The 116678-nt window shown below is 41.8% G+C and overlaps 1 protein-coding gene across 6 annotated transcripts; it reads right to left on the bottom strand.

Annotated features, from left to right (window-relative positions):
• Nucleotides 1–48037: 48037 nt before the first annotated feature.
• Nucleotides 48038–105330, bottom strand: ZNF235 (zinc finger protein 235). Of its 6 annotated transcripts, none has more exons than XM_060083971.1 (6): nt 105282–105330; nt 103900–103975; nt 86199–86263; nt 82572–82698; nt 81671–81766; nt 48038–50843 (listed from the first exon to the last, which is right to left on the bottom strand). In XM_060083971.1, exons 3-6 carry the CDS (start codon nt 86211–86213, stop codon nt 48874–48876), a joined length of 2208 nt encoding a protein of 735 aa, XP_059939954.1. In that variant the 5' UTR covers nt 86214–86263; nt 103900–103975; nt 105282–105330; the 3' UTR covers nt 48038–48873. The 6 variants fall into 6 exon arrangements, with proteins under 6 accessions (XP_059939954.1, XP_059939955.1, XP_059939953.1 ...); XM_060083972.1 differs by lacking the exon at nt 105282–105330 and adding an exon at nt 104418–104439; XM_060083970.1 differs by lacking the exon at nt 105282–105330 and adding an exon at nt 104314–104370.
• Between the last annotated feature and the right edge of the window lie 11348 nt (nt 105331–116678).

Raw genomic sequence — 116678 nt, 5'->3', positions numbered from 1 at the left:
ACAACATGGATGGACTTGGGAGGCATTATGCTAAGCGAGATAAGTCAGACAGAGAAAGACAAATACTGTATGTTGTCATGTATATGTGGAATCTAATAAATAAAACAAAGTAGTGAATATAACAAAAAAGAAACAGACTCACAGATACAGAGGACAAACTAGTGGTTACCAGTGGGGAGAGGGACGGGGGAGAGGGGAGTAGGGCATTAAGAGGTTCAAACGATTATGTATAAAATAAACATGCCACAAGGATATATTGTACAGCATAGGGAATATAGCCAATATTTTATAATAGCTATAGATGGAGTATAATCTATAATACTTTTGAATGACTATGTTGTACACCTGAAACTAATATACTATTGTAAATCAACTATACCACAATAAAAAAATTTTTAATTAAATTTAAAAAAGGAAAATGGAAAAAAGAATTGATTAGATAGGTCGTTAAAAAGTTCAGATACATTTAAATAAGACCCTGACCCCCCACCTTAAAAAAATAAAAAATAAAAAAACCCTCAAATTATAAAAACAGAGTAAAATGGTGGTTACCACGGGCTGGGGGTGGAGGATATGGGAGAGCTATTGTTTAAGAGTACATATAACTAGTAGATAAATAAGTCCTGCAGACCTAATACATGATATAGTGATTATAGACAACAAAACTGTATTATAAACATTAATTGTTCCCACCACTAGAAGAAATAATTCTGTGACGTGATAGAGGTATTAACTAACACCACAGGGGCAATCATTTTGCAATACAAGTGTATCAAATCAATCTGTTGTACACCTTAAATCTACACAGGGTTGTAAGTCAAATATATCTTATTTTTTTTAAAAAAAAGAAAGTGAAAAAAAAATAATGGAAGCTGCTGGACCCACTGGGTCACACAGAAACACCCACAGGAAAGGCTTATTGCCAGATGAGACCATCTGAAACTAAGCTGCTTATCCACACTCTGACAGCATTCATCACTTTTGAGCCCTGCCTGTCAAATCAAAACACATCTGAACCTCAATAAGGACAGACTTCATTCAAAAGGACTTGTATATATACACTACCAAACGTAAAATAGGTAGCTAGTGGGAAGCAGCTGCATAGCACAGGGAGATCAGCTCGGTGCTTTGTGACCACCTAGAGGGGTGGGATAGGGAGGGTGGGAGGCAGGGAGACGCAAGAGGGAAGAGATATGGGGATATATGTATACATAGAGCTGATTCACTTTGTTATACAGCAGAAACTAACACAACAATGTAAAGCAATTAGACTCCAATAAAGATGTTAAAAAAAAAAAGGACTTGTCGTAGGGAGAACCCTCTGCTTTCAGAAATCTGCAAGTGTCACAAATTTAAACAGAAAAGGGCTTTTCTAAGGTGGGGTAAGAAAGGTTGGCGGGAACTTTGTGAGGGAGGAGCCAGTGGCCAAATCAGGGCTTCAACGAGAAATGTTTATTGTCTTCAAAGGCATCCCACAGATGTCTTCAATATGCTTGAGAAGAGTAGATACGTTAAGAAACCCAGAAAATGAAACTGCAGTTCTCCAAATCCTCTGACCTCAACTCTCACCCGGGCCACAGCTCCCCTGTCCACTTGTGGGTTCATTCACTGCTCCATTCATTGTGGATTCCACCCTTTTATCTGGGGGACTGGCTGAGTAAGAATTGATCAACTGAGTAAAAATTGATCTGAGTAAGAATTGATCTGAGTAAGAATTGATCACCTCTCAGGCAACACAGGAGGTTAATTAATCAAATATCCCTGGATGGGACTTTCCCTGGCGGTCCAGTGGTTAAGAATCCATGCTTCCACTGCAGGGGCCGGGGGTCGGATCCCTGGCCGGGGAACTAAGATCCCACATGCCTCGGGGCACAGCCAAAAAAAAATAATAATAATGATAATAAATTTTAAAATAAATAAATAAAATATCCCTGAAGGGTGATGGAGGGTTTCCTGAAGGCAACAGCCGAGTAGGTTTTTAAGGGCACATGAAAGTTTTCCAGGAAAATAAAGGGAGAGAGGGTCTTCCAGGTGGAAGCAATGGCCCACATAAAGGGGTGTGAGGACTTGAGGACTCAGGAAAGGCCAAGTCTGCAAAGTCGGGTCTAGAAAAGGGACCCTGCTGGACGTCACGGACAAAACCGAGCCAGGTGAACCAAACACTTATTTGGTCCAGTGAGGTTTTTCCACTAAACCCCCAGAATTGTCAGATCTCCGTGCAGCTCCCTGTTACTGGGAGGAAGGCTTCTGATGATCATTGAGGCACAGAGAAGAAGCTAGGAGTTGTGAGGGGGTGCTTCTCCCAGTAAGGGGAGACGCTAACGAGAATAGGGAACGTGTCTCAAATGCTTACAGTGTGCGCGGCCCAGTGCTGTGTTTTATGTGTGTTCACAGCCTTATGCCTCCTGATGACCCTGCGAGGAGGTTACAATCTTCCTTTCACACAGATGAGGCACAGAGAGGTAATGAGTCCGTGTTAAACCCTCAATGATGTGATTCCAGAAACCACGCTCCTCCCTGCATTATACTATCCGGCAAGCAGATCCTATGTCAGCAGGAGCTTTCTCCCTGTTCCGTGGGTCTGTCCTTCACTCCCTGGGGATGGCTGAGTAGCGCCCCCCACAAAGACACCCACGTCCTGATCCCCAGAGCCTATGCATATGTTCCCTTATAGGGCAAGAGGGACTTTGCAGGTGTAATCAATGTCTTGAGATGGGGAGATGATCTTGGATGATCCAGGTGGACCCAATGTAATCACAAGAGGCTTATAAGAGGAAGGCAGCCTCTCAGAGAGAACATTCCGTGCAGCTGGCTTTGAGGATTGTGGGAGAGGCCCCAAGCCGCCTCTAGAAGCTGGAAGAGGCAAGGAATGGATCCTTCCCTGGAGCCCCCAGAAAGAATCAGCCCTGCCCACACCTTGATTTTAGCCGTACTCACTTTGGATCTCTGACCTCCAGAACTGTAAGAGAATACGTTTGTGTTGTTTGAAGCTAAGTTTGTGTTAATTTTCTACAGCAGCCATAGAAAATGAAACCACTCCTTGACTGTCCTTTCTTGATTCCATGAGAATTCCCCCCTTCTTGTCTTGTATTTGTCTTTAGAGCAGCATGGAGACAGGGTGAAGAGCACAGGCTTTTGAGTCAGAGCTGGATTCAGGCCCAGCCACTGCCTATTGTCAACTCTGTGACCCGGGTGCCTTATTCTAATTGAACCTCAGCCTTCTTATCTATTAAATGGGAGCAAAAGTCATCCTGATCCTCATTAGTTATTGAGAATTTATCTAATGTGCCAGGCACTGAGCCTCACATAGATAAGCTCACAAAATCTCCAAAACAACTATGGGGGTTGGGTTTTGTCATCACTACTCAAGTACCATTAAATGAAACAGAGACTTGCAATGTTTTTGCTCTAACAGGACAAATTAAGATATGTCAGAGGTCCATTAGTCCATGAACATAGGAGAGGGGTGTGTCATTGAGCTTTTTCTGGCTTCAGGAAGAAAATTCACCAGCAATGATTCTTTTTTTTCTTTGTACCGAGCAGGGGTCGCACCCAGGCCCTCGGCAGTGAAAGCTCAGAGTCCTAACCACTGGACAGCCAGAGAATTCCCACAATGATTCCTTTTTATAAAACAAATATGAACGTAAAAAATTTACTAAGCAACAAATATGTAAAGCTGCCAGCCAGAATTTCACACTTTTCAAAGATTACAGTCTGATGTTGGGGTGTCTGACAAGCACATTGGCAAAGACGGCTTTACCATGCAGAATAGCATCTGCTTCTATGAAGCTACCAGGAAAGAGGGTCCCCCGAGTAGAGTTAGAACAGCTTTGCACCTGCCCACACTTTAATCCTCACAACTATCCTGAGAGGTAGGCTCTGTTGGAATCCTCAACTCGCAGATGCCTAACATAAACCAGTTACCTGACCAGTGAGTAGCACAGCCGTGATTTGAACTCGGGCATTTTGGGGGTTTTTTGTTTTTTTGTTTTGTTTCTTTTGCTTTTTTTGAAGATGTGGACCATTTTTAAAGTCTTTATTGAATTTGTTACAATATTGCTTCTGTTTTATGTTTTGGTTTTTTGGCCACGAGGCATGTGGGATATTAGCTCTCTGACCAGGGATCGAACCCACACCCCCTGCACTGGAAGGCAAAGTTTTAACCACGGGACAGCCAGGGAAGTCCCCTGAATGCAGGCATTTTGGCCCCAGCCCCAAAATATATTCTGTTGCTTCCCCTGCCCCACATTTCCTGGGGTGGAACGGCTGGCCTGAGCGCTCTGAGGACCAGCTCTTGGCACTGATGGTGCTTGTCCAAGGTGAACTAGAGGCAGCAAGGACCCCAGCCCACACTCTGCTCACCAGGGGTTGTGTCTGCTCGGTGGAAGGGGAACCTTCCTGTAACTTTCACAAAGATGCCAAGCAGGCTAGGGGCTTCCTGCCTTTTTCTTATGACTTCATTTCCTTTCTCCAGCTCTGTCTTCTCGTGACTCTGCTCTTCCCCAGAGAAAGGAGAAAACAACCAAGTTCCAGGTGAGTTGCGTTTTCGTATCTTGTTTTGCAGTGAGTGGCCACGTCTTTTCTGATTTCTTGGAGGGTGAAAGACGATACCAAATACTTAGTATTTGTGATGTACCAGGCATTTGCCTTTTATGATGCAATTTCGTTTGTTCATGTTGTTTGTTCTCATTTTTGTTTCCAAAATAATAGTGTAGAAGTGAATTTAAAAATTTCTACATTTACTACTTGCCTTACAAACCAGTTTTCTGACTTGAATTTTTATTTATTTATTATTGAAGTATAGTTGATATACAATATTGTGTTTCAGGTGTACAGCAAAATGACTCAGTTATACATATGTATATATCTATATTCTTTCAATTCTTTTTCGTTATAGTTTATGGCAAGATATTGAATATAGTTTCCTGTGCTATACGGTAAATCCTTGTTTAGCTATTTTATATATGATAGAGTGCATCTGTTAATCACATACTCCCAATTTATCCCTCTCCCAAACCAGGTGTTTTCAATGCTCTTCTTAAAATAGGCATTCATAACTATATTTGCAATAATAGAAAATGATTTTGAATAGTGCTTTCTTTACTTACTTTTTATAACTGCTTGATTGAGTTACAATTCACCTACTGTATAATACACCCACTTAAAGTGTAAAATTCAAAAGTTTTTAATATAAGCACAGATATGTGCAACTATCACCACAGTTAATCTTAGAACATTTTCATCACCTCAAATTAACACTGTACCTTTTAGCTACTACACCCCCTCCACCACTCGTAAAAATGGAATCATATAATATGTTGTCTTTTTATGACTGGCTATGATTTTTTATGACTATGATTTGGTGTAATGCTTTCAAGGTTTATCCATGTGTGGCGTGTATCACTACTCCATCCCTTTTAATGACTGAATAATATTCCATTTATGGATGTAGCACATTTTGCTTAATTCATTGGTTTGGATTGTTTACACCTTCTGGCTGCTATGTATAATGCTACTGTAAACCTCTGTATACAAGTTTTTGCATGCATGTGTTTTCGTTTGTCTTGGACATGTCTGCTGGGTAGAAGTAGAGTTGCTGTGTCATCTAGTAACTATGCTTATTTATTTGTTTTTGGATTTAGTGAAATGTATTTATGTGGTTTGCAATCAGTTTTATATATAGTTAAGTTATTGCCATTGTCTCAGTGTAGGAATGGTTTGCAGGAACTCTCCCTCTGCAAACTGTTAATGAATGTTGACAATGCAGAGTTTTTAAGGTTTGTCACTGAACGAGAGATCTTCAGATGCCTTGTAATCTTGCACCTCATACATGAAAGAAACTTGGTAGGGGACTTCCTGAATTTGACAACGATCTTAAAAGTTTATATTGACATTACTAAAACAAGTTGTGGAGCCGAAATAAACTTTTCATAAACTAGCAATAGGAAAAAAATTGAATAACTAGATTACAGAAAAGAAAAAGTACTTTTTCATTCTCTATATAGAAAATAATATAATAAAACCATTGTCATATGAAAAGGTGATCAAAGATAACCGAAGTTTTAGAAAATAAGAATATGGAAATATGGAGAGATTCATTCCTTTAGCTATTTCATCCACAGATATTTATTATTTGCCTACTTTATTGTCCAGAATGCTGCTAGGGACTGAGAATAGAACAGCAAATAGACATAAATAGTCCCTGACATTGTAGTAACTATAAATGTTTGAGAAGCTGCCAGACTTTTCCAAAGTGGCTGCACCATTTTACAATCCTGCCAGCCATGTTTCCAATTTCTCCACATCTTTGCCAACACTGGTTATTACTTGATTTTTTTTTCATACTAGCTATCCTAGTGGGTGTGAAGTGTTATTTGTGGTTTTGATCTGCCTTTTACTAACAACTAATCTGCTCATTTTAAAATTGAGTTATTTGACTTTGTATTATTGAGTTGTAAGAGTACCTCATATGTTGTAGATACTAGTCCCTTATCAGATACGTGATTTGCAAATATTTTCTCCCATTCTGTATGTTGTCTTTCCATTTTCTTCATAATGTCTTTTGCACAAAAATGTTTAATTTTGATGAAATCCAAGGTACCCTTTTTCGTTGTTGCTCATGTTCTAAGAATCCATTCCCAAATCCAAGGTCATGCATATTCACCTGTTTTCTTTGGAAATATTTCTAGCTTTAACTCTCACATGTAGGTCTTAGGTCAGTTTTGAGCTAATTTTGTATAAAATCGGAAGTGAGTATCTAGTTTCATTCTTTTACACGTGGCTATCTAGTTGGGCAGCACTCTTTGTTGAAAAGATTTTTCTTTCCCCATTGAATGATTGTGGCGCCCTTGTTTGAAAACCAGTTGACTACAGACACAAGGCTTTCTCTCTGGACTCTGAATTCCATCCCATTGATCTATATATCCATCCTTATGCCAGTACCACGTTATCCTGACTGCTGTTGCTTTGAAGTTTTGATCAGAAAGTGTGAGTCTTCTAACCTTCAAACATCTTATGTTGATGCATTTCAAAGTGAGTTGAAGATATTTCCTCCCAGGTATTTCAGTATCCATATCATTAACAAGAGTTCAATATTTGTGGATGAATATTTTTTCTTTTGAGGTAAAACTTACATCAAAATGCACATATCTTGGGCTTCCCTTGTGGCGCAGTGGTTGAGAGTCTGCCTGCCGATGCAGGGGACACGGGTTCGTGCCCCGGTCTGGGAAGATCCCACCTGCTGCGGAGCAACTGGGCCCATGAGCCATGGCTGCTGAGCCTGCGCGTCCAGAGCCTGTGCTCCGCAACGGGAGAGGCCACAACAGTGAGAGGCCCGTGTACCACCAAAAAAAAAAAAAAAAAAAAAAAATGCACATATCTTAAGTGAACTATTCAGTGAGTTCCAAAATCTGAATATGTGTGCAATTAATTGGAGCCCCTAGCAGGATAAAGGATTATCCCAGGGAGTTTGTAAGGCCCCTTTCCAGGCTCTTCCCTCATTCTCCTCTCCTGCATAACCAGACTAAATACTGTTCTGATGTATTATTCATCATAAAATAGATTTGCCTATTCTGGTTTTTTGCTGTTGTAGTTAGATGTGATATCTCTTTGATTTCATTGTTATTTTCTATGTCTCTTAGGTCTCCCTTTTTCATTTTACTACAGTTTGCAAACAGTAAAGTTGAAAAATCTGTTGGATTGACCCTTTTGTCACTATAAAATGTCCTTCTCTGTCTTATAACAATTTTTGTCAAAGCCAGTGTTTTCTTTTTTTAAAAAAATTAATTAATTTGGCTGCATTTGGGTCCTTGCTGTGCACGGGCTTTCTCTATTGCGGCAAGCGGGGGCTACTCTTCGTTGAGGTGTGCGGGCTTGTCATTGTGGTGGTTTCTCTTATTGAAGAGTACAGGCTCTAGGCACATGGGCTTCAGTAGTTGTGGCACACGGGCTCAATAGTTGTGGCTCACGGGCTCTAGAGCACAGGCCCAGTAGTTGTGGTGCACGGGCTTAGTTGCTCAGTGGCATGTGGGATCTTCCCGGACCAGGGCTCGAACCCGAGTCCGCTGCATTGGCAGGCGGATTCTTAACCACTGCACCACGAGGGAAGTCCCCCAACCCAATTTTAATTTTCCTTTCACACTTCAAAAGACACAAGTAGGCTGAAGGTGAAAGGATGGGAAAAGACATCGTGCAAACAGTAACTGAGAGCTGGAGTGTTCATTACTAATATCAGAAAACAGTGACTTTGGGACTTCCCTGGTGGTGTAGTGGTTAAGAATCCACCTGCCAATGCAGGGTACACGGGTTTGAGCCCTGGTCCAGGAAGACCCCACATGCCACAGAGCAACTAAGCCCGTGCACCACAACTACTGAGCCTGCGCTCTAGAGCCCGTGAGCCACAACTACTGAAGCCTGTGAGCCTAGAGCTCATGCTCCACAACAAGAGAAGCCACTGCAGTGAGAAGCCCATGAACCGCAACAAGGAGTAGCCCCCGCTCACCTCAACTAGAGAAAGCCTGTGTACAGCAAAGAAGACCCAACGCAGCCAGGAAAAGAAAAAAAAAATGAAGTTGGTATTGCTAAGAGCACTCGCTAAAATAGAGCCAGGAGGCCATTGAGGAAGTGACATAAGTCATAAGCACATCTCAGCCTGGTTGGAATCTGACCTTTTGATCTGATGCAGCTATCTAGGACCTCTGCCAGAAATTCATGCCTGTCGACTTACCAATGCTTACACTAAAAAAAACCCCTCATGATTGCTAAGAACAAATATTTTCTGGCTCACATCAGAATCCACTGCAGTTCTCACCCAGCAACTTTTTTTCTCCATTTTTTTAAAAACTGAAGTATAGTTGATTTACAAAGTTGTGTTAGTTTCTGCTGTACAGCAAAGTGAATCAGCTATGCATATATATATACATTCTTTTTCATATTCTTTTCCATTATGGTTTATCATAGGATATTGAAAATAGTTCTCTGTGCTATCCAGTAGGACCTTGTTGCTTATACATTCTGTATATAATCGTTTGCATCTGCTAATCACAAACTCCCAGTCTTTCCTTCCCTCAACCACGTCTCCCTTGGCAACCACAAGTCTGTTCTCAATGTCTTTGAGTCTGTTTCTGTTTTGTAGATTAGCTCATTTGTGTCATATTTTAGATTCCACATAGAAGTGATATCATATGGTATTTGTCTTTCTCTTTCTGACTTACTTCACTTAGTATGATCATCTCTACTTGCATCCATATTGCTGCAAGTCACCCAGCAACTTTTAACAACCTTCGTAGCTTTTTGTCTTTATAAGCCCATGACTCTTACTCTTCCTTGGAACACTCTTTTATGGTTGCCTGAATCTATGTCTCCCGCATTGCAGTTCTTAAAGACCCCAAATAAACTCTTTACTTATTTGCAGATTCCTGCATTATTATTATTATTATTATTATTTTTGCGGTACGCAGGCCTCTCACTGTTGTGGCCTCTCCTGCTGTGGAGCACAGGCTCCGGACGCGCAGGCTCAGCGGCCATGGCTTACGGGCTCAGTCGCTCCGCGGCATGTGGGATCTTCCCGGGGCACGAACCCACGTCCCCCGCATCAGCAGGCAGACTCTCAACCACTGCACCACCAGGGAAGCCCCCTGCATTATTTTTTGGTTGACAGGAGCACCTAAGAACATCTCACTCCTCAGCTTTTCCTTTTAAGTTTTGTGATTGGTTCATTATCTGCCCCAGCTGAACTGTCTCAGACCACCATGATGTGAAAACATTGCACGGGGTGGGCCTTCCAGGGAATCAACCAATTGACCCAATAATAATTCTTTGGGAAGGAGGCTTTGAAAGAGCCCTAGGTCTACTCTGCTTCCTCCAGTAATGGCAATGCAGCCTCTCAGCTTCCAAGACTACTGCTGAGCTGGGAAGTGGGAGATGGACCTACGCTAAGTTAAAACCGCAGACCTTGCTCTTCTTACCGAGATTCAGCTGTTTTTTTCTTGACTAAAGACACCTGCGCTGCTGCAAGCCTTTGGTTAATTTCCAGAGTTCTGGGGAAAAAGTCAATTCTGTATGCCAATTTTTTCATTACTTTTATGTAGAGTGAGCTTTCAGAGGTCCTTAACTCTAACATGATTGCCGAATGTTTCTGAATAAGTATTTTCGTGGATTTATCTTTTCATTTGTCCTAGGTCAACACCCAGGAGGGTAATCACTGGGCCACGGGAGAGATAGTATATTAAGGTTTTTTTAAAAACGGCCAGGGCTTCCCTGGTGGCACAGTGGTTGAGAGTCCACCTGCCAATGCAGGGGACACGGGTTCGAGCCCTGGTCCGGGAAGAAGCGGCTGGGCCCGTGAGCCATGGCCGCTGAGCCTGTGCATCCTGAGCCTGTGCTCTGCAGTGGGAGAGGCCACAAGAGTGAGAGGCCCGAGTACCGGAAAAAAAAACCCAAAACGGCCAGACCTTTTCCCCCCGAAGTTGTACCACTTACAATACAAACATTTGAGATTTCCAGATGATTCATATCTTTATAATGTCACATGAACTGAATCATACAATTGAAATGTCATAATTGAATTATACTTTCAAGTATGATTTACTACATTTAACATAAATGATATTCATCAATGTTTTATTAATATTCATTCCTCTTAAAATTCTATTCCATAGTATGGTATGGATTTATCTCAATTTGTTTATTAACCAGCTGATGGAGCTTTCAGTTGGCACTTATGAATAAAGCTGCTATAAACATTGCATACAGATTTTTGGATGTGTGTTTTCATTTCTTTTGGGTAACTACCTAGGAGTGAGATTGCTGGGGTTTAGGGTACTTTTTAGTCAACTTGATAATAAACTGTCCTCCCTCCCTCCCTCCCTCCCTTCCAATTTGATCCATTCTAATAGGTGTGTAGTAGTGTACTCCTGTGGTTTTAATTTGCATTTCCTTATTGACAAATGATGTTGAGCCCATTCATGTGCTTATTGGCCATTCCTGTGTCTTTTGAAAATGTTCAAATATTTTTTCCATTAAAAAAATTGGCTTATTTGTCTTCCTTGAATTGCAAGAGTTCCCTGTATATTCTGGGCACAAGTCCTTCATCAGATTTACGTCTTATATATATTTTCTCTCATTATGCATCTTAACTGTTAAACTTTGAAACAGTATCTTTAATGAAATAGAATTTATCAAGCTTATTGAGTGTCTTTTGATTTCATCCTTTCTGTGTCCAATATAAGAAATCTGACTAACCCGTGTTCATAAAGGTTTTCTTCTATGTTATAAGCTTTATAGCTCCCGTTTTACATGTAGGTCTGTGATACATTCTGAGTAAATTTGTGAATATGGTACAAAGGATCAAGGCTCATATATTTTGACATAAGGTTGTTCAATTATTCCAGTGCCATTTGTTGAAAAACAACTTTCTCCATTGAATTATCTTGGTACTTTTGTCAAAAATTAACTGAGAGTATATGTGATACTAGTTATGGATTTTCTACTCTGTTTCATTGAGCTATATGTCTATTTCCATCCTAATATCAACCTATCTTGATTGCCATAGCTTTAGAGTAAGTCCTGAAATTAAGCAGTGTGTCTTCTAATTTTCTTTTAAAAAATTGTTAGATGTTCTAAATCCTATGATTTTTCCATATAAATTTTCATTTATTTTAAAAATATTTTATTTTTATTTATTTTTGGCTGTGTTGGGTATTCGTGGCTGCATGGGGGCTTTTCTCTAGTTGGGGCAAGTGGGGGCTACTCTTTGTTGTGGTGTGCAGGCTTCTGATTGCGGTGGCTTCTCTTGTTGTGGCGCATGGGCTCTAGGCGCGTGGGCTTCAGTAGTTGTGGCACGCAGGCTCGGTAGTTGTGGCTCACAGGCTCTAGAGCACAGGCTCAGTAGTTGTGGCGCATGGGCTCAGTTGCTGTGTGAGATGTGGGATTTTCCTGGACCAGGGCTTGAACCCGTGTCCCCTGCATTGGCAGGTGGATTCTTATCCACTGTGCCACCATGGAAGCCCTATTTATTTAGTAAATGATGTGGTCTTTTCTATAAATGGGCCACCCAACATTGCCCCCTACATAGCTTGGGCTTGTGTGTTTATGAATCAACAATCAACGGCCTTTTTTTTGCAGGGCCACACCTCATGGCATGTGAGATCTTAGTTCCCTGAACAGGGATGGAACCGGTGCCCCCTGCAGTAGAAGGGCAGGGTCTTAACCACTGGACCACCAGGGAGGTCCCAATTTTTCCATGTAAATTCTAGAATCCACTTGTCAACATCTACAGGAAAGCCTGAGGAGATTTTGAAGGTGACTGTGTCACAGCTATAGATCAATCTAGGGAGAATTGACATTCTAACAATCTGTCTTATCCAAGAAAAATGACATCTCTCCATTTACGTAGGTCTAGTCTTCTTTAAGTTCTGTTAGTGTATTATATAGGACACAAAGCATAGTCTTCTGTCATATTCCACCTATAGGAGGGGGTGACCTCCCCTATCCTCCATCACCTGCCAGATCCCTTGGCTGCCTCGGGATAAACTGAGTGAACAGCAGTGGGAGATGGTGGACTACGTGAGGGTGCTGCCACCACCCATGTGATGGGGCTCAGGGGAATGCTGCTGCTTTCCATCCCTTAACCAGGAAGTCCCTGATGAAGGATGGGACCCAAGCATCAACTCCCTTGGTCAAACTTCAGGCAGTCTTCTCAGTGCTGGATGCCCTGGCCAACAAATGGAACCATCTTCACATTTATCAAACTGCTGGACCACTGCCTAAAATTTGTTTGCACTAGGGTTAAGAGAATCTCTTGCCTTACAGATGCCCAGGACATAAATCAAATCACACGTGTCTCTACATACACTAAAGCCACTTTACAAGGCCTTGCCAGGGTACTCCTTATCTTCAAAATTATAAAACTTACTGATAGTAATGAAGACACATCTTTCACTTTCCAAAATACACATTGCTAGCTCTGGAAAAGGCTTTCAATGGAACTCATGTCCCTGATGGGTCCCAGATAGCCCATTTAATTCAAAGACAGAAAGGTCACCTCAGACAACTCCTTTTCAAATTCCAGTTCAGCAAATGGATTCATAAATGGGTCTCTGACTTGTCCCAGACCTTACTTTATCTTAATTCAGAGCTCCTTTGCTGATTCACAGCAACATTAAAAACCTTTCTCAGGGCTTCCCTGGTGGCGCAGTGGTTGCGAGTCCGCCTGCCAATGCAGGGGACACGGGTTCGTGCCCCGGTCTGGGAGGATCCCACATGCCGCGGAGCGGCTGGGCCCGTGGGCCATGGCCGCTGGGCCTGCGCGTCCGGAGCCTGTGCTCCTCAATGGGAGAGGCCACAACAGTGAGAGGCCTGTGTACCGCAAAAAGAAAAAAAAAAAAAAAACCTTTCTCAGCGCCCTTTCCCATGTTTAAAGTGGGTTATGGGGGCTTCCCTGGCAGTCCAGTCCTGCCAGTCCTGGCAGTTTAGACTCTACGCTTCCACTGCAGGGGTCATGGGTTCAAATCTGTGGTCCGGGAACTAAGATCCTACACGCTGTGTGGTGTGGCAAAAAAAAAACAAAAAATGGGTTATGTCTGACTTCCATGTATATAAAGACTCATTATATATGAGGCCCTTTAATAATATCACCCTCATCTTTATAAATGTTTTATCTTGTCCCCCCACCCAATAATGGCTGGAAACCAGCTTGAGGGTGCATACTCTCCTGGGACCCATTTGAGCCTAAAATTCCACCACCCCAAAACTTTGCTAAATGTTTCGGTTATAAGGGGTTGATAATTTGTGTTCTCCCTCTGATCCTCTTCAGGAAATTAAATTGGTATTCCAGGGCCATCCCCACAGACAGAGTGGACTACCAAAAAAGGGAGATGGTAAACTCCACTTAGTATATTTTTTAAAAAAATCATGAGGCTTCCCTGGTGGCTCAGTGGTTGGGGGTCCGCCTGCCGGTGCAGGGGACACGGGTTCGTGCCCCGGTCTGGGGGATCCTGTATGTCACGGAGCGGTTGGGCCCGTGGGCCATGGCCGCTGAGCCTGCGTGTCCGGGGCCTGTGCTCCGCGGCGGGGGAGGCCACGGCAGTGAGGGGCCTGCGTGCCGCAGAAAAAAAGAAATCATGTTTGGACATAATTAATTTAACACTGTATTAATTTACTGTGGCTGTCATTAACAAAATACCATAAACCGGGTGGCTGAAACAACAGATTTATCTTATCCCAGTTCCGGGTGCTGGAAGTCCAAGATCAAGGTATCAGCAGGCCTGTCTTCTTCTGGGATGTCTCCCTCTGCCTTGCAGATGGCCCCTTCTTGCTGTGTCCTCACATGGCCTTTTCCTTGTGTGACGCATACCTGGTGTCTCTGTGTGTCTAAATTTCCTCCCCTTATAAGGATACCAGTCATATTGTATTCAGACGGCCCCCCCACCAAAGACCTCATTTAACATAATCACCTCTTTAAAGACCTTCTCTCCAAAGAGGGTTACATTCTGAGGTACTGGATGTTAGGACTTCAACATATGAGTTTGTTGGGAAGAGGGTGAACACAATTACACCCACAACAACACCATATCAGATAATGATGAAGCCAGACAAACATTCCTTGATCGTTATATGTGCCAAGGAAACTCAACATCATACGACAAAGCCTCTCAAGTGCAGCTGCACACCCTACTGTTGACTGTTGGTCTGGTTACTGTGGGTTTGGGTGCTTTCATTGGTTTGCAGTCAAGAGACTCAAACCTTCCAAGGAAGCCGTTGTTTCAACCACACATGACAAGTGCTGAGGCCTGCATGCCATCAAGTTTTGTTGATACAGGCCCTATGATCCAAAGACCTTGCCAGCTTGCCTACCACCAACAAATCCTTTGCCCTTGAGGTCAAGGGACCACAGTAACTCGTCAAATTAGAGGACCTGCCTACAGGCTAATGCTGGATATTTCAATTGGCAAATGACCTGACACCCTATTAACACATTTTTGACCAGAGATGTATTATGGCCAAAGGCGTTAGTTTCTGCAAAAATCCCCTGGTCAATAATGTGTTAATGACATACACTCAAATCAGGCCATATGGTTTAAAACCTATTTGCAACAGAAATAGTTTGCACACAAACCTCCTCCTCAGTTACACACAAACATCACGAATCTTTACATATACTTTACCAAACTATCAGTTCATCTCCTCCAAGAGCACAGCTCTTACCTACCACCTTGACCCAAGAAACACACCAAGATGTTAATTGTCTATAGTTTTTCAATGGCAATTTTCTCCTGATCTGTTGGCCTTACTGTACTTCAACTTTTCTATTAACATACTGTATTTTAAAACATGATCATGTTATGTGTAAGTAGTTTTCTTTCTTTCCAATTTGTACACCTACCTTCAGTCCAACATTGAATAGAAGTAGTGAGATTGGACATCACAAAAACATTCATTCTTTCAATATTAAATAGGATGCTAGCTGTAGCGTTCTTATAGATATCATTTATCAGTTTGAGGACGTCGCCTTTCTATTCGTAGTTTATTGAGAGTGTTAATCATGAATGGTTGTTCAGTTTTGTCAAATACTTTTCGTATAGCTATTGAAATGGCCATATGGTCGTTTTTTTAAGTCTCTTATTAACATGGTGAATTACTTTAAACAGAAATGGTTACTGAATTTCTTTTTAATTAATTAATTTTATTTTTGGCTGTGTTGGTCTTTGTTGCTGCACACAGGCTTCTCTAGATGCAGCGAGCTGAGACTATTCTTCCTTGTGGTGTATGGGCTTCTTATTGCGGTGGCTTCTCCTGTTGCAGAGCACAGGCTCTAGGTGTGCAGGCTTCAGTAGTTGGAGCACGTGGGCTCAGTAGTTGTGGCTCGTGAGCTCTAGAGCATGGGCTCAGTAGTTGTGGCACACGGGCTTAGTTGCTCCACGGCATGTGGGATCTTCCTGGACCAGGGATTGAACCCGTGTCCCCTGCATTGGTAGACAGATTCTTAACCACAGTGCCACCAGGGAAGTCCCTGTATGATCTTTTTAATGTGTTGTTGGGTTCAGTTTGCTAGTATTTTGTTGAGGATTTTTTGTGTCTATGTTCATCAGTGATAATGGTCTGTAATTTTCTTTCTTTGTGATATTTTTGTCTGGTTTTTGTATCAGGGTGATGGTGGCCTCATAGAACGAGTTTGGGAGTGTTCCACCCTCTGCACTTTTTTGCAAGAGTTTGAGAAAGATAGGTGTTAACTCTTCTCTAAAGGTTTGATAGAATTCACCTGTGAAGCCATCTGGTCCTGGACTTTTGTTTGTTGGAAGATTTTTAATTACAGTTTCAATTTCATTGGTCTGTTTATATTTTCTAATTCTTCCTGGTTCAGTCTTGGAAAATTGTACCTTTCCAAGAATTTGTCCATTTCTTCCAGGTTGTCCGTTGTATTGGCATATAGTTGCTTCTAGTAGTCTCTTATGATCCTTTGTATTTCTGCGGTGTCAGTTGTAATGTCTCCTTTGTCACTTCTAATTTTATTGATTGAGTCTTCTTTTTTTTTCATATGAGTCTGGCTAAAGGTTTATCAATTTTGTTTGTCTTCTCAAAGAACCAACTTTTAGTTTTATTGATCTTTGTTATTGTTTTCTTCTTTTCTATTTCATTTATTTCTGCTCTGATCTTCATGATTTCTTTCCTTCTACTGACTTTGAGTTTTCTTTGTTCTTCTTTTTCTAGTTGTTTTAAGTGTAGGGTTAGAGTGTTTATTTCAAACTCTTCTTGTTTCTTGCGGTGAGATTGAATTGCTATAAACTTCCCTTTTAGAACTGCTTTTGCTGCATCCCATGGGTTTTGAGTCGTCGTGTTTTTGTTGTCATTTGTTTCTATGTATTTTTAAATTTTCTTCCTTGATTTCTTCAGTGAAGTCTTGGTTATTTAGTAGTGCACTGTTTAGCCTCCATGTATTGTGTTTTCTACAGTTTATTTTCTTTAATTGATTTCCAATCTCATAATACTGTGGTAAGAAAAGATGCTTGATACAATTTCAATTTTCTTAAGTTTGCTGAGACTTGATTTGTGACCCAAGATGTAACCTATCCTGGAGAATATTCCGTGTTCACTTGAGAAAAAAGTGTATTTTGCCACTTTTGGGTGGAATGTTCTATAAATATCAATTAGATCTATCTGGTCTATTGTGTCATTTAAGGCTTCTGTTTCCTTATTTATTTTCTGTTTGGATGATCTGTCCATTGGTGTAAGTGGGGGTGTTAAAGTCCCCTACTATTATTGTGTTACTGTTGATTTCTCCTTTCATGGTTGTTAGCATTTGCCTTATGTATTCAGGTGCTCCTATGTTAGGTGCATAAACATTTCCAATTTTTATATCTTCTTCTTGGACTGATCCTTTGATCATTATGTAGTGTCTGTCTCTCTTTATCCCTTGTAACAGTCTTTATTTTAAAGTCATTTTATGTGATATAAGTATTGCTACTCCTGCTTTTTTTCTTTTTTTTTTTTTTTTTTTTTTTTTTTTTTTTTGCGTTACACAGGCCTCTCACTGTTGTGGCCTCTCCCATTGTGGAGCACAGGCTCCGGATGCGCAGGGTCATCTTCCATGGCTCATGGACCCAGTCACTCCGTGGCATGAGGGATCCTCCCGGACCGGGGCATGAACCCGCGTCCCCTGCATCAGCAGGAGGACTCTCAACCACTGTGCCACCAGGGAAGCCCTCCAGCTTTCTTTTGATTTCCGTTTGCATGGAATATTTTTTTTCCATCCCTTCACTTTCAGTTTGTATGTGTCCCTAGGTCTGAAGTGGGTCTCTTATAGACAGCATATATATGGGTCTTGTTTTTGTATCCATTCAACCAGTCTGTGTCTTTTGGTTGGGGCATTTAATCCATTTACGTTCAAGGTTATTATTGATATGTATGTTCCTATTACCATTTTCTTAATTGTTTTGGGTTTGTTTTTGTGGGTCTTTTTCTTCTCTTGTGTTTCCCACTTAGAGAGGTTTCTTTAGCATTTGTTGTAAAGCTGGTTTGGTGGTGCTGAATTCTCTTAGCTTTTGCTTGTCTGTAAAGCTTTTGACTTCTCCATGGAATCTGAATGAGATCCTTGCTGGGTAGAGTAATCTTGGTTGTAGGTGTTTCTCTTTCATCACTTTAAGTATATCCAGCCACTCCCTTCTGGCCTGCAGAGTTTCTGCTGAAAAATCAGCTGATAACATACAAAGGGATCCCCATAAGGTTATTTTTTGTTTTTCCCTTGCTGCTTTGAATATTTTTTCTTTGCATTTAATTTTTGTTAGTTTGATTAATATGTGTCTTGGTGTGTTTTTCCTAGAGTTTATCCTGTATGGGACTCTCTGTGCTTCCTGGACTTGGGTGACTATTTCCTCTCCCATGTTAGGGAAGTTTTCCACTATATCTCTTCAAATATTTTCTCAGACCCTTTCTTTTTCTTCTCTTCTTCTGAGACCCCTATAATTTGAATGTTGGTGCATTTAGTGCTGTCCCAGAGGTCTCTGAGGTTGTCTTCAATACTTTTCTTTTTTCTTTATTCTGCTTCTTGGCAGTTATTTCCACCATTTTTTCTTCCAGCTCACTTATTCATTCTTCTGCCTCAGCTATTCTGTTATTGATTCCTTCTAGTTTATTTTTCATTTCACTTATTGGGTTGTTCATCTCTGTTTGTCCTTTAGTTCTTCTAGGTCTTTGTTAAACATTTTTTGTATTTTCTCAATCCGTGCTTCCATTCTATCTCTGAGATTCTGGATCATCTTTACTATCATTACTCTGAATTCTTTTTCAGGTAGATTGCCTGTTTCCTATTCATTTATTTGGTCTTGTAGGTTTTTACCTTGCTCCTTCATCTGTGACATATATTTTTTGCCGTCTCTCTCTTTCTTTTTTTTTTTAATGAGTGGGATTGTGTTCCTGTTTCACTGGTTGTTTGGCCTGAGGCTTGCAACACTGGAGTTTGTAGGCTATTGGGTAGAGGAGCTGGGTCTTGGTGCTGAGATGAGGACCTCTGTGAGACCTCACTCCAATGAATATTACCTGGGGTCTGAAGTTCTTTGTTAGTCCAGTGGTCGGACTCAGAGCTCCCACCACAGGAGCTTCCGCCTAACCCCAGGCTCGCAAACCAAGATCCCACAAGCCGAGTGGGGTGGCAAAAAATAAAAATAAAAAATAATATTAGACTAGGAAACTCACAGACATGTTAGAAAGAATGTAAAAATAAAAATATACATGAATTAACCATAAGAAGGTACATCATCAGTACCACAATAGTAAAGAAAAGGAGGAGGGAAAAGAAAAAAAAGAAAAAACAAAGTGGGGAGGAGGCCTTGGCTGTGGAGGGTGGGGCCTAAGCAAAGGCAAGGTTTGGTGGTGGGTGGGGCCAATGCTTAGTACCCACAGGGCTGGGAAAGGCCCTGAGGGTTGTGGGGGTTGGGGCTTAGGCTCAAGGAACAGAAGGGGCCCAGGCGTGCCCCCCACCCCTGGTCTCAGAGGGCAGGTGACCTCACCTGTGAGCCCAGCAGTCTTCCTGGGCCTGAGTGGGCAGGGCAAACGCCCTCCTCTCCTCTCCTGCTCCTCCAGTCTGGGGTCTGGGAGAGCCCTTCCCACCTGCCTCTCCTGATCACCCTGGCCTCCCTCCTATGCCCCCAGGACCAGTGCGTCTGGGGGCGGGGGGGAGGGTGGGCACTTTGGAGGGCAGAGAGCCAGGCTGGGAGCTCAGCAGGCTCCCCATTCCCAAGTGGGCTGGGCAATCACCCTCCGCTCTTCTCCTGCTCGTCCTGGAGGGCTCCTCCCACCTGCCTCTCCTGTCCTCCCCTTGGCCTCCTTCCTATGCCCCTGAGGACCCACGCGACCTGGAGGGGGCCCTGGAAGGCAGGGGATTGGCCTGGGAGCTCAGCAGATTCCAAGTGGGCCAGGAGATTGCCCTCCTCTCCTCTCCTGGTCTTCCTGGAGAGTCCCTCCCACCTGCCTCTCCTGATCTCCCCGGCCTCAGGGGCACCAATCCTGTCTGGCCTTCACTTCTCCTCCCCCCTCGGCCCACCTATGTCCTACCAGTTCACTCTGGGGTTCCTCCTGTCTCCTTGGGCATCAGAATTCCCCACCAGCGGCTGGCAGACGCCCTAGTTGTGGGGAGATGCTAACTCCGCGTCTTCCCACACTGCCATCTTGACTCCGCCTCCCCATATATTTTTGAGAGTTAATCCTAACACTGGGAGGTGTTGAGCTAGGTAGTGAGTTTCTGGATTGACCAGGAGATCCGTGTTTAAAAAGGGCCTCCCATATAGGATTTCATATGGGCTCAGAGGGGTCTTAGACTTTGGGGTTATTTAAGGCTCTCAAGAGAGCAATGGGGAGAAGTGTAACCCATGTTTGAGGGGTCTCCGTAGCCAGTTTAGTTAAATACCTTTTGAGGGTTTGATTAGCTCTCTCTACTTTTCTGAACGCTTGGGGTTGCCAGGCTGAATGGAGAAAGTATTTAATCTGTAATGCTTTGCTTTCGCCCTGAGTTAAGCTGGAAATAAAAGTGGGCCCATTATTCGATTGTAGAGACCTTGGGAGTCCGAATCTAGGTATGATATGTCCCACTAAGGCCGTGGTGACTTCTGAGGCTCTTTCTGTCTTAGTCAGGAATGCCTCTCTCCACCCTGTGAAAGTGTCTGCCATAACCAAGAGACATTTGTAACCCTTGCAGGTGTGCATGTGAGTGAAATCTACCTGCCAGTCTTCCCCTGGTTGGTTCCCCCACCTTTGGGCTGGCTTGAGCAGCACTGGGGGGTCTTATGGCTCCCTCTGAGTTAACCTGGTGACATACCGGGTGAGCCTGTGATATGGACTGAAGTGCCGAGAGAATTCCTTTTCCAGAGAAGACAGTCTCGGCTAATTTAAAGAGAGATTTGGCCCCTAGGTGGGTGGCCTGGTGGAGAATGGTTTAAGACCCTCCATTGAGATGCTTCTGGTAGAAGGAGCTTATTTTCTGGGCCTTGTAACCATCCTTCAGGAGTTAAGGTGAATCCCTGACTCTTCCCTTCCTTTAGCTCTAGATCAAAATACTGGGGTAGGGAGGCTTTAAATTTGGGATCAAGGGAGCTTGTAATGTTCTTTGAGCGGCTTTCTTTGCTTCCCTGTCTGCTTTCTTGTTACCCTTGGTTATCTCCGAGGAGTCCCTTTGGTGTGCCATTCAATGGATGATGGTCACTTCCTTAGGGAGTTTTATTGCCTCTAGCAAGTCTAGAATGTCTGGCCCATGTTTAATTGGGGTGTTATTAACAGTCCCCTTTCCCGATGGAGGCATGAGCACGGACTACATGGAAGGCATAAGCTGAGTCTGTGTAAATATCTATTCAGAGCCCCTCTCCTAGTTGTTTTTTTTTTTTTTCGGTACCCAGGCCTCTCACTGTTGTGGCCTCTCCCGTTGGGAGCACAGGCTCCGGACGCGCAGGCTCAGCGGCCATGGCTCACTGGCCCAGCCGCGCTGCGGCATGTGTGATCTTCCCGGACCGGGGCACAAACCCGCGTCCCCTGCATCGGCAGGCGGACTCTCAAACACTGCGCCACCAGGGAAGCCCCCTCTTAGTTTTAAGGCTCTAATTAAGGCAATGAGTTTCGCTCTTTGGTCAGAAGTGGTGGCCCCATAGAGTGGGCCCGACGCTATGACATTTTCTTGACAGACAGTGGCATAGCCTGAGACCCTGTGTCCCCTCCTTCATGAAACTACTGCCGTCTGTGAACCATTCTGCATCTGGGTTGGGCAAAGGTGCATCCCAGAGATCTGCCCCAGCGCTGTCATTCTGGTCTAGTGTTTCTAGACAAGAGTGTAATAGGAGGGTGTCAGGATTTGGGTTAGGCAGAAAGGTAGCAGGATTTAATATATTACAAGGTTTAATTGATGTCTCAGATCTTTCCAGAAATAAAGCTTGGTATTTTTGAATTCTGTTGTCTGAAACCCAGTGGTAAGCTTTGGAGTTGAGAACACCTAGGACCTGATGTAGAGTACAAACTGTAAGGGGTTGTCCCGTAGTGAGTTGGGAAGCCTCTTCTGTTAGTAATGCTGTGGCGGCCAGTGCCCTAAAGACAGGGAGGCCACCCCTGGGATGTCACATCTAATGTTTTAGATAAATATGCCACAGGGCGCTGGGATGGCCCCAGAAATTGAGTTAGTGCTCCAAGGGCTATTCCTCTCTTCTTGTGAGTGAAAACAGAAAACGGCTTGGTTAAGTCTGGTAGGCCTAAGGCTGGGACCATAAAAAGAGCCTCCTTCATCTGTCTAAAGGCTGTCTCTATCTCAGTGGTCCACTCAAGAGGGAGATTTTCTGGTCCTTTTAGGGCCTCATAGAGTGGCTTTGCCAACAGGCTATAGGTGGGGATCCAGATCCAGCCAAAGCCAGCCATACCCAGGAAGGTTCTGAGCTGTTGTTTAGTGGCTGGCAGGGCCATATCTAGGATTAGAGGCCTTCAGCGTGGAGAAATACTTCTCCTCCCGGGGTTAATATTAACCCTAGGAAGGTAACCTGCTGGGAAGTCATCTGAGCTTTGGTTGGGGATACTTGGTATCCCCTTTCTGCTAAATGTTTAAGGACTAAAACAGTGTTGTTGTCTGAGGTTTGTCTGTCGGGGCTACAGATCAAGAGATTCTACATATTGGCGCAGGCAGCCTTCACCTTCCAATCGTAGAGGTAAGAGGTCTTTTGCTAATGCTTGGCCAAATAGGTGGCGGCTGTCTCTGAACCCCTGGGGTAACGCTGTCCATGTGAGTTGTTGAGTATCTTTAGTGTCTGGCTCACTCCATTCGAAGGCAAATAAGAATGGGGAGTCAGAATGGATTGGGATGCAGAATAAGGCATCTTTTAGATCCAGGACTGAATACCATTGGGTCCCCGGTGGAACGTGACTCAGGAGGATGTAAAGGTTTGGGACTATAGGGTGGATGGGGACCACAGCCCGGTTGATTGCCCTTAGATCTTGGACCAAACGGTATGTGCCATCAGATATTTTTTACTGTGAGAATCGGAGTATTGCATGGGGAGTTGCAGGGAATTAAAAGGCCATTTTTGAGAAACTTAGAAATTAGGGGCTGTGGTCCCTTTAAAGCTTCCTCTTTAAGAGGGTATTGTGGGACCCTGGGAAAGGAGTTCAGGTCTTTTATTTTTTATTTTTTTATTTTTATTTATTTATTTTTTTGTGGTACGCGGGCCTCTCACTGCTGTGGCCTCTCCCGTTGCGGAGCACAGGCTCCAGACGCGCAGGCTCAGTGGCCATGGCTCACGGGCCCAGCCGCTCCGCGGCATGTGGGATCTTCCCGGACTGGGGCACGAACCCGTGTCCCCTGCATTGGCAGGTGGACTCTCAACCACTGCGCCACCGGGGAAGCCTGAGTTCAGGTCTTTTAATAACTACCGGGGTGGGGGGTGGTAGGAGATCTGCCAGCAGTAGAAGTGTCCCATATTATTGGAGGTACCTGTTGGTAAATATGGGGTGGAATATTGTCCAGAATGGATTCAATGTTTAAAGCCATAGTGGTTGCGGTGAGAGATAGGGTGGCTCTGAGTCTTGTCAGGAGGTCTCTGCCTAGCAGAGGAACAGGGCAGGCCGGAAGAACCAACAAAGAGTGTGAGAGTAGGGTATTTTCAAGGGAACATGGCAGTGGAGGTGTAAATCGGCCAAGGCTAAGGTGTTGTCCATCTATTCCTGTTAGAAGGATCGAGGAACAGAGGGTAGGACCAGAGAAGGAAGTTAGGGCTGAATAAGTGGCCCCAGTGTCAGTCAGAAAGGTTATGGCAGCCCCTGCCACATCCAGAGTTACCTGGGGCTCCTCCAGTCTTACGGGAACCATAGGGGCCTGTATGTTAAGCCCCGGGCACCGTCGATCGTCTGCCTCTAGGATGTCGAGACCCAGGAGACTGCCTGGCTCCTGTTCTTGGTAATCAGTGATCACCAATAATGGCAGTTGGGTCTGAACTTTGCCTGGGGCACTGAGCCCCATCATACCCTTGTTACTGGGAGCCTTGGGTGCTGGCCCACTGGCTTCAGGGCGGGAGGGACAGCTCCTTCTCCAGTGGCCCATCTGCTGGCAAATAGGACAAGGGGAATAAAGCGGTGGGGTGTGACAGTTTCTGACGGTGTGCCCTGGCTGACCGCATTGGTAGCAGGTCATCAGTGGCTTTTGACCGGGAGGAAGAGCTCCCGTTTTACCCTGCCACGAGTGGGACTGGGGGAGAATAAGAGCCACGAATTGAGCATGTTTTCTTAATTTCTCTTTCTCTCTCTGTTCCCTCCTGTTCCTGGAGGCTTCCTCCCTGTTGTTAAAAAACCTTAAAAGCCATATCAAGTAGCACAGGAAATGGGTTTTGGGGCCCCTGGTCTAGTTTTTGGAGCTTTTGCCTAAGGTCTGGGGTTGACTGGCTTACGAAGTGGACTGCAGGTATTGCTCTTCCTTTATTAGTATCCAGATCTAAGTTGGTATATTTTCTCATGGCTTCTGCTAGCTGGACCTGAAAAAGGGCTGGGTTCTCAGGAGGATCCTGAGTGTCTTCCCTAAGCTTAATGTAATTGACAGGTTTAATGACTGCTTTCCTCATGCCCTCTAGCAGGCAGGTGATCATGTAGTCTCTCCTGGTTCGTCCCCCTGCTGGCCCTTTATCATTTGCCTGGCATCCCCATCTGGGATCAGGTCTCAGGACCCCATCTGCTCCCATTCGATTTTCATGGGGATTTTCGAGCACGTGCCTCGTCTGCCCAAGCTTGGGCTGATGCCCATATCCTGTTTTTCTCTTCATGAGTGCAACAAGGGGTCAGGACTACGTGAATGTCTTGCCAGGTCAGGTCAAAAGCTTTGGTGAGGGCCTGAAATTCCTTAATAAAGGTGGTGGGATCCTGACTGAGGGAACCTAACTTGTTTTGAATTCGGGAAACGTCAGACATGGGAGAGGGAACATGGACTCTAATAGTGCCCATGTCTCCATTTGCTACTTCCCTTAGGGAAGCATATTAGAATCTGTTTCCTGGCGTTGGGCAGTCCTTGATCTTGTGTGGGGAGGGGAGAGGGGGCTTTCACCCTGATAAAGGGGGTGGCTGATGGGGAGCTGTGGGTTGAGGCAGGGGTGGGGGCTGAAGCGAAGGGGGTTGATTGGGTGGGGACAGGAAAGGTCGTGTAGAGGGTCGCCTAGGAGATCTGATGGAGAGGGAGACAGAAGGGGCAGGGGGAGAATTGGCAACTGAAAGACACGTGCGGCATGAGTCCCACAGAGCTGCATTCTGACTAAGGGCCATAAAGGTCTGGACATAAGGGACCTCTGAGTTCTCTCCTTGTTTCCAGCAAAAGAGATCAAGTTGGAGGATCATGTTATAATTTCGTGTGCTATTAACAGGCCATTGTCCTCGGTCCCCCAGTTTATACTGGGGCCACGCTGTGTTACAAAAGAAAATGAGCCTCTTCTTTTTGAGATTTTCACAGTCAAATGTTTTCCAGTTCCTGAGGATACAGCTGAGGGGTGAGTCTGAGGGAGGCTCCTGAGACATACCAGAACCCGTTCTTAGCCTGTGTGGCATAGAAAGGGGGGTACTGAGAGTCAGCGGCTGACAGAAAGGCGTCCCCTTTGTCCCAGTGATCTCTCCATGCGACTAAGGCACAAAATGGGCCGACCATCCAAACAGTCACATCTGACCATGAGAGGTGACCCCTGAGTGTGAGACTGAGGCACAAACCATGCGAGGAAGGCATCGCGTGGCTCAGGCAGAGAAAGAAAGAAGAGAGAGAGATTCCCAGGGCCCACCGGGTGACTCCCTGTTTGGCGATTCCCTGAAATGTGAAAAGCACTCCTGGGACGGCTCAGAGGCAACACCGGGGCTCCTGTAAATCAATCTGGCCTGAGACAAAGGTGAAAGTAACAGAGAAGACAGGCTGAGGAATCGGCCTTGTAGTCCTGCCGGGAAGGCAGCGGCCAAGGGGAGGGGGCTCAGGGTTCTGCTTGAACCAATACATGCCTCACGGTGCACGGAAGTTGTCTTGCTGGGGGCAGATGCTCTAACAGCCTGGTCTGTTCTGTGACCCCCTTTTCCTTTCACGGGAGTCTTCAAGCGGCAGGCGCCCTAATGGCTTTTAAGTGCCTGACCTGTGCCCGCACGATATTAATTGGCCTGGTCCTGAGCCCAAGAGAGAAAGAGGAAAGGAGAGGCCTCACCCGCTTGGGTGGCAGCTACTGGGGCGTAATGGGTTGTGAGGCCTTCAGAACACAGCAGAGGGTGCCTCTCGCCTGTTCACAGAGGGTTCGAAAAAAGAAACGGGAGTGTGGGGGGGGGCCCCGAGCGTTCCCGTGTGGGCCACCAACATACTGTGGTCCATGTGTGGGTTGGAAGAAGAATTTCCAGACACAAAGTGTTTTAGATGAGAGTGAGTTTATTGAGAACAAACAGCAGAGTTAGTGAGGGGCGCTGCAAATACAGCGGGCCCACGTCCTGATAGACCAGGGAGAGCTGACACCCTTTGTGGGCTGGTAGCCAACTTTTATAGCCTCAAGACAAAGAAAACTCCTGCTGGCAAGATGGCACTAGGTGATTGGTCAGGATGCTACATGGTGAATATTGTACCTAATATGGAGTTGGGGGCTGTCTGGTTTAGGTCAGGAGAGCCCATGGCAACGGTTGCTATGGGGGCTCAGTTAATTCCGGAGATTTTTGTCCTGTGCCCTCGATATAGGGCTCCACATTTGTAAATGGCATTGTTTTTAAATTTTCTACATTGCTAGGGCATAGAAATATTATACATTACTAGGGTTATTAAAAACTGTACATTGGTAGGATATTGAAAAATGATTTTTGTGTGTGTACTGCCTTCATATCAAATGACCCTGATAAACTACTTAAAATTCTAGGTTTTTGTAGATTCCTTAGAATTTTCTTGGGTAGAAAATTATTTCTTCCTTTCCCATCTGTATACCTTTTTTTTTCTTGCTTTGGTGCACTGGCTAATACTTCTAGTACAATTTTGAATAGAAGTGGTGAGAGTGGACATCCTTGCTTTGTTCCCAGTCACATGGGGAAAGCATTCAGTCTTTTTTTTTTTTTTTTTTTACATTCTTCTTTTTTTTTTTTTTTTTTGCAGTACGTAGGCCTCTCACTGTTGTGGCTTCTCCCGTTACGGAGCACAGGCTCTGGACACGCAGGCTCAGCGGCCATGGCTCATGGGCCCAGCCACTCCATGGTATGTGGGATCCTCCCGGACCGGGGCACAAACCCGTGTCCCCTGCATTGGCAGGTGGACTCTCAACCACTGTGCCACCAGGGAAGCCCCAGCATTCAGTCTTTATTAAGTATGATGGTTTTTTCTATGTGCCTTTTATCAAGTTGAGGAAGTTCTCTTCTTTCCCTAGTTTGCTGAGATATTTTATCATTGCTGGATGTTTTATTTTGTCAAATGCCTTTCTGTGTCAATTGAAATGATATGATAGGGACTTCCCTGGTGGTGCAGTGGTTAAGAATCCTCCTGCCAATGCAAGGGACATGGGTTTGAGCCCTGGTCCGGGAAGATCCCACATGCTGCAGAGAAACTAAGCCCATGCACCACAACTATTGAGCCTGCGGTCTAGAGCCCATGAGCCACAGCTACTGAGCCCGTGTGCCACAACTACTGAAGCCTACACGCCTAGAGCCCGTGCTCTGCAAACAAGAGAAGCCACCGCAATGAGAAGCCTGTGCACTGCAATGAAGAGTAGCCCCTGCTCGACAGAACTAGAGAAAGCCCACGCGAGCAGCAAAGAACCGATGCAGCCAAAAATAAATAAATAAATAAGTAAATTTATTTTAAAAAAAAAGATAAAGTGTTTTCTTCCTGAGACCAATATTGGAAAACTTTTTCTGAAAAGGATCAGATAGTAAACATTTTAGGCTTTGTGGGCCAAGAGGCAAAATTTAAGATATTATGTATGCACTTAAAAAACAAAATTCTTGCCCTAACACTATTTGCCTAGGTGGACTCCCCAGAGGGTGGGCACACTTTGTGTCTAGTTGTTGGAGACATTCTTAGGATATAGAGCATCTGGCCTGAAGAGGAGTGGCTGGACGGGCTGAGTCTTTTTGACATAAACAGTTTCACAGAAAATCAACGTCAGACAAGGCCACTTTGTTACCATGATACATCAAGGCAAAAACAAGACCATTCTGCAATCACGTCTCAACAGAGACAATATATGATTATCCAAACAAAAATGATCAACCCTCCCCCTCTCCTGACTGATCTGAGTGACGGCTGCTTTTTTTTTTAAACCAGTAATACCTTTAGCCTTGGTCTTGTTTTCTCTCTTTCTACTGGTACATAAGATTAATTGTACCCAAACATAGACCCACTCAAAGGACATAATTCTATGTACATAGACCCACCCAAAGGACATAATTCTATGTCCTAATCATTTTCTACATCTAAACTTTCTTCCCTCTTCTTGAAGAGAGAACACTATTAGCCTTTTACAATATAATTGCATAATTGTCTGAAGTTGGATCCCCCCTTTTTTAAATTCTTGTTCCGGTTCCTTTTTATCCACCCCACCCCTTGTGAAACTTTTTAGATTTATTATTTAAAAAATCAGCGGGGTTTTTTTGGGGGGGGTGCCACACAGCATGCAGGATCTTAGTTCCCCGACCAGGAATCGAACCTGTGTCCCCTGAAATGGGAGCACAGAATCCTAACCATTGGACCACCAGCAAAGTCCCCAAAATAATTCAGTTGTTATTTACACACTTCAGTCAAGATAAACTGTCAAAATGATTTAAAAGAAATGTTATTAAACTGCAAGTTATTACATATTTATCAAAAGAATATGATTTGGGTCTTCTTATATGAAGTGACTAAGTTAATTCATGCCCAGATTAATATAGATTCCTTTTCTGTCACCAAATTATTCTCTTAAACTCTCAGTTAACAGTCAACAGTATTCTGCTGTTCTTGGGTGAAGGGTTCTGTAAATATCAATTAGATCAAGGTGGCTGATATTGTTAATATCTGTCTTCACTGATTTTGTGTAGTTGTACTAACAGTTTCTGGGAGAGAGGCTAAAAATCTTTACCTCTGGTGGGTTTTCCTATTTTTTTCCCTTTAGTTTTATAAGTTTTGCTTCATGTGTTTTAAAACTTTGTGATTTGTTCCATAATCATTTAAAAATTATATCATTGGGACTTCCCTGGTGGTCCAGTGGTAAAGAGTTCACCTTCCAATGCAGGGGATGCAGGTTCATTCCCTGGTCAGGGAGCTAAAATCCCACATGCCTCGTGGCCAAAATAACCAAAACATAAAACAGAAGCAATATTGTAATAAATTCAGTAAAAACTTTAAAAATGGTCCACATAATTGTTTTAAAGTTTTTTTTATGTTACTGATGTATTGACCTTTTTATCACTGAAAACAATTCCCTGTTTTAGCTCTGTAGGAGTCTTTGTAAAGAAATCTACTTTATCTAATATTAATATAACTGCTCCAGCCTTCTCATGCTTATGGGAAAAGTCATATGGACTCTTCCATCTGTGTACTTTCAACCCATCTGGCTCTTGATGTTTAAGGTACATTTCTCGAAGAGAGCACATAGTTACTTTTTAATCCATTCAATCCTTGCCTTTGTATAGTTAAGATTTAATGTAATTATTTATGTGGTTATATTTTGGCTACTGTTTTACTGTTTACATTTTACCCTCTTGTTTTTTGTTCCTCTGTCTTCCCCTTCCTTCTCTTTGGGACTAATTAAGTATCTTTTTTTAAAAAATAAATATATTTATTTGGTTTTGGCTGCATTAGGTCTTCATTGCTGCGTGCGGGCTTTCTCTAGTTGTGGAGAGTGGGGGCTACTCTTCGTTGTGGTGCATGGGCTTCTCATTGCAGTGGCTTCTCTTGTTGCAGAGCACAGGCTCTAGGCGCGTGGGCTTCAGTAGTTGTGGCACGCAGGCTCAGTAGTTGTGGCACACGGGCTTAGTTGCTCCGCAGCATGTGGGATCTTCCCAGACCAGGGCTCGAACCCGTGTCCCCTGCATTGGCAGGCAGATTCTTAACCACTGTGCCACCAGGGAAGTCCTAATTAAGTATCTTTATGTGCTCCATTTTAATTATCTGTTGGCTTTTTGGCTGTACTGCTGCATCATTTAACTAACAGCTGTTTTAGTGATAACATTGTTCTTCATAATTTTTCACAGTTAATAGTGTCATTTCATGTAAAGCAAATAATGTATATGTATTGCATCAACATACGTTATATATTTTGCATCATCAGTCATATGTATATTAGTAAGTGAAGAAGAAATACAGTATATTATGTTTACATATTTACCATTTCTGTCTTTCTCCCTTACTTCCTGGAGATCCATGTTTCCAGTGTCATTTCTGATCATACTGAAAAACTCCCCGAGCATTTATTATGGTGCAGTTCTGCTGGCAGTGAATTCTCTGTTTGCCTTTATTTGAAGATATCTTTACTTTGCCTTTATTTTGAAAGAACATTTCCTTTGAAAATAGGATTGGTTTGATTTTTTTTTCTTGCAAGGCTTTAAAGACATTGCTCCTCTTTTATCTGCCCTAGATTTTTTTTCTGGTGAAGCATTTTTTTTTTCAAATATCAGCTGTCATTTGAGTCATTGTTTCCCTCTGCAATATCATTTTTCTTTAGCTGCTTTCATGCTTTGACTTTTATCCTTGATTTTCATCAGTTTGACTACAGTTGTATATAGGTCTGTTTTTCCTATTTGGAGTACACTGAGCTTTCTTTAAAATTTATTTTATTGAAGTATAGTTGATTTACAATGTTGTGTTCATTTCTGCTGTACAGCAAAGTGATTCAGTCATATATATATATATTATATATATATTCTTTTTCATATTCTTTTCCATTATGGTTTATCATAGGATATTGAATATACTTCCCTGTGCTATACAGTTAAGACCTTGTTGTTTATCCATTCTATGTATGAGTTTGTATCTGCTAATCCCAAACTCCCAATCCATCCCTTCCCCCAACCTTTGGTAACCACAAGTCTGTCCTCTCTCTGTCTCTTTCTGTTTTGTAGATAAGTTCATTTTATACTGAGCTTCTTGAATCTGTAAAGTTACATCTTTCCCCAAATAGGGCAAATTTTTGGTCTTTATGTTTTCAAATTCTTTTCTGCCTCATTCCCCTCACCCCTCCTTCTGGGACTATAAATACACACACATTGGGGCTTCCCTGGTGGCGCAGTGGTTGAGAGTCTGCCTGTCAATGCAGGGGACGTGGGTTTGTGCCCTGGTCCAGGAAGATCCCACATGCTGCGGAGCGGCTGGGCCTGTGAGCCATGGCCGCTGAGCCTGCGCGTCCGGAGCCTGTGCTCCGCAACGGGAGAGGCCACAACAGTGAGAGGCCTGCGTACATCAAAAAAACCCAAAAAACAAAATATACACACATTACACCTTTTTATTATCCTTCAGATTTCAGAGGTTCTCTCCAATTATTTTGTGATTTTTTTTTTTTTTTCTTTTTGCAGTATGCGGGCCTCTCACTGTTGTGGCCTCTCCCGTTGCGGAGCACAGGCTCCGGATGCGCAGGCCCAGTGGCCATGGCTCACGGGCCCAGCCGCTCCGCGGCATATGGGATCCTCCCAGATCGGGGCACGAACCCGTATCCCCTGCATCGGCAGGCGGACTCTCAACCACTGCGCCACCAGGGAGGCCCTATTTTGTGATTTTTTTTTCTCTGTGTTGTTCAGATTTGATAATTACTATTAATGTATCTTCAAGGCCACTGACAATTTTGTTTTTCATTCTATTTTAGTAACCTAGTGAACTTACTTCAGTTATTGTATTTTTTATTTTTATTTTTTTACAACTTTATTGGAGTATAATTGCTTCACAATGGTTAGTTTCTGTTTTATAACAAAGTGAATCAGTTATACATATACATCTGTTCCCATATCCCTTCCCTCTTGCGTCTCCTTCCCTCCCACCCTCCCTATCCCACCCCTCCAGGCGGTCACAAAGCACCAATCTGATCTCCCTGTGCTACGCGGCTGCTTCCCACTAGCTATCTACCTTACATTTGGTACTGTATATATGTCCATGCCTCTCTCTCGCTTTGTCACAGCTTACCCTTCCCCCTCCCCATACCTCAAATCCATTCTCAAGTAGGTCTGTGTCTTTATTTCTGTTTTACTCCTAGGTTCTTCATGACATTTTTTCCCCTTAAATTCCATATATATGTGTTAGCATACGGTATTTGTCTTTCACTTTCTGACTTACTTCACTCTGTATGACAGACTCTAAGTCTATCCACCTCATTACAAATAGCTCAACTTCGCTTCTTTTTATGGCTGAGTAATATTCCATTGTATATATGTGCCACATCTTCTTTATCCATTCATCCGATGATGGACACATAGGTTGTTTCCAGGTCCGGGCTATTGTGAATAGAGCTGCAATGAACATTTTGGTACATGTCTCTTTTTGAATTATCGTTTTCTCAGGGTATATGCCCAGTAGTGGGATTGCTGGGTCATATGGTAGTTCTATTTGTAGTTTTTAAAGGAACCTCCATACTGTTCTCCATAGAGGCTGTACCAATTCACATTCCCACCAGCAGTGCAAGAGTGTTCCCTTTTCTCCACACCCTCTCCAGCATTTATTGTTTCTAGATTTCTTGATGATGGCCATTCTGACTGGTGTGAGATGATATCTCATTGTAGTTTTGATTTGCATTTCTCTAATGATTAATGATGTTGAGCATTCTTTCATGTGTTTGTTGGCAGTCTGTATATCTTCTTTGGAGAAATGTCTGTTTAGGTCTTCTGCCCATTTTTGGATTGGGTTGTTTGGTTTTTTGATATTGAGCTACATGAGCTGCTTATAAATTTGGAGATTAATCCTTTGTCAGTTGCTTCATTTGCAAAAATTTTCTCCCATTCTGAGGGTTGTCTTTTGGTCTTGTTTATGGTTCCCTTTGCTGTGCAAAAGCTTTGAAGTTTCATTAGGTCCCATTTGTTTATTTTTGTCTTTATTTCCATTTCTCTAGGAGGTGGGTCCAAAAGGATCTTGCTGTGATTTATGTCATAGAGTGTTCTGCCTATGTTTTCCTCTAAGAGTTTGATAATTTCTGGCCTTACATTTAGGTCTTTAATTCACTTTGAGCTTATTTTTGTGTATGGTGTTAGGGAGTGATCGAATCTCATACCTTTATATGTCCCTGTCCAGTTTTCCCAGCACCACTTATTGTAGAGGCTGTCCTTTCTCCACTGTACATTCCTGCTTCCTTAATCAAAGATAAGGTGACCATATGTGCGTGGATTTATCTCTGGGCTTTCTATCTTGTTCCATTGATCTATCTTTCTGTTTTTGTGCCAGTACCACACTGTCTTGATTACTGTAGCTACGTAGTATAGTCTGAAGTCAGGGAGTCTGATTCCTCCAGCTCCATTTTTCGTTCTCAAGATTGCTTTGGCTATTCGGGGTCTTTTGTGTTTCCATACAAATTGTGAAATTTTTTGTTCTAGTTCTGTGAAAAATGCCAGTGGTAGTTTGATAGGGATTGCATTGAATCTGTAGATTGCTTTGGGTAGTAGAGTCATTTTCACAATGTTGATTCTTCCAATCCAAGAACATGGTATATCTCTCCATCTATTTGTATCATCTTTAATTTCTTTCATCAGTGTTTTATAATTTTCTGCATACAGGTCTTTTGTCTCTTTAGGTAGGTTTATTCCTAGATATTCTTTTTGTTGCAATGGTAAATGAGAGTGTTTTCTTGATTTCACTTTCAGATTTTTCATCATTAGTGTACAGGAATGCCAGAGATTTCTGTGCATTAATTTTGTATCCTGCTACTTTACCAGATTCATTGATTAGCTCTAGTAGTTTTCTTTTAGCATCTTTAGGATTCTCTATGTATAGAATCATGTCATCTGCAAACAGTGACAGCTTTACTTTTTCTTTTCCGATTTGGATTCCTTTTATTACCTTTACTTCTCTGATTGCTGTGGCTAAAACTTCCAAAACTATGTTGAATAAGAGTGGTGAGAGTGGGCAACCTTGTCTTGTTCCTGATCTTAGTGGAAATGCTTTCAGTTTTTCACCATTGAGGACGATGTTGGCTGTGGGTTTGTCATATATGGCCTTCATTATGTTGAGGAAAGTTCCCTCTATGCTTACTTTCTGCAGGGTTTTTTATCATAAATGGGTGTTGAATTTTTTCAAAAGCTTTCTCTGCATATATTGAGATGATCATATGGTTTTTCTCCTTCAATTTGTTAATATGGTGTATCACGTTGGTTAATTTGTGTATATTGAAGAATCCTTGCATTCCTGGAATAAACCCCACTTGATCATGGTGTATGGTCCTTTTAATGTGCTGTTGGATTCTGTTTACTAGTATTTTGTTGAGGATTTTTGCATCTATGTTCATCCATCAGTGATATTGGCCTGTAGTTTTCTTTCTTTGTGACATCCTTGTCTGGTTTTGGCATCAGGGTGATGGTAGCCTCGTAGAATGAGTTTGGGAGTGTTCCTCCCTCTGCTATATTTTGGAAGAGTTTGAGAAGGATAGGTGTTAGCTCTTCTCTAAATGTTTGATAGAATTCACCTGTGAAGCCATCTGGTCCTGGGCTTTTGCTTGTTGGAAGATTTTTAATCACAGTTTCAATTACAGTGCTTGTGATTGGTCTGTTCATATTCTCTATTTCTTCCTGATTCAGTCTTGGCTGGCTGTGCATTTCTAAGAATTTGTGCATTTCTTCCAGGTTGTCTGTTTTATTGGCATAGAGTTGCTTGTAGTAATCTCTCATGATCTTTTGTATTTCTGCAGTGTCAGTTGTTACTTCTCCTTTTTCATTTCTAATTCTATTGATTTGAGTCTTCTCCCTTTTTTTCTTGATGAGTCTGGCTAATGGTTTATCAATTTTGTTTATCTTCTCAAAGAACCAGCTTTTAGTTTTATTGATCTTTGTTATCACTTCCTTCATTTCTTTTTCATTTATTTCTGATCTGATTTTTATGATTTCTTTCCTTCTGCTAACCTTGGAGGGTTTTTTTGTTCTTTCTCTAATTGCTTTAGGTGCAAGGTTAGGTTGTTTATTCGAGATGTTTCCTGTTTCTTAAGGTGGGATTGTACTGCTATAAACTTCTCTCTCAAAACTGCTTTTGCTGCATCCCATAGGTTTTGGGTCGTCGTGTCTCAATTGTCATTTGTTTCTAGGTATTTTTTTAATTTCCTCTTTGATTTCTTCAGTGATCACTTTGTTATTAAGTAGTGTATTGTTTAGCCTCCATGTGTTTGTATTAGTTACAGATCTTTTCCTGTAATTGATATCTAGTCTCATAGCGTTGTGGTCGGAAAAGGTACTTGATACAATTTCAATTTTCTTAAATTTACCAAGGCTTGATTTGTGACCCAAGGTATGATCTATCCTGGAGAATGTTCCATGAGCACTTGAGAAGAAAGTGTATTCTGTTGTTTTTGGGTGGAATGTCCTATAAATATCAATTAAGTCCATCTTGTTTAATGTTTCATTTAAAGCTTGTGTTTCCTTATTTATTTTCATTTTGGATGATCTGTCCATTGGTGAAAGTGGGGTGTTAAAGTCCCCTACTATGAGTGTGTTACTGTCGATTTCCCCTTTTATGGCTGTTAGTATTTGCTTTATGTATTGAGGTGCTCCTATGTTGGGTGCATAAATAATTACAATTGTTATATCTTCTTCTTGGATTGATCCCTTGATCATTATGTAGTGTCCTTCTTTGTCTCTCCTAATAGTTTTTATTTTAAAGTCTATTTTGTCTGATATGAGAATTGCTACTCCAGCTTTCTTTTGGTTTCCATTTGCATGGAATATCTTTTTCCATCCCCTTACCTTCAGTCTGTATGTGTCTCTAGGTCTGAAGTGGGTCTCTTGTAGACAGCATATATATGGGTCTTGTTTTTGTATTCATTCAGCCAATCTGTGTCTTTTGGTGGGAGCATTTAGTCCATTTACTTTAAGGTAATTATTGATATGTATGTTCCTATTCCCATTTTCTTAATTGTTTTGGGTTCATTATTGTAGGACTTTTCCTTCAGTTGTGTTTCTTGCCTAGAGAAGTTCCTTTAGCATTTGTTGTAAAGCTGGTTTGGTGGTGCTGAACTCTCTCAGCTTTTGCTTGTCTGTAAACATTTTAATTTCTCCATCAAATCTGAATGAGATCCTTGCTGGGTAGAGTACTCTTGGTTGCAGGTTTTTCTCCTTCATCACTTTAAATATGTACTGCCAGTCCCTTCTGGCTTGCAGAGTTTCTGCTGAAAGATCAGCTGTTACCCTTATGGGGATTCCCCTGTGTGTTATTTGTTGTTTCTCCCTTGCTGCTTTTAATATGTTTTCTTTGTATTTAATTTTTGACAGTTTGATTAATACGTGTCTTGGCATATTTCTCCTTGGATTTATTCTGTATGGGACTCTCTGTGCCTCCTGGTCTTGATTAACTATTTCCTTTCCCATATTAGGGAAGTTTTCAACTACAATCTCTTCAAATATTTTCTTAGTCCCTTTCTTTTTCTCTTCTTCTTCTGGAACCCCTATAATTCAAATGTTGGTGTGTTTAATGTTGTCCCAGAGGTCTCTGAGACTGTCCTCAGTTCTTTTCATTCTTTTTTCTTTATTCTGCTCTGCAGTAGTTATTTCCACTCTTTTATCTTCCAGGTCACTTACCCGTTCTTCTGCCTCAGTTATTCTGCTACTGATCCCATCTAGAGTATTTTTAATTTCATTTATTGTGTTGTTCATCGTTGCTTGTTTCATCTTTAGTTCTTTTAGGCCCTTGTTAAATGTTTCTTGCATTTTCTCTATTCTATTTCCAAGATTTTTGGATCATCTTTACTAACATTATTCTGAATTGCTTTTCAGGTAAACTGCCTATTTCCTCTTCATTTGTTAGGTCTGGTGGGTTTTTACCTTGCTCCTTCATCTGCTGTTTTTATGTCTTCTCATTTTGCTTACCTTACTGTGTTTGTGGTCTCCTTTTTGCAGGCTGCAGGTTCGTAGTTCCCGTTGTTTTTGGTGTCTGTCCCCAGTGGCTAAGGTTGGTTCAGTGGGTTGTGTAGGCTTCCTGGTGGAGGGGACTAGTGCCTGTGTTCTGGTGGATGAGGCTGTATCTTGTCTTTCTGGTGGGCAGGTCCATGTCTGGTGCTGTGTTTTGGGGTGTCTGTGGACTTATTATGGTTTTAGTCAGCCTCTCTGCTAATGGGTGACATTGTGTTCCTGTCTTGCTAGTTGTTTGGCATAGGGTGTCCAGCACTGTAGCTTGCTGGTCGTTGAGTGAAGCTGGGTGCTGGTGTTGAGATGGAAGTCTCTGGAAGATTTTCGCTGTTTGATATTACGTGGAGCTGGGAAGTCTCTTGTGCACCAGTGTCCTGAAGTTGGCTCTCCCACCTCAGAGGCACAGTACTAACTCTTGGCTGCAGGGCCAAGAGCCTTTCATCCACACAGCTCCTCAATTAGGGATGATTTGTTGTCTATTCATGTGTTCCACAGATGCAGGGTACATCAAGTTGATTGTGAGCTTTAATCTGCTGCTTCTGAGGCTTCTGGGAGAGATTTCCCTTTCTCTTCTTTGTTCTCACAGCTCCCAGGTCTCAGCTTTGGATTTGGCCTTGCCTCTGTGTGTAGGTTGCTGGAGGGCGTCTGTTCTTCGCTCAGACAAGACAGGGTTAAAGGAGCAGCCGCTTCGGGGACTCTGGCTCACTCAGGCTGGGGGGTAGGGAGGGGCACGGAGTGCGGGGCGAGCCTGTGGCGGCAGAGGCCGGAGTGACGTTGCCCCAGCCTGAGGCGTGCCGTGCGCTCTCCCGGGGAAGTTGTCCCTGGATCCTGGGACCCCGGCAGTGGCGGGCTGCACAGGCTCCCCAGATGCAGGGTGTGGATAGTGACCTGTGCTTGCATACAGGTCTCTTGGCGGCGGCAGCAGCAGCCCCAGCATCCCAAACCCGTCTCTGGGGTCTGTGTTTTCAGCTGTGGCTCGCGCCGGTCTCTGGAGCTCCCTCAAGCAGCGCTCTTAATCCCCTCTCCTTGCACACCAGGAAACAAAGAGGGAAGAAAAAGTCTCTTGCCTCTTCGGCAGGTCCAGACTTTTTCCCAGACTCCCTCCCGGCTAGCCGTGGCACACTAACCCCCTGCAGGCTGTGTTCACGCCGCCAACCCCAGTTCTCTCTCTGCACTCTGACTGAAGCCAGAGCCTCAGCTCCCAGCCCCGCCCACCCCGACAGGCGAGCAGACAAGCCTCTCGGGCTGGTGAGTGCTGGTTGGCACCGATCCTCTGTGCAGGAATCTCTCCGCTTTGCCCTCCGCACCCTTGTTGCTGCGCTCTCCTCCACTACTCCGAAGCTTTCCCCCTCTGCCACCCGCAGTCTCCGCCCATGAAGGGGCTTCCTAGTGTGTGGAAACCTTTCCTCCTTCACGGCTCCCTCCCGCTGGTGCAGGTCCCGTCCCTATCCTTTTGTCTGTGTGTTTTCTTTTTTCTTTTGCCCTAGCCAGGTACATGGGGAGTTTCTTGCTGTTTGGGAGGTCTGAGGTCTTCTGCCAGCGTTCAGTAAGTGTTCTGTAGGAGTTGTTCCACGTGTAGATGTATTTCTGGTGTATCTGTGGGGAGGAAGGTGATCTCCGTGTCTTACTCTTCTGCCATCTTCCCCGGAAGTATTGTATTTTTTTTTACATTAATTAACTTATACAACCATAGATTGTATATCCATTCGCTTGTTGAAGGAACATCTTAGTTGCTTCCAGTTTTTGGCAATTATGATAAAGTTGCTATAAATATTTGTGTAGGTTTTGAGTATACATAAGTTTTCCACCCAGTTGGGTAGGATCCTAGAAGCATGATTGCAGTACGTATGGAAAGATTCTGTCTAGCTTCATAAGAAACTGCCAAGCTGTCTTTCCACATGGCTGCACAATTTTGCTTTCCCACCAGAAATGAAAATATCGTCCCTGTTGCCACCATGTTCTTAACACCATTTGGTGTTGTCGGGGTTTTTTTTGTTTGTTTTTAATTTAATTAATTAATTAATTAATTTTTGGCTGTGTTGGGTCTTCATTGCTGTGTGCAGGCTTCCTCTAGTTGTGGTGAGTGGGGGCTACTCTTCGCTGCGGTACACAGCCTTCTTACTGCTGTGGCTCCTCCTGCTGTGGAGCACAGGCTCCAGGCACACAGGATTCAGTAGTTGTGGCTCCTGGACTCTAGAGTGCAGGCTCAGTAGTTGTGGTGCATGGGTTTAGTTGTTCCACAGCATGTGGGATCTTCCCGGACCAGGGCTTAAACCTGTGTCCTCTACCTTGGCAGGCGGATTCTTAACCATTGTGCCACCACGAAAGTCCTGTGTTGTCAGTTTTTTGATAGCCATTCTGATAGGTAGTATCTCATTTTAATTTGCAATTCCCTGATGACATGATGTAGAACGTATATTTATATGCTTACTTTCCATTTGTATATCTTCTTTGGTGAGATGTCTATTGAGATCCTTTGTCCATTTTTAAGTTGGTTTGTTCTTGTTGACTTTTAAGAGTTCTTTGTATATTTTGGACACATCCTTTATTAGATATGTTTTGTAAGAATTTTCTTAGTCTGTGGTTTCTTTTTTTCAATAGTGTCTTATGCAGAATGTAAGTTTTTAATTTTATAGAAGTCTAATATTAATTTTTTATGGACATATGGTAAGTGCTCTATCTATCTACAACTTATCGCCAACCCCAAGGTCATCTAGATTTTCTCTTATGTTATCTTCTAGAAGTCTTACAGTTTTGCATTTTACGTTGAAGTTTGTGATCTGTGAAGTATGTAAAGCCTGTCTCTAGATTGTTTTTTTAATTTGTTTTTGCATGTGGATGTCCAGTTGTTCCGTGTCACTTGTTGAAAAGACTCTTTGCTCCTTCGTCAAAGATCAGTTGATTCGTATTTGTGTGTGGGGGTCCATTTCTGGGCTCTCTATTCTGTTCCACTGATCTACTTGTATATTCTTTTGCCAGTACCACACCATCTTGATTACACCTTTATAGTAAGTCTATACCTTTATATACAGTCAGGTCTTTTGACCCTCTTTTGTTGGCTATTCTGGATCTTTTGCCTCTTCATATACAATTTAGAATCCGTTTGTCAATATTAACAAAATAACATGCTTGGATTTTGGCTGGGACTGCATTAAGTCTATAGATCAAATTAGGAGAACTGACATCTTGACAGTATTGAGTCTTCCTGTCCATGAACATGGAATATCTCTCCATTTATTTAGATATTTCTTTTATCAAGGTTTTAGTTTCCCTCATATGGATCATGTGCATATTTTGTTAGATTTGTACCTAAATATTGCTCATTTTTGGAGCTAATGTCAATGGTATTTTGTTTTTTTATTCAAATTCCAGTTGTTCACTGCTGGTATATAGGGAAGCAGTTGAATTTTGTATATTGTATTCTATACCTAGCTATAATCACTTTGACTTGCAGGAGTTATTATTTTCTCGTCAATGCTTTGGGATTTTCTACAGACTATTACATCATCTGTGAACAAAGTTCCATTTCTTTCTTCCCAAGCTTCCCTTATTTTATTACATTAGCTAGGACTTCCAGTACAATGTTGACTAGGAATGGTGTAAGTGAACATTCTTGCCTTGTCTTTGATCTTTGGGTAAAAGCATCCAGTTTCCCACCATTAAGTATTATGTTGCTGCAGGTTTTTTTGTAGATGTTCTTTATCAAGTTTGGAAAGTTCTATTCCTAGTTTACTGAGTTTTTGTTGCAAATGTGAGTTAGGTTTTGTCAAATGCTTTTTCTGCATCTATTGATATGATCACATGATTTTTCTTAATTAGCCTATTGGTGTGATGGATTACTTTAATGTTCAAATATTAAACCAGCCTTGTATACCTGAAATAAATCCCACTTGATTGTGGTATAAGTTCTTTTCATATATTGTTGGATTTGATTTGCTAATATTTTGTTGAGGATTTTTACACCTTTGTCCATGAGAGATATTTGTCTGTAGTTTTCTTGCTTCTAATATCTTTATCTGGTTTTGATATTAGGGTAATACTGGCCTCATAGAATATTCCCTCTGCTTCTATTTTCTGGAAGAAATAATACCAATTTTCTATAATTTCTTCCTTAAACATTTGGGAATTTCACCAATGAAACTCTCTGGGTCTGGTGCATTCTTTTTTGTAATTACTCACTGGTTCAATTTCTTTAATAGATATAGGCCTATTCAGATTATCTATTTTTTTCTTGATTGTGTCTTTCAAAGAATAGCTCCATTTCATCTAAGTTATTTTAACTTTCACTGAAACACTTTTCTCTGTCATTTTCACTTTTGTTACAGTGATCTAATAAATTTGTTAACTTAGCATATTTTTTAGTTCTAGAATTTTTTTAAACTTATTTATTTTTGGCTGCATTGGGTCTTCATTGCTGTGCAAGGGGTTACTCTTTGCAGTGCATGGGCTTCTCATTGGGTGGCTTCTCTTGTGGAGCACAGGCTCCAGGCATGTCAGTTTCAGTAGTTGTGGCACACGGACTCAGTAGTTGTGGCTCACAGGCTTAGTTGCTCTGCAGCTTGTGGGATCTTCCCAGACCAGGGCTCGAACCTGTGACCCTGCACTGGCAGGTGGATCCTTAACCACTGCACCACCAGGGAAGCCCCTAGAATTTTTATTTATTTGTTTGTTTTTTGCCGTACGCGGGCCTCTCACCATTGTGGCCTCTCCCGTTGTGGAGCACAGGCTCCAGACGCACAGGTTCAGTGGCCATGGCTCACTGGCCAGCCGCTCCGTGGCACGTGGGATCCTCCCAGACCGGGACATGAACCCGTGTCCCCTGCATCGGCAGGCAGTCTCTCAACCACTGCACCACCAGGGAAGCCCTATTTTGTTCTTCTGTGAATTCCAATTTCTCAGCAGAGAATTGTTATCTTTTCCTTCACAGTGAGTATACATTCCTTTACATTTTAAGCATAGTTATAATAGCTTTTTTTTAATAGAGTGGTTTTTTTTTAATTTTATTTATTTTTTGGCTGTGTTGGGTCTTCGTTGTTGCGTGTGGGCTTTCTCTAGTTGCAGCAAGTGGGGGCTACTCTTTGTTGTGGTGTGAGGGCATCTCATTGCGGTGGCTTCTCTTGTAGAGCACAGGCTCTAGGCATGTAGGCTCAGTAGTTGTGTACAGGCTCAGTAGTTGTGGCACATAGGCTTAGTTGCTCATGGCATGTGGGATCTTCCCAGACCAGGGATCGAACCTGTGTCCCTTGCATTGGCAGGAGGATTCTTAAACACTGTACCGCCAGATAAGTCCTTATAATAGCTTTTAAAAACCATTATCGGGCTTCCCTGGTGGTGTGGTGGTTAAGCATCTGCCTGCCAATGCAGGGGACATGGGTTCGAGCCCTGGCCCAGGAAGATCCAACATGCTGCAGAGCAACTAAGCCTGTGCACCACAACTACTGAGCCTGTGTTCTAGAGTCTGCACACCACAACTACTGAAGCCCGTGTGCCTAGAGCCCGTGCTCCGCAACAAGAGAAGCCACTGCAATGAGAAGCCTGTGCACCACAACGAAGAGTAGCCCCCACTTGCCGTAACCAGAGAAAGCCTGTGCACAGCAATGAAGACCCAACACAGCCAAAAATTTTAAAAAAAAATCATTATCTAGTTGCAACATCTGAATCATTTCAAGGCTGATTTCCATTGATCTCTTGTCTCTTGAGAATGGGTCATATTTTCCTGTTTCTTTCATCTGTCTAGTAACTTTGGATTATATCCTGGATATTGTCATTAATATACTGAGGAACCTGGATTCCGTTATGTTCCTCCAAAGGGTACCGATTTTCTTTTTTAAGAAGTATTTTTATTAGTCACTTAATTTAGCTGGATTCAGACTGAAAATTGTTTCTTTCCTGTGGGTGACAGCTCAAATTTCAGTTCAGTTCTATTGGCTTGGTAGCTTTAAGTCTCCTTTGCCTTATATAGTTAAAGAATCAGCCAGACTTTTGGGAAATGCTTATACACAGAATTTGGGGCTTTCCCTCTCTGGCTTGCTTCTTTCCAAGGCTATCCTACACACCTCATCTTCCAGCAGCAGTTGTATCGGCCTTGAACTCTTTTGTGGTTTTCCAGATGGTACTGCCCAAGACACAATCCAAAATTTTAGCTGCCCTAAACAGAGTTGACTGGGACTTGCTCTCAGGATAAAAGCCATAAAAAGCAGAAAACCGACCCTGTCGTTTCCTTCTTCTAAGCGTTGACCTATCTCCAGGATCTGCCCACTTTTGTTCACTCACCAATGCTTTTGGATAGTGTGTTTTTATTTTTATTTTTTTAAATTTATGTATTTGGCTGCACTGGGTCTTTAGTTGTGGCTTACAGGATCTTTGTTGCGGTATATGGGATCTTCTTAGTTGTGGCATGCAGGATCTTTTTAGGTGCTGCATGCGGGATCTTTACTTGTGGTATGCAGGCTCTTAGTTGCGGCATGCAGGATCTAGTTCCCTGACCAGGGATCAAACCCGGGCCCCCTGCATTGGGAGTGCGGAGTCTTAACTGCTGGATCACCAGGGAAGTCGCCAGTTTTGGATGGTTTTTAAATTAAATTTTTTAATATTTGGTGTAGAATTAATACCTTCTATGTGTTTGAGTTTTGGTACAGTAGGAACTTACTTGGTCAACACATTTAAAATACATAAATGAACAGACTGGTAGGTGACTGTATGGAGAAGGAACAGTGGGTAGTTTGATGACATGAAAATTAATGCTGGGGGGGGTGGGGGCTGGAATTTAGGGAGAAGAGGGAGATAATAGTTTGGAAGGGGAATTAACAAGACACCCACCCCATGTCCAAGCCTAGTGGTACAAGGAGTGTGAGAGAGAACACAGGAGACCATTTGAAAGACAGTCCTTGAGGGGGGAAGCAACTTTCTTCATTGAAATTTCAGAGTATTTATTAAGAATGCCTCACAGGCAGGAATATATAATATATAGTATGAATAACATATAAGTACATACTGTTAATATATACTAACATAAGTAAATATTTATAAATATGTATATTAGTAAATTGTCGAAGTCTCAAAGCAAGCACATCAACTACAGAGCTCTGCTGTAAATTTTCTGACCCTAAATGTCTACACTCACTAGATCTTTCTCTTTATTTTATATATTTAAAATTCCTGGCATATTTCAAATATAAAGAAATATATAAGAATAAAACAAATATCCTTTTATAAGCCATCCAGCTTTTGTAAATCCACCCAGTTTCCACCATGCTTTACAATCTCTCCATTCCTGTGATGTATCTACTCAAAGGAACATAATGCAGTCATTAAAGATTAATTTCATGAAGGATGTGGAACAGTGAAAAGCACTTACTGTGTATTTCCAAGGAGGTAACTAGAATATTTTAAATATCTAAGGAATCAATGCAAATGAAATATATTAGGGAATTCTAGTTTCACCTTAATTTAATCCACTTCCCAATTTTTGTAAATCAAAAGATGGGAGGGATGGGAACCTGAAAGAGACTATAAACATAAAAAAGAATCTAACTTTATTTCAAATGAATCATATAATTGGGTTGAATGGGGATAAAAAGAACTAGGTGATGTAACTTTTAAACAGAGTACTTCATCTCTACATATGATCTAAAAAGACCTGTAAAAAAAAAAAAATCCTGAACACAACCAGGTGTGTGTTTTGCAGTGACATTATTTAGCAACTCTAAAGCTACTTGCTGCATATTGGAGGACTGAACAAATGAGTAAGCAGATTGATGACTGGGAGCCTACTTCCAACTACTGAAGACCTAAATATGGAATAGGGAAAGACCAGAACGCAATAGTTACTTGAAATGGAAGCTACCAGTATTTTACACACACACATATACAGGAAGGATTGCTATCCCAGTAACAAGGAGAACATACAGCCCCTAGATCTTGGTTTCCCCAAAGGATTCAGGGCTCTATAGAATCTGTGGTTGCAGCAGACAATATACAAGATAAACCCAATATCTTATTGTATCAGAAAACAAGAGTTCATACTGATGACAGAGAAAGAGATGTGGGGGAGAAGGCAAAGCTCTTCTAACAGTAGAAAGCCAATTGCTAAATATAGAAGGGATGATGGAGCAAGAAAGTCATCCTTTTGCAATCATGACAGTAATAATTGTTTCACAGAATATCCACGAATGCTAAGACTAGTAGGTGAAGGTTATAATGAAGCAGTTATTACACAGTCTCCGAGATTTCCCCACAAATTAGTTATTAATTTCAAAGGCAAACAGCAATTTTACTGTGGAGAAATCTAGTAACTCTCAGTGTATCCAAGTGATCAAAGCCACCATCACCAATGAAACAAATACATCTTTCCTGTTCTAATGCACTGAGAAGCATGCATCATTCATGGAACACTCATGCCACAGTTAACTTGAATCTAATCATGATGAGTCAAACCCCCCATTTAGGGACACCCTACACAATAATTAGCTTGTGTTCTTCAAAATTACCAGTTTCATGGAAGACAAAGAAAGGCTGTGGAACTGATCCAGAATTAAAGACTAAAGAAACATGACAATCAAATGCAGGTTATGACACACCTTAAGAGTAGATCCTGATATAGGAAAAAAAATGCTACAAATATATATATTGGGATAACTGTGGAATTTGAATAAACTGTAGATTAGAAAATATCATAGCAATGTATGACGGTCTTAAAATATGTTTGCAAATTCTTTGACACTCCTCTCATGAAGTAGGGTCCACGTCCCCTCCCCTTGCTCCTGGATAGGCTTTTGTGACTGTCTCAATAGACTGAATGGCAGATTGCCTGTTACTTCCAAGGTTAGATTAGCAAAGGCCACGGTACTTTCGCTGGTATTTCTTGGCAGACTTTTGAGCCATCATGTAGTCTCCAGTTAGTATGACGTTATCATGCTGGAGGCCACACAGGTTTGTAAAGACAGGCCAAAGCTGTCTGGGTTCTCAGTTCAGGTACTAGATAAACAGGTCTGCTTGTAATCACATTAGATACCCAAAGGATATAAAGGAATTCTATTATTCTTACATCTTTTCTGAGTGTTTAGAATGAACTAAAACACTCTAATAAAAGCATTTCAAAAAATTAAAAATTTACTGTAATGGGGAATTCCCTGGTGGTCCAGTGGTTAGGACTCCACACTTTTACTGCCAGTGGCCCAGGTTCCATCCCTGGTCAGGGAACTAAGATGCAAGCCACGAGGTGCAGCCAAAAAAAAAATTACTATAATGCCCTTAGGTATCTGATACACACACACACACACACATATATATATATACATAATGACATACATGTATGATATCATATGTATGGCTATGATCTGGTTACTTTTTTTTTTTTTTTTTTTTTGCTGTACGTGGGCCTCTCACTGTTGTGGCCTCCCCCGCTGTGGAGCACAGGCTCCGGACGCACAGGCTCCGGACGTGCAGGCTCAACGGCCATGGCTCACGGGCCCAACCACTCCGTGGCATGTGGGATCCTCCCAGACCGGGGCACGAACCCGCGTCCCCTGTATCGACAGGCGGACTCTCAACCACTGCGCCACCAGGGAAGCCCGATCTGGTTACTTTTAAAGGGAGGGCATCACAGTAAATTTAGATATCATTTCATAAAAAATTCTATGTCTCTGACCACTTTCCTCAGCATATTCTGGATATCTACTAATGTCGGTAACTATGAACTTACCTTTTCTTATTTGATTCTGCATAGTATTCCACTGAATGGCTAAGCCACAAATTATTTTTGTCAGATCCAACTGATGAATGCAAAGTGTGCTATTACCAATAATGCAATGGTGAACATGCTTTATGTACATCCGTAACACAAGTTTACAGGCCATGAGATAAAGCAGTTAAGATTTAGCTGTAAGGGATTTTCATTAATTATATTGTCCCAGTTTTACTGCTTTGGTAAAATGGATAATGGCCACTGTAAATAATTTTTCAAAAAGGTAAAGAAAAATCATCCGAACCCTCTCTGCCAGAGTAAACCAGGTAGCATATTAATATATTTCCACCTGGGACTTCCCTCCTGGCACAGTGATTGAGAATCTGCCTGCCAATGCACGGGACATGGGTTTGATTCCTGGTCCAGGAAGATCCCACATGCCGCAGAGCAACTAAGCCTGTGTGCCACAGCTACTGAGCCTGTGCTCTAGAGGCTGAGAGCCACAACTACTGAGCCTGCGTGCCTAGAGCCCATGCTCCGCAACAACAAAAGCCACCACGATGAGAAGCCCATGCACCGCAATGAAGAGTAGCCCCTGCTCACCACAACTAGAGAAAGCCCACACACAGCAACGAAGACCCAACGCAGATAAAAAAATAAAATATATCTTTCCACCTATTAGTGCTATGTACATAATCATGTCTTCAGGTACACATCCCCTTATTACTTGAATTATACCGGGAAGTCTCTAACCTAGTTTTCTCGTGGATGACAAAGTTTTTCCTGTCATTATACATCTGTATCATATTTTTTCATGGCTATATATTAGAATACATTTATGTAAATATTTTGCTGATAATTATTTCCTTTTTTAAAAATTCAGTATAAACATCTTTGTGTATAATCTTCCTTACTGTTGCTATAATCTCCTAAGCAAAACCTCTAATGCTAGGATTTGCCAGGGCAGACTATTTTGATACATATTGACCAGCAAATGTTCACTCCTACTAATAGGTGTTGAACACACAATGCTGTGTATATGACAGTCTAAACTGATAACTTTAATGAAATCTCAATCAAAATCCAACAGGTTTTTTGTCTATCCCACCCCATTTTTAGAGGGGGAACAATGGGGGTGGAATGTGACAAAATTAATATCCTTGGTTTCTCCCAAAGCTCCTGCTTAAAGAGGTCTGGATGAAGGACCATGCATAGAAAAGGCAATGTGACCTGAGCCTGAATGGAAATAATGCAAGGAAACCGATTATTAACAATTCAAGTTTACTAAGAAACTTTTTGTTACTAGTAACTACTTGTAACACTTTCAGAGTTACAGTAAAACCCTAAGGAATTAAGGGATTAATTAGTGTTCAAAATTTCCAATCATGTAAGTTGCAGTATGTTATTAGATTAATAAAAAAGTCTTTCAGTCTATAAAATACAAACTAATGATGCTAAATATTACACTACACACAATGGGTGATTCTGTACATATAACTGAAGCTGGATGGAGGGTGGCAGCCATTCATAAGCCTTGTCCAAATCTGTACTATTGTGGATGGCTATTACATGATTCTGATTTTAGGAAATATTAATTGAAGTACAATCTTATTAAGGCGATTTGCAGGATTCCTCTTGAGTATGTTATGAATTTAGGATAGGAGGCCGACCAGAATTTTCAAATATTTGTCCTAATTAGAGGGATTTTCCTCCCCTTGGTTCAGTAATTGCCAGGCACCTATTAGAAGCCAAGCACAGTTCTACACGGTAGAGATAGAATGGTGAAAAACAGCACTCCCTACGTGGAGGGTACACTACAGTTGACACCAATTGTTTGTCCATCATTATACTTTTGTTCAAGTCCTGCCCATAACCTTCATGTATAAGCCTTCTCTCCTGGGTAGATGCCAATGATTCTTCTCTTGTGTCACATCTTGAGAATCGGGGCATTCAGAGCTCTGGTATAACCACTGACCATATTTATAGAATATGTTTTCTCTCCTCTGTGAAACCGGATGTTAGTATAAAGAGTTCACCTCCCAATTGGATCTTTAAAAACACAGCATTTTATAGAACTTCTTTCCCATGAAGATTCCTTGATGTTTCCAAGTTCTGCAGGAACTTCCCACAACTACCAGCACAGACTTTCCAATAGAGATGAAGACATGGATTATCTGGAGGCCATTCCTCACCTTCCAATTCTACAGGTTCCCTCCAGTGTGGACCCTCTGATGGTAAACAAGATGTGACCTCTGGCTGAAGCCCTTGCAACATATATCACATATGTAAGGCCTCTCTCCAGTGTGGACCCTCTGATGGGTGTGGAAATGTGAGGCCTGGCTGAAGCCCTTACCGCACTGCTGACATGTATAGGGTTTCTCTCCTGTGTGGACCCTCTGATGAGCACTGAGCCCGGCACTCCAGCTGAATTCTTTCCCACACTCCTCGCATTTGAATGGTTTCTCTCCAGTGTGAATTATCTGATGGACTTGGAGATTCGACCTCTGGCTGAAGGCCTTACCACACGTATCACATTTATATGGTTTCTCTCCCGTGTGGACTCTCTGATGGGCTTGAAGATGGGAGGCCTGACTGAATCGCTTTTGACACGCATCACATTTGAAGGGCTTTTCCCCCGTGTGGACACTCTGATGAGCTTGAAGATTCGAGGCCTGACTGAAGCCCTTCCCACACTCCTCGCATTTATAGGGTTTCTCTCCTGTGTGGACCCTCTGATGGTTATGAAGATTCAGGCTCCAATTGAAGCGCTTCCCACACACCTCACACTTGTAGGGTTTTTCTCCAGTGTGGACTCTCTGATGGGCTTGGAAATAGGAACTCTGGCTGAAGCCCTTCCCACACACACTGCATCGAAATGGCTTCTCTCCTGTGTGAACCCTCTGGTGGCTCTGGAAGCTTGAGGCCGAACTAAAACCCTTCCCACACTCCTCACACTTGTAGGGTTTCTCTCCTGTGTGGACGCGCTGGTGACTGTGAAGGTTGAAGCTCAGGCTGAAGCACTTGCCACACTCCTCACATCTGTAGGGTTTCTCCTCAGTGTGGACGCGCTGGTGCGTATGAAGATTTGAGCTACAGCTGAAGCGTTTCCCACAATCTGCACACTTGTATGGTTTCTCTCCGGTGTGGATTCTTTCGTGGGCCTGAAGGTGGGACCTCTGAGTGAAGCCCTTCCCGCACACCTCACACTTATACGGTTTCTCTCCCGTGTGGACTCTGCAGTGGATGTTGAGGTCTGTGCTACGACTGAAGCCCTTCCCGCAGCTCTCGCATCTGTACGGCTTCTCTCCAGTGTGAATGGGCAGGTGGGCGTACAGGTGTGAGGTCTGATTAAAGCTCTTCCCGCACTCGTGGCATGAATAGGGCTTCTCCCCTGTGTGGACTCTCTGATGAGTTTGCAGGTTTGAGCTCTGACTGAAGCCCTTCCCGCACTCGTGACACCAGTAGCGTTTCTTCCCAGGGAGGACACCCTGTTGAATGGGACTAGCTGAGCGATAACCGCTGTCCTTCTCAGGTGTCCTGGATGTAGGGGACTTCCTGCCCACGTGTACCTGCTGATGAAGTTCAAGGCTGGTGTGGTCACTGAATCCTTTCTCACGTTCGTTACACTGGTAGCTTTTCGGTCCAGTTTGAATGATACTGTACGGGGCCAGAGGTGATGCCTTTAAGAGATCTTTACCACACTCTCTGTTGCCTTGAGCTTTCTCTCTTTTGTGCACCATGTCATCATCGAGGTGGGGGGAGATACAACTGAAAATATCAGCACATGGAACGAACATACAGCACGTGGTTTTCACTGGAGTCAGCTTACAACTTCTCTGATAATTCTGAGTCCCATTCAGATAGAGTGTCTTCCAGGAATTCTGAGCTCTCCCAGTTGGAAATTCTTGATTTTCAATAACATTAGAATGATCCTCTAGAAGAGTCATTAAACAGGTGTCTTCCACAGAAGCCTGAATGGACACTCCTGCAGGGGAATTATGTTGTTTGGGGGACTGAGTATTCTTTCTGTGAATACTTATCACGGAGTCCTGACTTTTGGTTAATTTGCTCACAACGTGTCTCTTGATGTGCCAGCACGAAAGCTCTCCCAATGAAAGGAATCTCACTCCTGTTTCATGAAGAGTCTCCATCTCATTGTGATTCCTGGCTCCTGAAAGGAAAACAGTAAGGAATTAAGGACGGAGAGTGAGGGCAGCAACATGGTGGACGAGGAAGCTCCAAGCCTTTGCTCCTGCCCCGAAAACATTACATAAACAACTAGAGAGCAGTGAAAATGACTTCATAGGAACTCTGAAAAACAAAGGTCTACAGCAACCCAGAGAACGTCCAATCAAGAAAAAAGCCAAATTTGAAAAGGTAGGATATTCAGGATCAGTCCAGAGTGAGGTTGCCCATATCCCTGGCAGATCTCTTAAGGATACAGACACGGGAAAGACCAAGGGCCTGGATGGAAAAGCAGCAGCTAAAAGCCAGCAGAGGCATGGAAGTGTAATACCAAAACATATTTGATCTTACCCGAAAGAACGCAGAAAAGGACAAAGAGATGAACAAAATAGATGAGACCTCCCCCAACAAAAGCAATTGCAAATATATCCGGTTTCAGTAAGTATATTATGTGGAAGTGGACTCCCCTAAAATCAAAAGGCAGAGATTGGCAGAGAATATAAAAAGCAAGGTTCAACCACATGCTGTCAACAAGGGATATATTTTAAATACAAGTAAGCAAAAGAAAAAGGGTAGGAAAAGATGTATCATACAAATATCATGCAAAGCCTAAGAAACTGGAATGGCTAAACAAATATCAGACAAAAAGACTACAAAATAGAGCACTATTAGATACAAGGACATTTTATGACAAAAGGATTAGCAGATGTAACAATTACAAATGTGTATGTATCTAATAAAGGCTCCAAAATACATGAAACAAAAAGAGGGAACTAAAATGAGAAATGGACAAATCTACAGACTTGAAGATTTTTTACACACTTATTAGACCATTAAAAAAATCAGCAAAGCCATACAAGATCTGGACCACTATAACCAAAATGAAACTTATAGGTCACTGCACCTAACTGCAGTACATACATTTTTTTCAAGTACATATGCCAACATCCATCAAGATAAACCATACCCAGGGCTATAAAACAAATTTCAAAAGATTGGAAAATTAAAGACCACAGCAGAATTAAATTCAAAACCAACACCCAGAAAACGCCTATAAGAAATCACATGGGAAATTAGAAAATATTTTGAAATAATAATGAAAGAAAATACTTTCACAATTTCTGGCATGCAGTTAAACAGCACTCAGATTATTTATAGCTTTAAATATTTATATAGAAAGCAAGAAAGGCCTAAAGTCAATAACGTAAGGTTCCATTTTAAGAAGCCATAAAAAGAAGAGGAAATTAAGAAGGAAGGAAATAGTGAAAAGCAATTAAACAAACAAGGGGGGAAAGTCAAGGAAAACAAAAACTGAATCAAGGAAAAAAAATAGAAAAGACAAAACACCATTGTAAAGCAATTATACTCCAATAAAGATGTTAAAAAAAAGACAAAAACTACCAACATCAGGCATAAAAGATGGGATATTACTAAAGATCATAAAAGGCATTAGAATAAGGGGGTATGTTCAACAACTTAGATAAAATATACCAATTCCCTGAAACATACAAATCTGTTACAAGAAAAGCAAAATATATAAGTAGCTCATGAACTGAAATCATAAATAAAAACATTCTCACAAAAGGACCAGACAACTTCACTGGTGAATTCCATTTAGCACGTAGGAAAGGAATAATACCAGTCCTACACTGAGGTATTGTGTATAATAAGGCCTGTATTACCTTGATATCAAAATAGACAAAGACATTAAGTACAAAGAAAATTACAGATCAAAATCCCTACTTAATGTAGGTGCAAAAATCCTAAACAAAGAGAAAATCTTGTTTTTTATAGTACACAATAAAAGGGTACTACGTAATAAATAAGTGGGGTTAATCCCAGGAATGTGAGGTGGTTTTAACACATGAAATCATCAGTGCTTCTTGCTCCTTTAACAGCATAAAGCAGAAGGAGGACAAGATGGTGGAGTAGGAGGACTTGAGCTCACCTCCTCTCATGAAAACACCAAAAATCAATTACTTCTCAACAACCATTAACAAAAAAGACTGGGACCTATGAAAAAAAGATATTCTACATCCAGAGACAAAGAAGAAGCCATAACAAGATGGTAGGAGGGGCGTTTTTGTGATATAACCAAATCCATACCTGCCGATTGGGTGACCCACAAACTGGAAAATAATTATATCACAGAGGTTCTCCCACAGGAGTGAGAGTTCTGATCCCCATGGCAGGCTCCTCAGCCTGGGGGTCTGGCATCAAGAGGAAGAGCCCCCAGAGCATTGGGCTTTGAAGGCCAGTGGGGCTTGATTTCAGGAGCTCCAAAGGACTGGGGTAAACAGAGACTCCACCCTTGGAGTGCGCACACAAGGTCGCATGTACACTGGGACCCAGGGCAAAGCAGTGACTCCATAGGAGCCTGGGCAAGACCTACCTGTGGGTCTTGGAGGGTCTCCTGAGTAGGCAGGGGTCAGCTGTGATCCACTGCAGGGGCAAGGACACAGGCTTGTGTCCTGGGGGGGGGGAGCCCCCAGGGAATATTCCTCAGTGTGAGCTCTCCTGGAGGTCACCATTTTGGCACCAAGACCTGCCCCCACCCAACAGCCTTCAGGCTCCAGTGCTGGGATGCCTCAAGCTAAACAACCAACAGGGTGGGAACACAGCCCCACCCATCAACAGACAGGCTTCCTAAAGTCATCCTGAGCCCACAGTCACCTTTTTTTTTTTTTTTTTTTTTTTTTTTTTTTTTTTTTTTTGCTGTACGCGGGCCTCTCACTGCTGTGGCCTCTCCCGTTGCGGAGCACAGGCTCCGGACACACAGGCCCCGCGGCCATGGCTCGCGGGCCCAGCCGCTCCGCGGCATGTGGGATCCTCCGGGATCGGGGCACGAACCCGTGTCCCCTGCATCGGCAGGCGGACTCTCAACCACTGCGCCACCAGGGAGGCCCCACAGTCACCTTTTGACATGTCCCTGCCCACCAGAAAGGCCTGCACAAGCCCCTGCACCAACCCCACCCACCAGGAGGCAGAAACCAGATGCAAGGAGAACTACAATCTGCAGCCTGTGGAATGGAGACCACAAACACAGAAAGTTAGGCAAAATGAGATGGAAGAGAAATACGTAGCAGATAAAGGAAGAAGATAAAACTCCAGAAGAACAACTAAGTGAAGTGGAGATAGGCAATCTGCCTGAAAAAGAATTCAGAATAATGATAGTAAAGATGATCCAAGATCTTGGAAAAAGAATGGAGGCACAGGCCAAGAAGATATAAGTAATTTTAAAGAACAAACAGATGAACAATAACTGAAATGAAAAATATACTATCAGGAATCAACAGCAGAAATAATAGAGGCAGAAGAACCAATAAGTGAGCTGGAAGACAGAATGGTGGAAATCACTGCTGCAGAACAGAATAAAGAAAAAAGAATGAGTTAGTGTTGTGTGCCGTGCTTCTGCATGGGGCCGTGGACCTGAGGTGTTGGGCGCAGCTGTATGGCTCTAGGAACTCTGGTCCAAAGGGCTGGGTACAGGGCCTCTGCGTGTGGCAGCCTATGGGCAGGTGAAACTAGAATAAGCACAAAGGAAAAGAAAAAGATACACCAGAAATTCATCTACACATGGAACAACTCCTACAGAACACCTACTGAACGCTGGCAGAAGACCTCAGACCTCCCAAAAGGCAAGAAACTCCCCACGTACCTGGGTAGGGCAAAAGAAAAAAGAATAAACAGAGACAAAAGGATAGGGACGGGACCTGCACCAGTGGGAGGGAGCCGTGAAGGAGGAAAGGTTTCCACACACTAGAAGCCCCTTCGCGGGCAGAGATTGCGGGTGGCGGAGGGGGAAGCTTCGGAGCCGCGGAGGAGAGCACAGCAACAGGGGTGCGGAGGGCAAAGCAGAGAGATTCCCACACAGCGGATCGGTGCCAACCAGCACTCACCAGCCTGAGAAGCTTGTCTGCTCATCCGCCAGGGCGGGCGGGGCTGGGAGCTGAGGCTCAGGCTTCGGTTGGAGTGCAGGGAGAGGACTGGGGTTGGCGGCGTGAACACAGCCTGCAGGGGGTTAGTGCACCATGGCTAGCCCGGAGGGAGTCCGGGAAGAAGTCTGGACCTGCCGAAGAGGCAAGAGACTTTTTCTTCCCTCTTTGTTTCCTGGTGCGCGAGGAGAGGGGATTAAGAGTGCTGCTTAAAGGAGCTCGAGACGGGCGCGAGCCGCGGCTAAAAGCGCGGACCCCAGAGACAGGCATGAGACACTAAGGCTGTTGCTGCCGCCACCAAGAAGCCTGGGTGCGAGCACAGGTCACTATCCACAGCCTCCTTCCAGGGAGCCTGTGCAGCCCGCCACTGCCGGGGTCCCGGGATCCAGGGACAACTTCCCTGGGAGAATGGACGGTGTGCCGCAGGCTGGGGCAACGTCACGCTGGCCTCTGCTGCCGCAGGCTCGCCCCACACTCCATGCCCCTCCCTCCCCCCGGCCTGAGGGAGCCAGAGTCCCCGAAGAGGCTGCTCCTTTAACCCTGTCCGGTCTGAGCGAACAGACGCCCTCCGGCGACCTACACGCAGAGGCGGGGCCAAATCCAAAGCTGAGCCCCAGGAGCTGTGAGAACGAAGAAGAGAAAGGGAAATCTCTCCCAGCAGCCTCAGAAGCAGCAGATTAAAGCTCCACAATCAACTGGATGTACCCTGCATCTGTGGAATACATGAATAGACAACGAACCATCCCAAATTGAGGAGGTGGACTTTGAGAGCAAGATTTATTATTTTTTCCCCTTTTCCTCTTTTTATGAGTGTGTATGTGTATGCTTCTGTGTGAGATTTTGTCTGTATAGCTTTGCTTCCACCATTTGTCCTAGGGTTCTATCTTTCCGTTTTTTTGTTTTGTTTTTTCTTAAAAAATTTTTTTTTCTTTTTATTAACTTTATTTTATCTTCTTTTTCTTTCCCTCCGTCCCTCCTTTCTCTCTTTCTTTCTACTTTTTCTCCCTTTTATTCTGAGGCGTGTGGATGAAAGGCTCTTGATGCTGCAGCCAGGAGTCAGTGCTGTGCCTTTGAGGTGGGAAAGCCAGCTTCAGGACACTGATCCACAAGAGACCTCCCAGCTCCACATAATATCAAATGGCAAAAATCTCCCAGAGATCTCCATCTCAACACCAGCACCCAGCTTCACTCAACGACCAGCAAGCTACAGTGCTGGACACGCTATGCCAAACAACTAGCAAGACAGGAACACAACTCCACCTGTTAGCAGAGAGGCTGCCTAAAATCATAAGTCCACAGACACCCCAAAACACACCACCAGATGTGGACCTGCCCACGACAAAGACAAGATCCAGCCTCATCCACCAGAACACAGGCACTAGTCCCCTCCACAAGGAAGCTTACACAACCCACTGAACCAACCTTAGCCACTGGGGACAGACACCAAAAACAACGGGAACTACGAACCTGCAGCCTGCAAAAAGGAGACCCCAAACACAGTAAGATAAGCAAAAAGAGAAGACAGAAAAACACACTGCAGATGAAGGAGCAATATAAAAATCCACCAGACCTAAGAAATGAAGAGGAAATAGGCAGTCTACCTGAAAAAGAATTCAGAATGATAGTACAGATGATCCAAAAATCTTGGAAATAGAATTGACAAAATGCAAGAAACATTTAACAAGGACCTAGAAGAACTAAAGATGAAACAAGCAACGATGAACAACACAGTAAATGAAATTAAAACTGCTCTAGATGGGATCAATAGCAGAATAACTGAGGCAGAAGAACAGATAAGTGACCTGGAAGATAAAATAAGGGAAATAACTACTGCAGAGCAGAATAAAGAAAAAAGAATGAAAAGAACTGAGGACAGTCTTAGAGACCTCTGGGACAACATTAAACACAACAACATTCGAATTATAGGGGTTCCAGAAGAAGAAGAGAAAAAAAAGGAACTGAGAAAATATTTGAAGAGATTATAGTTGAAAACCTCCCTAATATGGGAAAGGAAATAGTTAATCAAGACCAGGAGGCACAAAGAGTCCCATACAGAATAAATCCAAGGAGAAATATGCCAAGACACGTATTAATCAAACTGTCAAAAATTAAACACAAAGAAAACATATTAAAAGCAGCAAGGGAGAAACAACAAATAACACACAGGGGAATCCCCATAAGGGTAACAGCTGATCTTTCAGCAGAAACTCTGCAAGCCAGAAGGGACTGGCAGTACATATTTAAAGTGATGAAGGAGAAAAACCTGCAACCAAGAGTACTCTACCCAGCAAGGATCTCATTCAGATTTGATGGAGAAATTAAAATGTTTACAGACAAGCAAAAGCTGAGAGAGTTCAGCACCACCAAACCAGCTTTACAACAAATGCTAAAGGAACTTCTCTAGGCAAGAAACACAACTGAAGGAAAAGTCCTACAATAATGAACCCAAAACAATTAAGAAAATGGGAATAGGAACATACATATCAATAATTACCTTAAAGTAAATGGACTAAATGCTCCCACCAAAAGACACAGATTGGCTGAATGAATACAAAAACAAGACCCATATATATGCTGTCTACAAGAGACCCACTTCAGACCTAGAGACACATACAGACTGAAAGTAAGGGGATGGAAAAGATATTCCATGCCAATGGAAGCCAAAAGAAAGCTGGTATAGCAATTCTCATATCAGACAAAATAGACTTTAAAATAAAGACTATTAGAAGAGACAAAGAAGGACACTACATAATGATCAAGGTATCAATACAAGAAGAAGGTATAACAACTGTAAATATTTATGCAGGATCCAACATAGGAGCACCTCAATACATAAGGTAAATGCTAGCAGCCATAAAGGGGGAAATCGACAGTAATACATTCATAGTAGGGGACCTTAACACCCCACTTTCACCAATGGACAGATCATCCAAAATGAAAATAAATAAGGAAACACAAGCTTTAAGTGACACATTAAACAAGATGGACTTAATTGATATTTATAGGACATTCCATCCAAAAACAACAGAATACACATTTTTCTCAGGTGCTCATGGAACATTCTCCAGGATAGGTCGTATCTTGGGTCACAAATCAAGCCTTGGTAAATTTAAGAAAATTGAAAGTGTATCAAGTATCTTTTCCGACCACAATGCTATGAGACTAGATGTAAATTACAGGAAAAGATCTGTAAATAATACAAACACATGGAGGCTAAACAATACACTACTTAATAACAAAGTGATCACTGAAGAAATCAACAAGTAAATAAAAAAATACCTAGAAACAAATGACAATGGAGACACGATGACCCAAAACCTATGGGATGCAGCAAAAGCAGTTCTAAGAGGGAAGTTTGTAGCAATACAATCCCCCTAAAGAAACAGGAAACATCTCGAGTAAACAACCTGACCTTGTGCCTAAAGCAATTAGAGAAAGAAGAACAAAAAACCCGAAAGTTAGCAGAAGGAAAGAAATCATAAAAATCAGATCAGAAATAAATGAAAAAGAAATGAAGGAAATGATAGATCAATAAAATGAAAGATCAATAAAACTAAAAGCTGGTTCTTTGAGAAGATAAACAAAATTGATAAACCATTAGCCAGACTCATCAAGAAAAAAAGGGAGAAGACTCAAATCACTAGAATTAGAAAAGAAAAAAGAGAAGTAACAACTGACACTGCAGAAATACAAAGGATCATGAGAGATTCTTACAAGCAACTCTATGCCAATAAAACAGACAACCTGGAAGAAATGCACAAATTCTTAGAAATGTACAACCTGCCAAGACTGAATCAGGAAGAAAGAGAAAATATGAACAGACCAAACACAAGCACTGAAATTGAAACTGATTAAAAATCTTACAACAAACAAAAGCCCAGGACCAGATGGCTTCACAGGCGAATTCTATCAAACATTTAGAGAAGAGCTAACACCTATCCTTCTCAAACTCTTCCAAAATATAGCAGAGGGAGGAACACTCCCAAACTCATTCTACGAGGCCACCATCACCCTCATACCAAAACCAGACAAAGATGTCACAAAGAAAGAAAACTACAGGCCAATATCACTGATGGATGAACATAGATGCAAAGATTCCCAAGAAAATACTAGCAAACAGAATCCAACAGCACATTAAAAGGATCATACACCATGATCAAGTGGGGTTTATTCCAGGAACGCAAGGATTCTTCAATATACGCAAATCAATCAACGTGATACACCATATTAACAAATTGAAGGAGAAAAACCATATGATCATCTCAATAGATGCAGAGAAAGCTTTCGACAAAATTCAACACCCATTTATGATAAAAACCCTGCAGGAAGTAGGCATAGAGGGAACTTTCCTCAACATAATAAAGGCCATATATGACAAAGCCACAGCCAACATTGTCCTCAATGGTGAAAAACTGAAAGCATTTCCATTAAGATCAGGAACAAGACAAGGTTGCCCACTCTCACCACTCTTATTCAACATAGTTTTGGAAGTTTTAGCCACAGCAATCAGAGAAGAAAAGGAAATAAAAGGAATCCAAATTGGAAAAGAAGTAAAGCTGTCACTGTTTGCAGATGACATGATACTATACATAGAGAATCCTAAAGATGCTACCAGGAAACTACTAGAGCTAATCAATGAATCTGGTAAAGTAGCAGGATACAAAATTAATGCACAGAAATCTCTCGCATTCCTATACACTAACGATGAAAAATCTGAAAGTGAAATCAAGAAAACACTCCCATTTACCACTGCAACAAAAAGAATAAAATATCTAGGAATAAACCTACCTAAGGAGACAAAAGACCTGTATGCAGAAAATTATAAGACACTGATGAAAGAAATTAAAGATGATACAAATAGATGGAGAGATATACCATGTTCTTGGATTGGAAGAATCAACATTGTGAAAATGACTCTACTATCCAAAGCAATCTACAGATTCAATGCAATCCCTATCAAACTACCACTGGCATTTTTCACAGAACTAGAACAAAAAATTTCACAATGTGTATGGAAACACAAAAGACCCTGAATAGCCAAAGCAATCCTGAGAACAAAAAACGGAGCTGGAGGAGTCAGGCTCCCTGACTTCAGACTATATTACACAGCTACAGTAATCAAGACAGTATGGTACTGGCACAAAAACAGAATGATAGATCAATGGAACAGGACAGAAAGCCCAGAGATAAATCCACGCACATACAGTCACCTTATCTTTGACAAAGGAGGCAGGAATGTACAGTGGAGAAAGGACAGCCTCTTCAATAAGTGGTGCTGGGAAAACTGGACAGGGACATGTAAAAGTATGAGATTAGATCACTCCCTAACACCATACACAAAAATGAGCTCAAAATGGATTAAAGACCTAAATGTAAGGCCAGAAACTAGCAAACTCTTAGAGGAAAACATAGGCAGAACACTCTATGACATAAATCACAGCAAGATCCTTTTTGATCCACCTCCTAGAGAAATGGAAATAAAGACAAAAATAAACACATGGGACCTAATGAAACTTCAAAGCTTTTGCACAGCAAAGGAAACCATAAGACCAAAAGACAACCCTCAGAATGGGAGAAAATATTTGCAAATGAAGCAACTGACAAAGGATTAATCTCCAAAATTTATAAGCAGCTCATGCAGCTCAATAACAAAAAAAAACAAACAACCCAATCCAAAAATGGGCAGAAGACCTAAATAGATATTTCTCGAAAGAAGATATACAGACTGCCAACAAACACATGAAAGAATGCTCAACATCATTAATCATGAGAGAAATGCAAATCAAAACTACAATGAGATATCATCTCACACCAGTCAGAATGGCCATCATCAAAAAATCTAGAAACAATAAATGCTGGAGAGGGTGTGGAGAAAAGGGAACACTCTTGCACTCCTGGTGGGGATGTGAATTGGTACAGCCACTATGGAGAACAGTAAGGAGGTTCCTTAAAAAACTACAAATAGAACTACCATGTGACCCAGGAATCCCACTACTGGGCATATACCCTGAGAAAACCATAATTCAAAAAGAGTCACGTACCAAAATGTTCATTGCAGCTCTATTTACAATAGCCAGGAGATGGAAACAACCTAAGTGTCCATAATCCGATGAATGGATAAAGAAGATGTGTCACATATATACAATGGAATATTACTCAGCCATAAAAAGAAACGAAACTGAGCTATTTGTAATGATGTGGATAGACCGAGTCTGTCATACAGAGTGAAGTAAGTCAGAAAGAGAAAGACAAATACCATATGCTAACACATATATATGGAATTTTAAAAAATGTCATGAAGAACCTAGGGGTAAAACGGGAATAAAGACACAGACCTACTTGAGAATGGACTTGAGGATATGGGGAGGGGGAAGGGTAAGCTGTGACAAAGCAAAAGAGAGGCATGGACATATATACACTACCAAACGTAAGGTAGATAGATAGTGGGAAGCAGCCGCAGAGCACAGGGAGATCAGCTCGGTGCTTTGTGACCGCCTGGAGGGGTGGGATGGGGAGGGTGGGAGGGAGGGAGCTGCATGAGGGAAGGGATGTGGGAACAGATGTATATGTATAACTGATTCACTTTGTTATAAAGCAGAAACTAATAAGAAAAAATTATCTTTGAAGAAAAAAAAAGAAAGAATAAAGAATGAAAAGAAATGAGGACAGTCTGAGACCTGTGGGATAACATTAAATGCACCAACATTTGCATTATAGGAGTCCCAGAAGTAGAAGAGAGAGACAAAGGGCCTGAGAAAATATGTGAAGATATAAGGGACGTCCCTGGTGGCACAGTGGTTAAGAATCCGCCTGCCAATGCAGGGGACATGGGTTCGAGTCCTGGTCCGGGAAGATCCCACATGCTGTGGAGCAACTAAGCCCATGTGCCACAACTACTGAGCTGCATGCCACAACTACTGAAGCTCACGTGCCTAGAACCCATGCTCTGCAACAAGAGAAGCCACCGCAGTGAGAAGCCTGCGCACTGTGACGAAGAGTAGCTGCTGCTTACCACAACTAGAGAAAGTCCAGGCTCAGCAACGAAGACCCAATGCAGCCAAAAATAAATAAATTAAATAAATTAAATTTAAAAAAAAGAAGAGCCAAAAACTTCCCTAAAATGGGAAAGGAAACACTCAAGTCCAGGAAGCGCAGAGAGTCCCATATTGGATAAACACAAGGAGGAAGAAGCCGAGACACATTAATCAAACTGCCAAAAATTAAAGACAAAGACAAAATATTAAAAGGAACAAAGGAAACACAACAAATAACATACAAGGAAATTCCCATAAGGTTATCAGTTGATTTTCAGCAGAAACTCTGCAGGCCAGAAGGGAGTGCCAGGATATATTTAAAGTGATGAAAGGAAAAAACTTAGAACCAAGAATACTCTACCCAGCAAGGCTTGTTCAGATTCGATGGAGAAATCAAAAGCTTTACAGACAAGCAAAAGCTAAGAGAATTCAGCACCACCAGACCAGCTTTACAACAAATGTTAAAGGAACTTGTCTAGGTGAAAAAGAAAAGCCCACAACTAGAAACAAAACTACGAATGGAAAAGCTCACTGGTAAAGGCAAACATACAGTAAACATCCACACACAAATATGATACCAAAACCAGCAATTGTGAAAAGAGGAGAGTACAAATGGAGAATATTGGAAAAGCATTTGAAATTAACAGACCAGCGACTTACAGCAGTCTGTGTATATATACAAGATTGTTTTATCAAAACCTCATGGTAACCGTAAACCAAAAATCTACAATAGATACACAAGAAAAAGGAATCCAAACACAACACTAAAGATAGTCATCAAATCACAAGAAAAGAGAACAAAAGAGGAAGGGAAGCAAAAAGACCTATGAAAACAGTCCCAAACGAATTAACAAAATGGCAGTAAGAACATACATATCAGTAATTACCTTAAACCTAAATGGATTGAATACTCCAACCAAAAGACACAGACTGGCTGAATGGATACAAAAACAAGACCTGGATATCAATGTATGTTGTCTCCAAGAGACCCAATTCACATCTAGGGACACATGAAGACTGAAAGTGAGGGAATGGAAAAAGATACTCCATGCAAATGGAAATCAAAAGAAAGCTGGAGCAGCAATACTCATATCAGACAAAATAGACTTTAAAATAAAGACTGTTACAAGAGTTAAGGAAGGGGGCTTCCCTGGTGGCACAGTGGTTGGGAATCCGCCTGCTGATGCAGGGGACACGGGTTTGTGCTCCGGTCCAGGAGGATCCCACGTGCCGCGGAGTGGCTGGGCCCATGGGCCATGGCCGCTGGGCCTGCATGTCCAGAGCCTGTGCTCCGCGACGGGAGGGGTCGCAGCAGTGGGAGGCCCACGTACCTCAAAAAAAAAAAAAAAAAGAGATAAGGAAGGACACTACATAATGATTCAAGGGATCAATCCAAGAAGAAGATATAACGATTGTAAATATATATATGCACCCAACATAGAAGCACCTCAATATATAAGGCAAATGCTAAAAGCCATAAAAGGAGAAACTGACAGTAACACAATAATAGTGAGGGACTTTAACACCCCACTTACATGAAAGGACAGATCATTCAGCCAGAAAATCAATAAGGAAACACAGGCCTTAAATGACCCATTAGACCAGATGGACTTAACTGATATTTATAGGGCATTCCATCACAAAGCAACAGAATACATATTCTTCTCAAGTGCACATGAAACATTCTCTGGGACAGATCACATGCTGGGCCACAAAGCAAGTCTCAGTAAATTTAAGACAACTGAAATCATATCAAGTATCTTTTCTGACAACAATGCTATGAGATTAGAAATCAACTACAAAAAAAAAACTATAAAAAACACAAATACATAGAGGCTAAACAGTACGTTACTAAACAACCAATGAATCACTGAACAAATCAAGGAAGAAATTTTAAAAAAACCCTAGAGACAAATGAAAGTGAAAGCACAATGATCCAAAACCTATGGGACACAGCAAAAGCAGTTCTACGAGGAAGTTTATAGCAATACAATCTTACCTCAGGAAACAAGAAAAATCTCAAACAACCCAACTTTGCACCTAAAGCATCTATAGAAAGAACAAAAAAAACCCCAAAGTTTGTAAAAGCAAAGAAATCATGAAGATCAGAAATAAATAGAGACGAAGAAAACAAAAGATCAATGAAACTAAAATCTGGTTCTTTGAAAAGATACACAAAATTGATAAGCCTTTAGCCCAACTCATCAAGGAAAAAAGGGAGAGGGTTCAAATCAATAAAAATATTTACACAGAAAAAAAACAGCATAAAGGAGAAACTCTTACAATTGTCTGAAAAAATGCGAATAAGCATTTGACAAATTACCATACACATTCATGATAAAAATGCCCATTAAATTAGGAAGAGAAAGGAACTCAGTCTATTAAGGACACTAAAAAATCACCTCCAGTTAACACCATGCTCAGTGAGGAAAGACTGAATGCTGTCTACCTGCATTCAGGCAGAAGGAAACAAGAGGAATACAGACTGGGAAGGGAAGTAAAATAATGTATTTGCAGAAGTTATAAATCTATATATAGAAAAATCTTTAGGAATGTACAAAAACGCTTCTAGAACAAGTGAATATAGGAAGATTGCAGGCTACAAGATTGATGTACAAAAGTCAACTGTATTCTGACATAGAAGCAAATAATTGAAAAACAGAATTAATTCCATTTATATAGCATCAAAAAATAAAACACTTCTGAAAAATTAGAGATACAATTCCTATAAGCTACATGCTATAAAAGGTGACATTGTGATTTATAATAAATGTTTCATCTTCTTCCATGGCTCCTGGCTCACAGCTCCCAAAACCCTTGGAATTTCCTGAGAGATAAGAGCAATCGGAGCATCTTTTGTTCTAATATTTAGTCGTTTATCCTCTGTTCCTGAAATGGCTTCAGAGCCCTAAGGGTGAAATGGGTGTCTTCTTATTCATGGTGAGCCCTGGGAGGCTGAACCTATGATTAAGGCCAACCAGATCTTCAAATTTACTCAGTTGAATTTTGTTTTTTTATCAGATTGGTGGCAGTGACAAGATCCCAAGTGGAACTACTGAGCACATTCAGAAGAAATACAGGCACGGCGCCCTGGAGAACCATTCTGAGTTCAGTCTTTCTTGCCGTTTCTGAGGGCTGCTGGTACATGTCATAAGTGTTTCAGAAATTGTGTGATATCTCCTGCTATAAAATGTCTCACCGAAACTGAAGCTCACACCAAAAGGACTGAACCCTAGCATCAGGGAACTGCCCTCGCTTCTCAAGCAAAGGTAGCAGCAGTAGAATGTATAGATTGTGGGGCATGTGGATGAAGTCCATTCTGCCTCTGCAAAGAAAGACCCCTCAGTGCCAAACTTTTACCACGCCGATGTCCTTGTCACGTGGCAACAGTCTGCTCCTGTATCAGATAAACTGAGACAGGTAACAATGGCTGTAAATTTAACAAACAGTCGGGGCTCTGGGAAAACCAAGATATTTGGCCACTTGGTTCTTCCCAGCTCCCTGGCAAACCCCATTTTTTGGTGTTTGCATTCTTTCACCCACCACAGTGCATTAAAAAAAAACTTCTTTTAAAGTCAAAACTTTCTGTACAGCCTGGCAACTATAGTTAATACTACTGTATTGCATATTTGGAAGCTGCTAAGAGTAGATTTTAAAAGTTCTCATCACAAGAAAAAATATTATAACTGTGTGGAGACGGATGTTAACTAGACTCATGGTGGTGATAGTTTTGCGACACACACACGTTGATTCATTATGTTGGACATCTGAAATTAAGGTTATATGTTAATTATATCTCAATTTTAAAAATTAAAGAAAAACTATCTTTGTCCCTGAAGGCGTCCTCTTTCTGGACCCTTTGAATACTCTGCAGCTGGACTTCATTCAAGTGCCACTCACTATGGGTCATCAGTCTGGATGTTTTCCAGACAGTAAAGCCTTTCCCTGCTGCAAGACCAATGCCCTCATGGTGGCAAGGAAACTATTAAAGAAGGTGTTTCCTGCTTGGGGTACACCTTCCACAATCTCCAGTGATTGAGGTACCCGCTTCACCGGATATATCACACAGAAACCTTGTAAACTTCTTGGAATGATCACTGCCCTATTGGCTTCAATCATCAGGCAAGGTCAAGAGAACTAATGGAAAAAAACAGATTCAAGCAAAATGAGTGTTAATTACGTGGGACGACATGAACTGGGGAGGATGCTCTGATATTTTCGTTTTCCCATTTTAAGGAGACCTATTCTCTTAAGTTATATATGACTTACAGAAATGTGGTAAAATATACCTTTGTGAGCAAAGATGAAACATCTACTTTTTCTCCCTACCTGATCCTTCCAGAATTCAGAAAGTCTCAGTGAGTACCCTTATTTTCCTGATAGTATATTTGTTCACATAAGTTCAGTAAGAATCTGTTGTCCTTGTGACAGGACACAATTAGAAACACTGGCTGTATTACCAAGGTTTTGACTGAAATGTCATATTTGAGATATGCGTAGACTCATATATGACCACACAGCTTCAAGGAACTGCTTGGAAAAATCGAACTGGTACCTTGCATACATGGTTCCAGGAAACCAATCTTAAAAAAGAGTTTTTAAATAATTAGGCCAAATTTAATACAAACCTTTTTTTAAAAAAAAAAAAAAAAGGGAGGTGGAGTAATTGTAGAGAAAAAAAATTATGTTTCCACCTTTGTAGATATTAGATTCTAGTCCTGCTAACTGTCTTGGAGGTAATGTTATCTGTAAACTGGACTGGATCCTGAATTTTTTCTAGTTTCCTCAAATATCTGGCTCTGACTCACCAAACTAACACTTCCAATTTTCTCCTACCCTTCTGACTTGGAATCAGGAAGAAGGAAGGCAGCCCTCAAGCTCCACCAGAAGGGACCTCACCAAGTGCTCCTGCCCACTGACACTGCAGGGAAACTAGAAAGTACTGAACCCTGGATGTACATCCCACAGCTAAAAAGACACCCCACCCGACACCAGGTCCTATACAGATGCTGGGGACCTCCAAATCAAGGTGACGGGCGAGAAGTAGTTGACACCAAGGTAGCCTGCTTCTGCCTAAGAAGCCAGATCCAGACTTTAACTAATCGTGAAACCCTTTCTTTCCTTTACTCTGGCATTGGCCTGGAGAGATTATGCCCTCATCTGCATCCCCCAGGCCACTGCTAAGGGGGTTAACCTCTGGAATTTAGAATAGATTTTCTCCCAGCCTGAAATATAACTTAACTGACCCCTGGCTTGAATAGGCACAGGCAACAATTCTTACAAATGAATCCATTAACAGTGCCACCTTCATGGAAGTAGTTTGTGCCCTGACAAGACTTATCTTTGTGGTGGTTATGTTTCTCCTTGGGGCTACGGATGCGTAGATGGATGGTGCACAGCTGGGCAATGCCTCTTGGTTATCTAACCATGCCCCTACCTGTTCTAGAAAGGACCTCCTAGGAGGCTTTTCCTGATTCAAGGTTCGCTTCCTTTGGTAGGGCCCTACTTCCCCGATTAGGAGTAGACATAAATGAGACTGTCATCAGAAACCGCTCCTTAACTCTTGAAGAGACTGCAGATTCCATTGCTAAGACATTAGCTGCCCAGCAGAAATATGTGGACCCTCTGGCCAAGGCCATTCCTGATAACAGGACAGCCCCTGTTTATCTTTTAGCTGAAGGAGGAGGTGTCTGTGTTGTGGCCAACACCACCTGTTGTACCTGGGTTAACACTTCTGAGGAAGCTGAAACTCAGGTACAGAAGTTCACTGAGGAGGCACTTTGCTTGAGAAGATGACTCTTTTGATACTATACACAGAAAACCCTAAAGATGCTACCAGAAAACTACTAGAGCGCATCACTGAATTCGGTAAAGTTGCAGGATACAAAATTAATACACAGAAATCTCTTGCATTCCTATATACTAACAATGAAAGATCAGAAAGAGAAATTAAGGAAATAATCCAATTTACCATCACATTAAAAAGAATAAAATACCAAGGAATAAACCTACCTAAGGAGGCAAAGGACCTGCACTCTGAAAACTATATTTAAGGCACTAATGAAAGAAATCGAAGATGACACAAACAGGCGGAAAGATATACCATGTTCTTGGATTGGAAGAATCAATATTGTCAAAATGACTGTACTACCCAAGGCAATCCACAGATTCAATGCAATCCCTATCAAGTTACCAATGGCATTTTTCACAGAACTAGAACAAAAAAATTTTTTAATTTGTATGGAAACACAAAAGACTCTGAATAGCCAAAGCAATCCTGACAAAGAAAAATGGAGGACTTCCCTGGTGTGCAGTGGTTAAGAATCTGCCTGCGAATGCAGGAGACATGGGTTCGAGCCCTGGTCCAGGAAGATCCTACTTGCCGAAGAGCAGCTAAGCCTGTAGGCCACAACTACTGAAGCCCGTGCGCCTAGTCCTGTGCTCCGCAACAAGAGAAGCCACTGCAATGAGAAGCCCAGGCACCGCAACAAAGAGTAGCCCCCACTCGCCACAACTAGAGAAAGCCTGCGCGCAGCAACGAAGACCCAATGCAGACAAAAATAAATTAATTAATTAAAATCCAACAAACCTATGGTTACCAAAGGGGAAACGTGGGGGATAAGAGGGATAAAGTAGGAGCTTGGGATTAACATACACATACTACTATATATAAAATAGATAACCAACAAGGACCTACTGTATAGCACAGGGAACTCTACTCAGTATTCTGTAAATAACCTATATGGGTAAAGAATCTGAAAAAGAATGAATATATATATATGTATAATTGAATCACTTTGCTGTACACCTGAAGCTAACAACATTGTAAATCAATACTCCAAAATAATTTTTAAAAAAGGAGCGGGGGAGCTTTAAGATGGTGGAGGAGTAAGATGTGGAGATCACCTTCCTCCCCACAAATACATCAGAAATACATCTACATGTAGAAAAACTCCTACAGAACACCTACTGAACGCTGGCAGGAGACCTCAGCCTTCCCAAAAGGGTCTTGGTGCTCCGGCCAGGTGTCACGCCTGGGCCTCTGAGGTGGTAGAGCTGAGCTGAGGACATTGGTCCACCACAGACCTCCTGGCTCCATGAAATATCAAATGGTGAAAGCTCTCCCAGAGATCTCCATCTCAACACTAAGACCCGGCTCCACTCAACAACCAGCAAGGTACAGTGCTGGACATGCTATGCCAGACAACTAGCAAGACAGGAACACAACCCCACCCATTAGCAGAGAGGCTGCCTAAAATCATAATAAGTTCACAGACACCCCAAAACACACCACTGGACGCGGTCCTGACCACCAGAAAGACAAGATCCAGCCTCATCCACCAGAACACAGGAACTAGTCCTCTCCACCAGGAAGCCTACACAACCCAGTGAATCAACCTTACCCACTGTGGGGGCAGACAACAAAAACAACAGGAACTATGAATCTGCAGCCTGCAAAAAGGAGACCCCAAACACAGTAAGTTAAGCAAAATGAGAAGACAGAGAAACACACAGCAGCTGAAGGAGCAAGGTAAAAGCCCACCAGACCAAACAAATGAAGAGGAAATAGGCAGTCTACGTGAATAAGAATGCAGAGTAATAATAAACCTGATCCAAAATCTTGGAAATAAATGGAGAAAATACAAGAAACATTTAACAGGGACCTAGAAGAACTAAAGAGCAAACAAACAATGATGAACAACACAATAAATGAAATTAAAAATTCTCTAGAAGGAATCAATAGCAGAATAACTGAGGCAGAACAGATAAGTGACCTGGAAGATAAAATAGTGGAAATAACTACTGCAGAGCAGAATAAAGAAAAAATAATGAGAAGAATTGAAGACAGTCTTAGAGATCTCTGGGACAACATTAAACACACCAACATTTGAATTATAGAGGTCCCAGAAGAAGAAGAGAAAAAGAAAGGGACTGAGAAAATATTTGAAGAGATTATAGTTGAAAACTTCCCTAATAAGGGAAAGGAAATAGTCAATCAAGTCCAGGAAGTGCAAAGAGTCCCATACAGGATAAATCCAAGGAGAAACATGCCAAGACACGTATTAATCAAACTATCAAAAATTAAATACAAAGAAAACATATTAAAAGCAGCAAGGGAAAAACAACAAATAACATACAAGGGAATTCCCATGAGGTTAACACCTGATCTTTCAGCAGAAACTCTGCAAGCCAGAAGGAAGTGGCAAGACGTATTTAAAGTGATGAAAGAGAAAAACGTGTGACCAAGATTATGCTACCCAGCAAGGATCTCATTCAGATTCGACAGAGAAATTAAAACCTTTACAGACAAGCAAAAGCTAAGAGAATTCAGCACCACCAAACCAGCTTTACAACAAATGCTAAAGGAACTTCTCTAGGCAGGAAACACAAGAGAAGGAAAAGGCCTATAACAATAAACCGAAAACAATTAATAAAATGTGAATAGGAACATACATATCAATAATTACCTTAAATGTAAATGGATTAAATGCTCCCACCAAAAGACATAGACTGGCTGAATGGATACAAAAACAAGACCCATATATATGCTGTCTACAAGAAACCCACTTCAGACCCAGGGATACATACAGACTGAAAGTGAGGAGATGGAAAAAAGATATTCCATGCAAATGGAAATCAAAAGAAAGGTGGAGTACCAATTCTCATATCAGACAAAACAGACTTTAAAGACTATTACAAGACAAAGAAGGTCACTATGAAATGATCAAGGGATCAATGCAACAAGATATAACAACTGTAAATATTTAGGCACCCAACATAGGAGCACCTCAATACATAAGGTAAATGCTAACAGCCATAAAACGGGAAATCGACAGTATCACAATCATAGTAGGGGACTTTAACACCCCACTTTCACCAATGGACAGATCATCCAAAATGAAAATAAATAAGGAAGCACAAGCTTTAAATGATATATTAAACAAAATGGGCTTAATTGATATTTATAGGACATTCCACCCAAAAACAACAGAATACACTTTCTTCTCAAGTGCTCATGGAACATTCTCCAGGATAGATCATATCTTGGGTCACAAATTAAGCTTTGGTAAATTTAAGAAAATTGAAATCATATCAAGTATCTTTTCTGACAACAATGCTATGAGACTAGATATCAATTACAAGAAAAAATCTGTAAAAAATACAAATACGTGTAGGCTAAACAATACATTACTAAATAACCAAGAGATCACTGAAGAAATCAAAGAGGAAATCAAAAAATACCTAGAAACAAATGACAATGAAAACATGACGACCCAAAACCAATGGGATGCAGCACAAGCAGTTCTAAGAGGGAAGTTTATAGCAATACAGCCCTATCTCAAGAAACAAGAAACAGCTCAAACAACCTAAACTTACACCTGAAGCAATTAGAGAAAGAAGAACAAAAAAACTCCAAAGTTAGCAGAAGGAAAGAAATCATAAAGTTCAGATCAGAAATAAATGAAGGAAATAATAGCGAAGATCAATAAATCTAAAACCTGGTTCTTTGAGAAGATAAACAGAATTGATAAACCATTAGCCAGACTCATCAAGAAAAAAAGGCAGAAGACTCAAATCAATAGAATTAGAAATGAAAAAGGAGAAGTAACAACGGACACTGCAGAAATACAAATGATCATGAAAGACTACTATAAGCAACTATATGCTAATAAAATGGACAACCTGGAAAAAATGAACGAATTCTTAGAAAAACACAACCTTCCAAGACTAAACCCGGAAGAAACAGAAAATATAAACATACCAATCACAAGCACTGAAATTGAGACTGTCATTAAAAATCTTCCAACAAACAAAAGCCCAGGACCAGATGTCTTCACAGGCGAATTCTATCAAACATTTAGAGAAGAGATAACACCTATCCTCAAACTCTTCCAAAATATAGCAGAGAGACGAACACTCCCAAACTCATTCTACGAGGCCACCATCACCCTGACACCAAAACCAGACAAAGATGTCTCAAAGAAAGAAAAGTGCAGGCCAATATCACTGAGGAACATAGATGCAAAAATCCTCAACAAAATACTAGCAAACAGAATCCAACAGCACATTAAAAGGATCATACACCATGATCAAGTGGGGTTTATCCCAGGAATGCAAGGATTCTTCAATATATGCAAATCAATCAATGTGATAAACCATATTAACAAATTGAAGGAGAAAGACCATAAGATCATCTCAATAGATGCAGAAAAAGCTTTTGACAAAATTCAACACCCATTTATAAGAATCCCCCAGAAAGTAGGCATAGAAGGAACTTACCTCAACATAATAAAGGCCATATATGACAAACCCACAGCCAACATCATTCTCAATGGTGAAAAACTGAAACCATTTCCTCTAAGGTCAAGAACAAGACAAGGCTGTCCACTCTCACCACTATTATTCAACACAGTTTCAAAAGTCCTAGCCACAGCAATCAGAAAAGAAAAAGAAATAGAAGGAATCCAAATCGGAAAAGAAGTAAAGCTGTCACTGTTTGCAAATGACATGATACTATACATAGAGAATCCTAAAGATGCTACCAGAAAACTACTAGAGCTAATCAATGAATTTGGTAAAGTAGCATGATACAAAATTAATGCACAGAAATCTCTTGCATTCCTATACACTAACAAGCAAAGATCAGAAAAAGAAATTAAGGAAACACTCCCATTTACCACTGCAACAAGAAGAATAAAATATCTAGGAATAAATCTACCTAAGGAGACAAAAGATCTGTATGCAGAAAACTGTAAGACACTGATGAAAGAAATTAAAGATGATACAAATAGATGGAGAGATATACCATGTTCTTGGATTCGAGAAATCAACATTGTGAAAACGACTATACTACCCAAAGCAAACTACAGATCAATGCAATCCCTATCAAACTACTGATGGCATTTTTCAGAGAACTAGAACAAAAAATTTCACAATTTGTATGGAAACACAAAAGACCCCGAATAGCCAAAGCAATCTTGAGAACGAAAAACAGAGCTGGAGAAATCAGGCTCCCGGACCTCAGACTATACTACAAAGCTACAGTAATCAAGAGAGTATGGTACTGGCGCAAAAACAGAAACATAGATCAATGGAACAGGATAGAAATCCCAGAGATAAGCCCACGCTCATATGGTTACCTTATTTTTGATAAAGGAGGGAAGAATATACAATGGAGAAAAGACAGCCTCGTCAATAAGTGGTGCTGAGAAAACTGGACAGCTACATGTAAAAGAATGAAATTAGGGGCTTCCCTGGTAGCACAGTAGTTAGAATCTGCCTGCCAATGCAGGGGACATGGGTTCGAGCCCTGGTCTGGGAAGATACCACATGCCACGGAGCAACTAAGCCCGTGTGCCACAACTACTGAAGCCTGTGCACCTAGAGTCTGTGCTCCGCAACCAGAGAAGCCACCACAATGAGAAGCCTGTGCACCGCAACAAACAGTAGCCCCCATTCACCACAACTAGAGAAAGCCCACGCACAGTAATAAAGACCCAACGCAGCCAAAAATAAAATAAATAATTTAAAAAAGAATTAAATTAGAACACTCCCTAACACCATACACAAAAATAAACTCAGGGCCTCCCTGGTGGCGCAGTGGTTGAGAGTCCGCCTGCCGATGCAGGGGATACGGGTTCGTGCCCCGGTCTGGGAGGATCCCATATGCCGCGGAGCGGCTGGGCCCGTGAGCCATGGCCGCTGAGCCTGCGCGTCCGGAGCCTGCGCGTCCGGAGCCTGTGCTCCGCAACGGGAGAGGCCACAACAGTGAGAGGCCCGCATACCGAAAAAAATAAATAAATAAAAATAAACTCAAAATGGATTAAAGACCTAAATGTAAGGCCAGACAGTATAAAACTCTTTGAGGAAAACATAGGCAGAACACTCTATGACATAAATCACAGCAAGATCCTTTTTGACCCACCTCTTAGAGAAATGTAAATAAGAACAAAAATAAACAAGTGGGACCTAATGAAACTTAAAGCTTTTGCACAGCAAAGGAAACCATAAACAAGACAAAAAGACAGCCCTCAGAATGGGAGAAAATATTTGCAAGTGAAGCAACTGACAAAGGATTAATCTCCAAAATTTACAAGCAGCTCATGCAGCTCAGTATCAAAAAAACAAACAACCCAATCCAAAAATGGGCAGAAGACCTAAACAGACATTTCTCCAAAGAAGATATACAGATTGCCAACAAACACATGAAAGGATGCTCAACATCACTTATCATTAGAGAAATGCAAATCAAAACTACAATGAGGTATCACCTCACACCGGTCAGAATGGCCATCATCAAAAAGTCTACTAACAATAAATGCTGGAGATGGTGTGGAGAAAAGGGAAATCTCTTGCACTGTTGGTGGGAATGTGAACTGATACACCCACTATGGAGAACAGTATAGAGGTTTGTTAAAAAAATAAAAATAGAACTACCATACGACCCAGCAATCCCACTACTGGGCATATACCCTGAGAAAACCATAATTCAAAAAGAGTCATGTACCACAATGTTCACTGCAGCTCTATTTACAATAGCCAGGACATGGAAGCAACCTAAGTGTCCATCAACAGATGAATGGATAAAGAAGATGTGGCACATTTATACAATGGAATATTACTCAGCCATAAAAAGAAACCAAATTGAGCTATTTGTAGTGAGGTGGATGGACCTAGAGACTGTCATACAGAATGAAGTAAGTCAGAAAGAGAAAAATAAATACCGTATGCTGACACATATATATGGAATCTAAAAAAAAAAAAAGGTTCTGAAGAACCTAGGGGCAGGACAGGAATAAAGATGCAGACGTAGAGAATGGACTTGAGGGCACAGGGAGGGGGAAGGGTAAGCTGGGACAAAGTGAGAGAGTGTCTTGGACTTATATATACACTTCCAAATGTAATACAGTTAGCTAGTGGGAAGCAGCCACATAGCACAGAGAGATCAGCTTGGTGCTTTGTGACCACCTAGAGGGGTGGGATAGGGAGGGTGGGAGGGAGATGCAAGAGGGAGGAGATATGGGGATATATGTATACGTATAGCTGTTTCACTTTGTTATAAAGCAGAAACTAACACACCATTGTAAAGCAATTATACTCCAATAAAGATGTTAAAAAATAAATAAAAAAAATTTTTTTAAAGAAAATAAAGACTCTTTCAATGGCATTTCTTTGACTTACTTGATTTTGACTGGTTTGGGTCTTGGGGACCATGGTTCCAAGCATATCCAAACAGAGGAAATTATCCTGCATATAGTTATTAAAAAAAAAAATCACTCTGGCTCATGGGATTCTCTCAAAAGCTTTAAATGCGTGTTCACAGCTGCTGACTGCCAAGCATATGATTTCCCTAAGATGAGAACATCAGAAAAGGAAGAAGAGAGGCTTCCCTGGTGGTGCAGTGGTTAAGAATCCACATGCCAATGCAGGGGACACGGGTTCAAGCCCTGGTCCAAGAAGATCCCACGTGCTGCGAAGCAACTAAGCCCGTGCACCACAACTACTGAGCCTGCGCTCTAGAGCCCGTGAGTCACAACCACTGAGGCCACATGCTACAGCTACTGAAGCCCACATGCCTAGAGCCTGTGCTCCGCAACAAGAGAAGCCACACAATGAGAAGCCCACGCACCGCAATGAAGATCCAACGCAGCCAAAAATAAAATATATATATATATTTTTTTTTTTGCAGTACGCAGGTCTCTCACTGTTGTGGCCTCTCCCGTTGCGGAGCACAGGCTCCGGACGCGCAGGCTCAGCGGCCATGGTTCATGGGCCCAGCCGCTCCGCAGCACGTGGGATCCTCCTGGACCGGGGCACGAACCTGCGTCCCCTGCATCGGCAGGCGGACTCTCAACCACTGTACCACTAGGGAAGCCCAATAAATACATTTTTTTTTAAATTTACAAGGAAAAGGAAGAGTGACTGACTTAAGGATTATGTATCTGGAACCCATGACCTGTGAATGTCACAGGGATTAAATAAAACCACGACCTATGGACCCCACGTCAGGGATCAACAAAGTTGCAAGAATCACAGGGCAGTAGCGGAGAATGGCATTATTGCCTTACATTTTGATGACATCTCTCAGATAAGTTGAGACTTTGATTAAAAGGGGGAAAGTTTAAGAAATAACAAGCCCCAAATGGGGTCATCTGCCCCCATGACAGCAAACCAAGACATAACTGCAGTTTCAACCCCTCTCAGGAAGGTGACCTTTAAACAGACACTCTGAAATCTCCACATCAGCACAAGTGAGGTAACCTGCATAAGAAGACGCATGCCTCCCTAAAAAGATGAGCTGGCCTAAAACATTTCTTTTCTTTTGCTAACAACTTCCTTCCCCCACTCCCTTTCTGCCTATAAAAAACCTTCCATTTTGTACAGCTCCTTGGGGTGCCCTTTTAATTGCTAGGTAGAATGCTGCTCTATTCAAGAACTGCTTTGCAAACTATTATACATAGGATGGATTAACAACAAGGTCCTACTGTATAGCACAGGGAACTATATTCAGTAACCTGTGATAGACCATAATGAAAAAGAATGTATACATATAACTGAATCACTTTGCTGTACAGCAGAAATGACCACAGCACTGTAAATCAACTCTACTTCAATAAATTTTAAAAATTAAAAAAGAATTGCTTGATAAGGCCAATTAGATTAAAAAAAAGTACTATACCAATGTGAAATTTGTATTTTTGACAAATTTACCTTGGTCAGGTAGGATGTTAACAATGGGCAAACCAGGTGAGGCATTTGCAGGAACTTTCTACACTATGTACGTACCATTTCTGTAACTCTCAAATTATAAATTTTCAAAAAGGGTGAATTTTACTTTATGTAAGTTGTTTCTCAGTAAGGTTGATTAAGAAGCATTTTGACTAAAAAGCATTTTGATTAGTGTACAAATATTATACCATTCTCCACTAAAAGGAACCAGGAGTCCTTGGGCAGATGGCTGATTCTAAGGCTGGGTAAGAAAAATACAAGATGACAGGGAGGACTTTGTAGAGTCAGAAGGAAAGGAAACGCTCCAAAAACAAAAGGATGGGGCGAGGCACAGGGGTATAGGAGCCAGCCTGAAAGAGCTCCCAATGGTCAAAGCAGGAACAATGTGACAGCAAAATAGACAATGCCATGTTGGATATAACCCAAAGTAAAAATAAATATACATGCATCCATACTGATCATAGGATTGGCATGAGGTGAGTTCTTGCTGTGGAGAGACACTGATGTATCTGTGGGTGATGTGACATACTCCAGCAAAAACAGGAGTGGGAGGATACATAAAACGGGAATGGCAGAAAGTGATGACTGTTGAGACGGTATGAATATACAGACTATGCTATACTATTTTCATTACTTTTGCATTTTAATATTTCCAAAATAAAACGTTTAAAGCCATGGAAAGGAGAAAAACCAGATCATCCAGATGGTGTGTGTATGTGGGGAAGGCGGAGAAGCAGAGAATTAACTTTTTAAATCGTCAGTTCAATTTTCAACAAAAAACATGAAGATGAATGTTAAAACTGAACTCAACTGTGGGGTTACACATGGGATCCCATTAGATCATTTTTTTTTAATCACGTATGCCCCCAAGTTGGTGGTTTATTACATGATTATCTTAATGAAGCACAAAGCACAATTTTAGGATTAACTAACTTTCTACGTTTTATACATTTCTGAAATTCTTCCACTTCTGTAGTAGATGCTGCACTTGCAGGAAAATGGCAAATTGGTAGTTTGGGGGTCCACAAAAACGTTAACAGGTTTAAATCAGCGCCTCTAATAAGAGCAAACAGGCTTTAAGGCCTGACTCACCCACTTACAAGCTATATGACATTTTCAAAGGCATAAGTTTCATCCCATAAAAAACAGATAATCACCCAGGTGGTCAGGACTATTGCAAGGATTAAATGTATAAGGTGCTTCATCTTTTTTTTTTTTTTTTTTTTTTTTGGGGCTGTGCTGGGCAGCTTGCAGGATCTTAGTTCCCCAACCAGGGATTGAACCTGGGCCCTCAGCAGTGAAAGTGCAGAGTCCTAACCCTGGACTGCCAGGGAATTCCCAAGGTGTTTCTTCTAATACTTATGATAAATGAGTTAAGAGTAATACCAAATTACAGAAATTAAACTTACTCAGAATTGCAAAAGGTTCATTTCAGTAATTTCTTCTCTTTTCCTACACAGATTCTCCTTGTCTACACAGCTGCATCTGTGACGTCTATAGAATCACATTTGAAATGTCTATCAGAAAACTTCACCTAGGTCATGTGATTGTTTAAGTATCAGGGGAGAGGGGCAGAGAGGATAAGATAAATGGCAGAGAAGATGACTGCCTGGCTGGGAATACGGATTCCACACACAAAAAACTGTTAAAACCAGCAAATGAATTAAAAGTAGCAAGATACAATGTCAACATACAAAAATTAGTTGCATTTCTAGCCACTGTGGAAAACAGTATGGAAGTTCCTCAGAAAACTAAAAACAGAGTTGCCATATGATCCAGCAATCCCACTCCTGCACATATATCCAGACAAAACTACAATTCAAAAAGATGCATGCACCCCTATGTTCACAGCAGCACTATTCACAACAGCCAAGACATGGAAACAACCTAAATGTCCATCAACAGATGACTGGATAAGGAAGATGTGGTATATGTATACAATGGAATAGTACTCAGCCATAAAAAAGAACGAAATAATGCCATTTGCAGCAACATGGATGGAACTAGAGATTATCATACTAAGCAAAGTAAGTCAGACAGAGAAAGACAAATACCATATGATATCACTTATATGTGGAACCTAAAAAATGACACAAATGAACCTATAAAAAAAATGAACCTATCTATGAAACAAAATGACAGACGCAGAGAACAGATTGGTGGTTGCTAAGGTGGAGGGGTGGGGAAGGGATGGAGTGGGAGGTTGGGGTTAGCAGATGCAAACTATTATATATAGAACAGATAAACAGCAAGGTCCTACTATATAGCACAGAGAACTATTGATATATTCAGTACCCTGTGATAAACCATCATGGAAAAGAATATTTAAGAAAAAGAATGTATATACATGTATAACTGAATCACTTTGCTCTACAGCAGTAAATTAACATTGTATATCAACTATACTTCAATTTAAAAAAATTGCATTTCTATACACAATGAACAATTTGAAAATGAAATAAAACAATTCCATTTACAATAGCGTCAAAAAGAATAAAATACTTAGGAATGAACCAAGGAGGTGAAAGGCTTGTACACTGAAAGCTACAAAACACTGGTAAAAGAAATTAAAGACATTAAAAAAATGGAGTGACATCTCATGTTCACAGACAGGGAGATCTAATATTACTTTGTCAATGCTACCCAAAGGGATCTACAGATTCAACTCAATCCCTGTCAAACTCCCAACACAGAAATAGGAAAACTCATCCTAAAGTTCATATGGAATCTCGAGGGAACCCAAATAGCCAAAATAATCCTGAAAAATTAGAAAAAAGTTGGTGGACTCACACCCTGATTTTAAAATTTATAAAGCTAATCAAAACAGTGTGGTAGGGCCTCCCTGGTGGCGCAAGTGGTTAAGAGTCCGCCTGCTGATGCAGGGGATACGGGTTCGTGCCCCGGTCTGGGAGGATCCCATATGCCGCGGAGCGGCTGGGCCCGTGAGCCATGGCCGCTGGGCCTGCGCATCCGGAGCCTGTGCTCCGCAACGGGAGAGGCCACAACAGTGAGAGGCCCACATACCGCAAAAAGAAAAAAAAAAAAAAAAAACAGTGTGGTATTGGCATCAAGATAGACATACAAATAGACCAAGGCAACAGACCAGAGAGCCCAGAAATAAACCACTGAATAGATGGTCAAATGATTTTGGACAAGGGGGCCAAGACCATTCAATGGGGAAAGGACCATCTTTTCAACAAATGGTTCTGGGAAAGCTGGATCACATGCAGAAGAATGAGGTTAGACCCCTCCTTACACCATACACAAAAGTCAACTCAAAATGCATCAGACCTAAACCTAAGAGCTAAAACTATAAAGCCCCTAGAAGAAAACAGTAAAAGCTGCATGATGTTGGAGTTGGCAATGGTTCCTTAGATATGACACCAGAGGCACAGGTGACAACAAAAAAACCTGACAAATTTCACATCATGAAAATTAAAACCTTTTGTGCATTAAAAGACCTTCTCCGGGCTTCCCTGGAGGCGCAGTGGTTGAGAGTCCGCCTGCCGATGCAGGGGACGCGGGTTCGTGCCCCGGTCCGGGAAGATCCCACATGCCGCAGAGCGGCTGGGCCCGTGAGCCATGGCCGCTGAGCCTGCGCGTCCGGAGCCTGTGCTCCACAGCGGGAGAGGCCACAACAGTGAGAGGCCCGCGTACCGCAAAAAAAAAAAGAAAAGAAAAAAAGACCTTGTCCATAAAGTAAAAAGGCCACACATAGAATGAGAGAAAATACTTGAAAAATCATATACCTGATGAGGGATATTCGAAATACACAAAGAACTCCTAAAAACAACAAACACCCTGATTCAAAAATGAGCAAGAGACTTGCATAGACATTTCTCCAAAGAAGATAAACACATGGCCAATAAGAATATAAAAAGATGCTAAACATCACGAATCATTAGAAAAATGCAAATCAAAAACAATGGGATACCACTTCATACCCACTAGGATGGCTACTATAAAAAACAAACAAAAAACAAGTATTGGTGAGGATGCTACAAATTGGAACCCTTCTGCATTCCTGGTGGGAATGTAAAATGCTGCAGCTACTATGGAAAAAAGTATGGCAGTGTCTCAAAAAATTAGAGAATTACCACATGATCCAGCATTTCTACCCGGGGTATATACACAAAAGAATGAAAAGCAGAGACTTAAACACATATCTGTACACCCATGTTCACGCAGCATTATTCACAATAACCAAAGGTTGCGAACAACCCAAACGTCCATCGACAGATGAAGAAAATGTGCTCTATACATACAATGCGGTATTATTCAGCCTTAAAAAAGGAAATTCTGACATACTGTAACATGGACGAACCTCGAAGATCCCATGCTAAGTGAAATAAGCCAGACACAAAAGGACAAATACTGTATAACAGAGACAGAAGGTAGAACAGCGGTTACTAGGGCCTGGGGGTAAGGAGAGAACAAGCACTTGTTTACTGGGGACAGTTTCTGTTTGGGAAGATGAGAAAGTTCTGGAGATGAAGAGTGTTGATGGTTGCACAACAATGTGAATGTACTTAACGCCACTGAACTGTATACTTAAAAATGATTAAAATGATAAATTTGGTTATGTTTTTCTACAATTAAAAAATATATATATGCTAGGAAGTCTGGAGGTGCACTACTTAGACACAAATGAAGGTTATGGAGTGAAAATGGTATTTTAAAAGGGTGGTCAAGAAAGGCCGTGGGTGAGATGAACTTCCGAGCAGAGACATGAATGAATAAGAGAGAGGGGCTGGAGTTCTCTGGGGTAGCAGCCTCCCAGCCAGAGAAAAGAGAGGAAAAGGTCCTCATGCAGAAGCACAATCCTCATATTTGAGGAACCAGTGGGGCTGGCAGAGGGCAAGGCAGGGGGAAATGACAGGAGAAAAATGCGGACCGTTAAGGCGGGGTGAACGGACACCACTACAGGCCCTCAGGGGCCCCTTAAATATGTTGGATTTTATTCCGAGTGAAATGGGGAGCCAGGGGAGGGCCTGAAGTAGAGGAGTGTGATGTGACTGAGGTTTTCAAAGGGCCTCTTTGCCTGCTGTACAAAGAAGAGACAGATTATCCAGAACAGAGGCAGGATAATGGGACTCTGGCGGCAAGGTCCTCACCTGAATGCCCACCTCTCTGGGTCTGGACCTCCGTCATCCAAAGTTCTTCCTCTCTCTCCAACTGGGATATCATATCTGGCTTGGGGGACTGGTGCCCTGAGAAAACATTAAAGGGAAAAAAAGTACTGAACAATTTTGGTTCCAATCCCATGATGGAAGGCTCCGCCCCTCCCCCAAAGTTTATTGAACATTTTTGATCAGACCTGTTGTGAGAAATACATTCTCATTAGAAACACGTGACTACCCCCACGAATCACTGAAACAAAAGACTAAATGACCTGTGTCATCACGTCCTTCGCAGAGTCTCACTATATTTACTGCAGGCGCTGCAGTTATTGCTACGATGTGCACCGTTCTTGCTAAGGGGCCCCGACACTGCTACTTTATTCTACATTATTACCAGACTTATTACTAAATTAATGTCATGCCCCACCAATGGATCATGACCCACCAATTTAAAAAAGATACAGGTAAAGCAACTATACTCCAATAAAAACTAATTTAAAAAAATTTAAAAAGGTATGAAAGTGGGGGAGAGAGGGATAAATCAGGAGATTGGGATGAAAAAAAAAAGATATAATATGAAATAAGGAGCCAGGTGCAGCCAAGGTCAACTGTTCACTTATAGCGCAGTTACAAAAGACAAACGTCTGCCTTGGAACAAAGACTAGAAACATCTTGTCTCTATGCTCCAAAGGGATTGAAAAACTCTGGTCTCTAAGGAGTCCCAAAGCCTGGAAGTCACGGGCAGAGGCCAGGGATGCTACTAAACATCCTATAATGCACAGGAGAGTCCCCATGACAAAGAAACCATCTGGCCCCAAAAGGGAGTAGTACCGAGGCTGGGAAACCCTGCCCATGGGGGATGATGCCAAGTCACAGGGAGGGCGCCCGTCCTCACCCACTGAGAGCAGGTTCCAGAAGTTCTCCAGCATCACCTCTCGGTACAGCTTCCTCTGGGTGGAGTCCAGCAGCCCCAGCTCTTCCTCCGTGAAGGTCACGGCCACGTCCTTGAAGGTCACCGCCTCCTACGACACCAAACACAGGTAGCCTTAATCTTACAACCAACCTCCCCTGGGAGAAGGGAAGCACTGGGAAGGTGGAGGAGGCACGTGGGAGGCTGTTCCAGATCCTAAGCGACCTGAACCACTCTTCTTAGGACACCGTCTCCTCTTCCCCTTCCACAGTCACACCAAAGATGCTGGCGTGGTGGGGTCGGTGGAGGAAGGAACGGCAAGAAAAAATTTTAACACCTTATATACGTGCAACACGGTGCCCTTTATATAGCGGTGTGTCTAGAACTGTCACGGTTACGTCAAGGCATACACGCATTTTACAATTTCACTGAAAGTGCCAAATTCTGTAAGAAATGTTGAGTTAATGTAGTCCCAATGGTATTTACAATAATAGTGCCTATCTCCTTCTCTCACTGGGCAGTACCACTATTTTGTCAATGACTGCCAATCTAACCAGCCTTCAGTACCTCTGTGGGGGGAGGTAGGTAGTTCATTCTGTCTCAGGTACACGCTGTACCTGTCAACTGTGGCAGCATTCAGTGTCAAGGTTAAGAGCACAGGCTTTGGAGACTGACTGCCTCAGTTCACACTCTAAGGCTCTGTCCATTACTACCTTTGTGACCTTGGATAAGTCACCTAACTTCTCAATACCTCAATTTCCCCATCTATACAAGGGCACACCATCATAGGGTACTTGATGGGATTAAATGAGAATATGCGAAGGGTTTAGGATATATTTGACACTTTTTTTCCCCCCCGCCTCGCTGAACGGCATGCGGGATCTTAGTTCCCCGACCAGGGATCGAACCTATGCCCCATTCAGTGGAAGCGTGGAGTCTTAACCGCTTGGACCTCCAGCGAGTATCATGTTAGATACTCAAAAAATGTCAGCCATCACTATTACTATTATCATTATTCATGGCTGCATGGTATTTCATAAAAGTGAAAAAATATACATTTAAGCATTCCAAATAATTAAACAACAGTACAATAATTTAAGATTTTAAATTTACTAATAATGATGCAAAAAACGCACTTTCACATAGATCTTAGCCAACTTGTCTGGTTATTTCCTTAGGCTAAGTTCCAAGAAGTGGCAACTGCACTGTCAAAAAAAATATGCACCTTTGCTAGTAAAATGGCAATTCTCCCAATTAACTCTTCCTGTCACAGATCAAAAGTGTTCCTGATTCTCCATACTCTGGCCCAAACTGGACATTATCTTACTTCTTTTTTTTTTTTTTTTTTTTTTGCGGTACGCGGGCCTCTCACTGTTGTGGCCTCTCCCATTGTGGAGCACAGGCTCTGGACGCGCAGGCTCAGCGGCCATGGCTCACGGGCCCAGCCGCTCCGTGGCATGTGGGATCCTCCCGGACCGGGGCACGAACCCGTGTTCCCTGCATCGGCAGGCGGACCCTCAACCACTGCGCCACCAGGGAAGCCCTATCTTACTTCTTAAATCTTGGGTAATTTGGTAAGTGATAAAATCAGCTCTTTTAAAAAATTTCCATTTATTTAACTTCATCAAAACAACTCTTTCAATATTTTCCCCCCACATATCACTTGTTCATGTGCCTTGCTTGTAATCCTACTGAGGTAGCTGATGCATCAGTAAGATTCCTATGAAGAATATTAAGCCTTTTCTAGCATGTACATATTCCCACCTGCACCCCTCACTCCTGTTTCCTGTGTCTCATGCCTTAGTATATGGTGTTTTCCTTTATGACAATTAAAATTATTTCTCTAGGGAATTCCCTGGCAGGCCAGTGGTTAGGACTCAGTGCTTCCACTGCCAGGGTCCCGGGTTCGATCCCTGGCCAGGGAACTAAGATCCCACAAGCTGCTCAGCCAAAAAAAAAAAAAAAAAAAAAAAAGTTAGTTCTCTAAAGACTTAGCCCATCTCGACATTTGTTCTGACTGGAGTCCTGAGCATATGTGTATTAAACAACTAGCTGACCCATCTGGCAAAGAAGAGACAGGCACTAAGAAAAGGAACACACTGAGGGCAGTGTTATTTTTGGAGTCCTCCAGCCACACCAGGCACACATACAGTGTGGCCTCAGGGCCCCATGTGGAGCAGACTCTTCTTCTGGTCTCTCCAATCATCCTCACTGGACACCTGGAAGTCCTGGCTCGGGCAATGGAAACTTTAGCGTCAGCTGGGGACTGAGTGGATTTTCACAGGTATCTGAAAGTTCACAGATCTGTTTCTGTTAAAATGCAGATAAGACCATCTATATCCTTACACAGCTGCTCCATGAAGTAGATGCCTGGCCAGTCCCTGCTGCTACTAGACTTTTCAAAATCAGTGTGTACCTCTTTAAAATATACTAACATAGCAGTGAACAAAACAGATACTTAACTATAATACATATGTGGTGTAACTTAGAATTAAAGAATCTAGTTCTTGTTTGAAAACAAAATTATTTTCTCTTAGTTCAGTATCAGCTGGACTCTGCTGCATGAAACCATGCTTTAGACATTCCAGCCACAAAACATGAGGCTCCCCATGAGAAAACAACTGAGTTCCCAAACTTTTAGGAAGAAAATGGCAGAACTCTCAGAATTCCTGTTTGGGAAGAAAGGTTATATGTAGGAAAACGGTCACTGCAAACATCTTAAAATGGGAAAATTCATAAACCACATAAATATGGACAATAGAAAAAAATACTAGGTAAATTATGGAAAATGATGTGACCTTTTAAGTTGTGGGAGCTATACAATTTTAAAAGTCCAAAATGTGGGGCTTCCCTGGTGGCACAGTGGTTAAGAATCCGCCTGCCAAGGCAGGGGACACCGGTTCAAGCCCTGGTCCAGGAAGATCCCACAAGCCGTGGAGCAACTAAGCCCGTGAGCCACAACTACTGAGCCTGCACTCTAGAGCCCGTAAGCCACAACTACTGAGCCCGTGCGCCACAACTACTGAGCCTGCATTCTAGAGCCCGCGAGCCACAACTACTGAAGCCTGCATGCCTAGAGCCCGTGCTCCACAAGAGAAGCCACCAAAATGAGAAGCCCGCGCACCACCATGAAGAGTAGCCCTTGCTCACCACAACTAGAGAAAGCCCGCGCGCAGCAACGAAGACCCAACATGGCCAAAAAGCAAAATTAAATAAATTAAAAAAATAAAAATCCAAAATGGTATTGAAAACTGTGATTACAAATCAACACACGTAAACACTAATGTAAAGGAATGTCAGAAAATGAAAACTGATTTGTAAACATGTTTAGAACGTGGGAACTGGTTTTTTTTGGGTAATGAATTTATTTTTTATTTTTTTAACTTCTTGTTTTATATTGGAGTATAATTGATTATGGGAACATTTTTATTTTTAAAAATTATCTATTAATTTTCACATCATTATGTGGAAATAAACAAAAAGCAAGGGGCCGCCATACAATTCCTCAAGTGCCTTTGGTTCCCTTTATCCTTCCCAAGCAGGAGAAAAATGTGTCCAGTCTTTGTGAAATGAGATGTCACTTTAAGAAACAGAAAAGCAAACCTGACTTACCTGGAATTTGGTCATTTTTTTCCTCTTCCTGCTGGGGAAAGGCGCCGAGTTCTGCGAAGGCAAAACTGGGGAAGGGAAAGAAAGCCATCATGAGAGAGATGCTGGGAACAGTGCTAGTCCACGTGGTACTTCACGTGATCTGGAAGAGGGGGCCCCTTTCTCTAGGCAAATGCAGTGACAACATAACCCAGTGAGAACAGGGGCTGGATTCCAGCTTCCCCTGGGCCTCCTCGGCCAGCTGCCTTAGTTCCTTAACAATCCATAAACAGCCCTCACCCACATGTTTCTTGTAGCTCCCAGAGTATTCCTGAGGCTGGCTATTAGAGGAAACGAGAGGCAGACGGGAGGTACCAACAACTTAATGGGGCTGATACCGAGCAGGGCCCTGTGGGGCTCCTGGGCACAAAGCCTTTCTGTGTCCCCCATTTCTTTGACTACAGGAAATAGCCTTCATTCAGCCTCCATGACCCTGAGTTCCAACGGGCAGATTCAAGCAGCTGTTCATTAGGGAAGGGAGGGGATGCGAGACAAGGGAGAAACAAACAGTGGAGAGAAACAATAGTGCAGCCTTGGGGCAAGGTCCTGGTTCCCCACCAATGGATACACACAACAATATCTTTGAGCTGTTTTGCAAATACTGAAACCGCCTCCAGGTGGGAGAAGTTAATGATGGTATGGTGCCCACAAGCATGTAGACCCCAGACCAGCTGGAACCTGAAGGTTGATGATGCCGACTCCCACTTACCTCACGGCCAACCCATTAGGAGAATGTCCACGAGCTGATCACGCCCTTCTTGAACAATTACTATAAAACTTCCCACTATCCTCTCCAAGTGGGGACACAGTTTTTCGAGGCAGGAGCCCACCGTGTCCCCCTTTGCCTGGCAAAGTAATAAAGCTATCCTTTTCTACTTCACCCAAAACTCTGTCTCCGAGATTCAATTCCACACCCGTGTACAGAGAAGCTGAGCTTTTGACATCAGGGCCAAAATGCCTGGGTTCAAATTCTAGTATTTCTACTTATCACTTTCTACTTACTAGTCGCATAAACCTTGAGCAAGTTATTAATCTCTCTGTGCCGCAATCCAGTCTACCTGTAAATGGGTATAATAATGCCAGAATTCCCTCCTGCAGCTTCAGACAAGTAGGTGCTCTTAAGATTCATAAAACTGCCTTTGAGAATCTGCTTTACAGAAGATGAATCTTAGGAAACACAGACTTCAGAGATGATGACTCTGGCCCTTTACTTACCCTTACTCTCCAAAAAAAGCCTAATTCTGACTGGTGGTCTCACAGATGATTTGTGCTGTTGTTAATGAACGTTAAATTGCCACGGGTTTTTTTTCCCTTAATAGGTGTAACTACTTGCACGTGTTATTAAGCTGAGAGAACGAAGTTTCTCCTCGCATATGCATGAAGGTAAACAATGACTAATAAAAACCTAAGACTGAGAAATCGTGTTGCATTTAAATTAACAATACGGGGTTGTTACACAATACTGAACATTTTTAACTGAAGCCTGGCTACATCGCAGGCACTGTGCAAAGCCGTAACCACGATCATTTCTCTGTCTGGGATAAACCACAGAGGACTTTTCCCAGGATCCAGCTGAAGATAACTCTCCTTCCTGAACAAGCGTCCAGAAAGAATCCAGGAATCCAAGAACAAACCCACCTCAGTGATCAGGGAAGGGACAATGGGTCTGCAGCTGGAGCTCCTACCCCATCCCAGGCTCGCAGGAGCTTCCCAACAACAAGGCGCCTAAGTATTATCACTGAATTTATAGTAACATCCAACATTTTACCGTACACTTGGCACTGTTTTAAAGCTTTTTAAATATAATCTCACTTAATCCTCAAAAGAACATCAATGGGAAGGAACTAACCGGAGGAAACTGAGGCAGAGGGAGATTAAGCAACCTGCTCAATAGTTTACCGCAAGAAACAGACATAGCTGGCCCGTAGTTGCGGTAGGAGGGCTTGGGGAGCAGAGAGCGCGGGAGACCGTCAAACTCAATGTAGGACGCGATCCCGCCCCCGACGCGGGAGGTTCGCCGAGGGGATGCACACCGCCGCCGCTGCCCCCTCCCGCCCTCCGCCGCTCGCCGCGGCTTCCTTGCCCCAGGAGCGAGGACCGGGTGGCCCCACGCAGAGGCCGAGAAGGCTCGGAGGGATCACAGGGACGCTAGGTTAACTCACCTCCCTGGGAGTAATCTCGGCCCCGACCTCGCCTTCCCGGAGCGGAAGTGCCCCGGGCTACACACAGTTCCCGGACTACACTTCCCAGAATCCCCAGGCGGAAGCGCCTCAGATTTCACGAAGCTCCTGGACTACATTTCCCAGAACGAAGTTCGCAGAACCGCTCTTCCCACCAGCTGTCTCGGGTTTTGACTGTGGAGCGGGCTCGGATTCCTTTTGTTTTACTCATTTCTTAAAGCTCATGAGAAAATAACGTAAGCAGATAGTTTTTCGGGTAACAATAATTGAGAATTTTTTAAAAATGCGGCCGTATAAGAGAGAAAAGAGAGGCTTGTATTACGAAAATAAGTTAAAACCCAACATTTTTAGCGGAGGCAAAGGGTAGACTAAAAAGTGAGAAACGTAAAAGTGACCTAGGCTGAACTGCCTAACACAGAACTTTAAGGAACACTGGATTTCAAACTTGTTTCCAATGCTGACTCCCCAAATATCAGCAATAAAACCTGTTAATGAGACAAAAACGTAGTTTATTGCTACGTGATGACACCACCTCCACAGAGCTTCCGCACCTTGACAGAGTCCGCGGAGCCAGGAAGACAAGGCTGGAATTCACTGAGAATTGGAAGTGTGGTTTAAGGCGGGATCTTTCAGTGCAAAAGACGAATGGGATTCCATGACGGTCATGATGCTGCAGTCCAGGATTGGTGGGAAGAGCAAGGATTTTTGTAGGCGAGGAACCTACAGGTGCAAACTGTTGATGTTCTTTAAAGAGAAGAGTTGACAGGTGCTTGTGGAAGTTCCTTTAATGAACAATCAAGCAATTTGGGCAGGAATCTTCTGGAATAGTAAAGGCATGCTAGTAAAACTGAATAGTTATGTTAATGTACACAGTAAATTGTGGGAGGGAAGGTAGGTAGGTAGGAAGTCTCAGTCTTCAGTTTCCAAGCTGTCTGTCTTGGGGGGAGGGGAGAGGCTGGAATAAAGTGTTTTGACTCCTTTGCTTCCTTTATTCAGCAAGGCACCTAAGGGCTCTTGAGAGGGTTCTGTGGAATGAGCAGTTCATTCCAATATGCTAAGAATTTGCAAAAAGGCTAAACCCACATCGATTAGGCTGTAAACGCAAAATATCTTGAATTTCATTTTAAAAAAACATAGTGGTTGTTATGGCAAACAAAAGCAGCTCCATTGCAGGGAATTTAATATTGTGATGTGTGCATATATAAAATCCTGAATTGTTTTCTAATTCATTTGGCTTCAGACATTTTAGTGCATATTTCTATTCTGCTCCTGACATAAATAGTGTCTGGTGAGTGAATAAGCCAAGTGAACCAGGAAACCATGGTTTTTCTCCTAGGCAGGGAATATATTTTGTAGCTTTTTATTATGAAAGTTTTCAAAAATTGACAAAAGTAGGGGGGGATGGGGATGACAGAAAGGCATTTGTGCCCAGGAGGACCCCAGAGGGTCCTGCTCAGTTTCACTCCATTGTTCATTTTTTGTGTCATTAAATAATTTCTTCTTCTAGCCTATGTGTTTCCTATCAAGTAAAATTTAAATCTAAAGGCCTGATTAGACTTTTTTTTTTGCAGTTCATATTTTGAAAAATATTTATTAAATGGCCTGATATGAAATGTCCTAATTTTCTTAACATCTTTATTGGAGTATAATTGCTTTACAATGTTGTGTTCATTTCTTCTGTATTACAAAGTGAATCAGCTATACGTATACATATATCCCCATATGTCCTCCCTCTTGTGTCTCCCTCCCACTTTCCCTATCCCACCCCTCTAGGTGGACACAAAGCACCGAGCTGATCTCCCTGTGCTATGCGGCTGCTTCCCACTAGCTATCTATTTTACATTTGGTAGTGTATATATGTCCATGCCACTCTCTCACTTCATCCCAGCTTACTGATTAGACTTAAGTTCATCTCTTTTGACAAAGAGACCACTTCATAGGTAGAACTGGAAACATCTGAACAAAGACCAAATGAAGCCAATACAAATCCTGGGCAAAACACCTTTGAAGAGGAAAAAAAAAATAACGGCAAATATGTGAAAAACAGTGGTCTTATTTTTATTTTTTTGGCCACACGGCTTGCAGGATCTTAGTTACTGGCAGTGAAAGTGCTGAGTCCTAACCACTGGACGGCCAGGGAATTCCCTAAATTGGGACATTTTTGAAAGTGAAAACGGGTACAGTTCCTAATTACACTAAGGCAATAGATATAATTTGGCACTCTTATAGACAACTGGGAGATAGGGTCACCGCACTCATGGGGATTGATATAATTCTATTTTCTAGTACCTAGATGTCCGCTGTCATCTAGGATGTCCAAATAACCAAGACAGAAGACTAGCTGGAACAAAAACCACACACCTGCAGAAACTGAGCTGCAAGAGGAGAGGGATGAAACTTGAATTTAAAAAAAATGATAATAGGATTATTTAAGGAAACTTAAGTTCAGTATGTATGTGTGCACAAGTGCATGAGCAAGGGCACACACACTCATCTAAGTCCCATCTCCAATTTACCAATTAAAAGTCTCAGTAGATGAATTTAAGGGGAGGATTACCAATGATGAGGGCAAAGATAGTCATCTCAAAGACTAAGTGAAAGAAATTTCTCAAAATACAGCACAGAAATACAATCAGTTGGAAATCAATGATGGGAAGAGAGGAGATGTGAAACGTATATCCTGGAAATCTATCATGTGAGTAAAAGGAATTCTGAGAATTGGAGAAGGAAACAACAGAGGCAAGAAAATAATGAACTAGATAATGAACGAACATTTTCTTGATCTGAAGAAACAACGCTGCAGACTGATAAGACTACCAAAGATCATGCCTGGATTGATGAGAAAACAAAAAATTCCCATCTTGGCAGAATTCTGGAATTCTAAGGTTAAAGTGAAAATCTTAGAACCCTCCAAGCAGAAAGAACAAGCTACTCATAAAAGCAGAAGAATCCATTGATATTGAACTTTTCCTCTACAAAACAGGAACACAGAAGTAAGTAGAAGCACTTTCTACTTACTAATAGCAAGCCAACAGTTCTGTACTGAAGCTAGACATCACTTACTTGTCAGGGCAAAAGGAAGGATGAGCATGAATTCAGACAGTATTGCCCCACAGGAGAAAAATACTCAAAATGAAACAGAATTGCTAAGCAGCAAATGCTGTCGCTCCTAAGAGCTATAAGCCTAAAGAGAATGAGCAGCCTCATGACCTAGGTGGAACCAAGGTGCCCTCTGGTTCTGTGCTGGTTCCAGTTATTTCCGTATCATCAGGAAGCAGCAACTCCAGAACATCGTTTTATCAACCAGGAGAGGCTGGCAAATAAGACCAGTGCAGTATCCTGCTCATCCAGCAGAGGTCGCACTCCATGAGAAGCGGGTCACTGTCCCAGCCCCCGAATCTAGGCAGTGGCAAGATTCTCCCCAGGAGGAGAGGCAGCCATAAGAACACAGCTCTGTAGCTCTAAGGGGGATGACCTCACTTGAAAGAGTGTGGGTGAGTTTACTTGATAATTTCAGAGATCCCATTTTACAGAGGTTTATTGCTTGAGTAAACTGACATTCACTGCAAAATCTAAAAAGTAGAAGAAACATTCCATAAAATCCTCATCAGAACAAGTCGTTGTTTATACAAGGTGTTCTTCACATGCTATCTGATGCACATATACACACGTACATATGTTCATGTTTTTTATATTAATCTGTAGACAGAACCTATTTTCCGTAAATCTGATTATGTCCCGTCATGTTTGTGCCATCATTTTAACAGCTCCATGTTATTAAAAGCATATCAAAGTATATCAAATCTTACTCAAATTCTTATTGAGGAACACTCGTTATATCCATTTGTTGAAAACTTAGTGACATCATTCATGGTAATTATATTTTCTATGCTTTAAATTTCCTAATTTAAATTCCTGTTCTAAGATTTGCAGATCAAAGAGAGATACACATTAAACATTTCAAAATATACTAACTCCTCTCTGAAATTTATACATTTTTTACAGCTACCCATAGAGAAAACTGTGTAAGACTGTCAAGCCTACACCAATAATGAAAACATATGAAAATAAAATGACCACATGCAACAATTAAAAAAAATTTTTTTTTCTTCAGGATTAGGAGGGGGAACGTTGGATAGGGAACTTGACAAAATTAATATTCTTCAAATCCAACACAGCCCTACCTAACAAATGTTGATGGGAGAAATGCTATATAGCACTCTGAATATAATCACATCAAAGCCTCAATGAAAAGATGAAGAATAAAAAACTAATTATCAGTTTAAAGTTTACTGTGACAACTTTTGTCATTAGCAACTACTTTTGACACTTTCTAAGTGTTACAGTAAAATTCTACTTTAACACTCTAGTGGGGTCAAAAGATTTAAGTGTTATGGAGTATCCAGTTAGTGAAAGATTAACAAAAGTGATTTTTTAGCCAGGCTATACCATCACAAAAATCATAAAGGATAGCTGAATTCAGATTGTTTACAAGAGATGGAATACGAAACAGGGTCCCAAATACTAAGAACCCAATTTGAGAACTGTTTTGTAAATTAGCCGATAGCCCCTGTTTATTGGCCCTATGTTGTTTACTTTTTTAAAAATTGAAGTATAGTTGATTTACAATGTGTTAATTTCTGCTGTACAGCAAAGTGACTCAGTTATACATGCATATATATATATATATATACATATCTTCTTTTTCATATTCTTTTCCATTATGGTTTATCACAGGATATTGAATACAGTTCCCTGTATTATACAGTAGGACCTTGTTGTTCTATGTTATTTACTTCTTCATAGCCGCCTGGGACCATGAGCTCAAAAGCCTGCTGGTGCCAAACTGAAATCCTCATATAATCAATTATTTTAATACAGCCCAAATGAGCACATTTTAAGTCATTTGGAGCCTGCTTATTTTGTACACTCTGCAAAATTGCATCCAACATCTGCTAGCCAGAGATTAAGACAAACCCTGGCGCTGTAACAGACCCTAAGCAGCTGCTGCCTTTCGGAGTTCTCTGACCCCAAGACTCCGCCTTGTACTGCCGAGCGACATCACTTAGACCTGTAAGCACCCCCCTCCAATCCCCACCTGCCCCAGAAGTTCCCTTGCCCTCTTTCTCTTGTCAGTGGTGGTGGTGGCCACCCACCGTAGTCTCTGGAAGGTCTCATGCTCTGAGACTTCCCTTCACACATGCGATCTTATCAAAGCACCATCCGAATGAACCTGATTGGGTACCACTGCCACTTCCTGGTCATATCTTTTTCCTTGATCAGCCCCGAAATCTTCCCACTCACTATAAGAACAAAGGCTGGGGAGAGAACAGGAGCCAATCACATACCAGTGTAAGACCAAATTAGATGATGAATTGTAGTACTATTGGTCTTCTGCATTTTGACCATCTACTTGAATTAGTTTTATTAAGACCATTGGATTCTTCTGAATATATTTTATAAGAAAATTTTCAGATGAACTTAATATAATTTTCTCCCTTTTATATACATTTTCTCTCTTTAATCATATAATAAAACAAGTTCTGAGCACACCTACAAAGCACTAAGCAATGCTTAGTAAGGCTGTGTGGCTTCAGCAGTGAACAGAAGCTCTGCCCTCATGAAGCTTCCATCCTAGTGGGAATCAGTCTTGGCATGTCTATGACCACACTTCTAAGGACCTGATCACAGTCATCCTTTCTAAGGCCTCCCTCCTGAGTAATGTGTGATAAATGCCCCCGTTCTGACTGATGTCCTTAGTGTACTACTTACGAGGGTTCTGCTGTGTGGGCTCTTAACCACTGGGATGTGTCGAGCTATGGCTGAAACACAGACTTTATTTTTTTTGGCCACGCAGCATGCGGGATCTTAGTTCCCCATCCAGGGACTGAACCCGTGTCCCCTGCAGTGGAGGCGCAGAGTCTTAACCACTGGACCGCCAGGGAAGTCCCTGAAACAGACTTTAATGAAAATATCTTCTCTCCTATTGGACCAAAGGATTAGATGAATTTAGACCTCACTGAAGTCTTTGACAGACACTATTTCATAGAACTGTTTCCCTATGTGGATCCTCTGATAAAGTTCCTCCTGCTCTCATCACTTCTTCAAAATTCATCCTGGATAAATGTGATGATTTATAAAATGTGATCTCCAACTGAAGCGCTGACCGCATAGCTCATAATGGTAAGGTTTCTCTCCTGTGTGAACAGTCTGATGATTCTGAAGTCACAAAAACCATCTGAAAACCATACTATATACTTTCATATTTGTATGGTTTCTCTCCAGAGTGGAGACTATGATGCAGCTGAAGTCTTGAGGTGTAACCAAAGCACTCAGTACACATCCCCTATTCATAGTGTTTCTCTTCCACGTGGGTCCTCCAATTAATCCAGTGAAGACTTTCCCACACACCTCACAATTTTATGGTTTTCTCCCCATGCCCCCAACCCCGAGTAGGGGCTCTCTGGCAGGCTTGAGGCTGTAGATTCTGACACAGTCTTTACCCTTTACTTCTCACATCTGAATGTTTTCTCTTCACTGCTGTCTCTCTGATGGACCAGAACAGCTTGACCGAAGCCCTTTCCACAGTCTTTGCAGTTACAGGGTTTCTGTCCTGTGTGGATCCTACAATGAATTTTAAGATCTTCGCTATGACTGAAGTCTTTTCCACACTCCTTACATGTGTATGGTTTCTCACCAGGAGAAAACTGAACCTGACATTGCAAACTCCAACTTCAAGCCCTGCCCATACTCCTCACGCTTATAAGGTTTCCTTCGATTGGGTGCCTTCTGATGAACTTTAAAATATGAATTGATAGAAGCAGCTCTTTTTTAAAAAATAGGGATTCTCTCCTGTATGGGCTACCAGATGGATTTCAGAAGGCGAGTTTCTCCTGAACTTCTTCCCACACGCTCATATTTGTTTCTCTCCAGTGTGGGCTCCTTGACGGGCCTGAAGACTGAAGCCCTCGTCACTTACTTAGGATACACACAGTTGCTCTCCAGTGTGGATTTTATGATAGGTCTAGGAGTGTTAGAGCTGGCTGAGGCCTTACCAGATTCCTCACATTTACAGGGTTTCTATCCCATGGGGAATCCCGATGAATGTAAAGGTTTGAGCTACAAATGAAGCCCTTCCTGTTTCCTCACATTTGGACAGTTTCTCTCCCACGTGAACTTTCCAGTAAGCATTCTGTGCGGGTGTATGACGGAAGCTCCACCCACATACATCCGGGTTGATGGGTTTCTCCTCAGTGTGGATTCTCTAATGGCCCTGAGGATGCAAGGTGTGAACAAAGGCCCTACCGCACTCGACAGTTAATAGCGTTTCTCTCCTGTCTGGATTTTGCAATGAACAGTAAGTGCTGATCTACAGCTGAAGCCTTTCCCATATTTGTAAGCTCTGAACGAAGCCCTTACCACACCTAAAGCATTTTCCTCCCATGTGAAGCCTCCAATGAATACAATGAGCTGAGCTGTAACAGAAGCCTCTCCCACATTCGTTACATGTGTAAAGCGTTTTTTTGAAGTAGACTCGCTGATGAAGATCAAAGTCGGAGACATTACTGAAGGCCTTTGCACATGCAGGACACTGGCAGCTTTTCTTTGCTGTGTGAATTATTCTACGCTGATCACTGGTTAATAGCTTCATTCTGGCTTTTCCATAATTACTGGAGTTATTAGATTTCTCTCCTTTGCAAACTCTCTGAATGTCATAGTGGTCTAAGATACAACCAAGCTGCCAACACACCAACCATACTTCGTGGTTCTTTTTTCATGGGAACTTGCTGACATCTACTCTGATTATCTTGTGCTTCGGTCAGACGTATTTTCCACCAAGAATGTGAGCCTCACGAGGAGGGAAGCTGAATTTTTTACATTATTGGAACCACCCCCTTTATGGTTCAAGATGTAATTTTTGTCTTCAGAAAACTGAGCTAGTGCTCCTGCCTATACTTACAGGAGGAGTTGCCTCATTTCTGGAAATGAGAACAATCTATCATAGACTTTTTTTTTTTTTTTTTTTTTTTTTTGCAGTACATGGGCCTCTCACTGTTGTGGCCTCTCCTGTTGTGGAGCACAGGCTCCGGACGCACAGGCTCAGCGGCCATGGCTCACCGGCCCAGCCCCTCCGTGGCATGTGGGATCTTCCCAGACCGGGGCACGAACCCATGTCCCCTGCATCGGCAGGCAGACTCTCAACCACTGCGCCACCAGGGAAGCCCTATCATAGACTTTTGACACGTGGTTAAATCACTGGCAAGCTGTTGCTAGAATTGCTAGCAGGAAAGCTCTTTGTTTCCACCTCACTTTCTTTGTTGCCTCCTATGAGGACAGAGAATTCAGAAATGTAAACAAGTGACTGCCTTGTTCAGAGATTTCAAGATTTCACACTTAGGACACAAAAGGAAACTTTAATAAACTGTGGGAAGGTTCAGCTTACGTTTTTCACCATGTAACATGTTCTCTGATTTACAAGGCTTCAGAAACCAGTAAGTGCTCCACTCGGCATTGAGACCCACTGAAGACCAAATTAGAAATCAGTTGGCTGCAAAGTGACAAAAAAGACAACACTAACAAACAACTAAAAACAAAAACAAACAAATGAAAAAAAAAAACCAACCAAAAAATTCCACCTCAATAAAGATTGAAACTTCACAAGTTTTGGCAAAAGAATTCACTCCTTATGGTAATGTAATAATAATGAGAAAAGCAGATGGAAATACCATGTATTTTGAGGTTGTGCTCCTTCATGGAGAATATTTTGAGGCAGAGTTTAGAAGAGTTTGTGTTACAGAAAAGATTAAATCAAAAGGGAGAATTAAGTATTATGTGTAAGTGTCAGTTTTAGACTGAGAGAGGTTTGGGGTTAGATACATACTGATAACTTGTTTCTTTTTTTTTTTCACTGAGTTTCACTAAAGTCCTGTAGAATCTTACATAATAAATGATGTAGTTGCATTAAGTGGAAATTTTAATGAAAACCAATAACATAGTCAATACTGTAGCACATTTGGGCTTATGTTATATAGTCTAAATATTCAATATTTAAAACTAGAAGTTTAAAATCTAGATATTTAAAACATGTCTGGAAATTTCTGCACAACCTCGATTTCTGGACACCTAGTCCTATTTTTCTAGATTGATATTGACTACAAGTTGTCTCACAACTATTGTGAGTTCTTGATAACCTCCAAAATAATTTCAGGCTTAGAAATTTCTTTTCTAAACTGTTTATCATTACTATGATTCCTAAGTTTCTAAATTTAGACAGACATCTAAACGTTTGAGTTTTTTTTTCAATTTTTCAATTCACTCTTACGTGATTTCAGAGGAATTGTTTTGAGAACTTCACTTCCCTCCCTGTAAGAACAGTCAATTAAAAGTTGTCTCTCCTGGGGACTTTCCCAGTGGTGCAGTGGATAAGAATCCACCTGCCAATGCAGGGGACACGGGCTCGAGCCCTGGTCCAGGAAGATCCTACATGCCACGGAGCAACTAAGCCTGTGTGCCACAACTACTGAGCCTGCGCTCTAGAGCCCGTGAGCCACAACTAATGAGCCCTTGTGCCACAACTACTGAAGCCCACGCACCTAGAGCCCGTGCTCTGCAACAAGAGAAGCCACTGCAAGGAGAAGCCCATGCACCACAACGAAGAGTAGCCCCCGCTCGCCACAACTAGTGAAAGCCCATGTGCAGCAATGAAGACCCAATGCAGCCAAAAATAAATAAAATTAAATCTCTAAAAGAAAAAAAGTTGTCTCTTCTGGAACAGACTGGTGGTTGCCAAGGGGGAGGGGGTTGGGGGAGGGACGGAGTGAGAGGCTGGGGTTAGCAGATGTAAGCTTTTATATACAGAATGGATAAATGAGGTCCTACTGTATAGCACAGAGAACTATATTCAATATCCTATGATAAACCATAATGGAAAAGAATATTTTAAAAAAGAACGTATATATATGTACTACTGCACAGCAGTAATTAACACAACATTGTAAATCAACTATACATCAAAAAAAAAAGTTGTCTCTTTTGTTGTCGTGGCAGGGGCTTGATGAACAGGCTCTATATAACTCTGCCGAGCTGAATGTTTCAGAATCAGGGCCACGCTGCACAACCTACACATCTGGACACCAGGGCCCTACTCGAAATAGTTAATAAAATGTTCACAGATGGGATTAGCAGGGGATTTTTCAGACAGAGTTTAAAGTCATTTTTGCCTTAGAACATCACATTGGAAAGTTATGCTCATGTCTAAGGGGCTGTGAGGCCTTGGAATGGTTGGAATAACTTGCAAGCTTGGGAGAAAAGTACCTTTATCACCCACTGCCTGGAATGCAGTGTGAAAGCAGAGAGTGGTCCTTCAGCTCTTGCTGGGATATTTCTCCCATGAGAATTAAGGGGAAAGAAAGCTGATGTGGTAACATACGTGGTTTTAAAACCTAGCCGTAATTCAGAGCTCCATAAATTCCGGGGAAAAAAAAAAGTAAAAACCTGGAAGCTAATCTTTTACAACAGAGACAGAGTCTGGGAGAATGAAGAGAACAGGGCTCAATGCAAACTGTGAAAGCCAACCCTGGAAATGGACTTATAATGTGTCTGGAACCCTCATATGGATGAACCCTTCCCTTCCTTCAGGTTCCCCACTCAAATGTCAGCCCATCGATATAAAATTGGTTACTTTAGGGGCTTCCCTGGTGGCGTGGTGGTTGAGAGTCCGCCTGCCGATGCAGGGGACACAGGTTCGTGCCCCAGTCTGGGAAGATCCCACATGCTGTGGAGCGGCTGGGCCTGTGAGCCATGGCCGCTGAGCCTGCGCGTCCGGAGCCTGTGCTCCGCAACGGGAGAGGCCACAACAGTGAGAGGCCCGCGTACCGCAAAAAAAAAAAAAAAAAAAAAAAATGCTTAGGCCCTGCTAAAACTAAATTAGAATCTGTCAAGGCATCTGTAATTTTGGAAAGCTCCCCAGGCGATTTCAGGATGCAGTCAGGGCTGAGAACCACTGCACTAGTTGATGAACCCAGATGATTTGTGGCCTGAGTCCTTGCTCCTAGCCCCTACACAACCTGCCTCACTAGGAGTAAGGGAACTAACTGCCCAAGGGCTCCCAGCGAGCCAGGAAGGGAGCTAAGCCCAGCATCCAGGCCTCCTGACTTCCACCTTCCCTCTTCTCTCCATTATAGATACCAGTGGAGCAATCTCTAAGAAGAAAGAGAAGCATCATGGTTTCTTAGTGCCACTGGAGGCAAATACCCAGAGTGGAAAGGCAGACCTGATTTTAGATCTACCAGATCAACTTAAAAAAAAAAACAAAACAGAGGCAATTCTCATAAGCCCCTTCCTGTGCCGAAACATCCTGAATTCAAAGGATAAAGAAATCATGTTGGGCTTCCCTGGTGGCGCAGTGGTTGACAGTCTGCCTGTCGATGCAGGGGACACGGGTTCATGCCCCGGTCCGGGAAGATCCCACATGCCGCGGAGCGGCTGGGCCACTGAGCCATGGCCGCTGAGCCTGCGCGTCTGGAGCCTGTTCTCCGCGACAGGAGAAGCCACAACAGTGAGTGGCCCTCATACCGCAAAAAAAAAAAAAAAAAAAAAAAGAAATCATGTTAAGCAGATTTTTTTTTTTTCGGCCATGCTGTGCAGCTTGTGGGATCTTAGTTCCCTAACCAGGGATTAAACCTGGGCCCTTGGCAGTTAAAGCATGGAGTTCTAACCACTGGACCACCAGGGAATTCCCAAGCAGATATTTTAAAAGTAGTCTTCAGTAGGCAAGACATGGAAATAACCTAAATGTCCATCAACAGATGAACAGATAAAGAAGATGTGGTACATATATATACAATGGAATATTACTCAGCCATGAAAAAGAATGATCTAATGCCATTCGCAGCAACACGGATGGACTTAGAGCTTAACATACTAAGTGAAGTAAGTCAGACAGAGAAAGACAAATACCATATGATATCACTTATATGTAAAATTTAAAATATGACACACATAAACTTATCTACAAACAGAGACAGACTCACAGACAGAGAGAACAGACTTGTGGTTGCCAACGGGGAGGGATGCATTGGGAGTTTGGGATTAGCAGTTGTAAACTATTACATATAGAATGGATAAACAACAAGGTCCTACTGTATAGCACGGGGAACTATGTTCAATATCCTGTGATAAATCATAATAGAAAAGAATATGAAAAAGAATGTATAAATGTATGTATGTATAATGAATCACTTTGCTGTACAGCAGAAACTAACGCAACATTGCAAATCAACTATACTTCAATTAAAAAAATAAAAGGGGCCTCCCTGGTGGCGCAGTGGTTGAGAGTCCGCCTGCCGATGCAGGGGATACGGGTTCATGCCCCGGTCTGGGAGGATCCCATATGCCGCGGAGCGGCTGGGCCCGTGAGCCATGGCTGCTGGGCCTGCGCGTCCGGAGCCTGTGCTCCGCAACGGGAGAGGCCACAACAGTGAGAGGCCCGCATACCGCAAAAAGAAAAAAAAATAATAAATAAAAATAAATAAATAAATAAATAAAAGAAGCCTTCGTATAGAATATTTATGTTTGTTCAAAGTTAAGATAGCGTCGAAGTTTCAAAGTGAAGGGGGTGAGAGAGAAGAGGATACCTTGAAATATCTCTATGTGCCCTACATATTCCTTCTGAAAACTTCTTGCTTTTGTCATGCTTGATATTACAAAATAAAATGTCTTACATATATTTCGTTTTTACCAGACTCCAGCACCTATATATAATCCAACCGATGATATATAGTCTCTTTTAACCCATACAATAACCTCATGAAATATGTAATGACACTGTCTGTATTTTACATCTTTGACCCTGAGGCACAGAGAGATTAAGTAACTTGCCCAAGGTCACTGCGTAAGTGTTAGAGCTCAAAACTAGCAGGTCTGGATCTGGAGTCTGAGCCTTAAGTGCTCAGAATATTACCCCTAATCAATTAGCTCTCCTTCTCGTTGTCAGGGTTCTGCCTAAGATGGAAATGTGGTTATGTTCTTGCATGACATACCTCTATGGCTCCCCTGCGCCTTTAAAATAAACACACAATTCACAGAAACTTTCCAGGTCAGACCTTTTCTCTCCCTCTCACCACACGAAATTTCTGGCCTTAGTATTCCACTTGCTTTCCCACAAAAGCCTCCAGGCCTCTCCTTGGGCTGTTCCTCTTTTACCATGGCCTCTTCCTGCTCATCTAGCTTTTAGACTTTAATTATTCTCAGTTTAAACATCCTCTGCTTCAATATGTTTTCTCCTGGTTTTGACCTCATCCTCAAAAACTTCTAAGCCTACTTGACATCCTAATGAAAGCAGAATATGCTGGCCAAGAGCCCAGGCAATGGAACCAGGCTGCCGGGACTTAACTCTGGCTCTGCCATTTCCTGGCTGTGTGACCCTCAGCGTAAGCCATTGTTCAAGGAACCTCTCTGTGCCTCTGTTCCCTCATCTGTAAAACAATAGGGTCTTACGAGGAATACGCAAATTGATACGTGCAAAGCATTAGAGTCTCTGCCTGTTAATAAGTGCCCAATAGATGCTAATAATTATCATCATTATGATTAAAGTTACCATATGATACATATAGGAGCCACACATTAGTGCTGGTTTGTTTCTAAAGACATGTGTCTTAGATCATGAAAATATTATCAATAATTATATGTCAACTTTTGAATATTCTGAAAAAGTTGGCAGATGCTCCAAGAAATAAAGCAGCAGTTCTTAAGGGATAGCCTGTGGACTCCTGGGGGTCCCAGAGACCCCTTCAGAGAGTCCGTAGGGTCAAAACTATTTTCCTAATAATACCAAGGCACTGGTTGTCTTTTTTGCTGTCTGTAATCACAATGATGGTACAAAAGAATGTGGTTTAAAATCGCTAGCACCTTGGCATAAATCAAAGCAGTGACACCAAAAATGTGAGCAGTCACTGTGTTCTTTATTGCTTCTCACTCATAGTAAAAACAGTGATAGTTTCACTTAAGAAAGTTCTTGATGAAACAGTAGAAGTTATTAATTTAAAAAAAAAAGTTATTAATTTTACTGCATCTCAGTCCTGGGGTACGTCCTTGTGATAGTCTGCAGTAAAATTTATGCTTACTTACTGCATATGCTTACACTTATGCTTACTGCATATGCTTACACTTATGCTTACTGCAAACAATGGTTGTCCCAAGGAAAGGCAGCTGTGGCCATTCCTGGAGTGACCAGGAATATTAGGCATTTCTTTCTGGAAAACGTCCCTTTTCTTGAAAGAACAACTGACAAACTATGGTTGCTCAGATCTAGGTATCTGGCAGAACTTTTGGAAATGAGCAAAACAAGCCTGTTACTTCAAAGAAAATTACTGGCAGCAAAGTATCAGAATTTTGGAAAACTTGTATCACTGAGAGCTTGACAGCCTCCCAGTGCTTAAAGACTTAAGGTCTTTAGAGACAGGACTTTTCTGATGAGACTGGTGATGGTATTCACAAATATGATTTTTTAAATCTTGTAAAATCAAATGTGTCAATATTTGAAATATCTGTAAAACTCGGCCAATAATATTTTCCAAATGAGCGATGCATCATTTCATAAAACCATTAATGGATAAAAGACTCAAAGTACACAAAATACAAAACAGACCAAAGGGTTGTAATGTAATGTAGTACAAAATGTACTCTGATACGGTTTCAGATTCCACATCGCAATAATCTTAAGAAACTATCACTTGTGGCTCTTGGGTGCAGTATCAAAGGAGAATATTACCTGTAAAGTCTATTAAAATAATCCTTTCTTTTCTAACTATAACTGTGGGAGGCTGGATTTTCTTCATTACTTCAACCAAAACAATATCTCACAACAGACAGCCCAAGAGGATATGAAAATCCAGCTATTTTTCTTATAAAAAGTCAAGAATTAAAGAGATTTGCAAAAATGTAAAACATCGCTACTCTTCTCATTAAATATGTATATGGACATAGTTTTCTCATAAAAGCTAGTTCTGCTATAGGTTTATTTTAAAAAATAGATTGGGCTTCCCTGGTGGCGCAGTGGTTGAGAGTCTGCCTGCCGATGCAGGGGACACGGGTTCGTGCCCCAGTCCAGGAAGATCCCACATGCCGTGGAGCGGCTGGGCCCGTGAGCCATGGCTGCTGAGCCTGCGCGCCCAGAGCCTGTGCTCCGCAGCGGAAGAGGCCACAACAGTGAGAGGCCCACATACCGCAAAAAAAAAAAAAAAAAAAAAAAAAAAAAAAATTAATAAAAATTTTTACAGTAATTTTTTTAAAGTATTACTATTCCTGAACAGTAAATACACTTTTCATAGGGCCACTCTAAATGTAATTTGTATAAAGCCCTTAGACTGGAACTTAACAACTAAGGCTTTATTACTGGCATCACTCACAACCAAATAAATACACAACCTACCTTTTCTCCCATTTATGTGAATATCTTTTACAGAAGAATGCCAAGTCCTACTCACGTGGGGCCCTGGGCCAGGAGCCAAGGGGTTACTCACTCCCTGCACTTCGGTGCAAGTCCTTCTTGTGAAGTCAGGGCTGGGGAAGGAAAGGGGGCTGTGAAATATCACCATTGCCCAAATGAACTACAGAGGACATTCCAAAGCTATTAGGAAGGTACTGCTATCAACCCATTTAACAGATGAGCACACAGAGGCATAGAGAGATTAAATAACTTGCCCAATGTTATACTGCTAGAAAGTGGCTGACAGGTGGGGGAGGCGAGTTCGGGGAGCTGAGCGCGGGAAACACTGCAACCCGGGCCCGCGCCCAACTCCGGGACAGGAGAATCTCCCCAAACTCGAGACGACTTCGCCTAAGTGAACTAAAACTGTCGTCCTTACACCTCAAATATCCGTTTTACCCCTTAAACTCACAACCGGGTTGCTGTTGCTCGAGAGCAACTCGAGGAAGTTCCGAAGGGTGGCGGGACGCGAAACTGACAATCATTACGAGAAAAGATGGTCATAATCTCGCCCACCTGGGCCGGAAGTGCCTGCAACTACCAGGAGCCCTAGATCAACATTTCCCAGAATTCCCCATCACGGCCCTTTGGGAACGGAAATGCCTGGGACTACACGGAGTTCCTGGACTACACTTCCCAGAATGCCCGAGGAGGACAACATCCACAGCCCCGCCCATCGGGGCGGAAGTGCCTGCGAATACTCGGAGCCCCTGAGACGTGTTTCCCAGGATGCCGAGGGGGAGCGCTGTCCACGGTCCTGCCTACCTGGGGCAAAAGCGCTTGCGGTCATTGGGAGCGCCTGGACCACACTTCCTACAGTGCCCTAGAGCAACAATGACTACAGCCTCGGCTTCCTGGGCGGAAATGTGGATTACTACACTGGGTACATAGATTAACCAGAGTCCTGGAGGGGAAAATATTCTATAGACATGTTGTTCTGGAGCCCAAATGTCTCCAAAAGAACCCAGAGCTCCAGTGGACTGAGCGCCACTGGCCTGCTTGCCTGGACAGAAGTTTCTTTTTCTAGATCTGGATCTTCTAGACTAGTTTCCAGAGTGGCTGCATGGTGGTGCTTCCTGCCATGCAGTCCTTTGGTGTTACAAATAATTGGGTTCAGTTTGGATGAATTCTGTGCCGCTGGTTGAGCCCAGTTTTCCCTTTTCTTTTTCTCACTCCCCCCGCTTTCTCATATAACTATACTAATAAGCGGTTGTCAAGGAAATATGTTGTATAGGAGAGAAAAGTGAAGCTTGAAATACGGTAAGAAAATAAAAATCATCATGGAGTGGGAGCGACGTGTGGGTTAAAAATGGAGATCTTGAAAGAGGATTGGCCTGAACTGCACTGAACAATTTAAGGAACACAAGATCTCAGTCTTACCTTGACTGGATTGCCTTCTTTGTTCCATGTGTACCTGGATGCATCTGGAACTCAACGGTGTCAGCTGGGGTGGGCTGTTGATTCTGAAGTACCAAGAAATCACAAAAAGGCAAATGTTCATCAGGTCATAATGCAGAAACATTAAAAACTTCCAGCATTTCCTTGGTTTTAATTCCTCACTTTAAAAGTGAATGAAAGCTGCACTGGCAGGGAACTGGAATAAACACTGCAATATTGAAAGGGGTAAATCCTATATAAAATCTTGAGAATATTTCTTTTTTGAGTTTATCTTCAGATATATCACCTACTACCAACCTGCTCTTTGCACAGTAAATCCAATAAATTAATAACATGCTTTAGTATTCCACAAGCCAGCTGAAACCAGAGAGGCCATGATTTATCCTGTGAGATATGGACTCAAGTCCAGAAAAACTGTAGAACAACAAAAACTACCACCACCAAAACCAAAACCAAACCAAAACAAACAAAAAACCCCACAAAACCGCACACCCAGAAAGGCTGTCCTGTCTACTTTTCTCTTGGATAAGAATGAAATATTCTATTATGAAAACTTTAAAAAACACCAATGGAGAAAAAAGTTAAATGTGCATAAACTCATCTTACAGATTAAACGTTATTGATGTGTTGCCCCACATGCTTCATCTCTTTTTTCTTCCTTTTTTATTACTGAAATAAAGTACAAATCCATGACATCTTGTCATTTCTCCCTAAAATATTTTCATATATTTCTCAAAAACATAAGGACATTTATTTGCATAACCACAATATTATCACACTGAACAAAATTAATAATACCTCAATATTAATTTATTCTATCCTTATTTGAAGCCCCAAATTCTTTCAAAAGTCTTTCACACTTGGTTTTTTTGAATCAATATCAAAACACGTCCATTCATTGCATGACTGTTGCATAAGTCTCATGACTCTCCTGCATCCTCTTGACCTACTGAAGAAATTATATCAGTTGTCACGTAGGATTCCCATATAGTGGATGTCTGACAGCTTCCTGGATCTGTCATTTAACTTTTTCCTCAATTGTTGTTTTATGTGGAGGATTCCAAAGCAATGCACACTGAGAGTAAGAGTGAAAAGGGAAGTAGACTTTCAGCCCAACTCTGAGTCATCTTTATCCCCTGAGAGTGTATTAAGGAAATCCTGGATTGCTGACGGCCTCACAGCTAACTGTCGGAAGAAAATGACATTTTCTGTGGAAGAAAGACATCATCATCCTTGGCTACATATTATCACTACGTTAAAAACTACAACATAGGGACTTCCCTGGTGGTCCAGTGTTAGACTCCGTGCTTCCACTGCAGGGGGCGCCAGTTCGATACCTGGTGGGGAAACTAAGATCCTGCATGCTGCATGGCAAACAAAACAAAACAAAAAAACTACAACACAAATAATGGACAGAGTAAATTTTAACACCAAAACACTACGCTGGAACTACTATAGGATACATCATAGTGATAAAAGATTAAATTATCCAAGAACATAACACAAATATATATCTACATACATGTAATAAATATCCTCAAATATATTTTTTAATCTGGCAAAACTAAAAGGAGAAATACTCTCTGATTACCTAATAAAATACACGCACGTGCGTGCACACGCACACACACACATACAAACAGTAAAAAACAGTAAGTATATGGAAAAATTAACCCAATTGGGAAATTTGATCTAATTATATGTAGAATACACATCTGCTCAGGTACATATAGAATGTTTATAAAATTTGACCATATGCTGACCATAAAGCATAAATAGCAAATTTCAAAACACTTTAATAATATATATTCTCTAGATAAGGTGCAATAAAGCTAGAAATCAGTAATGAAATCCTTACTAGACAATTGTAGCATGTCTATAAATTAAGAAAATCAATCTTAACCATGAATTCTTTTTTCTTTTTAATTTTTGGCTGTGTTGGGTCTTAGTTGCTGCCCACAGGCTTTCTCTAGTTGTGGAGAGCGGGGTCTACTCTTCATTGCAGTGCATGGGCTTCTCACTGCGGTGGCTTCCCTTGTGGAGCATGGGCTCTAGGCATGCAGGCTTCAGTAGCTGTGGCACACAAGCTTAGTGGTTGTGGCTTGCAGGCTCTAGAGCGCAGGCTCAGTAGTTGTGGCACATGGGATTAGTTGCTCTGCAGTGTGTGGGACCTTCCTGGACCAGGGCTTGAACCCATGTCCCCTGCATTGACAGATTCTTAACCACTGTGCCACCAGGGAAGTCCCAGACTAAGCATATTCTACCCTACTCCCCCTCTATTTACAAGCAAAACCCCTACACAAAAAACATAGGGAAACTAATAAAATTCTGAAAAGTGGAAAGAAGATTCAGACTGGCTAGGGACATCAGGACTTGAGGAATAACCTGACGGCGAGTTCCCTGGTGTCTGTTGGTGTGCAAATCCCTTGCAGGACAGAACCCTTTTGACTAAGTCCATTCTCCTTCAGGTAACCACAAAAAGCTGCACTACTTCCCCTCTTCACTCAGCCCTACTGTCCTGGAGACTGTGGGCAGAGCCTCATTTTCCATTCCTGCCCTGCACTAATGAGGGGCTACAGTCCCCTTCCTACGAGGAATTTTGGAGACTGTGAGGTGGAGCCCTGTTGACTATCCTCCACATCATGCACATGCACTGAGTGAAAGTCAGCAAAGAAGCAGCACCTATCACATCCCAACTAGAAAGGGAGAAGGATTTCAGAGAGGATAGAGCTGGAAAAGGGGACTTAAAGTACCTCAGAAAAAAAAAAACTAAAGAAATAAAGAAAATTAAGGGAAAGAAGGGATAGATAAAGCAAATGTGGCAAAAATCTTTATCGTGGTGGAATCTGATGGGAACAGGGGAGTCCACTTTACTACTCTTTTTGAGTGTTGGAAAATTTTACAGCAAAAACTCAAAAAGTAATCAGAGCCCAATTAGTTCAAATTCTTCTATTTTTGTGAAATAAAGCAGCCATCTTAATCTCCCTCACCCTGTTTTTTTTCACTTCTGCAATCAGGATGTGTCCACTTCATGAGAATAGGAACACTGTATTTAGGAAAAATAAAGCAAATCCCAAGTTACCTGGAACTTGGTAACATACCCTATTTTTGAAGAGAAACATAGTTGAGGGAGAAGGAAAAACCCATGACATCACTGTTGCCTGCCCCACCCAGGTTAGTTAGGTAGGGTTTACACAGGTAGGATGAGAACATTTAACTAGCTGGGCCTATTTGGTCTCTCTCACCTGTAAAATTTCTTTACACATCCTTCTTCCCAAGTTTCCCTTTCCTCTTTTCTCACCTTCCAGCCACCTCCCGTCCCTATCCTGGCCTCTTACGTGACTCTCACTTGCTACTGAGGCTGTCGGGTCATGTTCTTTCCCTTTTCTTAATTTCCTGAATGCCATGACATCAGCTAGTCCTAAACAACTTGAACAGGAGGCTACAGAATTGTTTTCTTAGAGACATCTCAGGGAAAATTCCTGTAAACAAACAGTGGTGTCTTTTCTTGCTTTCATTTTCTAGAACTCTACTATTGTTCTGCTAGTTCTGTAGCCTGAGGAGAAGCTTTAAATTAGCTGAAATCTTAAATCTTGGCTTTCAAAAATCTCCACCAAAAATTTGATACTCAGTTGTCTAAACTTTTTTTTAGAAGAGTGACAAACATTTATCAGTAGGACATAAGTAATAATACATAAACATAGTAGAATACTATGTATGCAGCCCTTAAAAGGATGTAGCAGATGGGACTTCCCTGAAAAGGATGTAGCAGATGGGACTTCCCTGGTGGTCCGGTGGTTAAGACCCCATGCTTCCAATGCAGGGGACCTGGGTTTGATCTCTGGTCGGGGAACTAAGAGCCCACATGCTGCACAGTGCAGCCAAAAAACAAAAAAAGAGAAAAGCAGAGGTTTTAAATTTTGATGAAGTCCAACTTATCAAATCTTCTTTTATGGATCATACTAAAAACTCCTTGCTTACTTGAGGTGACAAAGAAAACTGTCCCATGTTTTCTTCAAGAACTTTTATTGTTTAGGATTGACTTTTAGGTTTAAGATCCATTTTGTGTTAATTTTTTTTTTTTTTTTTTTTGGCGGTACGCAGGCCTCTCACTGTTGTGGCCTCTCCCGTTGCGGAGCACAGGCTCCGGACGTGCAGGCTCAGCAGCCATGGCTCACGAGCCCAGCCACTCCACGGCATGTGGGATCTTCCCGGACTGGGGCATGAACCCATGTCCCCTGCATCAGCAGGCGGACTCTCAACCACTGCGCCACCAGGGAAGCCCTAGAGTTAATTTTTATATGGTGTGATGTATAGGTTGAGATTCATCCTTTTGCATATTGATGTTTAATTATTCCTGCACACTTTAATGAAATACTATTTCTCTCACTGAATTGCCTTGGCACGTTTTTCAAAAAACAATTGACCATACATGTGTGTCTATTTCTGGACTCTATCATGTTCTACTGTTCTATGTGTTTATCCTTTTACCAATAACACATTGTCCTGATTTACGGTAACTTTGTAGTAAGTCTTTTTTTTTTAATCATATGTTCTTTCCTTTAATCTACATGTGCAATATTTGATTCATGTTTGTTCATTTATTTATTTATTTATGGCTGCATTGGGTCTTCGTTGTGGTGCGTGGGCTTTCTCTAGTTGTGGTGAGCAGGGGCTACTCTTTGTTGAAGTGGGCGGGCTTCTCGTTGAAATGGCTTCTCTTGTTGTGGGGCAAGGGTACTAGGCACGCATGCTTCAGTAGTTGTAGCACACGGGCTTAGTTGCTCTGCAGCATATAGTATCTTCCTGGACCAGGGCTTAAAACTGTGCCTCCTGCATTGGCAGGTGGATTCTTAATCACTGCGCCACCAGGGAAGTCCTGTAGTAAGTCTTGAGATTAGACATTATGAGTCTTCCAACATTGTTCTTCATTTTTTAATATTTTTAAAGCTATTCGTTTCATTGCTTTTTGTGTAGATTTTAGAAATAGCTTGTCAATTTCTGCAGTAACTCCTGCTGGGATATTGAGTGGGACTATGTTGCACTTATAGATCAACTTAGGATAAATGGCTTAACAATATTGAGTCTTCCATTCCATGGAACAGGTCACATCTCTTTGAGTAGTCTTCTAAATCTTTCATCAGTATGTCATAGTATGCAGCATAGAGATCACACACACTCGCCCCCACCCCACCTACCAACACACACACAAATTATATATTTGGGGCTACTGAACTGGTACTGCTTTTTTCTTTCTTAATCTCAGTTTCCAGTAGTTTAAGACTAACAGTGATTTTGTATATTGACCTTGTTTCCCATGACTTTGCTAAACTCACCATTTCTACTAGCTTTTCTGTTGATTCTTTGGACTTTTCTACATAGAGAATCTTGTCTTCTGCAAATAGTTTTATTTCTTCCTTTCCTATCTGTATATCTTTTCTTTTTCTCACTTCAGTGCACTGGCTATTAGCTCCTGTATGGTGTTGACACGGTGGTGAGAATAGAAATCTTTGACTTGTTTCCAAACTTTGCGTGAAAGTATTCAATCTTTCACCATTAAAAATGTTATCAGTATTTTGTCAACATTCTTTATCAGCTCAAGGAAGGCTCCCTTTGATTCCTAGGTGTTCGTTTTTGTCTGAAGTCATAAATGGATGTTCAATTTTGTCAAATGCTTTTCCTTCATCTATTTCTTCTTTTTTTCTGTGGATACAGTGAATTAGGCAGTTTGATTTTCATATATTGAAACAATCTGCATTTCCAGAATCTATACCACTTTCATGATGCATTATACTTTTTATAAATTTCTGAATGATAATATTTCATTGAGGATTTTTCTGACTTTGTTCATGAAGGATATTAGTCAATAGTTTTCTGTTCTTATAATGTCACTGGTGGATTTTGTTATCAGGGTAATGCTAGCTTTGTAAAATAACTTAGAAAGGTTTCACTTCTATTTTTTTGAAGCATTTTTTGGTAGAATTAGAATCATTTTTCCCTTATGTTTGGCTAGAATTTGCCAGTAAAACCATCTGTCCCTAAATTCTTTGTTCGTTTTTAATCTGTAAAGTCAACTTCTTCAGGAGATACAGGACTATTCAGGTTGTCTACTTCATGTGTATGCATGGGTAATTTGTGTCTTTCAAGGAACTTGCACATTTTGATTAAATTGTCAAATTTATAGGCACAAATTTATAGGCACAAAATTAGGTGTTCCTAATATTCACGGGGACCTCAACACCTAGAAACCATGCAGTGGGTGGACACTCTGGGACGGCTGCTCCAGGTGGGAGGCAACATGTATCACTTGCTCAATATAGTTTAATTACTTTTGGGTCAGAGAACATTGTATAGTTTTACTTCTTTTAAACTTGGCATGGCTTGTTTTATGGCCCAGAATATGATTTATCTTGGTGAATATTCCAAATGCACTTGAAACGAATGTGTACTTGTTCACTGTTGGATGAAGTGTTCTCTAACTGGCAAATAAGTTAAGTTGGGTAGAAGTGTTGTTCAAGCCTTCTCTGTCTTTACTGATGTTGTCATCTTGTTTTTATCAATTACTAAGATAACTACTGAGGTCTCCAACTATACTTGTGGTTTTCTACCAGGTTTTTCTTCATGAATCTTGAAGCTCTGTTGTTAGATGCATACACATTTGGCACTGCACGTCTTCCTGGTATATCCTTGGTAATACTCCTTGTATGAATTCTTTGTTGATATTAATATAGCTAGTCCAGTTTTCTTTTCTTTTTCCTTTCCTTCCTTCCTTCCTTCCTTCCTTCCTTCCTTCCTTCCTCCTTCCCTCCCTTTATTGCTGTGTTGGATCTTCACTGCTGTGCGCAGGCTTTCTCTACTTGCAGCTAGTGGGGGCTACTCTTTGTTGAGGTGTGCAGGCTTCTCACTGAGGTGGCTTCTCTTGTTGCAGAGCACAGGCTCGAAGCATGTGGGCTTCAGTAGTTGTGGCACACAGGTTTAGCTGTTCCACAGCATGTGGGATCTTCCCAGACCAGGGCTCAAACCCGTGTCCCCTGCACTGGCAGGCGGATTCTTAACCACTGTGCCACTAGGGAAGTCCCCTCCAGCTTTCTTTTAACTAATTTTAGCATGGCATACCTTTTTCCATCCTAGTCTTTGTATCTACTTATCTCTTTATATTTAAAAAGGGTTTCTTGTAGAAAACATAAAGCATATAGTTGGGTCTTGCTTTTTAATCCAATCTGACAATCTGTTTTAAGTGGTGTGTTTAGAACATTTACATTTAATGTAATTTTTGATTATTACTGGATTTGAACCTACCATCATGCTAATTGTTTCCTATTTATGCCACGTGTTATTTGTTCAATTTTCCTGTCTGCTTTTGGATTATCTTTTAGAATTCCAACTTATCTCCACTACTGGTCTATTAGTTATATGCCACTTAAATTTTTTAAATGGTTGCTCAAGGGCTTATAATATACATCTATTATTTTTCAGTCTACCTTCTAATAATATGATGCCCATTCACATAGTATATGACAGCTACTTCCAATTTCTCCACCCTGTTTTGTGGTATCATTACATTTTATTTTTATATATGCTATAAACTCACAAAACTTTGCTCCTATTTTTGCTTTAGAAGTTGTATTTTCCAGTGATTAGAAATAAGAAAAATTATTTTATATTTTACTTCCTTTTTAACCATTTTAAAACTTCTTTATTAGATCCAAGTCTGTTTCTGGTATGATACTCTTCCAGCCTATGGAAAATTCCTTTAATACTTCTTGTAGTGCAGATCTGCTGGCAGTATATTCTATTAACTTTTGTTCATATGAAAATGTCTTTATTTTGCATACTTTTTTGGAAGAGTTTTTTCATTGGGCTTGGAATTTTTTGATTCACAGTATTTTGTTTCAGAACATTAAAAATGTTACTCCAATGTCTTCTGGCTTTATTTTTGGCTGTGTTGGGTCTTCATTGCTGCAGGCGGGCTTTCTCTAGTTGTGGTGAGCAGGGGCTACTCTTTGTTGTGGTGCACTGGCTTCTCATTGCGGTGGCTTCTCTTGTTGTGGAACATGGGCTCTAGGCACGCGGGCTTCAGTAGTTGTGGTTCGCAGACTCTAGAGCGCAGGCTCAGTAGTTGTGGCACATGGGCTTAGTTGCTCCACAGCATGTGGGACCTTCCCAGACCAGGGCTCGAACCCAGGTCTCCTGCATTGGCAGGTGGATTCTGCACCACCAGGGAAGCCCCTGATTTTTAGCCCCTGGTTTTTTTCCTTTAAGTTGGGGAGAGAAGAAATCTCTCTCGTTTTCTTTTTTAATTAATTAATTTATTTATTTATTAATTAATTTATTTATTTATGGCTGTGTTGGGTCTTAGTTGCGGCACACGGGATCTTTGGTTGCAGCATGCGGGCTCTTCGTTGTGACACAGGCTTCTCTCCAGTTATGGTGCGCAGGTTTTCTATTCTCTAGTTGTGGTGCACAGGTTCCAGGGTACGTGGGCTCTGTAGTTGTGGCAAGCGGGTTCCAGAGGGCATGGGCTCTGTAGTTTGCAGCATGTAGGCTCTCTAGTTGAGGCACACAAGCTCAGTAGTTGTGGCGCACAGGCTTAGTTGTCCTGCGGCATGTGGGATCTTAGTTTCCTGACCAGTTATTGAACCCGTGTCCCCTGCATGGAAGGTGGATTCTTTACCACTGGACCACCAGGGAAGTCCCTTCTGGCTTACATGGTTTTTGATGGGAAGTCTCCTCTCTTCCTCATCTCTGTTCTTTGTATGTAATGTGGCCTTTTTCTGTCAATATTTCCTGCATTGTTCATTTGCTGCTGTTTGGCAATAACGTGCCTAGTTTTTTGGTTTTTGCGTTTTTTGTTTGTTTTAAAATTCTGCTTGTGTATTCTTGAGTTCTTGGATTCGGTGAAGTCTTTTATTATTTTAAAAATATTCGCAGCCACTATCTCTTGAAATATTTTTCTTCTCATTCTCTCTCTCCTTTCACCCTGGGTTTCCAATTATACCTAAGTTTGACCACAAAAAGTTTCCCCATAGTTCTTGGATACTCTATTCTGTTTTCTTCACACTTTTTGTGTTTCAGGTTGGATGATTTTGATTAGCCTTTATTCAAGTTCTTTGACACTTTTCTCAGCTGTGTTTAGCCTACTTACAAGTCCTTCAAAATCATCCTTTGTGATACATTTTCTTTTCTAGCATTTCCCATTTGATTCTATATTAATTTCCACTGAAATTCTCTCATCTGTTCATGTATATTGCCTGCCCTTTTCAAGAAAGCATTTAACACATCAACCAGTCGTATAAAATTCTCTGGCATTTCCAAAATATAGTCATTTCTAAGTGTGGTTTTATTGATTGGTCTGCTGTCTCTTGGCAGAGGGTTATATTTTTTTTAATATTATAATTTTTTACTGAATGCAAGATACCATGTATCAATCAGCAGAGACTGAAATAAATAGTACTTTTGCCTGGAACTGAGCACACCTGTTCTGCTAGGATGTTAGGGTGGGGTGTTGAATCAGTCTGGTCAGGAGTTAAGTTGAAATTGGATTCTGTTGTTGCAATAGTTATCTTCAGCACACTGCTTCAAAATTTTCTAATGTTACCTTGTGCTTAGGGTGGGGGCTGGAGTGCTGGAGGATTTTCCTCAATGTTCCTTCTCCACCTTCAGCTTTTGGCTATCCCTATGCACCTGTGCCACAGAAGGATTCTCTGTCCATGTTCTTGCCTTTTCCCCAATGTAGCCTGCTATTGCTTGTCACTAGGAGAAAGCTAGCATGTTTATGGGGACCAGGGATGTTCTGTATTGTCTTGGTTTAGTCTTAGTCTTGAGTGGGGATTGGAGAGATCAAACACCTTGTGCATTTTGGGGAGCTAGGACTACGTAACACTAAAAATGAGACAAACTCTCTTCTCTAGGCTGTGAACAATAAAGCAGGTGATACTTTCATTTGTGAGCAAACTGAAGACAAGCGTTCACATAAAAGGACAGAGGTAAGAGACTTAAAGAAAAGCAATATAAAGTCTCCTTGACTGACCCAGACCCAAGTCTTACCTTACCTGCATCTCTTCACTTATATGAACTGAGAAACATTTTTGGTTTAAGCAACTCTGAGCTACATTTTGTTACCTACAACTAAAAGCATCCTAACTGATAAAACCACCATGAGCTCTCATGATCTTCCACTGGAAGTGATCGTAGTAAAGAAATGTATTAGAAGCCCTCAATTTCTGATGATACTGTGAAACTTGAACTAGCACCTTGGAAGCCAGGTTAAGCCAGTGCCTTGGTCACCCCATTCATCCAACGGGCTGAAATCTGACAGAAAAACTATGTGCACCAATTTATACTACTGAATTGTACTAGGACATTTAAGGCTGCATGGGTTTTGAGACCTAAAGAAATTTTATAGAAAGGTAAAGCTGCTAACATCTAATTTTTCTGTATTCTCTAGAGACTTTTTGATGCCATCTAATGAAACAGAGTGATCACATTATGAGTTCTTAACTATAAGGGACAATATCTCAATATATTGCTCTGTTAAAATGTTAACTGTGAATTTTAAAAAATAAAGTACAAGAAAGACTAAGCCAAAATTCTGCTTGCCACAGAAAACCACTGTATACAGGACAGTGAGTAATCTTTCACAGATAATCTATTAAGCATGTATTTGAACATATATGTATACAGACCTAAGATAACTGGATATTATGAAGGTACAATCCACATTTTTACTGAACAAGATGTGTGAGTCTTCTCTGTCATTTTAGATTTCATACTTTCTGTAGCTCCATATTATAGGAACACAGAGATATTTATCTAAACTCTTATTAATTTCCAATTTAAAAAATTACCCTTATGTACACATCCTTTCCGTTAAAACTGCTTTACCTTAAATTATTATTCTATGATTTCCAGATGGGTATGTACACTTTACATTTTGATACATATTGTATGACTCTTCTCTAACAAACTTGTATTTTTCACTCCCTCCAACAAAATGCATTGTTCTTGAAGACAGAGACTAGCAAGTAAAAGGAAATCTTATCCTAATAATCAATACACTTGAAAAAATGTTTAGAAAAATTCAATATTTTTCCTTTCTTTACTAAAAATAGAATTACCATATGATCCACCAATCCCACTCCTGGGCATATATCTGGACAAAACTATAAATCAAAAAGATACATGCACCCCAATATTCATAGCAGCACTATTCACAAAGCCAAGACATGGAAACAACCTAAATGTCCATCAACAGATGAATGGATAAAGATGTGGCACATATATACAATGGAGTACTACTCAGCCATAGAAAAGAAGAAAATAATGCCATTTGCAGCAACATGGATGTAAGTAGAGATTATCATACTAAGTGAAGTCAGA

This window comes from Mesoplodon densirostris, chromosome 19, assembly GCF_025265405.1.
Source record: "Mesoplodon densirostris isolate mMesDen1 chromosome 19, mMesDen1 primary haplotype, whole genome shotgun sequence".
Classification (NCBI taxonomy): Eukaryota; Metazoa; Chordata; class Mammalia; order Artiodactyla; family Ziphiidae; genus Mesoplodon; species Mesoplodon densirostris.
This window is presented reverse-complemented; position numbering and strand designations above follow the sequence as displayed.

Bases quoted from the DNA above. Each gene is read 5' to 3' on its own strand.
- ZNF235 (XM_060083971.1), bottom strand. The intron at 81,767-82,571 runs GTGAGGACGGGC...ATGTTTTCTCAG, and splicing joins CTGGAACCTGCTCTCAGTGG to GGCACCAGTCCCCCAAGCCA. The intron at 50,844-81,670 runs GTGAGGACCTTG...TTTTCCTTTCAG, and splicing joins CCAGAGAGGTGGGCATTCAG to GAGCCAGGAATCACAATGAG.